This window comes from Myotis myotis, unplaced genomic scaffold, assembly GCF_014108235.1.
Source record: "Myotis myotis isolate mMyoMyo1 unplaced genomic scaffold, mMyoMyo1.p scaffold_m19_p_2, whole genome shotgun sequence".
NCBI lineage: Eukaryota > Metazoa > Chordata > Mammalia > Chiroptera > Vespertilionidae > Myotis > Myotis myotis.
The window spans coordinates 37,939,844-38,084,022 of record NW_023416324.1 but is presented as its reverse complement, the minus strand read 5'-3'; positions in this window follow the sequence as shown (position 1 = coordinate 38,084,022).

Here is a 144,179-nt window from a genome sequence, read left to right as displayed (position 1 = left end):
TGATCCAAACTTGGTAGAGGTGGTGAATATAGGGGGATAAGTATCAGGGAGATATTGTCAGAGGTATTTATTATTTAGTCAAGATCTAAGGAATGGATAGAAATTAGCTAGTTTAAGAAGGGAGAGGAGGAGTACTCTGGGAGGAAGATATAATATGCACTAAGCCTGGAAGTGAGAGAGCATGACTTGTTTGAGCAACAAACACAATTTCTTAATGGAACTGGGGTATAGGTAAAAATCAAGTGAGGGCAAGTAAGAGATAAAGGATCTCACTCCTTAATTTCCCCCCTTTTCCCTGTACCCCAACTCATGTCTAGGCAAGGTTTGCATGAGTAAAATATGTTCAAGAATATATGTGTCAAGTGGGAAATTTCCTACAGTCATAGACAAATTCCTGAAGTTTTGATGGGACTTTAAGAGCCACCCATTTGAGCCCATATTGCTTGGTTCTGATGCTTATTCTCTATTTATGTTTCTGTCTAGCCCTGTGGTCTGAACATCCATCCATCCATCCATCCATCCATCCATCCCTTAATGTGACTTTGAATGGCATTTTAATAAATTTTTTAAAATATATTTTATTGATTTTTTTTACAGAGAGGAAGGGGGAGAGATAGAGAGTTAGAAACATCGATGAGAGAGAAACATCGATCAGCTGCCTCCTGCACATCTCCTACTGGGGATGTGCCCGCAACCCAGGTACATGCCCTTGACCGGAATCGAACCCGGGACCCTTCAGTCCGCAGGCCAACGCTCTATCCACTGAGCCAACCGGTTTGGGCAGCATTTTAATAAATTTGAACTGTAACCTGTAAATAAGGCTGAATCAGAAGTTTTTAAAGGAAGGACAGAGTCAGTTGAGAAAATAAGTTGGTAATATGAGAGAAAATGGACTGGAGAAGGTAAGCCCAGAGGAAGAGAAACTATCTAGAGCAGCGGTTCTCAACCTGTGGGTCGCGACCCTTTGGGGGTCGAATGACCCTTTCACAGGGGTCACCTAAGACCATCAGAAAACACATATACAATTACATATTATTTTTGTGATTAATCACTGTGCTTTAATTATGTTCAATTTGTAACAATGAAATTGGGGGTCACCACAACATGAGGAACTGTATTAAAGGGTCGCGGCATGAGGAAGGTTGAGAACCACTGGTCTAGAGGGAAATGTCAGTGGTTCAAGGTGGAGAAAGTGACCCTATGAACCAGAGCGCTGGCAATGGGCATGGGTGGGGGGATTGCTGAAAAGGGGTCCATAATAACCACTGTCAGACTGACCTGCTTGCTTCTTCATTAATAAGGGCAGTGGCCCTTATCCCTGGCTACACATTAGAATCTTCTGGAGGACATACAGGCCCAAGCTGTACCTCAGATCAATTAAATGAAAATGATTCAGGTAGAGCCCTGGTTCCCTGGTGAGTCTATTGTGCAACCATGGTTGAGAATGATCATCCTAGGAAGAGTTCTCCAGGCCTTTGCTCTCTGGTCTGGGAGAGATGATTTACATCAGGAAAGCTAGAAAGGAAAAGTGCGCTCTTATATGGATGAATGGGTACAGTATGTTAAATACCTAGAAAGAATTGTTTATACTCAGTATTATTATATAATTTATCATCCAGACTGGGACACTTTTAACTGGACATTACACTAGACAATAGGTACAGACTGGGATAGCCCCAGGCAAACCCAAACAAATGGCAGCCCTAGCTATACTCTGTCACCAGTGGTATCCCTCCCATTCTCTCTAGAACTTTCCCCCAATCAGGCTTTCACCCTAATATTCACAAAACCTTTTCTAGTCCAGATCACCAATTTCTACAATGTTAACTGATGGTCAATTGTCCATATTTTATTTGGCCCAACAACTAACATAGTTGATCTCTTCTTCACTTGGCCATACACCACACTCTTCTGGTTTTCCTCCCAGCTCGCTGGCTACTCTTTTTTTTATTGCTGGTTTCTCACAAACTTTCAGACCTCTTAATATCAGAATGCATGTGGGTTGGGGCCCAGGCCTTCTTTTTTTTCTATATTTATCTACGTCCTTGATGAGGTCATCCAGTCTCATGGGTTGAAATGTTATCTTACACTGACATGCCCCAAATTTATGTTTCTAGCTCTGGCTTTTTCAGTGATCTCAGACTCTCTTTTCTACCTGCTAACTAGACATCTGACCCGAATGCTAAAGGTATCTCAAACTTCCGTTTCCCAAAACTGAACTCCCAAATCCCCCTCATTCTTGCACAAGATATTTTTATCTCATAGTCTTCCATGATGAGATATCACATCACAACCACTGTGATGGCGACTATAGAAACAACACAGAGCAAGTGTTGGCGAGGATGGAGAAAAGGGAACCCTTGTACATTGTTGGTGGGAATGTAAATTGGTACAGCCTCTGTGGAAAACAGTATAGAGGTTCCTCAAAAAATTAAAACTAGAACTACTATATGATCCAGCAATCTGCCTTATGGGTATAGATGGAAAGAAAATGAAATCAGGTTCTTGAAGAGATATGTGCATTTCCATGTTTATTGCAGCATTATTCATAATAGGTAAGATACAGAAACAACCTAAGTGTCCATCTATAGATGATGGATAAAGAAGACGTGAAGCATCTCTTATTTCTATCTCTGTCTCTATCTCTATGTAAAGTGAAATATTACTTAACCATGAAAAAGAAAAATTCCTGCCATTTGTGATAATATAGATGGACCTAACGACAATATGCTAAGTGGTTGCAAGGGGCTTGAGATGGGAAAAAGAAAGATTTTGGCTAAAGAATACAAAGTTCAACTTATAAGTTCTGGGGATCCAATGTACATCATTTGGCGATTATAGTCAACAACTATATTATATACTTGACAACTGCTAAGAGAGTAGATCTTAAGTGTTCTTGCCACACACACACAAAGGGTAAATATGTGAGGTGATGAAAGTGCTAAGTAGTCCTATTATGGTAATCATTTCTCAGTAGATAACATGAGATAAGTCATTTATTGAGCCACTGATACATGCTCTATATTATTTTTTTAGACTTAGACAAGTCAGTAGCAGCTCCCACGTCTCCTCTCCTCTCCTCAATTGAATGTTCTTTGAAAATTCATTTCATTTCTCTGAGCTCCTGTTTCCTTACCAATGAAATAGGGATAACCTCCCCCCCCACCCCATTATTTTCCAATGATGCTAGGATGGCAAAATGAGTTTATGAATGCAAAAGCATTTTTTAAACCATGAAGGGCTACACACATGCAAATAAACATTGCCCTGGAGGCAGGACGGATGTGTGTCAGACAAGAACACAAAAGGCCTCCTAGTGAATTATGTCTCCCTGTGACCATGTCCCTTTTTGTAATTTGACTTTGCCTTCAAAGAGTGGAGTCCATTTACCCAATCCTTGATTCTGGGCTGACCATGTAACTTGCTTTGACCAGTAGAATATAGAGGAAATGACACTGTGAGGCTATGCCTTAAGAGATCACACAGTTTCTACTTTCCCTTTCTTGGAGCACCATGCCATGTAAGAGGCCCAGATCTAGCTCCTTAAGTATAAGGGGGGGGGGGGGGGGAAGGGTCAGAGTCCTAGCTGTGTCAGCTGGGCCCAGGTCCTAATTAACCCCCCAGCTGAATGCTGCTCCATGAGTGGGCCCAAGCAAGATGAACAGAACAACCCACAATATGTCAACAAATTCTTGATATTTTAAATCACTAAATTTTGGGGTGATTTGTTGTATGGCCAAGGCTAATGAAATAAGGAAGGTTATCCATATTTTCCCTAGAATTCTAAAGTCCAGATAGGGAAGATACTAAAACTAGAGAGCTGTAGAACTAAATTAGAATTTAAGATTTAGGACTTCTAGTCAAGTGTTCTTGCCATCTCCATGGTTCTTTCTCTTTTCCAAATTTACTGGCCATCTTCATCTAAACTCCCTGCTATCTTAAAGTAACTTCTGAGGTTGAGCTCCTTGTTACCCAAGGAACCTTGTGAAATGAGCGTGGTTATTAACGCTGCTCTTAGCCAGGGCCCTAGAAACTCCCTTGAGGGAAATAGAAACTGAAAATCTTTAGCTATGTTTTTAATTCCTCTTGTGACTCAGTGTTTGGGAAAACAAATTTGAAAATTCCCAAATTGGGGTGAGTATGAAGCAAAGACTTGCAATATGCATAGGGTTAAGGGCTTTTAAAAAAATTACCCAAGTATAACAACTGCTTTTTGTGTAAGTCAAGTAGGTGTTGACTGATTCTATCAATTTGTAAGTCCAAACAACTTCCAGATGGTTCTAATAATGGTAAAAGTATCTGATACTTGATTAGTGTTTTTCAGTTTACAAAGCAGTTTCATATCTGTGTCCTTTCCAACCCATAATGGAGCTTGTAAGGAAGTAGGTGAGGGGTTATTAGTTCCATTTTCTAGATGAGGAAACTGAGTCCTAGGAAGGGGAAGTGACTTGCACAAAGCCAATGTCTAAGCAAGTGGAAGAACCAAGATTTAAACCAAATCTGATTTCATGGTGTTAGTTTCTCCACTCCACTGTTTTACTCTTTTCCACAGAGTTTCCTTTGAATAATATTTCCATTTCAATAACAACAATGAAAAGAGCAACTATTATGTGACAAATATAGGAGATAGGGACACAAAAAGAAGTTCACAGTCTGGCAGAGCAATAGATATAGAAACAAATATTTATAATAAAATACCATTAATCCAATGCTATGTGTCTAATCTTATTCTAAAAGAATTAAATATCTTATTTAACTCTCAAACAGCTCTATAAAGTCTATGCTACTATTATCTCCATTTTACAGATGAAGCAACTGAGACATATAAGTAACTAACACTTATAGGCTGTGTTTCTTTAAGAAACTACTTAATGAAACACAGTTTATAAATGATAGAATTGGGGTAGTAAGTTCCAGAGTGGAGGCCTGGAGAGGTGAAGAGGGGCACAAAGGAAAGAGACCCCTAGTCTTCCAAGAAAAATCCAGGAAGATTTCATTGAAGCCATTTTACATGGACCAGGGCATGAAGACTCTGGGGTTTGTCAGGAGCCAATGGCAATGTGATGAGCAGGAGTGTCAGGGAGAGGCATGGTCCTGGAACCATGAGATGCTCAATATGGTGAAGCTTAGTATGAAAGTGTTACCACAAAGAGACATACATGCACATGCAGCTATCTGACCTCAGAGGCTTATGTAACAATAGCCGCTTTTGGTGTTTATTAAACCCTTTCACCTCAACGCAGGGCGAGCAAGGCGCATCTGCTTGTCTAGCTCATTAGCTTGGTTCCGTGGACTTTTGCCAACTCTCACTTGTGATGTTTACTCCCAGTTTCATGCTAGTCCACACCTGACGGGCCACTTCTCAGCATCAGTGCTAATTATCATTATTATTTAGAGGTTTTAATTAGCATAATCACCATCAACATCCATTTTGATTAATAGTCATTAACAGTAATTTCTAAGATTCATTTTAAAGCGGAGATTTAATTATTTAATTAATGTAACAATTAAAAATAACTTATATTTACATGAGGCTTGATAGTTTGCAAAGTGGTTTCAAATACAAAATCCATTTGATCCTCCCCGAAACTCCAGGTGGTAGGGAGGGTGTGGGTTATTAGCCGAGTTTTATAGACAAGGAGGCTTAGATGAGAGAGGTGTGGGGACTCATCCAGTTTCCTGCTCCCCAGTCTAGTTCTATTTCTTCCTCCATTTCATCAGCAATTACTCAAAGTTTCACCCCAAGGTGATATTTGAGCCAGATTTTAGGGGATGGGTAGCAGTCAGCCAGCCATCAAAGAAAGGCCAGAGCAATTGCAAAGATGATGGTATGGCATAAGGAGCAGGCTCATTCAGAGAACTGCCAGGATTTCAGAATGGCCATGTGGAGAGTGGAAAGAATTTGGGAGTCAGGTGGACCTGTCTCTTTTCTGTCACCTGAGTGATCATCAGCTGTGTGATCTGGGGCAGGTTCCTTAACTTTCTGAATCTCCGTATAATAAAGGTATAAACTATCTCAGAGGAGGTTTCTGAGAATTTGTGAAAAAGTGTTACACAGAATCAGACACACAGTGGGCCTCCTATAATAGATAGCTATGCTAGTGTCATTGCCATGATGATAGAGTAAGACAGGTACAGATGGCATGGGGGGTGAGAATGGCAATGTGATGATGCTGGGAGGACATGCAGAAGTCCACTTATAGAGAACACCGCTAAATAATTTGGACTTTGCCATCTAGCAAATAGGAAGACCCAGAAGGGTGATCAGCAGGGCTGACATGGCCAGACTTGTGTTGTTGTTTTTTTAATGTTTTTTTTTTCCCTCTAAATATATTTTTTATTGATTTCAGAGAGGAAGGGAGAGGAAGAAAGAGATAGAAACATCAATGATGAGAGTGAATCATTGATTGGCTGACTCCTGCATGCCCCACACTGGGGATCGAGTCTGCAACCCAGGCTTGTGCCCTGACCATGAATCAAACAGTGACCTCCTGGTTCATAGGTCAATACTCAACCACTGAGCCATGCTGGCTGGGCCAGACCTGTGTTTTAGGAAGATTATCCTGTACAGGTGAATGACTAGTTAGGGGTCTGTTTTAAAGTTCCGGAGTGGAAGTGGACAGACTGGAGACGTTCTGGGAAGCCCATCACCTCGCCCACTTCCCGATTGCACGTGTGGGGTTGGGAGCAGGAGGATTACACCACAGCTCGTGTTTGGACAAGTTCGTAATTGATGGGCTATAACCAGAATGCTTGGCTGACAAAGAGTCCTGCAGCTATTTCCATTAGAGTCCTGCAGTTATTTCCTAAAGATCAGAGATTATCCCACAGATCCTGAATTCCTTCTTTGTTAATCAGTACTTCAGAGCATGAGGAAGTTCAGCAGAAATCAATTACAAGTCAATATCACTGAATTGGGTGAAATGAAAAGATAAGCAAAACCGGGTGGTGTCAGAGCAGAATGGACCCAGGGGAACAATGTTCATGTCTGTTTGAAAAGAACCAAGAGGAGCCCAACCTTTGAATCCAGGATAAATTAACTTTATCCCTATTTGCTTAGTTAAATTCTGTCGACCTAGAGTTCTTAAAAAATATAGCCTAAGACATCTGGGTCTGCCTATTGGCTCTTTACAATATCCTCTAACTTCAAAAGACTGATTTTGCTTTATATAAAGTTTTAAAATCATGACATCCTGGCATGAGAAATAAACCTCACCTTTGTTATCGTAGAGCTCTTTTCTAAGCACTTTCACTTTCAGTCTCACTTAATCTTGTGATCATAAAATTAGGCAAGCAGAAACTATTACTCTCCTCTTGCCAACAATACAAATGAGGCCTGGAGAGATTAAGGGTCTTGTCCAAGGCCACACAGTTTGACAGTGGCAGAAGTGGATCCTAGGATTCCTGGATTATAATCACCTCACTTTAGTTTCTAAGGAGGCTAAAGTGTAAGGCAGCAGAGGGGAATTAAGTGTGGGCGGTAAGTGCATGGCTTTGGAGTCAAATAGTACAGGATTCAAATCCTACCCCTACCAATTACTAGTTGTAGGTCTTCAGTCAAATCCATAGGCCTCTCTGAGCCTCAGTTTCCTTATATAAATATTGGAGATCATTACATCTCATGGCTGCTGGGAGAATCAGATGAAGATGGGACAATGTGCTTTCTTAGTTCAGAGCCTGCTATTCATTAAACTTCCCATAAATGATAAACACTGTTATGAATTTGATACTGTTCAGAGTGACTTCTTGACTACAAAGAATTTTGGAGAATGACCTCCAATACACAGAAATGAAGCCATCTTTGTGTCAGAAGTCATAACTGATTGGTTCATGGGTGGACACTTGACCCACATGGGCTAATCAGTGATCTTTCCTGGAATTTAAAAACCAAAACAGAAAGCAGGTCTCTCTGTAGTGGTAGAGGTCTCAGCACAATGGGTAACCAAGCTTCTGTTGCAAAAAGGAAGGAAAATGGCTGGTAGAGAGTTAGATGAGAGGGACAGAGAATCCTAGTGAATCCAGTTGTTCCTGTGCCCAGATAGATTCCTGTCATTCTTATGCCCGAGTACCAAACATTTCCTTAATTCTGCCTTATCTACCATCTACCATTTACCTAAGTTTGTTGAATTTAGATTCTTGTTATGTACAGATAAGAGTGTGACTTAAATGCCATTAGTGGTTGCCAATCTTAATCATATACTTGGGTAAGTGATTGAACTGATGGAACTAGAAAGTTGTTGAAATGGAGTCACAGTACAGTTTCAGAAGTCAGCCAGGAAGAATGGAATATGAATGCTGACTCATTGCCTACTCTATGTGTGACCTTGGCCAGATTGCTTTACCTTCTGGGGCCTCAGTTGCCTCACCCATAGAACAGAATTCTGCCTGAAAGTATCTGGCACTTAGTAGGTACTCAGTAAATATTAGCTCCTTTCCTAATTTGTTTTCTCTTTTCCACTTTGCCCTCCTTTCATGACGTTGCCAACTACCTTGTTAATATCCACAAGAACAGATCTCTGACCTGCGAGTTTGCTGTCAGAATAGTGTTCCTCAGTAGTGTTATTTTTCTTTTTAATTTTTTTACCTTTATTGATTTTTTAGAGAGAGAGAGGAAGGGAGAGAGGTAGAGAGATAGAAACATCGATGACAGAAAAACATCATTAGTCAGCTGCCTCCTGCACATTCCCCACTGGGAATCGAGCCTGCAACCCGGGCATGTGCTCTGGGCTCAAACCAGCAACCTCTTGATTCATGGGCCAACACTCAGCTGCTGAGCCACACCAGCTGGGCTGCAAAACTACCCATTAATCATTAGTAATGCTACCCCTTTTAACATCCCTGCTCTCATCCTGGTCTTTTCTTTGTTCATTTTTAGTCCCCATGACACATATAAGCACTTATGGTTCTCCAAACATGTCCCATGCTTTCTCATCTCTGGATCTTTGTGTATTCTGTTCCCTCTGTGTGCACTAGTCAAACAGTCTTTCCTCTGTTGAATTCGTGTGCACTCCTCAGTTCTTAGCTTAGATATCACTACCTCCTGAAAGTGTTTCCACCTTGGGCAGCTGAGTTAGCCCTACTCTGTTTCCATAGCATGGTGTCTTTCCCCATCATAACACTGATTCACATTTTCTTATACATAGTTGCCTGTTTTACTTGGCCCGTTCTCTTTTATTTTTCACCACTTCCCCCAGCTTATGTCCCTCTGTCCCAACTATTTAACCCAGTCTTGCCCAGTTATCACTTTTTCAGGGTCTCTTACTCTGACTTTAATGACAACACAGGTCTTTCCTTCCCCACCCATTTTACCCATTCATGGCTGCTTGTACCACTTCTTCATGTCACCCATTATGGTGTGGCATCCATTCATGAAGGTCTATTTCTGCTTTATGCTCCCCAGTTAGCATTGGCACCTTACACATAGTTCCCACTTGAGCACATTCACATACTGACTAACTAGCCTGGAGAATGAGACAATCTTTAGATCCTCTGGACTCAGAATAGCACCTGAGACACAAAAGGTACTTCCCTGCCAAAGCATGAGCATTTTTTTAAATATATTTTTTATTGATTAAGATATTACATATGTGTCCTTGTCCCCACGTTACCCTCTACCCCCCCCCCGCTCATGCCCTCACCCCCCCCCCCCCCCGTTGTCCATGTCCATTGGTTAGGCCTAAATGCTTGCATGTAAGTCCTTTGGTTGATCTTTCCCCCTTACCCCCACCCTCCCCTACCTTCCCTCCAAGGCCCGACAGTCCAATCAATGCCTCTCCGTCTCTGGATCAGTCCTTGTTCATCATTTTATGTTGTTCATTATATTCCACAAATGAGTGAGATCCTGTGGTATTTATCCGCTCTCCAGTTCCATCCATGCTGTGGCAAATGGTAAGAGTTCCTTTTTCTTCTTCCTCTTCTTAAAGAATACCTTTCAGCATTTCATATAATGCTGGTTTGTTGGTGATGAACTCCTTTAGCTTTTTCTTATCCGTGAAGCTCTTTATCTGACCTTCTATTGATAGCTGCATTGCTATCAATGCAATTGACTAATGATGCAAGCTGAATGATAGCTTTGCTGGATAAAGTAATCTTGGTTGCAGGTTCTTGCTATTCATCACTTTGAATATTTCTTGCCACTCTCTTCTGGCCTGCATGGTTTCTGTTGAGAAATCAGCTGACAGTCGTATGGGTACTCCCTTGTAGGTAACTGACTGTCTTTCTCTTGCTGCTTTTAAGATTCTCTCTTTATCTTTTGCTCTTGGCATTTTAATTATGATGTGTCTTGGTGTGGTCCTCTTTGGATTCCTTTTGTTTGGGGTTTTCTGCGCTTCCTGGACTTGTAAGTCCATTTCTTTCACCAGGTAGGGGAAGTTTTCTGTCATTATTTCTTCAAAAAGGTTTTCAATATCTTGCCCTCTCTCTCCTTCTGGTACCCCTATAATTCTGATGTTGGTACGCTTGAAGTTGTCCCAGAGGTTCCTTACACTATCTTCATATTTTTGGAATCTCTTTTCTTTTTTCTTTTTCGGTTGGGTATTTTTTGTTTCTTTGTATTTCAAATCTTTGACTTGATTCTTGGGATCCTCTTGTCTGCTGCTGGATCTCTGTAAATTATTCTTTATTTCAGCCAGTGTATGCTTAATTTCTACTTGGTCCTTTTTCATGTCCTCCATGGTCTCACTATACTTATTGAGGGATTCATTAAAATTTATCGGCGGTTTCCATAAAATTCTTGAAAAACCTTATAAACGTGGCCTTGAACTCTATATCCAGTCGTTTGCTTTCCTCCATTTCTGCCATTTGTGACCTGTTTCTTTGTCTCCGCATTTTGGCTGCTTCCCTGTGTTGATAGAGTGGCCCTGCGCGCCAGGTGTCCTGTAGGGCCCAGTGGCTCAGCCTCTCCAGTTACCTGGGGTGGACACTCTTGGTGCACTCTTGGTGCCTTGGTTGTTGTAGGATCACTGGGAGGAATTGACCTCCAGGCCAATTGGCTGTGAGAATCAGCTGTGTCTGAAGTGGGAGAACTTCTGTGCTGAAGACACCCTTCTGGGGCAAGACTTGCTTCAGTGGGGCTTTGGTGCTCACTGAGTCTGCTCCCTGAGTGTGTCCCTTATGGATCTGAGGAGTTGCAATCTGGATGGTCCCCCTCTGACCACTGGGTACAGTGGCTCCTGGATCTAAGGAGGTGCTAATTCAGCCTCTGCCTGAGGCCACACAGCAGGAGCCACGAAGAGGCTCAGCTGTGAAGCAATGCAAGCCGCTGCGGGGCCTTGGGCCTTCTCTTGGAAGTTCCGGGTCTGCCTGGCTCAGCTGCAGTTAGGTACATTCACATGCAAAAGCCTCTGCCGCAGCCTGGGTGGGGCGGGGTCTCAGGGAATCAAAGGGCGGAGCAAGCAGTTATGGCGGATCCTTACCCCTGCCCTAAGGAGTCGCGCATCTCAGTGCCCCAGTAACAGCTGCAAGCACCTCTGAGGGAAAGCCGCCCTCAAGTTCGCCCGCTGCCAGACAGTCCAGTTTCTCCCCGTATGAGTCCTGGGTCCCCAGAGACTTCCCGGAACTGGAGTTCAGAGCTGTCGGGAGCTTGTGACTCCCTCCGGATTCAAAAAGACAGCCGCGTCCTCAGGTGCCAGCCCCTTTCCGCATGCGTGAGCCCCCGTACCTCTGCACTTTACTTCCGCAGCTCCTCTGGCTCTCAGTGTGCTTTTCTTTCCTTCTAGTTGTAGAATTTACAATCAGCCAACCTTCCTGTAGTTCTGGATGATGTCCGTTTTGTGTTTTTGTTATATTTTTCAATTGTTGTGGGTGGCAGCAATTTCCCGGTGTTTATCTATGCCGCCATCTTAGTTTCTCCATGAGCATTTTTTTTAACCAATGGACTTCTGTGGAACCCAGGAAAAAATAGTGACAAAAATTATACTTCCAACCAACTACTGGATTAATGATTTTGGGGTGATATGGGAAGAGTAGAGGTTTAGAGCTCAGAGAATATGGGGTAGAGATTCTGGCTCAACCACTGCTCTCTGTATGATCTTAGGCAAGCAACTGAGCCTTTCTGAGACTGTTTCTTCATCTGTACCAGCCGTGGGCAAACTATGGCCCACGGGCCGGATCTGGCCTGTTTGAAATGAATAAAACTAAAAAAAAAAAAAAAAAGACCGTACCCTTTTATGTAATGATGTTTATTTTGAATTTATATTAGTTCACACAAACACTCCATCCATGCTTTTGTTCCGGCCCTCCGGTCCAGTTTAAGAACCCATTGTGGCCCTCGAGTCAAAAAGTTTGCCCATCCCTGAATTCTGCACAATGGCAAAGAGGGCTTGGGAAGAGGAAAAGACATGCTATACATACAAATTTCTGCCTGCAGAAATAGTTTTGACTATTATAACATGGCCAGTTTGCCCTTGCCATCTGATTAACCTTCCTTCTTCACTTTGTTTGGCATGTAGCCTCCTAATGGACTGGCAATTTTTCCATCAAGCTCAACCCTGGATTTTCCATGAGAGACTTTTTGCTGAACTGGAAGCACTTTGGCTCTAGGTACCACGGGTCAACATGTCCCCATGGAAAGAAGCTGAGATGGAAATTCTGTGTACTGTGAGTGTCCGGAATGAAGGGAGATCCAAATGATTAGAGCCCCCTGAAACCCACTGACTATAAAAATGAATTGTAAAAGAGAGATTAATTCATTATGGATTTTACTATTTTGACTTCCATAAAGCATGGAGGGGTTGCACTAAGACCACCAGATGTGTAAGGGTTTTTATTATTGGGTCAGTCTCAGATTGTCCCACTATGTCCAGGGCCAGCTTCTTAGGATTCAGAAGCAATGTTGAAGTTTTCTTATTCCTAGCTAAGGCTATGGGAGACAGGTAGTACCACTAAAAATTGGTAAGTACCAGATGGAGACAGTATCTATTGTTCCTCTGTGCCTTTGCCTGTGCTGTTTTTTATTTATTTTTTTCTGCTCAAAGCAGTGCCTCCAATTTACCCACATGCCAGATTCTTGTTCTTATTTATGGAAGGCACCATATTTAAATAGTCAATAGAGAGCATGGGTTTAGGAATTAGCCTGACCTGGGTTTGAATGTTGAGTCTGCCATCTACTAGCTGTGTGGGAAAATGACTAACTTCTCTAAGCCTGTTTCTTCCTCTTTAAAAATTGTGGCTGGTAATGTTACCCACCTAAAAGGGTTGTTGTGAAGATTAAATGAGACAATGCACATAAAGTGTTGAGCACATTGTAATGGTAAGTAAATGAGAGCAACATTTACTCATTCTTTGATTCTCAGCTCAAGCTGTATCTCTTCTTTGTTTCATAGCCCCATTGCTTCTTAGCCAACTCTCCATTTGAGGGCAGATGCACTTTATGGTGACAGTCCCAATTATACAGTACAAGCCTGAGTCCTCAGGAGCATAGGACATGTTTTAATACCAACCACCTCACTCTATGACTTTGCAATCTTTCTTTCCCCCTCCCTCTTTTCATGATCTGTCTCCCAATTTATAAATGAGGCTCTATGGTCTCTTACAGTTTCAAGCCTTCTAAAAACTTGAACCAAATTAGGGTGGGATGCCAACAACCTCCCTTCCCGAATCACAAAAATGTCTTTCCTCTGGAACATTTATTACTTATACATCACTGAGCCTAGATCAGCCATTTCTCAAAAGAGCCACACAAAGTGAATTCTCCATCAGGGGAAACAAACGAGCGATTGAAAGGGATTTCACGCCTGAATGCTCGCATTCTGCTCATGCCTGGACATCATGGCCGCTACCTTTCTGTACATTATCAAGGGAACTGGGGTTTGTCACTTGCACCAGACCCTGGCCTCTCCCAGAGAGCCTCCAGAGAAGGCCTCAGCGGTTACCGTAGAAACGTCTTCCTTCCTGGATGTAGACCCATGAAGGCTCAGGCAGCCATGACCCAAGAGGGGCCTTGTTTAAACAGGAAAGAGCAGACAGTTTAATGGGTAGCTTTGCAGCTCAGATTCCTACACAGTTTACAGTAGTTGGAGTAATAAAATTCATAATGAATGTTTCTTTATTTCACAGCTAAATTTTTGAGTTTGTTTTTTTCTTTTCTTTTGTTTGTTTTCATTTATTTCCCCTGAACATTATCTAACTGATGGTAGTTTTATTTATTGTTAATTTCTAGGGAAATAACATTGAGAAGAATTGTGCTGTATATACACTTATCTCATTGACTTTCATGATATTTTTATGACATTTGGAATTATGATGTTGGGAAAATTGAGAGTCATAAAACTTAAGTTACTGGCTCAGGGACACTTGGCTGTTTGTAAGAAGTGGAACTTTCAAATGGATGAGCACAAAAAAATTTCCATTCTGACTTCATTAATAAATTATTAATTAAACGTGGAATTTCCCATAAGTTAATAGCACTTGTAGTTTGATCCACAAAAAAATGTAACATCTAGCTTGCAGGTACATTAATGCGTTACTAATTTAAGGAAATAGTCAAGGAAGCCAATTATTAAACTCTTGTCCTTGGCTCCCTTTGGAGACTTGAGACCTCACAATTGGTAAAGAAGCACATGCTGTGTGATTGAGACTAAGGACAATCTATTCCAGTCACTGAACACCCATTACTATATGTATCAGGTGCTGTAACCATGCTATCTTATTTAATGCTATTAATAATTCTATGGGGTATATCCTACCATCTCCATTTTACTGACACAGTTACTAAAATCTCAGAAAAGTAAAAATAATTCATTCAAAGTCAAAGTTAATTGTTTCTGATTACCAAGATCAGTGCTTTGCTAGCACTTAATGCTGTATCTCCCCAAAGGAGATTCTTATGAGAAAAGTGAAGATTTTTATCTCAAGGTGAACAGCATTACTTTAATGTAGAGGCAGGAAATCTATTAAGGAATTGGGCCTGAGCTAGAGGAACTGTTTCTGCAGCTCTGAAAAGGAGCTGGAATACTGCAGTATCCAGTGGGCACACTGGATGGAGACTAAACTCTCTCTCACATTCATGGAGCAGGAAAACAGCAACCCTCTGGAAGGCAGTTATTACCATGGGAAAGTCTTGGGGAAGAGCAGGCAGCTGTGGGGAGTTGTAAACCATGAGAACTGCCCAGACCCAAGGAAGCAGGTAGTCTTAAAAGCCAGTCGAGAGTTTTAACAAGCCATGGGGAGTTTTAATTGATGGGATCTCACTTACACTTAAGACAGGTACTGTCCTCTGTCCTCTACTGTGCTTATTAAGCCAAGAACAAGAAAATTACCGAGTGTGCGTGTGTGTGTATGCGTGTGTGTGTGTGTGTGTGTGTGTGTGTGTGTGTGTGTAGAGATGAGCCGAGGTTTTGCAGCAGAGTGGCTGGAAAGCACCTGTTGATGTATTACATATATATAGAAACCATAGTAAATGCTAATCAATATTTGTCAATTAATAAACGAGTGAATGAATTAATACATAAAGAAGGGTAAGAGGAGAAGTGACAGATCCTGAAGTTTAGGAACACCTTCAGCTTATCTCTGTGCTTTTACCAAGTGAGACATTTTAGCAAGTTTCCACACTCCCCATGCTGTCCCAAGTCTCCATGGCTGTGCTCAACCCTTGTCCTCTGACTAGGATGTCCTCTTCAGTCTTCCTCCTCAGACGTTAATCACACGGTAAGTGCCTTTTTTTCCCTTCCACAATCTATCTTTGCAGGCAGACTTCTTTTACTCCCCTATTTTTCTGCTTTGTTGTACATAACTCTCTGAGATCAGTTGCCTTGTGCTCTCTATTTGTTCATGTGTGTATCTTAATTCACACTAGAGTGTGAACTCCTGAGCTGTTATGTCTTTAGTACTTAATGTATTTTCTTACACACAGGAGGATTTGTAAATGAATGAATGAATGGATGGACACAAGCGTTCACTAGACCCATGGTCAGTGGTCGGCAAACTGCGGCTCGTGAGCCACATGCAGCTCTTTGGCCCCGTGAGTGTGGCTCTTCCTAAGTTAGGAGCACCCTAATTAAGTTAATAAGAATGTACCTACTTATATAGTTTAAGTTTAAAAAATTTGGCTCTCAAAAGAAATTTCATTCGTTGTACTGTTGATATTTGGCTCTGTTGACTAATGAGTTTGCCGACCACTGCTAGACTAACCCTCTTACTTCAATAGGTAGCCTAGGCTGAAAACAGAATGGCCCTGTGGTTGCAGAGAATATATTGGTGTGGAGCTCAGGGAATTGGGCTCAGGTTTAACCTCTGCCACCAGCTTACTGGCTGACTTTGGGGAAATCACTTGCCACCTCTGAGCCTCATGGCTGATATGAAAGTGTTGGACTACAGAATGATCAACATCCTCTTGCATTCTGGGTTCTAGAATTTAAGGTTTTAGCAAGAGTTTCTATGGATTAGAAGCCATCTCCCTACCCAAATTGCTATTACTGTGGCCACTTTTCTGAAACTGTATTTTGTAATGCACTGGTCCTGCAAAAAAAAAAAAATGCGATTAGGCTGTCTGCAAAAAGGGAATTAGAGTCAGCACTTGGAGATGGTGGGGAAAACAAAGTTAAGGATGTGACTCTACTGCAGATATTTTTGGTTTGTTTAATATGCAAGTGGTCATTGAACACCTGCAAAGAGACAAACTATACCCGGTATTGCTCCAGTCAATACCTATAGAACAAGTGATCTGTAGAACTCATTTTGAGAAAGTTCTATGCTGGATGTGTAAGAAAGTCCCTCCAATGTCAAGATTCTAGGAATTTGAGTTTTGATTCAGGTTGGGTTGGAATCTCTTTCTAAAGGAAGATGTTAGTAATAAATGAAATTAACATTTTGGGGTGGCATCAGAAGGGTCAGGGAGGAGAATTAGGACTTTGTGCTGACTGGATTGAGGACCCAACTCTGAGTCACTCATCTCTGTAGTGATCCAATTAATGGGTGTGAGGAAGGAAAGATTGGGATTTGACATTATGACCCTAGAAATCCTTCACTTACAGATAGAAGATTATGGAATATGGTGAAGATGTGGAAAAGAAGGACTACTGATTATGAAACAGTCATTGCATCCTTCACCTCATTTAATTCTCACAACATGTTTAAGAGATTGGTGGTGCTTTGCCTACCATTTTATAGTTGAGGCAACTGAGAGGTCCAAGGTCACACAAACAATGGGTAACAGACCTATAATTTGTTAATGCTCACCCAAGGATATTTTTCCACTGATTTTTAGAGATAGACAGGGAGAAACATCGATGTGAAAGAGACACATTAATTGGTTGCCTCCTGCACCCACCTCAACCAAGGCTAGGGAACTTACAACCAACATACATGCCCTTGACTGGAATTGAATCCAGGTCCCTTCAGTCTGCAGACCGACGCTCTATCCACTGAGCCAAACCAGCTAGGGTAGACCTACAATTTGAACATGGGCCTTTTGGGCTCCAAAGCTTAAATTCTCCCATACAATGTGGCTTTCATAGTAGAGCATTCTTTTTTATTTACTTTTGTCACGATTTTGTTGGCTATTGCTTATCTGTCCTGTTTTGCTGTCTATGGGCTCTATTATTTCATATGTAAAATGGGAATAATACTTAATTTCAAAGAAGTTGTGGTAGGGATAAAATGAACACATTTTCCTTCTTCCTCATACTTCACCACCCACCCCTTTCCCCCATTTAGTTCTTTAAATGGAGGCTCACTAAAAAAATGTTGACTATGTCATTTGTTTTTATGGAAGTGTCAATATAAGCAAGTTTATGGTTAATGTAATTTACAATTCCCATGACTTTCCATGAATATTGGGAGAATATGCACACATTGCTGGTTTTATTAAAATGCTTAAGTCAAGTAGATGGTAATCAAATGTAAAAATCACCCCACTCTGTCCTTGAGTAAGTTATAAGCACAAGTAACAAAACTTGTCTTTTTATTTGTGTTATAAATAAAATTTATGAGAAAAAAATAGCTCAGAGGGACTAATACCATATGCATTAATTTTTAGCTGTCCCTACTGGTAAAGCTTGTGAATGGAAGAAATTCCTGAGTGTAGTATTCGGGATACACATAGTCATGTAGTTAGTTCAGGTGGAATCATTTGTATTTCCTGAGGAAAAGTCTCAGAAATCCAACTGACTTAACACTTTCTTGTTTTGCTTTTAGTGGGGCAAGCTGGTTGGCAGGGCTTCACCTGACCTTGGATTGAAGGTAATTGTTGGGGTTTTAGAGCATTGCCTGTTCGTGGAAGTGAAAAGCTGACAGAGTATGGAAGTGAAAATCCTATAGGTGCTGTGGAAATGGCAATATACATTATTAGAGTCTGCCATTGTTTAGGGAAGAATTAAGGAAGGCTGGATAACTCAGCCTGACATGAATCTCATTTCACACTTCCCCTCATTCTCTGTGAAGTCACATGACTGTCACCTCCATTATAAAGTAGTCCCTGACTACTTTTTCCCCCATATTTTTTTTTCATTTTTGGGGAGATTTTGTGTCCTAACTATGGATTCTCACATAACATATTTCTCTCCACAACCACAGTGTTTCTCATTCAGACACATCTACCATCATACTTAATAAAATTCTTCATGGGCCAGGACCATAATGCCTGATCTTTCTGTTTCCAGGGTGTGGTGCAGTGCCTAGCACATGGTCATGCTGGAAATAATAACTAGCATTTCCAAATGGTTCAAAGTGCCAGGTACTCTTTAAGCCCTTAACATGGACTAAATCATTCAATTTTCACAACACCTCTGTGAGGTAGGCACTAATATAAGTTCCATTTTAGCTTAAGAAGTCAGACAACATAACATTAAGTGACTCATCTGAGAGAGCCCAAAGAGCGATGGTCAGAATGCAGACCTAGGCAACATGACTCCAAAGCCATGTTCTCAGTTATTACACAGTATTGTCACAGGTTGGGTTCTCTGGAGGCAGACCCAGAGACAGAGCTTGGGATTCGGGATGTTTACTAGAGGAAGCAAGATGGGGCAGAGGGAGAAGTGAAACTGGGCAGAGCTGGTGAAGAGTGCTGGAGTGGTTGACCTGATCTGCTCTTAGATGACTGGACCTCAACTGGTCTCCAGATATGGGCTTCCTTGGGGAAGGTGTGACCACGGGCCAAGCAGCTCCTTTCAGCTAATGCAGACCTTACTGGCAGCTGGAGGCTGTCTGTGCATTACATCCTCCACAGCTGGTCAGAAAGTTCTCCCTAAAAGGCAATTTGGATGGCTCGTATACAGGTCAGTCATAGATAATTGATTGCCTCTCAGGGGAATATAATAAACATTTGCTAAAGTAACATAATTTTTATTAATGATAATAACTACATAACGGCTATAACTTATTAAGCACTACTATGTACCATATAAAGATGGCTACAATTTATTGAGCCATTAAGCATCATTAGAATCATACTGATGTTAATGCAATGTTACATAACCTCATTTTACTAATGATGAAATAGAGATCAACTGATGTTAAAAAGCTTGTTCACTATTATATTATTAGTAAGTGGGGGAGCTAGGAGTCTCTCTCCCCAGCTCTTCTGCCCCTGGAGTCCATACCCCAAACTTCTAGACTAGTGTATGTATCTTCTCAACTTGGTTGCTGTAAGCTTTTCTATAGTAGACATTGTGTTTTCTTCAATTTTGTGACTCTCAGCACCTAGCAGTGCCTGGGACACAGTATGTATTGAATATATACTTGTTGAATGAATGATGAGTTGGTCATCAATTAAAAAAATCATGGTTTTGATAGAAGCTAGCAAAATGATTTAGTAACTCAGTGACTTTGATTAGAAGCAACTGAGTATTTAATGGGGCACATTAAACCCATAAATTTTCATTTGTTTAATAAGACTTGTCAAAGCTAAGAGCTGTTAGTGGAAACAACAGGAGGAATCCACATGCAAAGTTGCACAAATGGCCAGCATACTGAGCCAATCAACCAGGATGGATGAGAGGCCATATGCTGCTCTGGCAAGAACATTGGCCTAGAATTGAGGCTTTAACTCCAGACATTTCACTCATGTGTAGTGTACTCTTACTTCTGAGATGGGAATATTGAGGAGATAATCCTCCAGTTTCATTTAATACTCAAATGCTATCATTCTGTGGAAATGATATGGAAGTGAAAGCTGGCATTCTGTGAAGGAACAGAGAGCAGAACCAGACCTGGTGGGTGGTAGACACCACAGGAAGATTTTAGCTGAATATGAAACAGGATATTCTGAAGAATCCCTGTGAGGAGTTGACTCCTCCTTCATTAGAAATTTCAAGTAGAGGCTGACCATGGTCAGGAGTGTGCTCTAGGTGGACTCACTGTGTAGGGTCAAAGGCTGGATGAGGTGACTTCAGAGGTCAACTAAATTTCATAGTCTGGGAATATAAAAAGCAAGGATTAAATCTTAAATATTAAGAACTATCAGAGTGTAGAGTAAGAAATTGTATTGAACAGTGCCTATGACATAATAGCTGCACAGGGAATATTTGTTGCATGAATTAATATTCAAATCTACTTCATCAGGATTAGTGTTTTGAATTAGGGTTGAATGCAATCAATATCTGCAATTCTGGATAGTGTGAGGTCAAAATGAGATAATCAACATGAAGGTGTTTCAAAATTTTTTGATGTTAAGACAAGGATTATGTGCAGATAATACAGTTGCATTCCCAGTAATTAGACAAGAGTGAATCAAAATCATTGAGAACACATAGTAAGGCCTAATTTGATGGTAATTATGGCAACTATTCCCACTGTTTAGAGATGCTGTAGGAAGGGAATATCTTCCTATTTTTATACTAGGGGCCCAGTGCATGAATTCGTGCACCTTGAAAGGAACTGTGGGCCACAAGACTGCGGTGGGCATAGGGGCAGGTCTCGGCCCATCCTGTGTGCCCCCGCCCAGCCTCTCCCACCGCAGCCCCCGGTCCCCTGTCTGCTGGCAGCTCTGCTCCCACTGCTGCTGCTCCCATGCACTGACGGTCCCGGCCCCACTCGCACCAGCTGATGGCGTGGAGCGATTGGGGCAGGCCCAGCAGTGGGTGCAAGTGGGGCTGGTGCAGTCAGCAGGTGTGAGCAGTGGCTGCTGCCCTGATTGTCCCTCAGGAGCAAGGGGAGGTGGAGAAGCCCTCAGGGGCAATCGGGGCCGGCTGATGGTTCTGAGTGATCGGGACCAGTGCCAGGTACCAGCAGTGGGTGCAAGCGGCAGCTCTGGCACTGGCAGTGGGTATGAGCGGGGCTGGTGCTGGCAGCAGGTGCGAGCACTGGGCGGGACCACAGTGTGCGGGAGCAAAGAATTTTCAGTAACCACGAGAGGCTCGTCCCAATGACAGCAACCGGTGCCCCACCTTGGTCTGGCGCCCCCGCTCACCTGCTCCACCATCCCGCAGCAGCCAACACCACCATGTTCCATGCTCTGCCACCTGCTACTGATGCCTGCCATGTTCTGCACGCACCCCCTGGTGGTCAGTGCACATCACAGAGACTGGTTGTTCGGTTGTTCTGCTGTTCGGTCTATTTGCATATTAGCCTTTCATTATATAGGATTTTGATTGCTAGTGCCTAATGTAAGTTTGGCACAAAATAAGATACTCAGTAAACTTCTGGTGGATGAATGTGTAAGCAGTCTCTCATCAGTTCTTTATAACAACCTGAATTGCTATACTGATATTAGTCTTTTTTTAAGGAGAAAGTGAAGAGTAAGATAGCTTATGTAAGAAGCTAAGGTGTGCCCAGTTAGAGAGTGGTGGAACCAGAACTCCAACGAAGCTCTGCTAACTATAAGTTGCATGTATTTTTCATTTCACCATTTGCCTTCCAAAACCCAAATTGCATTGCAGGTTAGATCTGAGGAGTGGAGAGATTTTTTTAAAAAATAATAAAATGCAACCATCCCTAATGCTGTGTTTAATAAATTGGAACTTTACAATCTTAGCCTTAGAGAACACAGACAATATAGAGTTGCAGGAAATCCTTGGTCTTGAGAGATTTGGACCACACTCTAAACTCTGACGTTCTCCATTATTCTTACAGCTGAACAAATATGACATATGTAATTGTCAAGCCCACCACTGATTTTATGAATTAATTCCTGGGATTAATAGTGTTTTGCACTCTCTTTTCAAAGCACCTTATAACTGTTAATTATTTAAGCTGCCTACATTCCTCAGAGGAAGGACAGGGATGTTATTCTGCCCTGAGCCTGGGGGGAGGTGGAGGTCGAGAGAGGTGGAATACCAGTGGTTACCAGAATCCAGGGAAGGCGAGATCAGATTTCACCTGAATGAACTCAGAGGCTTTTATTATGAAGGAAATCCGGCTTGGGAGATGGGACAAGGGCTTCTCTTGTGGGCTTTTGAGTCAGAAGATGAGAGAGAGTGCAAGGGCCATTTCTGATACCTAACAATAAGATGATAGCTATCATTTATTGAAGACTTATGATGGAGCTGGTAGTATGCTACAATTTAATTTTATGAGATATGTAAGTTGAATGATGACAAAAATAGCAGCTACCATTAATCGGGAACCCTGCCATGCACACACTTTATATGTCTTGCCTCTTTAGATCCTCACAGCGACCTCATAAAGCCTGCATTGTTATTCCTATACTAGAGGCCCAATGCATGAAATTCGTGCAAGAGTAGGCCTTCCTCCCTGCGGCTGCTGGAACTGGCTTCCCTCTGGCACCTGGGACCCAGGCTTCCCTTGCAGCCCTGGCTTTGGCTTCGTCTGGAAGGTTGTCCGGTCTAATTAGCATATTATGCTTTTATTATTATAGATTACAGAAGGGAATGAAAGGACCTAAGTCATTTACTGATCATAACAAAACTAAACTGGAATTTGAACTAGGACTTTGCCTCCAAAGTTTAGGCTCTATGTAGTTTACTGGCAAATCATTGGCTTTATCCAAATCATGATTTTCTCATTTGTAAAAATGGGAATAAAAATATCTACATCACATTTCAAAATTATAAACAAACTTAGAATGCTCCTCCTTGTGATTTAGCAATAACAAAATTAATTGTAAGCTTTTTCAACTTTATTTTTCTCAGCTGATTAAGATTCAGAACTGAGAGAAATGTTGTCATTTAGTGTTCTTTAAATAGTTTTTAGCTAGTTTTAATTTGAAAAAAGAACATTCTTCAGTAGAGACGGACAGGAATTACTAAAAAATAAAATAAATAAGTAACATACTTTGGAAACTCTTGCCATTATGTCATAGTATATTACATGCTATCTTGGCAAATTTATGGATAGTTTAATTTTTTTTCAGTCTCAGTTGGTAATGGTATGACACAAAACAGTGATATCATTGGCAATGATTCTGTTATGTTGCTTGAAGATTTATTTGGAGTCTTCTCTATGCTCTTTACAATAGACTGTTTTTACAAGATAATATTATTAGTTGATTTATTGATATACTTATTGGTTTATTTTAAATTTTATAAAATAAACCGATGAACAAAATAGAGCCAGAGACATCGAAGCATGCAACAGACTGATGTATTTCAGAGAGAAAGGGGTGGATACAGACAATAGTGTGGTGAAGGGCTGGGGAGGGGGCAGAAGCAAGGTGGAGGGGGTCAACTGGGAAAAAAAGGGGACATCTGTAATACTTTCAACAATAAAGACAAATTTTTAAATATTATAGATAACTACTATATATATATATATATATATATATATATATATATAAAAAAAACTCCAAATATTTGGCAGAACAATTCTTTGATAAACCTGCTTTGAACATTATTAAAGTTATCAATCTAAGTAAAAATCCCTTATTCAGGTGACATTCATATAATAAAATTAACATTTTAAAGGGAGCAATTCAGTAGCATTTAGTACATTCAAAATATTAAGCAATTACCATCTCTATTTCCAAAACATTTCCATTACTTCAAATTAAAGCCTCTTATTCCTAAAGCAGTTTCTTCCTATTCCTGCTTCCCCCACCTCCACATGGAAATCATCACTCTTCATTCTCTCTGTATATGCTATATGAATGGAATTGTACAATATGTGACCTTTGTGTCTGGCTGGTTTTTTTGTTTGTTTGTTTGTTGTTGTTGTTTTGGTTTGTTTGTATTTTTTTTAAAGTAGTAGAGGACAGGATGCTTGCTTTCCAGTGGCTTAAAGTTTAGTAAGAGAAATTAGATAGGTGAATCTTTATTATATTAATCTATATATATATTATTAGTTGATTTATTGATATATATATCTAATCTAATAAAAGAGAAACATGGTAATTGGCGTACGACCGCTACCCTTCCCATTGGCTAATCAGGGAGATATGCAAATTAACTGTGAGCCAAGATGGCGGCCAGCAGCCAGGCAGCTTGAAACTAACATGAGACTTGCTTACTTCAGTGACTGAGGACTCCAACGTTCCCCGCCTGCCTTGCCGGTCTCTGAGCCTGCAGTTTGAAACATTTTAACAGCTGGGATCTCAGAGCTGGAGTCAGAGCTGGAGTTATACATTGTTTCGATTACCTACTTTCAGCAGCAGAGGCCTAAGAGCTGGAGCCTCAGAGCTAAAGCTGGCCCAGAATTAAAAAAGAAAAAAAGAAAAAAAGGAGCGGTTGGGAGCTTCCATCACCTGCCAGCCTGAAAACAGCCCTCAGCCCCTCACCCAGACTGGCCAGGCACCCCAGTGGGGACCCCCACCCTGATCCAGGATACCCTTCAGGGCAAACCAGCCAGCCCCACCCATGCACCAGGCCTCTACCCTATATAGTAAAAGGGTAATATGCCTCCCAGCACCGGGATCAGCGGAGCCAAGAGGCCTCCCGGCACCAGGATCAGCATGACAGGGGGCAGCGCCCAAACCCCCTGATCGCCCTGCGGCTCTATGTGTGACAGGGGGCGGGGCCACAACCTCCCTATCCACCCTGCTCTGTTCGTGACAGGGGAAGGCGCCCCAACCTCCTGATCAGCCCTGCTCTGTGCCTGATATGGGGGAGCTCCCCAACCTCTGATCGCCCTGCGGCTCTGTGTGTGACAGGGTGCGGCACCCCCCCCCCCCCCCCCCCCCCCCCCCCCCCCGCTCCACGGGCCCTGCTCTGTGTGTGACAGTTTAGAGCCATAACCTCCCCATCGGCCCTGCCCTGAGTGTGAGAGTGGTGGCATCCCAACCCCCTGATCGGCCCTGCTCTGTGGGTGATAGAGGGTGGCGCCCCAACCCCCTGATCCGCCCTGCTCTGTGTGTGACAGGGGGCGGTGCCCCAACTCCCCTATCGGCCCTACTCTCTGAGTGACAGAGGGGAGCTCCTCAACCCCCTGATGGGCCCTGCTCTGTACATGGCAAGGGGCAGAGCCCCAACCCCCGGATTGGCCCTGCTCTGTGCGTGACAGGGGGTGGTGCCGCAACCTCCCCATCGACCCTGCCTTGAGTGTGACAGGGGGCAGCACCCCAACTCCCCAATCGGCCCTGCTCTGAGCCCGACCAGGGGCTGCACCTAGGGATTGGGCCTGCCCTCTGCCACCCGGGAGCAGGCCTAAGCCAGCAGGGCGTTTTCTCCCGAGGGGTCCCAGACTGGGAGAGGGCACAGGCCAGGCTGAGGGGCCCCCCCTTCCCCCCAAGTGCACAAATTTTTGTGCACCAGGCCTCTAGTGTATATATATATGTTGATTTCAGAGAAGAAGGGAAAGGGAGAGAGAGAGATAGAAACATCAATGATGAGAGATGAGATATTGATCAGCTGCCTCCTGCATGCCCCCTACTGCGGATTGAGCCTGCAACCCATGCATGTGCCCTTGACCAGAGTCGAATGTGGGACCCTTCAATTTGTAGGCTGACGCTCTATCCGCTGAGCCAAACCAGGTAGGGCTGTGTCTGGCTGTTTTTCACACAATGTTTTCAAAGTTTATTCATGTTATAGCATACTAGTATATTAGTATTTCATTCCTTTTTAGAGTTAAATAATATTCCATCTGCATGTACATACTACAATGTATTTGTCCTTTCATCCACTGATGAATATTTGAACTGGTTCCACCTTTTGGTTATTGCAAATAACCAACACTGCTATGTGAGTACATGTACTTGCTTATGTACCTGTTTCAGTACCTTAGGGTATGTAAGAGAGCAGTTGTGTGCGTACCTATTTTCAATTCTTTTGAGTATAGATCATAAGAGGGTCATATGGTAATTTTATTTTTAACTTGCTAAACTGTTTTCCATAGCAGCTGCACCATTTCACATTCCCAACAGCAATTTCTCCACATCCTTGCCAAAATTTGTTATTTTCCACTGTTGTTATTGTTTTTATTGACATCTTAGGGGGTGTGAAGTGGTACCTCATTGTGGTTTTTCTTTGCATTTCTCTAAAGTCTAGTGATGTTGAACATCTTCTCATGTGCTTTGGCCATTTGTATGTCTTCTTTGGTGAGGTGTATTTATGTCCTCCCACTCCCCCTTAAAAGTTTTTTGGAGTCTTTTTATTGTTGTTATAGAACTTCTTTATATATTCTGGCTACTAGACTCATCAGATAAAAGCTTTGCAAATATTTTCACTCATTCTATATGTTGTCTATTCACTTTCTTGATAATGTCCTTTGACACACAGATGGTTTTAATTCAGATATAAAGTGTATTTTACTATTATTACTTGTGTTGCTTGCGCTTTTGGTGTCATATCTGAGAAACCATTGCCAAATCCAATGCTGTGAAAATCCATCTACTTTTAATGTTTATAATTTTTTAGTATGTCATCTGTTTTTTAGTATGTATTCAATTTGATATATATAACTATATATACGTGTGTATATGGATCACACACATACACACACATATGACATGTTCATTTCAAATCATTTTAAAATTTATTCATTTAATCCTTTTAACAATGTTTTGAGATACACAAGGCAATAGTGATTATGCTCATTTTTAAGGTTAATATTAAATACTGAACTTGAAGGAAGAAAACTTTAAAGTCGCATGGATGATAAATAGAAGATGGAAAATACAAATTTCAGCTATATAACCCCATCATGTGTCCCTCTCATTTCACCATCTGGCTCCATAGAATGCTTCAATGTGTGCTGAATGATGTGAAACAGAAAGGGAGGAAAAAAATCCTAAGATTTGCTATGTTCCTGCTCTGCACAAGGTATTTCTGCATGCATCATCACACAGTTCTCACACCCTCCTAGAGATGGATGTTGATATTCTGATTTTAAGATGAGGAAAGTGAGGCCCAGAGAATTTGTAACTTACTGTGTAGCATACAGATAGCCAGTGGCAGAGTCTTTGTTCAATCCCAAGTCAGCTTGACTCCTTGTGATAATCTGGCATTTAGAGGACAGTCCAGTGGCAGGAGATTGTTTCAAAAACATATGATAATAGAATTAAAAATGAAAAGTAATAAAATAATTTTTCTTCTAGGTCTTCAGTCACCCATATTTAATAAAATTTGAGCATCTGTTTCTTACTCTTACACCTCACCTGCCTAAATCATAAGCCCTGATTCCCCACCTTCCCTTTTTAATCATTCCTTCAACCAGTGTCCCTGATATTTTAAAAATATTTTTAATATTTTAAAAATCCCACCACAGGGATATGGAAGCATTTCTCCACAGCTTCAGTTTCCAGGCTCAGCTTGTCCAGATTCGATGGCACAGCTCTCGCAGCCACCATGGGTCCTCATCAGGTATTTAACAAACTAGTGGCTCGGTGCATGAAATTCATGCACGGGGTTGGGGGGTGTTCCCTCAGCCCAGCCCAAACCCTCTCCAATTGGACATCCCTCTCACAATCTGGGACCGCTGGCTCCTAAGTGCTCACCAGCCTGCCTGCCTGATTGCCTCTAACCCCTCTGCCTGCCTGTCTGATCGCCCCTAACCTCTCTGCCTGCATGCCTGATTGCCCCTAACAGCCTCTGCCTGCCTGCCTGATCGCCCCTAACTGCCCTCTTCTGCCAACCTGATCTCACCCCCAACTGCCCTCCCTGCTGGCTTGGTTGTCCCCAACTGCCCTCCCTTGTTGGCCTGATCTCACCCCCAACTGCTCTCCCCTGCTGGCCTGATTGCCCCTAACTGCCCTCCCCTGCAAGCTTGGTTGCCCCCAACTGCCCTACCCTGCTGGCTTCATCTCACCCCCAACTGCCCTCCCCTGATGGCCTGTTCACCCCTAACTGCCTCTGCCTTGGCCCCCACCACCATGGCTTTGTTCAGAAGGAAGTCAGACGTCCGGAAGACAGCTGGTCAACCCAGTCTAATTAGCATATTAACCTTTTATTAATATAGATTATGCCCCTTCAGCCCTCCCTCATCCCCTGCCTGCCCTTGACACACAGACAGGAAATTAAGGACAAAGGGAAATTCACCTCTGAACTTTAATTCACTTTTTAATAAAAGTATTCAGAGTCACTTGTATGCTTTATACCAGACACTAGAGAGAGACAATTTATTGGGCCTTTGGAGGAAAAATTACCCGTCCTCATCCACTGGCATTTTTCCCCCATTGTGTCAATCCTCAAAGTTAATTGCTAGCCTAGAGCATGTCCATGTTAGGATCCAGTCCAATGCCCAATGCACAGTAGGTACTTATAAATATTGACTGTACTCAATAAATATTAGTGCTCTTATTCTACATAGCAAAATAAATGAATAGATAGAATTGTTCCAATTTTATGTTTTTCTCTTATCAATTTTTCTTAAACTGTTGGTGATTTTAATGTGATCATTTTATTAGACATGGCTGTTTTGATTTGTTGAGAAAGAAACCCATTAAAACTGACTTAAGAAAACAAAGGGGGAAATTTATTATCTCACTCACCTGTCTTGGCTGGACTTTCTCCCTCTTTGTCTTGGCCTCTTCTCCTCTGCCTGGCTTCATTCTCAAAACAAATTCATGTGTCAGCAGGAAGGCCATTGGTATCTTCAGATCTTCAGGCATATTTTACCAGTTTGGCAATTTTAGCTGGAGATAGAGATGTTATTTTAACTCAAATCCTAGGACTGCTTGTTATGTGCTCATCTCTGAGCTAATCATGATGGTCACAGTGCTGTTGTATTTTCACTGGTTGGTGGGTCACACACCCACCCCTGTAGCTAGGGAGGGGATCAGGCCTCCCTGAACGATATGGACTGAGACTGAAGTAAGGAAGTTCTCAAAAGAAAATTGGTCTCAGACACATACAGATGATGAGAAAAAAGAAAATAAAAAGGCAGAACAACAAATACCCACAACATATCTGATGCAATACATGATTATTTAGAAATTATAAATTTGTTACACAGAATTATGTTTGATTTATTGGTGTTTGGCAAAAACCACATCATTTTTAAGTGTTCTACAATGGGATGAAAAGATGCATTTCAAATTTGAATACGCATTCAAAGAGCTTCTTTTGAAACCTCCTTTACAAACATATGAGTGAAAGTTGTAGCTGTCTATATTCATATTTTTACTTAGTCCAATGCATTGACTATTTCAAGCTTCTCTATAACTCTGCTTTCTTACCAAGCATTGCATATACATTGAGAATAAAGAGTTACGTAAGAAAAATATTTCTATCTTCATGGGTTTTAAAACCGAGTTGTTCATAATCTACATCTAATTAACTCATAACTTATGACTTACTAGAGGTTTAAACTGATGCACTGGAGTTGTTATGTTTTCAAAAATAGATATGTAAAGATATTGATTTTGTATAAGAAGCAGGTTATTTGACTAGGTTGAATAATTATTATTTACTTGGATCTTTGTTAGATACTTTGTACTAATGTCCACTTTCATCTTGAAATCATTTTTAGGTTCTCCTTAACAGATAAAGGGGGAGAAATTGTCCCAATGTCCCAGAGAAAGATGGAGGAGCAAGGCAGGGCCAGCTTCTCAGTGGTAGAGTAAGGTGAGACCTAATCAAAGACACCAAGCTGGTACTGGTAGAATCAAGTCATGAATCCAAATTTCCTAGGAAATTATCAATTAGGTAGACATCTTTAGGTTTACTAAACTCTCCTTTGGACCTTGATATTAAAGAATATTTGCTGGGATGGCTGGTGTTGCTCAATGGTTGAGCATCGACCCATGAACCAGGAGGTAAAGGTTTGATTCCCAGGCAGGGCACATGGGGCTTGATCCCCAGTAGGGGGCATGCAGGAGGCAACTGATCAATGATTTTCTCTTATCATTGATGTTTTTATCTCTCTCTCCTTCTCCCTTCCTCTCTCTGAAATCAATATTATATATATCTTTAAAAAATATTTCCTGAAGTTAGTACATTTCAAGAGGAAAAAATGAGCTGGGATTTAAGGAGCATATATGTGGTATGAGTGGGGATGAAAAGTGTGGCTTATTTTTTCCTTTAAAAAATAATCACATTGCAGGGAATTGGATGGGTCAGAGAAGGGAAGTTGTGGCACTAAGAAGTTGTTTGATTTTATAACAAATGGTTAATGTCATACAATTACTCTATGTTTGGCCAATATAAGGATCTTTGGTGGTCTTGTCCTGGTTTGGGGCTGGGGGGCGGGGAGGGGGGAGGAGGGTGCAGTCTTTCAGCCATTCAGCATGAGGCAGTTGTGTGTTGTTTCAGGTCGCAAACACTTTCTCCATTATATAACAATCCCACTATAGTCAGCCTTTCTTGACCTTTTTCTTCTGCTTCTCTCCCTCCCCTCTATCAAATACCCACAGTGTGTTTATATTTACCTCCTTTTGGCCCTTGTTGTTCATAATGTTGTCCTTGAGAGATCAACTTGGGCGTCATCATGAAGCAGATGAAATGAGGTTTCAGTGTTCCTTTGCAATAGACTAAACAACAGCCCTCAGAGATATCAGGTCCTAATCCCTGAAACCTATAAATGTGACCTTATTTGGAAAAATGTTGCTAAAAATGTGATTAAGATAATGATCTAGAGATGGGGGCAGCCTGGGTTATCATCATCCCAAGTGTCCTATAAAAGAGAGATAGTAGATTCAACATAGAGCAAGAGCAGAAGGCAACATGACTACAGAGACTGGAAACAGATTGGCGTGATCAGAAACAAGAAAAGGCAAGGAATGGATTCTCCCTTACTGAGTCTGGAGGGAGCATAACACAGCCAACACCTTGACTTCAAAGTCTGGCCTCCAGAAGTGAGAGAATACATATCTATTGTTTTAAAACACTAAGTTTGTGATTATTTGTTTCAGCAGCCATAGGGAATTAATATACCCTCCATATCCTTTCTCTGGACATTCTACTATTCTGAATATTACTGTGAATTATTCAAATTTCATTGTAAATAAATGATCTTATAAAATAAATCCATCCACTTTTTAGGAAATCATGAGAAACATTTTAGAGTAGGTCAGAACTGGTAGGGTCCTCAGAGACCACCCAAACTCTTCATCATAAAGATGAGGTAACTGAAATGCAGGCAGAGAGGTTAGCAGGCCAAGGTCACTCAGTAAGTTAATAGTGTAGCCAGGATCTAACCCAAAATCTGAGTTTTCTGTTTTGACTAAGTGCTTTGTCCATTACAAATAAGAGCATAACTATGAAGATTTCTGGTTCAGCAAGCCGATAGGAAAGAACCGATTTAAGCTTACTTGAAGGATGTGGTTTTTGTTTTGTGTTTTTTAATGAATTATAGATTGGGCCCTTCACTCTAAGTAACTAAACCTACGAAACATTTAGAAGAATAGAAGAAAACAAAACCTTTTGTTTAAGAAACAGATATAATTGAACAGGTCTGCTTGGAAAGGTATTTCTGGTCTATAGTTGCAGTTAGGTGTGTGGGCTCTGGAATCATAGGACCGGCCCAGAATTCTGTCTCTGCCACTCACTAGCCCTGTAAACTTGGGCAAGTTACTCTGGGAGTCTCAGTTTCCTCATCTGTAGAGTAGAGGAAATGACCGTCCTTGTCTGAGATTATCCTGAAGATTAAATGAGATGCTGTATGTAAAATTGCCTCCCCCATGCTTGGCAATTAATAGAGGTTCCGTCAACATTAGTGAGTGTTTTGTATTATATTATTAAATAAAAAGTCAGTAACAGCAGGGTAAATAGCATTTTATCTTTTAAAAATTTCTTATTTGGATATTATACAATGACCCAGGAATTTCTTTAGTCATCAGGAAAAACAGTGAAGATGAAAACCAGGTTTGACTCACAGGGAGTGAAGCCTGTTGTGAGGAACTGGGGCCTCTGATGCAGCAGGTGCTGAGACTCCCAGAGCTGATGGGAATCCTCTGGCCCCTTTCTGGGAAATGCTCAGCTACAAATGTGCATTTACATGAATAGGAATACACAAGTAAGATCAAGACTGTTTGACCCTGAAGGAGTGAGGTGAGTCATTCCTATAACCCAAACCTCCATGTTACACAGTGGCCTGATGCTGCTTGGAGGGCTCAGAGATGGTGGTCAGGAGACCTGGACTCCAGCCCCGTTCAGTGTTCCCAGCATGTGTGACTTGGACAGGTCACCTCTCAAGCCTATTTTTTAAAAATCTAACACACAGGCTTATTATGAGGCTCAAATTAGATAAAGATATAAACAGAGAGCAAGTCAAAAGGGATGCTACTACATCCCCTTTCAATCACCAACCTTAACTGAGTGCACCCTTGTCATATTTAAATTATGTTCATGTTCATTCTGCCCCAATTTTCACTATTGTAATTCTTGTTCTCACTACTTCTCTCTTGACTATTAGCCACTTAAGTTGGTTTTGCTGATTCTTTTTTTTTAAATTCTTTATTGTTTAAAGTATTACATATGTCTCCCTTTTTCCCCATTGACTTCTCCCCGGCCACTCCCCGCCCCCCCCCCCCCCGCCCCCCCAGCACATTCCCTTACTCCCCTAGTGTCTGTGTCCATTGGTTATGCTTATATGCATGCATCCAAGTCCTTTGGTTGATCTATCAGTGATGGCGAACCTATGACACGCATGTCAGAGGTGACATGCGAACTCATTCTTTTGGTTGATTTTTCTTTGTTAAATGGCATTTAAATATATAAAATAAATATCAAAAATATACATCTTTGTTTTACTGTGGTCGCAAATATCAACAAATTTCTATATGTGACACGGCACCAGAGTTAAGTTAGGGTTTTTCAAAATGCTGACACACCGAGCTCAAAAGGTTCGCCATCACTGAATTCTAGGTCTTTCTGATTCTTGTGTGGCTTTTTGCCGGGAGCCGGTCCATGCTTGCTGTTTCAAGGGACCTGGCATATATGGCATACTGTTCTTAATATGTTTGCTCACCTTCTTGGCACTGTGTGTTTTAACCAAGGTCTCTGAGAAAGGTTGTTTCCCCAGGTAGGGATTTTCCCCTGAAGTTAGGGAGGGAATAAAGCCTCTTAACTAAGTGCCAGGTGGGTAATTGATCACTTTAACTACGAACAATCATGCTTAAGCTACATAATCTTTACTCCCTGGAATGGAGATAAGAAACACCCTAACCTTTGAAATGGAGATTGATAGGATTGGAATCAACTGGTATAAATACAGATGTAAGAAGACAGAACGAGGAGAGACGGAACCTAGGCACAGAACCTACACAGAACGTTCTCTAGAGACAGAAGAACTTCGCTGGAGAGAACATGGCAAAAGTTCCTGGACAGAAACTGGCCTCAGAACCTAGAGACAGAACCTAGCGAGAGAACATGGCAAAAGATCCTGGACTGAACCTGACTACAGAAATCGGCAAGAGAACCTGACTAGAACCTGGTAACTGAACCTAGCTGGAGAACATGGACACAGAACCTGGCTGGAGATCCAAAGCAGAACCTCTCTGGAGATCCAGACTAGAACTTGGCTGGAGATCCTGGCTAGGCTGTTGATCAACTGAACACTGTCTCCGTGTCCTTCCTTCTTCGCCGACTCCGTCTACGCCTTTGGGAACCCCTGGACCCGCTGGGGTTGGACCCCGGCAGCTTTTCTCTGTTGATCCTACAGAACAATCTTTCTTAAACACACCTTCTGCCATGATATCCCATCAGTACATCTATCTACCACTCCCTATCACCTACTATATAAAATGGTTGAGCATAAACGAAGGAAAAGTATTTGTCAAGGTATAGAGACAAATTTTATTTTAACTGAAAAGTCCCCAAAAGAGCTGTGTACTTTGTTTTCCTGGTCCTGTTGCTGGGACACCAGTCCTCTGGCTCCCAGAGGGGAGCTTTGAGTGATCTATCCTGCCAGAAACAAGGGCTCTGGGACCTCTCCCTTGTCTCTGGTCCTATCCTGGTTCCTGGCTGCCATTTAGACCTGACATTAAGTGGCTTATATCAGTTAACCAGCTATTGATCTCTTGGATATGTTTTTGTACTTACTCCCTGGTTACCTTTCTGGGAGTAAATACAAAAACAATTTTTTTAATTGATGGGTTGACACTCTTTGGTCCTATCAAGTCTTATCCATGAGAGGGAATGGCTTTCTCTTACATTCTATACTGTATAAAGTGTCTAATAAGTATTAGGAACTATCCTGGCTGATATGGTCCCTACCTTCATGGCACTTTAAGCTTAGCAAAGAAAATAGCAACTAAAAAAGTAAGTATTACTAAATAGGAAGAACAAGATGCTATGGAAACAGAGTAGTAGAAACTATAACTTAGGTAGGTGTGTCAGGGAAGACTACATTGAGAAAGAGACATTGTATTGAGACTTAAAGATGCATTGGGGTCAAATGCCAGTTGGAATCAGCATGCAGGAAGACATGAAGTCTATCAATATCTAAAAGCAGCCTCCTTGTTCCTTCTAGTCACCCAACCACATAGGCTATGTCACACCTCAGAAAGTTTATTGGTACCAAGTTGCCACTGGAAGCAGTGGCATGAACACTAAACAATAATGTAGTTCTATCTCTGCCACTGTGGGCCTTGGGATATTTGGTAAGTTACTTATCCTTTCTGACCCATAGTTTGCACATATGGGAAACACAAATGATAATCCTTCAAGGTCATTGTGAATGACTAATGAAATAATGAATATGAAAGCAGTTTGGAAACTGACAGCCATGTGAATCAAAGGGAGGAAGTTGATTATAGGGTGTGTAACCCAGCATTGAGATGGAACAAGGAACAGAAAATGCTGACCCTATCAGAATCCAGTTCTTTCAAAGTCTTATACTGTCTTGGAACTTCAGGAGTTCCATATATGATGTGGATACATGTTCTCTGTATATATTATTCAAGGGGGTAAAAGCAGTTTTAAATATCTACATGGCTAAATTGTCCCAAAAGAGACAGCCCTCTCCCTAAATTATATCACTGAAATTCAAGTTGTGTGGCTTAATGGAACCCAATACCCCCATAAATCTCTGGGCTGTGATGGTTGTCCTACCCTGATAGTGTAAGATAACATGAGTGAATTCTTAGTGCTGCCCTGTTGCCAAAAAAGTCCACAACTTTCTGTCAACCTGATGGCAAGAGATAGGTTGGCAGAGAACAGCTAGCTTATTCTCTACAGAAATCGCTTTGTGCTGCGAGGAACAAAACCATATTTAGTGATTCTAGTCTGGGGCTAAGAACTCCAAGCCTCACATGGGTTCTGGAATAACTGGAGGTTTCTGGAGATGTAAAGCATTGACACCAAAGACTTTGGGCATTTTGCAATAAGACGAAATGGCAGAGACATGCATAGCTCCAGATTCCTGCATGCCCACCTATTACTTTTTGGATCATTTATGAATGAAACAGTCAGACTGATCCTCACAGTGATCTTTGGACAATTAATCATTGGTTACTTTCAGCTTGAGGTACAATGCTCTTTTAATTGCTATTGAGCAAACCTGGAGTGAAGAGCCCAGCTATTGGATGGGCCCTTGTAGAGAGTGGGGATGGCTGCTCCCCCTGAAACTTGATTGCTGCAGGTGTATAGGTATGTTGTAAGGGTTAAACGTATTCTGCAAGTAATACATCAGCGGGGTGCCTGATAGAGGGTGAATATTCTATATGTACATTTCTTATCAATGACTATCACCAGTGGGCATGGGAATAGAGGCTAAGCTCACCAAAGAACAAAAGGCTGTAGAAGAACAACACATCCCTTGTCTTTATGCGTTCCATAGTGTTTCCTCATAACCTCTTTGGACAGAGCACTAGGGCAATTTTTAAAATTATAAAGGCCAAATAACAAGAGAGGAAAAGCGTAGTAGAGACAGGTCATTCTTGGAATTTGAAATGGCATATGTTTAAATGCCTGGTTTATGGTGTGTGTGTGTGTGTGTGTGTGTGTGTGTGTACTAGGCACCTGAAATGGGAATTTTCAGGTGACTATTTCCAAAGGCCATTCTGGCTGTGAATTCTGTGTTTGCTTGGTATTAGTGCCTGAAAAGATTGGAGAAGGAAGAGATCAACAGGGAGGGGGAGAATCTGTGGTCCTCCGATCAGTTTGGGACCAATTCTCATGTAGAGTCTGGTATATTCCATGATTTAACCTCACAACTATCCTGTGAGACACATGTGAGTACTTCTATTTTATCAATGGAAACCTGAGGGTAGGAGGTGAAAGAGTGGTTCAAGTCATGTAACTAGTAAGTGATAGGCCTTGGTGTCGATAGAAAGTAGTAGATACTGACCTGGTGATACCAAGCCAATCAATCTGAGGGAATGAATTGCTCAAGGAACAATGCAGTCAGAGCTTAGGGGAACTTAGACACAGGATGTAGTAAAAATATGACAGTGAGATTTAATCCCTAGAGATCCCAGTGGAGGTCTGAAGGAAGTAACATTACTCAAAGGTCTCTTATTTTGGCCTTCTGGGAAGACCAAAGGAGAAGAATAAGAATATCAGCTCCCAGAAACAGATAATTCCAAATACTCTATTCAACAGCAATGGATTGGGTCAAGCAAAGAGCATTTGTGATTAAATTCCCTTGGGTGTCACTTTCCAAGGACAAGTTTTATATTATATATCAGACAAGAGTTTGAGCCTTTAAAAAAATTGTTGCGCCTGGACTTTGATTGCTATCTGCAAAGGAAACAGACAGTGGAAACTATTTCATTAGGGCTGATGGGAAAAACACATTTTCACAGTGCCCTGAATAGCCCTGCTTAGTGTTTGAAGTCATTATCATCATAATGGGTAAGCGGAGAGGAGGAACAGACACTACAAATGACTTTAAAGAGTGAGAGGGGGAGAAAGATAATCATGAAAGTCAGACTGGGTATTGGTTGTTGGTGAGAAATTTCCATGGAACATGAAGGTCTTCCTGAAGTTTCTTCCCGAGTCCTGCCTGGGCCATAGGTGAAGGGAACTAAGTATATGTGAGTAGACATTTTCTGAATGCAGCATAGTCAGGGCTTGCCAGAGCTTCCTGCTAGACTGAATGCCTCACCAGTTCAGTTCTTTCTTTATTCTTTATTCATTAATTTATTTAATCTTTTTTTCATTTTTCATACATTTTCTCAATGCTTCCTACATGTCAGTCTATGAGTTTAGTGCAAAGATAGCAAAGAGGAACAAATAAGACTAAGCTTACAGTCTAGTGAAGAAGAATAGTATAGATAATTAGAGCTCATGTGATAATGCTAGAATGAAGGTATCAAGAAATTTCAGGAAGAGGTTGAGAACAGAGTCTTAAATGTTTCATTTTGTCTTGCCTACTTTATGCTTTAGAAATACAGAATAATCAGAAAGTGCTCCCTCCCTTATCCAGGCCTCGCAGTCTAATGAAAAAAATAAATAAATAAAGTCTACTCTAGAAGGAACTCAAATCAACAACTCTAAGCCCAATGGAAGATGATGTCTTTTCTCTTGGCAGGCCCAATGAATGAGAGCTATGAGAAGACATATGTAGATTCTATGTAGCTCAAAATATTATAATCCTCAGGGTTCACAAACAGAGTTCAGCAGAAAGCTGAGAGACTCACAGAGGCTGCACTTGGTGTCTCTTGATCTGCTGGTGGCACTGCTCTTTACTGAGGTGGAGAACATTGGATGCGAAGCAGTCCTGGGAGGAAATGTTAAGTTTTATTTTGGACATATTTAGTTTGAGATGCCTGAAAGACACCCAAGTGAATATGTTAAGGAGGCTGTTGAATATATGAGACAGAAAGTCAGAAGAAAATATAGTCTGGTGATATAATTTGGGAGTTGTTATCATGGAGGTAGTTATTGAAACCAATGACTTTAATGAAACCATCTCAATAATGGTTCTATGGGTAGTCAGTGAGTTTTGTAGGCAACTCCCCAGGATTTAAGAAGAATGGAATCACAAGAATACTGGGTAAGACGGCTACTTAAGGAATCTTGCAATTCAGTTTATGCAATTATAGACATTGGCTCTTGACACAAACAGGACCATTTAGTCACCAACTCAACTCCGACTCAATGTAATAATCCACCCAATAGCATCTTGTTCTTACATTAATACCAGCCATAAAAGGTCTTGTAACCATTGCTGGACAACATAGTTTAGGGCAAAAGAATCAAGTGTCTGGTTGCATACTACACTGTACGTAAGCCCTGGATTTGCCATTTGACCAACACTACCATCGAGTCCTCATTGCTGTGTTTTATCCATCAGACCATGCCAGAAGACCTGTTCAATGTATAGCTATTCAAAAATCAGGCCTGGTCTAGTACCTTAAAAACAAATCTAATCTAGGGTTACATTTTCCTGAACTCACGTGAATTTCTGGTAACCAAAATTCCTTTTTTTTTTTTTGTAATTACAAAACATCTTTTAGACTTCTTTTATCAAACTGACCAATTTTGTGTGAGTTCTTAGTGACAACAGTGGCCTTTGTAAAAATACTGGCCTTTTCCACATTAGAGGACTATTGTTAGTCAACTTGTACAGAACTCAGTTGCCCTCATTTCCCAGGACGAGATGCCTATACCTCAGAAATTAGGGGAATGCTTAAGGTACACAGAGTTTGTAGCAGAGTTGGAGCTGCCCTCTGTTTCCTTGTGAGTGTGCTTTGTCCATCTGCTGAGCAAACTATTCCCCTCTCACTCAGGAAAGAAGCTAGGGGATATGTGAGTTGGAACTTTTTGCAAGTCAATCGGTATTACAACACCGCCCTCTGATGAGTTAAGTGCAAATGAATCAGAACCAGATGGACACATTTTCCTGAAAACAATGTGTTTAAAAAGTGGAGAAGAAGAAAATAAATTTTTGGTGAAACTCTCAAACATCTGTGGCTACATCAGATGCATAGCACATTGCCTTGCTTTCAGATACTCCCCTTCTTACCACCGGGAGAGCTCCAGGGGGGAGCAGAGCAGTCAGGGGTAGAGATTATCCTCATAGTCCGATAACTAGCATGGCTGTCTTCAGCCCTTGTTTTCTCAGAGGTCATTCTTGGCAGGCAAATGAGGTTTAGATTAATAAAGCAATCATAAGGAATCAATTCTGGAGAAATATCCAGGCTTACACTTTTAACACGCAGTTCTCTTGGACTGTTATGAGATTCACATTTTCAGATTCAACTAAAGTCTCTTGAGTTCTTATTACATGCAAGGTTTTGTGCTAGGCATTTGCATGGTTCTTTTCTCACTTTGTCTATCCAACACAGTGGTGCGGTGGCAGGATCATGAACAGACGAGTAATCTCAGGCTCAGGAAAATGAAATGACTTGTTCAAAGTCACATAGTTAGGCAGCAATAGAGCTGTGCTGCCCAATCCAGGAGCCAGTAGCCTCAATATGCTAAATATGCCATTTACATTTAAATTAGTTAATTCTAAATAAAATAAAAAACTGAGTTGCTTGGTTGCACTAGCCGCATTTCAAGTGCTCTATTGCCACACGTGGTTAGTGACTACCGTACGAGACAGCACAGATATAGAACATTTAAATCATCGTAGAAAGTAATACTGTACAATGCTGCTACAGAGGCTGGGTTTCAGCTAATATTTTTATGACAAAGTTCTGTGCTCCTTCCATTATACCATCTGGAGTTGTCTCAGATCATACAAGCTTCTAAAATGGAAAACAGCTCCTCCTAAGCACAACTAGAAACATTCTCCTCTTCGCCCTGGATAGACCCTACACTGAGACTCAGGCTGATTCTTTATCAAGTCTGCTCTGTCCTTTTTGTGGCTGTATGGAGCAGCTACGGATAGGAGTCAGATGGGAAGGGATGAGAATGTGGGATGGGTGTACTGTGCCCCACTCCTGGACACACCTACATTTCAGGGACATCCTAGCACCATGGCAGAAGGGTTGCCAGGGGAGGCGTAAAACTCAGCAAAGTTAGGAAGGAGTATAAAGGGAATCAAGCATGTTAGAGTAGAAAGATAGTGCAACTTTGATCAGAAAAATTTTTGTATGAATTTCATAGGCACATGGGCTTGGGCAAGGTGTGAAGAGGGATGGTACCATCTCCCTCACAGACACATGAGGATTTAAATGGGTTAATAGTTGTAAGACACTTTAGCACAGTGTCTGCTGCATAGTAGGTGTTCCACAAAACTAGGTGCCTTTGGCCACTCGTGCCCTCCTTTCCTGGTGGGAGTTCTCACCAGTTCCATAATGATCAAAAGAAAACACTCTAATTTCAACACTTTCCTCCCATTTTCAGTGGCCAGTGAAATGTGTGGGACAATTGAATATCAATATAAAAAAATGGGAGTTATTCTCTACCTTGTACATAAACAAAAAATAAATTTCTGGTTGAGTTTAGATCTAAATGTGAAAAGCAAATAGTAACAAACATTCTAGACTATACTTTATGATAATATCTTTATGACCTTAGCCTAAGAAAAAACTTTCAAAAGGCAGAAAAGGAACTAACTATAAAGAAAAAGATGAACAAAATGGAGTACAACAATCAATCAGAAAAAGACATACTGATAGAAAATGGGCGAAAGGTTTGAATAAGTACTTCAAAGAAGAGAAAATACAAAGCAGTTAATAAAAATGAAAAAGGGCTCAATTGCATTAGTAATCAGGAAAATGCAAACAAAACCATAATGAGTAACCACTACCTACCCACAAAAACAGTTAAAAAACAAAACAAAACAAAACAAAACAAAACAAAACAAAACAAAACAAATCACTGGCAAAACAAAAGTATTGGCAAAGAGATGGGGCAAATGGGACTCTCATGACCCAATAATTGAAGTTTGAGTTGGTATAACCCCTTGGAAACTATTTGGGATTAATTACTAAAGTTGAATTTACATATTATCTGTTGACTCATCAATTCCACTCCTATGTATATATCCAATGGAAATGAGTATGTGTTCACCTGGAGAAACACACAAGAATGGAGAGCTGCATTTTTTCTAATAACCCCAAGCTGGGAACTAGGCAAAAGCCATCAAAATTAGAATACATAAATATATTTTGCTATAACCATTCAATTGTTATGAATTGTATGAATATACAACTGAAAACAATACTGTGGATGAATCTTGCAAACATACTGTGGAATGAAAGGCCCCAGACTAAAAGAATGTATACTCTATGATTCCATTTGTATAGATTTCAAAAATCTGGCACTAAGCTATAGTGTTAAAGGATGCATATGTTTGTGGTATAACTATAAAAATATGCATGAATGGGATTACCAGGAAAATTATAGTAGTGGGGATGTGTAGAAGAAGTAAGGGATAGCAATGGGTACACAAGGAGTACTTTTGGGTCCTGGCAGTTTTTGATTTCTTCTTAGAAGATGATTACAAGATGCTCAATATGTAATACATTATTGAAATTAACATTTTTGTTCTATGTGTCTTTTCTGTATATATGTTAAAAAAACACACCTAGTTCTCAAGGAAAATAGGTGATATTGTTCTTTATGATACGTATGAATTACAACAACCTTTCCAGAACAATATCTTACCTCTTCTTTTTTTCCCTTGCGTTATTTAATCTTGTAAAAGTAAGCATCTTTATTTTAACCTTCACATTAGGGCAGGTTTGCAGTTGGGTAATCAGAGAATGAGATCGGGTTTACTTAGGCAAAGTTGGTGAAGTTTAATCCTGGCACATTTCCCTCTGCTCTTATTTGTTTATAAATCACTGTCACATTTTATTCTACAAACTATTTGTGGCATCTTGCTCAATAGGGCAATGCTACAATAGAAAAGTGGAAATTAAAAATATTTACTATTCAGAACCTGGGGAAATATAAGTTAGAATACAAGGTTAAGGTGCAGAAAATAATATAACCTAAAAATGTAATTCACAAGGGCAGGTACCAAATGGACATGATGAAATTGTATAATTCACACAGTTAACCAGTAGTCAATAATATAATGGTTATTCCTTCTGTTTGACTAGCACTTTATAGCGTGATTCACAGTACCTGCTGCATAAGAGAGGTTTTGTGAATATTTCTCGAATGGTGTGAGGAAAATGAACATCCAAGGGATAAATCATCTCTCAAGGTCACCCAGCTACTTAGTGGCAGGGCCAGGATCCAGGCCTAAGTCTCCTCACTCTAATTCATTGCCCTTTGGAGTGATGACAAGTCACCTTTATTCAACAGTAAAAGTATAAAAGGTTCTTTTATTTCTGGGCTTCTACTGAGCTGCCCCAAAATCCTTGGAGGTGGGCATTGTTGCCCCATACTACAGGTGAGGAGTGACCCACACAGCTAATACAAATGCAGTAAGTATTTGAATTCTGGTGGTTTCACTACAAGTCCAGTGTTTTCTGCCCCCTACAACCCAGGCCTTTCTCTTTCACACTGTTCACAAAAGAACACAAGTAAAAATAAAAACAAACAGTATTTCCCAATCAGGTCATTACACATTATTGGGGTTCTGGGGGAGGGGTGATATTTCCACCTCCCCATGACAGAAAACACCCCAAGGAAAGTCCCCTCTAGTCAGTAACTTGCAGTCCCTTGGAACAAATGCTCTGATATTTGCTTTCATTAAAGGGCACTTGGTTCTGAATGTCTACTGGGGGCTGAGTCTAGGCTAAGCTTGTGTATCTTGGTGTGTAGAACATGTGGAGAAGATTCAAGAAATGGTCAGGGCCATGTCACCAGGGCTGTTCAGTGACTCCATTAAATCAGCTCTTCCCAATTGGCTATTTATTTCCTTTCTTAAAGACACTGCTGGGAGGAGTGTGCTGATCTGCCCTGTGTGTGTGCATGGTGTGTGTGTGTGTGTGTGTGTGTGTGTGTGTGTGTGTGTGTCTGTGTGTATGTATTAGGGTGATTTTTTCCAATATGTGTTGTGTTTTGTAATCTTCACATATGTACGACTTCACTATGATGAGAAGAGTTGGGGGAGAAGCTATTAGGGCAAAGAGGAGAAAGAGGTGAAACTGACAGGAGGCAGGAAACAGAATTGTGTAGATTTAATTGGCCCCATTTTATAGTGTTTAGCCGTTTTCACAAGGTAGCAATGAATAGGCTCATAAAGGTAAACCATTTTTCACTATTACTGGGCCAGGAGTTGAAAGTTTCATTGTTATTCTTCCTTGGCGCTCATGTGGCCATTCTAAATATTAACTGCTATTTGCCTCAGTGAGTCAGAACTTCAGTGGAACCATTTGAACATTGACTGGACTTGTAGGAATGATTCCATATGTTTGTAAAGAGATTCAGTTTACAAAGCATTGGTCTATGTTATCCCATCTGCTATTTGATCTTTAGAAATATCCCAGAAAATACCCAGTGCAGATTATTATTCCCATTTTTTAAGTAGAAAACTGAGGTCCAGAGAAGCTAAGTAACTTACTAGAATCACAAGCAATACCTGGCTGAGAAGGAAGGAGAAGGGCACCAATATTTGTTGATTATCAATTTTGTGATACGCACAGCACTGAAAGAAGACCCTAAATCTCAGAGAGGGGTCATAATTGGCCTAAAGTTATTCAATTTAGGCTCCGCCAACTGGGAGGTCAAAATCAGAAACTGAGACCGCCTCTCTAGAAAACCAATGCTCTTTTCTACTACACCACCAACTCCCTGTGTATAATAGCCAAGGGCACGTTTTGAAGGAAAAAGGAACTTGGCATTGATTGCCCCAAACCACTGACAAACCAAACATTATGTAAATCAGGACCCACCATGTGAATAATAATTCACATGTGTAAGGCACTTTCCAAAGCATTTTGTGTAGATCTTTCTTTAACCCTCACAACAGTCTTGAGAGCTAGATATTCTTCTCATTTCCATTTTACATACAAGGAAGTTGAGGTTCAGAGATGTAGCTTATCAAAGGTCACACAGCTAGTGGTAGCAGAGCTGAAATTCTAACATAGATCTGACCAGAAAAGATTGCCTCCTTTTAACCCATGTTTTCTATGGGCTCATTCTGTCTCATCTGATTCATTTCTATGGTCATATGTCTTCAATTGAACCTTCTCTATCCTATTACCTACACCATGAAGTTCAAACTGCTCAGCTTGAAGTTCAAGATCCTTAGGTTACCCAAGTTCATCTTCCTCTACCTCTCGACCACCTCATGGCCCAGCCATGTGCCAGTGAATGTTTTCCCCTGTTGCTCTCCAATCCTTCAGTTGTGTCTAGAATAGCATTTTAATCCTGCTTTCCCTCTGAGAACTCTTTTCCTCTTTGAAGAATCATCTCAAATGTCATCAATTTCCAAGTACCCTTCCAGGAACTCCGGATTGAGTATAACGAGCCCCCACAGTGCTCTCCTATGGCCCATTAAATCTACTCTTCCCAATTGACTATTTATTTGCCTTCCTGACCCTCCCTGGGTTCCACCTTGAGTGCCCAGGATGTGATTCATTGCTTCATCCTCAGCCCTGACCACCGTAACTAACAAGCACTGAGCACTGTAGATAAGGAATGAGCATTTTCTTTAGATATCTAAACATTGACTTAGACATCATAATGCATTAGTGCAGTGGTTCTCAACCTTCTGGCCCTTTAAATACAGTACCTCATGTTGTGACCCAACAGTAAAATTATTTTCGTTGCTACTTCATAACTGTGATGTTGCTACTGTTATGAATCATAATGCAAATATCTGATATGCAGGATGGTCTTAGGCGACCCCTGTGAAAGGGTCGTTCGACCGCCAAAGGGGTCGCGACCCACAGGTTGAGAACCACTGCATTAGTGGCTTCCAAGCATTCTTTTGGGTGTAGTAGAACAGTATGGGGCTTTGGAACCAAATAGATCTGGGTCCAAATCCCAGTATTTTTTTCTTCCCTGCTGTAACCATGGGCATTACTTATCTGGGCCTCCTAACCCTCAGTTTGCCCACGTATTAAAATGGCCATAGTGCTGCCTTTCCTGCCAAGAGAGTAGCTGTGAGAACTGAACAAGAGGACATTCAGGACAGTGCTGGGCACACAAAGACTCTCAGTAAATGTTAGCTGTTAGGCAGAGCTATTATTGTTGTAGTGGCGTTAATATCTTCCTGCAATGTAATTAGATTTTCTTTAGATTGGGGTATGCAATCATGTTGCTTTAGAATTTAACTCATCATCTTGACACACACTCCACTCTTCACTTTGACTTCTGCCATTTCCCAGGTCTGTTTGTTTTACGATGGCTGGCATTATCTATTTAGCTTGTGGCTTTGTAAACCATTTCTTAAAATGCCCCTGTGCTTTAGAAGGTAGCAGCTTGGGAAATGACATTAGGTAGTAGGGAACAGAGAGGAAGGGAACAGCGTAGGAATCCACTTCTTAGGAAAGCCACTCATCCTCTCTGGGACTTCTCTCCTCATCTGCCTACTGAGGAGTGGTTGGCAGTATAGGGTGTAAAATCCTTTAGGGCAGTGGTCGCCAACCTGTGGTCTTCGGACCAGCAGTGGTCTGTGAGGTCCGAAAGGTTGGAGACTGCTGTTTTAGTGCTTAAATGTGCTGCTTGTATCCACCTTTCACTTTCCAACGCCCATTTATCACATGATCTTATTCATAAAGATGAAATGTATGCAAGTGCATCTCCTCCTGACCGCCTTCCAAAACACACACACCCACACCAAGCGCCCAGAGGAAATCCCCAGTTCTGTTGTTTGAACATGTTGTTTTCTTTAACCAAGTGGTTGTTTGCAAATGTTTTCTGATTGTAGCAGCAGTGAGGCTGCCTCTCCGGAGGAGATGGAGTTCTTTCTCTTTGAAAGATGCTGTTTAGTGAAATAAATTCCACCTCCTTCTTTGTTTGGCTTTTCCTTTGTAAACAATCAAAGCCAACTGGCAGAGCCGGCAGGCTCAAGTGTGTTCAGTTCAGCATGGCATCTGGCTTTATTCTTTTCTTTTCTTTTTCTCAGCTGAAGTACAGGCTGCATTGTGAGCCCCAAATTCTTTTGCAAGTGACAATAATTCTGTAAGCATTGACCAAGAGTCCATCATGTACCAAGCGCTGTAGGGAAAAGGAGGGGAGGTGGTTTGGATGCTGAGTTCAGGATGGTAGAGGGTCATGGCGGGTCAGGGAGAGGAATAAGAGACCATATAGTCTAGTGTCCTCCAAGTGTAGCTTGCCCCATAAATAGCTCCTCAGAAAAAGACCCAGTGACAGATAAAATTAATTAAACAAAGAAAGGTACAACATAGCTTCTAATCTGGATTCACAATGCACCTGAGCATATGAAAAGTTCTGAGACTTAACAATTCAAAAAATCATGTTTATTTTGTCTAACTGAATTTCATAAGTTTATATGATTATGTGATTGTGTGTGTGTGAGCATGTGTGTGTAGGAAACACTAATTATTGGCAGCAGTGAGTTTGTACCAAGGCATTTTGACCTCAAAGCCCTACTCTCTCACCATTCCTCCAGTTGTACCTGCTAAAAAGTCAGCATTCAAAATTGAGGCCACCAGCTATACCTGGGTCATGGACAGTTTGGTCTTTGTGGTATGGGCCTCAGAGGATTTTACACTTTTGAATTATTTGCCAATATTTACAAGTGGGGTGTTGGTTTACAAAAAGTTAAGATTCTTGCTTTTCTTGTAAAAATGGGAAGAGCTGGCAATATTTGGCCCTGTGTGTCATGGTGACAAGAGTGCAGCTGTTCCCTTGGGCAGGGCATCAGCTCTCAGTTCAGCACATTCCTGCCCAGATTGACGTCACACACTGGTGTCTCAGGCTTGGGCGGCCCTGTTGACACTTGAGCTGGCGAGCCCAGTTCAGAGCAGCCTCTAATGAGGCCACCACTTTGCCCTTTGTACTCGCCTGCTTTTCACTTCTGAGAGTTGGTTGCTGGTTTTGATTAGACCGTCTTTGACAGGTGAAACCCAAGGGCACCTGGTATAGGTGGACCACTGCAACAACAACAGTAACAACAACAACAACAACAACAACAACAACAACAACAACAAAAAGACAATATTTATTGAGAGTTTATTCTGTCTCAACCTGTTTTTAGCCTTTAGCAAGGATCCCTTGTTTAATCTTTCTAACAATCTTATAAAGTAGGAATGATTATGTCACTCATTTTTGAGATGAGGGAATTGGAGCACAGAAATATTAATATAACTTGCCTCATATGATGCAGTTAATAAGTAGAAGAATTGAGGTTTAAATACAGGGGACATGATTTTAACCACTATACTACTTTTCATAAAATATTGTTTTATATAAGTGACATTATAATTATGGTTTTTAAAAAACTTTTCATTTTGAACTAACATTGAATTTATAGAGAAGTTGAAAAAAAAAATACAAAAATTGGCCTTATATCCCTCTGTCCTCTTCCCCTAGTGTCAACATCCTATATAATAAAAGCCTAATATGCTAAGTGTCTGGTTGTCAGGCCATCCATTCAACCAATCAAAGTGTAATATGCTAATGATATGCTAAGGCCTCTCAACTGCTTGCTATGACGTGCACTAACTACCAGGGGGCAGATGCTCTGACTGGTAGGTTAGCTTGCTGCTGGGATCCAGCTGATTGGGACTGAGCGAGACAAACTGGACACACCCTGGAGCCCTCCTGCAGTTCCTCCCCAGCTGGCCAACCTCCCGTGTCCCTCCCCAGCCCCAATCATGCACTGGTGGGGTTCCTCGGCCTGGCCTGTGCCCTCTCACAACCTGGGACCCCTTGGGGGATGTTGGAGAGCCAGTTTTAGCTTGATCCCATAGGCCAGGCCGAGGGACCCCACTGGTGCACGAATTTGTGCACTGGGCCTCTAGTTTAAAATAAAACCAAAGTCCAATTATTAAGTAGAGGAAATAAACACTATTAACTAAACTATAGAATTTTTTCTAACTTCCCCAATTTCAACATGAATATTTTTCCTTGTTTGTTCCAAGATGTTATCCACAGTCTCACATTGTGTCTCATTGTCATGACTCATTCTTCTCCTCTAGTTTTTCTTTGGCTTTTATGACCCTGACACTTTCAAAGAATGTTGGTTAGCTATTTGGTAGACTGTCCCTCAATTTGAGTGTATCTGATATTTTCTCATGATTGGAATGAGATGTGCATTATTTTAGCAAGAATGCCAATAAAATGGTGTATCCTCAGCATATCATATCAAGGAGTTTATGATGTTTATTGTCTTATTGCTGGCAATGCATCTTCATCCCTGGTGTCTGCTGGGTTTCTTTACTGTAAAGTTACTATTTTTCCTTTGCAGTTGATGTTTCTTGGGGAAATTAATGTGAAATTATGCAAATCCTGTTTATTTTCAAACTTTTGTCCACTAATTTTAGCATTTTTTAGTTGATCTTAACTGTGACAATGTGCTTCTTTTGTTTTCAGTAAAAGAATTACAAAATAAATAGAAAATACTGGAAGATCATAGCAAGAATCACGGTGTTCATGCAAAATGCTTGAAAGACACCTTTTTTACTTAATAATTAAACTTACGTTTTGGTTGTATAATGGAATTGATATCCTAAGTTGATAGGAGTGAATTTTGTGATTTTGAGCAAGCACTGAGAGTTCAGAATGTCAGTTTCTCTATTGTCAGTAGGAATGGCAGTTGCAGTTTGAAAGTGCTGCTGCATGGGTAGAAAGCCAGTGAGAGTAGATGCTCCCGTCAGACTGGTGAAGCTGTCACTCACGTACTGTGTGATTTTTGGTAGGTTATATAACCCAGTTCTGCCTCAGTTCCTCTAAGATCCAATGTGAGGGTTGAACAAGATAATAGATGCCCATTGTTTACTTAGCTCAGTGCTTGGAATATAAATGATCAATAATATATTTGATGAACCTGAACGTGATATACTTAACCACTTACCTTAGAAGTAACACTTGTTTAGAATTGTACCGGATCTGAGATTTTATTCTTGCGAGTTAATACAGGTTACTCTGATGGATGCTGACAGAAGTCACAAGACCCCAGGATCAGGGACAGAGGACTTCATTACTCATAAGACAACAAGCGGCATGAGCATTTTGTTCTCATTGGCTCCCTGGACTTCCAAATCGCTTGGGACTGAGTGGCCGCATGGATGCTGCACACAGAGTGATTTGCTTCACAGCTAAGAAATTCTGAGCTTAGGAAACCTTTTCCAACGGACAGCGAAGGAACCTACTTCCTTCTCTGGAGGGAGACATTCTCTCTATTCCCTCAGGTTTTTTACTATGTATATATCTTTGAAGAATTAGTCCAGAAGAAAAGATGTCAGTGCTTCTGCTCAGATATGCAAAAATGGGAGAGACACTGGAGAACTGTCTCCCCAGAAATACTGAGTAATATTTAGGCTTCCCTGGGAAAAGACCAATTGACCAATAGGGTTTTTGTGGGGTTTTGTTTGTTTTTAACCAGGATTCCAGAAATTAGTCTACTTAGTTAATTCCATAACTACCCCTGGTTTCTTACGACTCTTTATTTCTTTTGCCACTCACTGTATTTCAACCTCTGTTGAGCTTTCCACTGTATAAATCCCACATTAATGCTTTTCCCCTCTAGTGGGGCAATAAGAAATTCCAACCACTGACACTGTTCTTAAATATGTCTCAGAGCAACCAGCTCCTGAATCAGTGTTCTTTCTTGTCTATAGGAGAAAACAATCTTCTCTACATATATGGGCTGGAGGGTGGTGAAGAGCTTTCTTCTGTGAAGGCAGAGAGATGCCTGTGGAAGTTCACTGTAACTTCAGCTAAGCCCTGGCTTCCCCTTTGTCTCCTTTCTGCTTTTTATAGTGGAAGCTTTTTAAATGTCACATCTGTTTCTAATCACTGCCTTTAGTCTTTTGCTGTATGATCAACTCAGCAACCTGACTTATAAAGGGATCCAGACTATTTCGTAAGACAACTAACATATGTTGAGGAAAACTGCCTGTTTAATACTCCAATAGCAAAACAAACAAACAAACACATGCACACACAAGACAACTTTTCTTCACTGTTTATACTCAAGACAGAAGAATGAACTGCCCTTTTATGACAAAGGACTTACTGTCCAAATTAATCACAAAGAAAGATGTTTAAAGCAACACAATTCCTGGTTTATTAAAAAGGAAATATTTAAAAAATGATCAAACACTTCATGTGCAGAAAATCATCTAGCAGACAGCTGTTATCTACGTCAAAGATTAAACAGATATTAATATTTTGCCATATTTGCTTCAGCTCTTTTTTAAAAATATAGTTAATCCTAACTCTTTTCCCTTTTTCAAAGGTATAACTTCTGCCTTGTGTGTTTTTAAAATTATTGTAAATGATATCATACTGGAAGTATCCTTTTTACATTCAACATTACATTTTCTGCATTTATTTCTGATGATATATTTTCACCTATCTTATTCATTTCAAGTGATTTAATAGCATGTTAGGAACTGAACTCTGTCATCAGATTTTCTGGGTTTAAACTCTGAGTCTAATCTTAACTAAGCACATGAACGTGGGAAATATACATAATCTCTTTGAGTCTGGATTTTCTCATGTAATATGGGAATAATAGCAGTAACATCATTGAGTTGTGAAGATTAAGGAGGTAATGCAGTTACAGTGAATAGAATGGTACGTTAGTTTGCTAGAGCTGCCATAAAAATACTACAGACTGGGTGGCTTAAACAGCAGAAATTTATTTTCTCACAATTTTGGAGACTGAAAGTCCAAGATCAAGGTGGCTGCAGGTTTGGTTTCTTCTGAGGCAAAGGCTGTCTTCTCACTGTGTGCTCACATGGTCTTTTCTCTGTGTGCATGTATCCCTGTTGTCTCTTTGTGGGTCCAAATTTCCTCCTCTTATAGGAATGCCAGTCAGATTAGGGCCTAACTTAATGGCCTCATTTTAACTAAACCACCTCTTTAAAGGCCTTTTGTCCAAATACAGTCACATGCTGTGATACTGTGCGTTAGGGCTTCAACATACGAATTTGGGGAGGGGAGATAAAATTCAGTCCATACAAATAGGTATTATTATTATTATGGTGTTATGTTATATGAATGTTCCTTAGTTTATCCATCTTTCTACTATCATCACTGAAAAGAAGTTGAGTTTTCACTTTTTGACAATTCCAAAAAGATCTTCAATAAACATTTTTCTAACAAGTCTTTTTTGGACACATGTAAGACAGTTTTTGTTGTTGTTTTAGATAGAAATCTATACTTGTAATTCCTGGGTTATAGAGTATATGAGCTTTTAATTTATTTTTTAAACATTTGAAATAATCTTTTAATATATTTTATTGATTTCAAAGAGGGAGGGAGAGGGAGACAGAGATAGAAACATCAATATAAGAGAGAATCATTGATAGATTGGCTGCTTCCTGCACGCACCCTACTGGGGATTGAGCCCTCAACCCAGACATGTGCCCTGACTGGGAATTCCTGGTTCACAGGTCAACACTCAACCACTGAGCGACATTGGCCGGGCTGAGTGACATTGGCCGGGCTGAGTGACATATCAATTTTACCATGTATCATCCAAAGTGGTGGCTCTATAATAATAAAAGCGTAATATGCTAATTAGACCAGACGTCCTTCTGGATGAAGCCAGGGCTGCGAGGGAAGCCCAGGTCCCGGTGCCAGAGGGAAGCCAGTGCCAGCAGCCAGAAGAAAGGCCTACCCTTGCACAAATTTCGTACATTGGGCTTCTAGTTAATTAATGACCTTACAAATAAGGTTCCTCACATCCTTCTCAACATTAGGTGTACCAGATTTACTATATTTTATGAATCTTAATGCTCTAAATTAACATCTCATTGTTTTAATTTGCATTTTTAATTAATTAATTTTGCAAATCTGAATTTTAGCAGATAATATTTGAGTGTCTTATTATAAACTTGTCATTCAGCTTCCCTGCTCCCTATGAACTAACAGTTTATATCCTTTGCCTATTATACTATTGGATTGTTTTTATTCTATAAATTTATAATATCTTATAAGTTCTGAATAATAATCACTGGTTAGGTATATGCATTGTGATTGTATTTTCTGAGTCCATAGATTGATTTTTTATTATATCTTCTGTCATACAAAAGGTTTCAATTTAAATGCAATGAAATTTCTTAATCTTGTTAATCGGTTTTGCTTTTTTGTCTTAAGAAATCTTTCCCTATCAGAATTTATCAAGATATTATCCAGTCCTTATACACAGCAAACTGAATCCCACTTTATTATTTTTCTTCTTCCATTTTATTTTAGTTATTTTTGGCCATATATTCTTCTGTATGAATATTATGATCAGCTTAGGGTGTTTTTTTTAAATTCTTGTTTGAATTTTGATAATGGGGTTTATAACTGAATGTATATATTATTTAGAATGAATATTGGCATTTTTTACATAAATTTTTTCAACCCATGGACATGGAATTTTTAAATTCATTTGGGTATTCTTATGTCTTTCAATAAAGTTTAATGAATTTCTCTAAAAGATATTACATACATTTTTCAGTTTACTTCTAGGTTTTAATATTTTTCATTGCTATTAAAAAGTATATATTCTCCAATTATTTTTAGCTGAAATTTAGAAATACTTTTTATAGCTAGATTTAGTATTCAAAACACTGAAAGCTTCTGGGAGTTTATATGAAGATTCTTTTTGATTTCCTATGTAAAAAAGTATATGATTTGTGAATATGGACTAGTTTATTCCATTCTGACTATCCTTATACATTTTCTTTCTTATCTTTTCACATTGCCTATTACCTTCAGCACAATATTAAAGAGAATGGGATTAGAGGTGTTTTCTTTGCCTAGTTCTTATATTAAAGGTCAACTGGGGGAAAAAAGGAGACATATGTACTACTATTTGCAATACTTTAAACAATAAAAAAATAAAAAATAAAAGCTTTGTTTCTACTGATTCACCATTAAAAATGAGGTTTGCTTTACTTTTTATTTGTTTTATCCTATATAATAAAAGCTTAATATGCAAATTGACCAAACGAGGGAACAACCAGTCGGTATGATGCACACTGACCACCAGGGGGCAGATGCTCGACACAGAAGCTGCCCCCTGGTGGTCAGTGCGCTCCCACAGAGGGAGTGCTGCTCAGCCAGAAGCTGGACACAGCAGTCCTAAGCCAGCAGGTGGACATCCCTCAAGGGGTCCTGGACTGTGAGAGGGCACAGGCCGGGCTGAGTGGGGAGAATCCCTCTCTCCTCCCAGTGCACAAATATCATGCACTGGGCATCTAGTATATCAATAATAAACTCTTGGCAAATAATTAATTTATCAATAAAACTATATTATCAAGATTTGTTTAATGAATTTTAAGGACTATCTATCTCTGGTATGTCTTTACTAACAACACTCCTGACACTAAATGTGCATGGGGTTTTTCACATTGACTAATTCTCCAACTCTTGCAACACCTACAGGGTATCCTACAATTCAATTCAATTCAATTCTGACAGAGTTAGTGTCAGCATCCACTTCAGATGCCAGTTATTGTGTCCCCAGTTTACTCACACTCTGTCCAACTTGGCTTCAAAGTTGGGGGATTCTCACAGATCCTTCCTTTTCAGGTTTGATAATTTGCTAGAATGGCTCACAGAACTCAAGAAAGTGCTTTATATACTCATATTCGTTATTATAAATGATACAACTCAGGAACATCCAAAAAGATGCACAGAGCAAGGTAGGGGGGTAAGGGATGGAAAGAGCTTCCTTGCTCTTTCTAGACATGCCATCCTCCTAGTACCTCAATGTCTTCAACTTAGAAGCTCTCTGAATCCTGCCTTTTAGGGATTTTTATGGAGGAGGTTTAATGATAGAAGCACCATTGGCATTGGTGATTAACAGTCTCCAGCCACCCCACGACTAGGGAATAGAGAGGAAAGCCCCAAACCTCCAGTCAAGCCTGGGTGTTTCTGGCAACCAGCCCACATCCTGAAGCCATCTAGAGTCTCCCAGCAACCAGTTATCTCATTAGCATAATCCCAGGCTTGGCTGAAAGGGGCTTACTATGCATAACAAAAGACACTCCTTTTACTCCCATAAATCAGGAAATTCCAGGGGTCACAGAAGCTCTTGTGCCAGAAATAAAAACAAAGATCAAACATATACACTTTTTATTATATCACAATATCACACACCATATGTTAAAATTGGGCTAGGTGCTGTGTCTTTTGGGAATTTGTAATTATTACCTTGATGGCTGATCACCTAATGTAATAATAGTCACATATATTAATAAAGGCAACATTATGTGAAAAATGCTAAAACTGAACTCTTGATTCCCTCTTCTAAAGATCTCCTTGCCCATAAATGTCATTGCCATTTTGCTCCATTGCTCAACCAAAATACTTGAAGTCATCTTGACACTTCTTTTTAACTCTCTCTTTCACTCTTTGTACATCTATCAACAAATCCTATTATGTTCTATCTTCAAAATATATTCCAAACCTGCCCACTGTCCACAACTGCACTACTATCACTCCCAAGCCACCATCATCTCTCCCCTGATCTATTGAAACAATCTTATAACTGATCTTCCTCATACTTGCTATTAAAGTCTATTCTCAGTAGACCAGCAGAGGGACTCTGTTAAAAGAAAAGTCAGATGATTTAATTCCTTGATTAAACCCTCCAGTGACTTTTCTAATTATGTAGAATAAACTCAAAATTCTGACCATGCTCTACAAGTCCATCTCAATCTGTCCCTGGGCCTCACTCTGACTTTACATGCCCTCACTCTTCCCTTATTCATTCCATTCCAGCCGCACTCATCTACATGTTGTTCCTTGAATACATCAAGCAAGTTCCCTATGGACTTGGCATTTGAGGTTCTCTTTTTTTAAAATAGTCACTTCCTCACAGTTTATCCAGACCTTCTCCAAGTGTCATCTAATCAAGAGGTCTCCCTGGACTACCCTACTGAGGGTATCCTGCCCCCTTATGCCCTTACCCCGATTTAATTTTCCTCATAGCATTTATCTGACGTTAAGATGATTGTATGTTTATTTGTTTGGTTATATTCTTGTCATAGGAATGTAAATGCCATAAGGGTAGATCTTTGTCTGTTTTGTTGATGTGGTGTTTGCATGCCCCATAATTTCCTGCTTCAATCACTATGCTACTTTTCTAGGTACAATTTCAAATCTTTGCTTCTCTTCCCAAACCTCCAACACATCTCTCCTTCTTCCTCCATTTTTTTCTCCAAGACCTTGCCTCCAGTATCATTGAGAAAATATTACATACTTTTCTACTTACTCTCACCACAGCATCTACTAACCAACCATACTCTGCTTTTCTTCCTTTAATATAAATGGGTAGTCATGAGTTTATTAAAGTCAAACCCTTTTAATTGTGCAGTGAATCCATCCCCTTTTACCTATCTGTTCTTCTCTCGCTACTGGATCTTTCCCATCAGGATATAACATGGTATTAGATATTCCATCTTCAAAAGTAATACTCCTTTTACCTTTTATCCTGCATCCCCTTCCAGCTGCCTCCTCATTTCTCTGCTTTCTATATAGCAAAACTATGTACTTGTTCCTAATTTTCTTGCTTTCTTGGAAAAGCAATTTGAAAATGAACCTAAGATACTCAATTTTAGTGGATCTTGGGTGAAGTCAGGAAATTGCATTATATGTTTTTAAGACTCCCTTGGTGAATGTGTTCAGGATTGAGAACTATTAATTTAAGTTTTTGTGTTAAGAACTATTATTAACTGGAGATGACCATAAATGAAAATGAAATTCTTCAATTTTACTGGAAGTCAGTAGAACAAAGCATTTGATTTATAAGATATATTTAGTTTACCAGGAGCATGGTCATGATGGAAAATTTGGTATACCTCTCTACTATTTCCCTGTTTATATGACTGCCATGAAAATCTGGGATGAGTAATAGGATATCTTAACATTAACTTTTTCCCTATAGGCTAATGCTTGCCTTTTCCAACTTTATTGATGTGGGAAGCAGGCAATATATGAGGTTGGATGAAGAGGTGGGAAGGGTGTAGGAAAATTGTGACTTTTCTACTTAATAATACTGTTTTCCAAACATAGATGAGTAAGGTCCATACATATTCTTGTAAAAATTTTTATAGCATTTAGCATCTTGCCTTTCATGTGGTAGTTGTTCAACGCATATATACTGAATAAATAAAAATAGGAAATTGATCATACCCATAGGCATCTCCATGTTTGCATTTTACAATGCAAAAGCAGGATAAATGAACTTCTATTCATTTGCTGACTCCAGAAATGGTCATTGAGTGTTTTTTATATACTAGGCACTGGGATTAGTGGTGTGGATGCAGATCTGGTGTCTATCCCTAGAAATTTTAATCTAGTGTGATTGTAATCCAGGCAAACAATATGATTTGCACTAGTCTCTGGCTATGTGGTTTTATAAAGATCATTTCCCTGGTCTGTGCCTCAGCATCTATATGCAAAAAGAGTATACATTTCGATAGATTGCAATGAGAATTAAATGAAGAGAGGGCACAGGCCAGGCCAAGGGATCCCATTGGTGCACAATTGGTCCTGGGGAAGGATGCAGGAGGTTGGCCAGCCAGGGAGGGACCATGGGAGGGCTTCAGGACATGTCCAGCCTGTCTCACTCAGTCCCAATAAGCCAGACCCCAGCAGCAAGCTAACCTACCAGTCGGAGTGTCTGCGTCCTGGTAGTCAGTGCACGTCATAGCGACTGGTCGACTGGTTGACTATCTGCCCCCTGATGATCAGTGCACATCATAGCAAGCGGTTGAGTTGCCTTAGCATATCATTAGCATATTATGCTTTGATTGGTTGAACGGATGACTGGACCACCACTTAGCATATTAGGCTTTTATTATATAGGATATAGTTTATGAAGCATGATTTCTGTAGCAAGTTTACACTATACACTTTAAAAAAATATGTTGGTAAAAGAGCACATGTGAAGGGTGAAGTTGAATACTTTTGCTGTCAAAACTGCTAGTTGTCATGCTTTCCTTGTTAGAGAGGGATTTTAAGGTTTGCTGCCATTAAAGTTGATTATTGTGAATAAAAGTCCCCCTTCTTCCTTCAACCATCAAGTGTAAGGCATAACCTGCTCCCCATCACGTTGGCCTTGCTGGGCTGGCAGGGCCGTGGGGCAGTGTGTTGTTTGTGGGGCTCTTACAACCTCAGGGCCTCTGCTGCATGTGGATAGCTCCCAACAAAATAAGCATCAATCAAACATTGTCTTTGATCACCAGATTCTTTGAGTAGGGCCTTTCCTGCGGTGTCCAGCTCCTAGTGGTAAGCCACTTAATTAAACTCCCTAGAAAATCAGAAACATTATAAGCTGCTACCTACCATCATGGGACTATGTTTTTTTTTCCCCTCAAAACACTTTGGTGTTGCCTTCAGAGAGGCCAAACTTCAGAAATTAAAAAGACCTTTGATATCGTCCAGGACGGTGACTCCTAAAGTCCAGTTCTCAGCTCAGGCTTGGTCATGATGATGGTTACATCCATCTCATCAGCTGAATATATTCATTCTAAAGCCTTAACCTTTGTTCTGTTCTTTTGTGAAATGATAGCTGGATAGTGATCACAGTAAGGTGGTTTCATATATATATATACACACACAAATATAATCTCTGAAACCACAAATTCTGGGAACCAATTTTGTGAATAGGGAAAATAAAATTCTGCTGAAACTCAAATGATATGATTTCCTAAAATGACATAGTCCATTATTTAAAGTACAGGACTCAATCTTAGATCTACTGATTAATAGTTGAATGCCAAAATGAAGAAACTGAATTACATATAATAAGTATTTTCACATATTAGAGAATTCCCAGCTTCCAGAGATGGTATGCCAATGAAGACCCAATGTGCTCTACCATTTTTTGTATTTGGCTGAAGGAAAGTTTATATATATCATCAGTGCCCAGGCATTTTCCACTTATTTGCCCTTAAAACCAACAACAACAACATAGCCCTAGGAAGGACTTTATAGCATATTGGGAAGGCAATTATGGACAAGGTTGGTACTTATGATGTGTTAGGACTTGGACTTAATTCTGGCTTTGTTATTGGCAATGTCACTTAATGTCTTGATCCCATTTCATTATTTGTAAAGCCCTTCAGGTCCTGCTAAGCTTCATACAAGGATAAAAAGAGAATACACAGATGAACATGCTGTGCAAATTGTATTGTGGTCTACAGATTTAAAAAGCTCTTATTGATGGTAAAAACTTCAGGGATTCAGGAGTTGTGTGTGGATACATGTTGGCAGGAGAAACAAAGAATTGCATTCTCATGAGCCTCAGTGCCAGCCTCTCTTAAATGTTGCACCCTGGGTACCTTCCTGACTCACCCTGGCCCAGTCCTGAGTGTTTTCTCGGGTGAGGTGGCTCTTTGGTTGAGGGCAAGTCCCAGAGAGAGATTAAGCTCAGAGATATCAGCTGCCAACATTTCTAGGAGACAAGGGAGTGTTCTTTAGTCCTGGAAGGGGGAATCTGGCAGCAACCACAGCAGCCAGTGTGCCACTATGTGAAAGTGTCTTATAAAGTTAAAATACACCTGCCCTGTGACCCTGTAAGTTCATTCTTGGGTACATTTTCAAGAGCAATGAAAGCAAATGTCTGCAAAACTACTTGCACAAGAATATTCATAGCAGCACCAAACTAGAAACAAGCCAGTGTCTCACAACAGATAAATGGAGAAACAAATGTGGTATATTCATACGTGTTGGAACTACTCAGCAATAATGAATTTCATGGATACATGCCTGAAATACTATACTAAGTGAAAAAAAGTGAGTAAAAATTAGTACATTCTGTATGATTCCATTTATATGAGGTTCTAAAACAGGCAAAATCTAATTTACTATGGAAAACAAATTACAGAATGACTATCCCTGCCATGGGAGATTACCTGATAAAGAGGAACAAGAAAACTCTCTGGAAAATGAGAATGTTTTATATTTTGATAGAAATGTCAATTGTACAGGTGTACATGTTTTCCAAAACATCCTATTATGCACTTAGAATTGCACATTTTACTAAATATAAATCTATCCTAAAAAATGACACCTCATTTTTTTGTCTAAATGGGAAAATGCACATTTTAAAGATTTAGGATCTGTCCAAGAGGTTTCTATTCACATGAAAATGATTTTAAAGTGTTTCTCACACTATTAGAGCAAAAGCATTACAGAGAGGCCACTGCTTTAGGTAAAAATAAATATTGACCTCAGAAAAGATAGGGAGCAAGGACCAGAAAGTGATGATATTGCAGGATGAAGAAAAAAGGGAAGGATAATGTCCCAGTATGATAAGTAATCACTGCAAGACATTTTAGATAATGTCTCTATATGGCCCTAATCTCAAGTACAACTGGTATAAATTTGGTCTTTAAAAATTGAGCCATGGAAATAATAGTAATAATAGGCCTTGGTGCCAAAAGTGACACCTTGGTGACGTAGAACTTGAATAATGCATATACAGATATTCAGAATGGCTGGATGGTGGAACACTTTTTGGCTCTATGTCAGTAGTCTTTAAAATCAATTCAATTATTACTACTGTTTGTAGTTTGTCATATATATTTGTTCTTCAATTCACCACATAGAAAGCAATATCTAGTTCTATTCAATAATGTGGTTTGGGCCTGGCTGGTGTGGCTCAGTGGTTGAGCATTGACCTATGAAGCAGGAGGTCATGGTTGGATTCTCAGTCAGGGCACATGCCCGGGTTGAGGGCTTGATCCCCAGTGTGGGGCATGCAGGAGGCAGCCAATCAATGATTCTCTCTCATCATTGATGTTTCTATCTCTCTCTCCCTCTCCCTTCCTCTCTGAATTCAATAAAAATATATTTTAAAAAATAATAATGTGGTTTGGTCACTCCCAAAGAATCCCCTATCAGGAACAATCCCCAGGAATGTCACTGATAAATAAACCCTTTTTGATTAATCTAATAAAGACAGAGGACAAAATCATATAAATAGCTTTCCTTATATAATGTAATTTAACAAGGCTTGCTTATGCCTGAATTTATTTATTGGTATTGCCTGTGTTTTAAAGAATTTTAATTTAATAATGTTGAAACCAACTGAAGTGGGAATATTATATAAAATTTTCCAAATTTCATCAAGTTCTTATCCCACAAATTGTCCTGGCTTATTTCTAGCTGTTAGTGCTCTGAATGTGTTTCTCAAAGAGACCATTTCTATGGCTAACTTCGGTCAGGGGTGGGGGAGGGACATGATTTATCTAAAAGCTTTATACAAAATAGTAGCGGTCTGGTGCATGGATTGGTGCACATTGAAAGGAAATTAATTAGAAGGTGGCCAGTGGGACGAGACTGGGTGAGTCAGGCTGAACACACCCTGGAGCCAACCTCCCATGGTTCCTCTCTGGCCGGCTTCATGTGGGGCAGTGCCAAGGCTCCAAGGGAATCTGTGGAGTGAGTAGGGTCCCTCTGGCAGGTGGGGTCCCTGGGCCGGGGATCGGGCAGAAACTGGCAGTCCCACATCCCCCCAGGGGTCAGTGCGAGAGGGCATTCAGCAAAGTTGCTGTTGCTCGGCAGCCCCTGCTTTGAGCATCTGCCCCCTGGTGGTCAGTGCGCATCATACCTACTGGCCAGTTGGCCGGTTGGCTGGTTGGCCTGTTGGCCAGTCACTTAGCCTTTTATATATATAGATGCCCTGACTTGAATAAGCATCAGAGTTTTGGTTGGTTATCTCCATTTGAAAAAGTCACCCTCTCATAAATTTTGTCTTGCTAATTGTATCAGAAAATTTTATTTACTTTCCATTTTTTAATTCATTCAAATTTTTATACTTAAAATACTTATTGAGCCCCTACTATGGGCCACATGTTAGCATTTAATACTCATATGCTGTAAAGAAAAATAAGTCATCATGGACAGAATTCAAGGCTCTTACATTCTCTTAGGTGAGATAAATCTGACCATAAGGAAATAAACACAATGTTAACTTGCTTCAACACATTTCTGTTCAAGTTACTTTGAAAAATGGTGTTGGAGCGGAAAGCACAAAAAAGTAAATCTTGGTGTGAGTTGGGAAGTGACCTGATGCAAAGCTTTAACACCTACATCACTTATTCTTTCATCTTGGTCCCCAGTTAATTAGTAGCTTGGTATTTTATGACTTAGCATTTGCCCCTCTTCCTTTACCCTCAATCTTTTCTTACTGCTCTCCTAAGTATTTCTGAAAAATAGAACACATACTCAAATCAAAGGGATTTGCTACTAAATTTAATTAACTAGAAACACTATTATTTTTATGTTTGCCCCATAGAGTTGGTAAATCTTCCTTCTGGGTGGTATGAAATTTAGCTGTAGCTCTCCATCCAATTTATGGAGGCTGACACTAAGGGGCAGCTCCCCATCAGTCCTCACCAAGGCCACAGTAACTATCTTGATACAAAGACCCATCTTGCCTGGTGCTCAGCCGTCTCTCTTTAAACACATTGCGTACCACACAGAAAGCTCTAAGACATACGCCAGGGACCGCACGTTTTCGGGCAAACTGCACGTTATTTAAATCATCATAATGCACGTTAGGTGTTGTTTTTCAATAATTATAACATTTTTATTTACAAAAACAATTAAACAATTAAACAATTAAAGCTCCTAGTACTTTTTTAACGTATGGTACTGCGTAAAACATTTTCCTCTATGAGGAGGGACCAAACAAAATTTACATAAGTATCTAGATTCGCTCCTTTTTCCATGGGCGTGAAAAACGAGAACACTCGTGAGCGGTCCTTAACAGATGGCACGCGAAACACGAGAAAACTCCTGAGCGGTACGAAAGGTGTTAAGAAATCCAACTGCTGTTTCAGTAGCTGCTGGTCTGCCTTTCCGTGCCCGAGTGTGCCTGCATTACTTACCCTGAAATCCTCAGGTTGCATACTGTAAGGCTCTCCCTTACTTACCCAGAGAGGGAACGTTTATTTCTCCAAGCTCTCGGTTTTCATTGTTCTTTCTTTCTCTTGGATGTCTCCCAGTTTATGCCTTTACTTCCAGGCATAGGATTATTACTAGTCTCCAACAGAGGTATTTTTTTCCCCAGCCCAATCTGCTGATTTATAGTCCTTTCAATTTTTTCCATGGCACATTTGATAAAAATAATAATTGCAATCAATCAGGATCAGGCTATGTGCCAGGAATTGGCTAGTTGTTTTACACACAATATATTTAAGCCCTACCAATAATCCTGCAAAGTAGGCATTTATTACCCCAGCCGAACAGTAAGAAAACAAAACTCAGAGAGGTTAAGCAACTTGTCACAAAGTGAACAAATAGGGAACATAGTTTGAACCTCACATTTCTTGACTCTGAATGTTAGACTTCTTCCAGGTTATCATTTTGCTTTTTCTTGGGGAACAGTGAAGAACTTGTTCGATATTTATAGCTTTTTGATAAATTCACAAAGAAATGAACATGTGGAATCTCCTATATACTTTTAGTAAAATCCTCAACGATCCTATAATTGGCAACTAGTAATAGACTTGCTCATTGGCCATAAGCAATTAGAAAATGGGACAATATGAATAATTCATCTATTTTCAGACATTGGACAAAATGGAATTGTGTTCTAGGAGAGAAGGTAAACAGATGAGGTGAGCTCCACAATCAATTCAGTTTTCAGCCTGGAGGCATTCTCTGGAATGTGGGGCAGGGAGAGGGAGCTCAAGCAAAGTTTTTGAATTTCAATGAGTTGAAGAAACAGATAGACATTTGGGGAGAGGTACCTGATTTAAATTGCAGAATAGAGAACTGTGATGGAGGCAGGTAAGCCCAGAAAGAGGTCCAGAAATGTGCATAAAGGTCCCCTTGAATCTGGTTGAATACTCTCCTGTGCGTGTGTAGAGTGGGACTCTCTGAGGTCAAGTAAAGAACAAGTATTCGGCAAAGAATATGTTCCAAGGATTTGCACGATGAACAATTTCTGGAGCCCACAAAGGGCTGCGAGTTCTGAAGAGCCAGAGGGCAGAGATCTTATGGAACATCTGAGATATTCTGTAGAGACCCTAAAAGGTTTATGCGATAGTAGCAGAATAAAGAGTAGTCTTACTCTAGACTTACCCAGATAAAGCTTTCACACAGCCCTGAAAGCATCAATCTGATTCATAAGCAGATTAAGTGCCTGACAAAACAAACTTTCAAACTCTTTAAAGGAAAACAATAAAACCCAGATATTCAATAATGTAAAATTTATCATGTCCAGCATCAAATAAAAATTTACTAGGCATGCATAGAAAAAAAATGTTACCCATAACTGGAAGAAAAGTTGATCAGTAGAAATCAACCTAAAAGATACAGAGATAACGAAATTACCAGACAAAGACTCTAAAACTATTATAAATATTTTCTCATTTATTTGATTGATTTGAGAGAGAGAGAGAGAGAGAGAGAGAGACCAATTCTTTTTTTCTCTTTTCCCTTACTTTTAATATTTGATATGAGAAGTATTGGTGGTATTGCCTTTCATTTTAGTTTTTAGGTTATAGAATTCCCAGATGGAATTGACTGATGGATATGGTAGTTGATGGGACTTTATATCTCCCAGTTTTTTAATAAGATGAAAGGATCTTTGCATTAGAAAAAGGTTCATTATATTATGTACAGTCACAATTCTGTTATTGATGAAAGCTAAAAATGGCTAAAAGGGTGAGAGTGGATGTGGGTAGTTAAAAGGTTGAATTGAAGGTCACTGCTCCTGTTTCTGCCCCTGGTGTTGTCTCTGGCAGATTGGGGTGTCGGTAGATGTAGCCCCAATGGAGCTGGTGGGCGATGGCTGGTGGCAGGCAGACGTCATGGGCTTCAGGGCTGCAGAGCAAACCTTTGCTTGAGCTCCCTCTCCCTGCCTCACGGGGCAGCTGCAGTGGGCAGTGAGTGTGCTGTGCGAATACCACCTCCTTCCTTTTGGGCCTCCAGCTCTGTGGGTGGTGGCAGCTTCCTGCAGTTACCATCTCTCTGAGGATATTTTTACCCTTTTCACTTCCTTTGCCTTCAACTGCTTTTGGAAGCAGGTGCCTGTATTACCCTTATCCCCCATGTCCCCATCCCCTATTTGACATCACGAGTGTGGTTTTGATATTCCTAACAAGACCCTGACTAATATAGGGGACATGAGAGATCTCAGCAGATTTAAGGCCCTTCTAGAGCGTTCCCTCATTCCAAAATAGAATAAACCAACTTGTAAAGTACTTAGCACACTCCGGTCTCTTGGCCACCCCAGCTGCCCTTCTCCCAGGTTTTTGAGTGGTTCAAACAGACAACACATGCCTCACATTCAAAAAGTTCAAACTGGGGTGCACTTATTAGGTAGTGGATGGTTCCTGTGACCTCAAATGTCCCTTTGAGGCCTAATATTTTAGAATGTTGGCTTTCACCCTGTGGATCACTGTGAGATGCTATAGATTTTTTTTTGAAAGGGACCCATAATTCATTTAGACACAAGAGTTTGTGTGCTGAAAAATGCCTACTATCTCAAAGTATTAGATTTTTTTTTGCATAATTGTATTAAATACTCCAAGGATTAATAGAATACAAATTAATTTATATCACCAGATCTGTTCATTTAGCAATTAGTAAAATACAAATTAATTTCATGAATACACAGCTGTTTTTATAATTGAAGTTTTAAAAGTTAATATAAACTAATAACACAACTTTCCTTACTATGACAGGGAGTAGATCCATAAATTTTTATATTTAAAAATGGGCACTTATACCTGAAAGGGTTGGAAACCACAAGACTAGAGCTCTGACTTTCGAACATGGCATCGTTTCAAATTCAAGTGCCTCAATTTCAAAGTTCTAAAGCCGGCAGTGTTTGGAGGATAATTTTCTGGGATCCGTCTTTGATTAACAAGATTTTACTTATTTAAACTATAGTATTACTAAGTAACTCTGATTTAATGTGCTTAGGTCATTTGGGAATTTCATGACAAATGGGCTTTTTGTTGGCAAGATAATTAATTTTTTGAACAAGTGTAGTTTTTGTTTCCTTCTCAAAAGGAAATTTTAATTTTCCCCTAAGAACCCAGGGAGAAAACTTTGAGAACAGCGGTGAAATAGGACTCTAAGATGAACTTAAGAGCTCCTAGGTTTGTTTTTTTCCATTGTCAATACAAGTGCTGCCATTTTATGATGACAGATTCACTAACATGGACATTTCTGTCATAAAAATATCTAGTGACAATGTATTGTGATTAAAAGAGGGAGAACTAATGTTTATTGGCAACTTACAAAGAATAAGATGCTGAACCAAACACACACACACACACACACACACACACACACACACACACACACTTTTATTTAACAGAGGCCCTCCAAATGCAAAATTTGGCCAGGGCTAGGTAGTTAATAGCTAGCAGGGGCAAGACCTAAACAGATGTTTGTTTGTTTAAGAGCTAGATTTGATAAAGAACACATGGGTTTGAATCTCAAGTCCACTGATAATGGGCCTTTGATATAATCACCACCTCTAGCCTCAGTTTTCTCATCTGTATAATGGGAACAGTGATATTGCCTCTATCTTAGGAAGGTTTGAGAATTAAGTAAGGCAATGCATGTAATGTACAAAGCATAGTGTCTGACACATGGCAACCACTCTAATAATTCGCTCCTATTATTTTTATAATACCCCATTTCCTTAAAATGAGAATTAGTAAAATTGATGTTTCTACCTAATTTGGTCACTTGCGACTAAAGTCGTGTGACTTTCAGGACGTAACTTTAAAGCTCTGACCTTCAGTTTTTCATCTGTAAAATGGAGATAATTCTTCCCCAGCGACGTTCGCAGGTTGTTATAAAAGAATTAAGTGAGATTAAGAAGGCAAAAATGCTCTGTGCTCAAATGTGAGTTGTTTTATATATGTATTAAAAATTGTGTACATTTTGAGAGCTTCACCTTCCTTAGAGTTCATCAGTTTTAAGATTAAGGTGTTGCCTTGCTTCAAGTTCTGATTTATTTACAAGTCTTCTTATGTAATTTTGAGTGTCTCCAGGAAAAGGATGTGCAAGTTCCGTTTGAAATTCACTTCCGGTGTCAATATTTCCTCTTTATCCCACAGAAATGCTCCATTTAGCAGTAGAGCAAAATGGACACTTTCTCACCATTTGTTTCTCCAGACAAAGGAAGGGACAGTCACTGGGAGTCCCGAGGTGACGTGGAGGATGTTTCTTGTTATCTTCAAACTCGTCCCAGCTGACAGGAGAGGCTGATTTATGCTGCCGGCTCAGTTCTCTTAGTCAGATGCTGCTCCGCATTTAGTGATTTTCCAGGCACCTGAAATCCTTATGGAAAGAGGTGCATCATGGATATAAATATAAAGACAGAAATAGCAACTTTCCTTTCAATTGAGTACAACCAGTTATTCAGGATAGCCAAAAGGAACTGGCTTTGTGGAAGCTACATTATATTTTAAATGATTCATATGAAGCTGGAGGACATGTTCCTCTTGCAAATACATGTCTAAGTAACTTGTTAATCTTAGCATCCTAAAATTTCCCTTTAATCTGTGCTTTTTTCCTCTTCCCTCTGGGTTTAGGTCCTTATCCTTTTTCACCCAGGCTCCTAAATGCACCCCCTAAAATACTCGAGCCCCATTAGAATCCGATGTCCACCTTGTTGCCAAAGGAACATTTTTCAGACACAGATCTGAGCACGTTATACTTCTAATTTCTCCCCATTCCCACAGGACAGAAACACACACTTCTTGCAAGACAGTGCTCACAAGAAATATCAGCTTTCTCCATCCCTTCATGGCTTAGCATAGCATGTAAGGCCTTCAGTCTAGCTCTGTCTACTCTTATATTTTCATCTTCCTCTGCCCTCTTCCAACTTTGCAATTTCCCAGCTATCCAGCAAGTCCTGATGTTCCCCAAAGAAGGTTTAAACATCCACATGTCCAAGCCTTCTTTCATTTTTCCCTCTTTCCTACCTGGATCTAGAAGATACCAATCTTTCCAGAACCAGTTTCCTTGTGCTGTGATTTTGTGAAGACTTCCTTGCCTGCTGCCCCTCACCCCCTGCCATGTTCAGCTCCCCCAATTCTGTACTTTTGTACATAGTACTCTGGCATCTCTAAGAGCCCCACTGGCACCGGCCTTGGCCTGGCATCACCCACTCACTTGCTCTCTTTGAGGCCCATTGAGGCAGGCAGCGCCTTCATTGCCGCCTGCTGCCAGCGCTGCAAAGACGATACTTGCCATGGTGGTCAGTGCACATCATAGTGAGTGGTCAACTCCCGGTGGAGGGGATAATTTGCATATTAGGCTTTTATTATATAGGATAGTTGTTACACAGCAATCAATTGTATATTCATTTAAACAACAAATCTCTATAAAATGTCACATTTTATTAGTTTACATGATATTTAATTAAGTTTTATGTTTACTTTCAGATATACAACTAGAATAGGAGTATGGGAATAAATATAACTGCCTTTTGATCAGCATATCAATGTTCTGGTGGGAGCTAAGCTCCTGGCATGCTTGAGCCCCGTTCACTAGCACTGGGCATCTCTATGCCATGGGCATAACCCCATCCTTTACAAAACAGGTGGAAGCTATTACTTCTATCAGGTCAGATAGGTAAAGTTTTTTATTCTACTCTACTATTGTTTGGATTTAGGTAGCATTTATTAGGTTCTTTGCAATGATGATTTCTTATTTATATGTTCAGTGGCATTTTCAAGGTACATTTACTTATAATACATATCCTTGTCTTGTGGAATCCCCCTGAATATGCCATTTTCCCATTTTGACAGATGAGGAATATAATTTTCAGACAGGTTGAAATGACTTTCCTAGGATCACATAGCTGGAAAATAACAAGAGTGGAGACTAGAACCCTCTTTCAGGAAGAGGCCAAGCCCAGGGCTCTTCCTTCTTCCCTAGGTGCTCCCTCAGCAAACCAGGCTAAATGAACTCCAAAGACTGTTTCAGCTCTAATGTGCTCAGATTCCGTGATATATTAGCAATATCCTGTGTGCATCATCCATTCTACTGCTAAGAGCTAGCCATCCTTTTATAGCTCTGTGGCAACTGGCTTGACATGGAGGGGAGCAGGAGATTAAGTAGAGAGGCCAATTAGTTTCAGATTGGTTGGGCAAATGTTTCAAAACATCTTTGAGTTTGTGCCTCTCTCCTCTGATGAATGGCTCTTGCCTCTTTTTGACAGATTGATCTTGAGTGCTGGGTATTTTTCTCTCACCACATTAGCTGCCAGTTTTCCAGGCGATCCCCCCAGGACTGAGATGAGGTGAGAGGTAAGTTGTTTGTAAGTATGACTTGACTGAGCTATGCAACCAGCCTGAACATTCAGAAAGCCCTTCTGTGCTTGGAGCCTGCTTTCATGTCTCGAAAATCCTGATTTATTTTAGGACAGGGAAAATCCGAGCCAGCTTGCAGAGTGGAAATTAAAATCTTAAAACTATGTATGAAAATCGAATATTCCAAATGGCCTGGTTTAAACATCACCCTGCATCGTTGATCAAATGTAAAAGTTCTTGAAAAGAAGCAGGGGGATTTATGACTAGGTGTAGGACTGGGGAAAGGCTTGGTGAATATTTATGGGTAACTTCAAGGAATTCCACTGACTGTACTTGAGTCTGTTTTTGTACCTGCAAGTTTCTGCTTTGGAGATTTCAAGCCTGCAAATGCTTATGGATTGAAAAATATTTTGGTTTGGTTGTATTCTGTTAACTTCTGAATTTTTTTTGGGGGGTGGGAGAGAGGCTAGATACATTTATTTGGACACATATATCATACTGTATGTAAGTATGTATGTATATGTTTTTATTCCCTTATATTTATGTCTGTAACTTTCTTGAGGACCTTTTTTTTTAAAACTATTCCATGTCCCCAGACCTAATATAGTCCCTGGAAAATTGGAAACACCCCATAAATGCTCTACTGATTCATATTGTTGAGTTAAGTTTTGTTGAGCACCTTCTGTGCTAGTCCTGTGCTAGCTGCTGAGGGAGGTGCAGAGACAAATGGAGAGAGTGAAAATTGTAAAAATAAACTTTATCTTAAAACTTAAAAGAATATAATTAAAATGCAAAGCATAAAAATATCAATCTTTATAAATTAATTTATTTTTTTCAACTTTCAGTGACTAGCCCTGCATGTCCACTGTGTTGATCATTTCTTATACATATCGCAGGTGTGTTAGGAAAAGGCAGAGACGGCAATCTGAGCGTATTTTCCTTTTGGCTGGTGAAGAATGAGATGTTCACTTACAGCACTGACTGTTGGGTGGGTTGGAGATAATGGTGTAAACACCATCAACAGATTCCAAGACACGGTTTTAGGTATTTCCATGTAAATTATTTTCTTTAATCTTCCCAAATGTTTTGTAGGATTGGCATTATGATTTATAGTTTTAAAATGCTGTACCTCTTCCTAGAAGATCTTTCTTCCATTTCAATATGTTTAACACTCCTAATCTTGCTTTTAAAAAAAAAATATATGTTTTTTTAAATTGATTCAGAGGGAAAGGGATAGGGAGAGAGATAGAAACATCAATGATGAGAGAGAATCATTAATTGGTTGCCTCCTGCACGCCCCCTACTGGGGATCGAGCCTGCAACCCAGGCATGTGCCCTGACTGGGAATTGAACCGTTACCTTTTGGTTCATAGGTCAATTCTCAACCACTGAGCCACATGGGCCACGCGGCACTCCTAATCTTTCAAGAGCCAACTCCAATGACACCCTTTCTGTGATGCCTTTTCTCTATTTCAACCAGATATTTAGGCTCCTTCCTTTCTGCTCCTTTTTGTATTCTTGGAGCATTGCAGGTAAGCAATTGTACTGCAAGTAAAGTTCTTTGTGCATGTTAGACTGTGAACTCCTCCAAGCATCACAAAAATAGAACTTCTACTTATCTAACTCCTACCTGGGATTCTAGGAGCTTTTTAGGCCACCTCCTATACCTTTTCATTCCACACCCAATGAGTCACCAACTTTCACATTTTACCCCCAATTAACTTGGGGCCCTAGAACTCCTCCAACTTAAATTGCCATCACTTTAGTTCTCATCAATCCTGTGTTTCTTCAGGCTTTGGTGACAACCTCCTAACTAGTCTCATTGCTTCCACCCTTATGGGTTATGTTTTCCTTCCAAAAAATATCCAGTCAATTTCCATTTCAGCTATAATAAAATCCACAGTCATTCATGTCACATGCACGACCTGTGTAATCTGGCTCCTCCCCACCTGTTCAGCCCCATTGTGTCACCTTGTTCACTGCTCTTCAGACAGCTTGGCCTCTTCTTTGCCAAGTGCTTTTCTACCTCATTCTGTTCCCTCTGCCCAGAATGCTCTTCCTGTTACTCTTTGCCAAGTAACTCCTGCTTAATCTTCAGATCTTAGCACACATGTCACTTTCACCAAGTGAGCTTTATTGAGCCTCAGGGTCTTCTTCAGAGAGTTTTATTCTTTTTCTTTGTAACATTGATCTAAACTTGTATGTATGTATGAATGCATGTATGCATGTATTTACCTGATGTCTGGGCATGCAAGACTTGTTGGGAAACAGATGTACCCATTTGTTTTCTCACTATTTTAGGTCCAGTGCTAAGTTAGTGTCTGAAAGTACAGTGGGCATTTCATACATGTTTATAAAAATTTAAATAAGTGAATCATATAAACTACATTCTTCAAATGTGACTATCATACCACTACTGTGGAATGGGCCCCTTACTTTTGTTTAGTGTGTTTCTTCCTAGTAAAGCTAACTCAAAATGTTTTTTTTTATTTTCATTTCCATTGGTTGTAAGTTTCCTTTGATTCCCACCTTTCCCTCACCTAACAGCATTTGGAAGGTGCCTATGGCCCCCTTTATGAGAAACGCCCATCAGAAAATGCCCCCCCTTCTCTCATGCACCTGTAAGTGGTTCATCCCTGCACTCACCTGCCTCCCAAGCCCCAAGTGAAAATGGGTCTGTCTCTTCATTTTGGGGAGGGCCGTTCAGCAAGCCATTTTAGCCCCATTTCAAAGTGAAAGTGAAGCAAGCAAGAAATGAGGTGACTTGGGTGAGCTAGAGCAGGGTCCCTGTCGAAGAAGATGGATGAAAACGTCAGAAAAAGTGGGGAGGGGTTCAAACCATGTGCCTGGTCCAGGATGGCAGCAAGGCTCACTTCAGGTCCCCACACTTAATGCTCTGCCCCTGGTTTGAAGCCTGGTCTTCTGAGAAGGGAGCCCAAACACGACTAACTTGCTGCCAGCAAAGAAATTCTCACCAAGATTATTTTCCAAAAAACATTTGTATTTGAAAAGACCTTGCCAAAAGAACACACACACACACACACACACACACACACACACACACATTCACAATAATGTTTTCTTTTTATGCATGTTCCTGCATATATATATATAATCTTTTGTATTTCTGACCACCTGACATTATTGTGAAAAGTTTGAAGTTATTTTTCTGTAACTCCTTCACCTTCCTGTCCTGAGGTAGAGTGAGTTTTCACATTTTCCAGCCAGTCTTAATGGAGCAGAAACAATCAGAGGTGCTGCTGTGCCTGTAGGTGCTGGAGGAGAGGGCAGAGTTGGAGCAGGTGGGCTGAGCCAATGAAATACAGCTGGGAAACAGGAAACTGCCGAGAAATGTTGCCAAGTTGCCCTGTGCTGGAGCCCAGCCATGCTGTCCTGCGAAACCCAGCCATGGTCTGCTTTCCTACTGACTTCTTCCTGGGCTGGAGATGCTGCTCTCACCCGGACCTTTCTTGCTCCCTGTGGCCCACACTGAACACTGTCTTCCTTGGGGAGGACAGAGCAAGTGCTGTGCTCATTTCTGCTTCTTGCCCCCTGAGTGCGGCTGTGCAGATTAGGCTTGTGGCAGAAACAGTATCGAATTTAGAAAGATACTCCCATCCCCACCATTATTTTCCCACTCTTGCAAGTAACCCAGGAAAGAGTTCCCTCTAAAGCAGTGGTTCTCAACCTTCCTAATGCCGCGACTGTTTAATACAGTTCCTCCTGTTGTGGTGATCCCCAACCATAAAATTATTTTCGTTGCTACTTCATAACTGTAATTTTGAATAATTTTACTGTTATGAATAGTAATGTAAATATCTGATATGTAGGATGTATTTTCGTTGTTACAAATTGAACATAATTAAAGCATAGTGATTAATCACAAAAACAATATGTAATTATATATGTGTTTTCCAATGGTCTTAGGTGACCCTTGTGAAAGGGTCGTTTGACCCCCAGATTGAGGACCGCTGCTCTAAAGACAAACAAAACATCCTTAGTTGGTCCTAAAGAATCTGGGATAATTTATTACAACTTATTTTCTGTTTATTTCATTGTTACAAGCATGAGTCCATGTGATATGCCTGTGACTCAAGTTCCAGATTATCTTCCTGAAGGTTATCTCTGAATCTCATCTAAACGACTTCTGTGGCTTCCCTCTGGGCCTTTGCTGAATGCTATCCTTCTCCTCCATCTTGAATGGCTTTCCCTAGGGCTTTCTTGTCATGACCCATTCCTCTAGGCTCAATTCTAATTCTACCTCCTCTACCATGAAGCCTGCTCTGAGGGCATGAGGGATAAGAGTCCATGCTCTAGCGCTGGGATTTCTGGGTCTGAATTTCAAGTTATTCACTTGCTAGCTGTGCAACATAGAACTATCTGCTTAATCTGTGCCTCAATTCTCACATCTATAGAATGGGAATAATTTAAGTGTGTTTACCTTCATTTTTTTTATTTGTTTATTTCCTATGCAGCTTTTCTGTAGTTGGTACTGTGGTGTACATGTATTTATGCTTTCTACCTTTTTCACTCCATTAAGTGTTTCAATCATTTTTTAGCATTGCTTGTTCTTCATGGCCATTATTTTTAATGACTGGGTAATAATTCTATTGAGATTTCTCTTTGTTTTTGTCATTATAAATGATAGTTTTTTCATATTTCAGTTGTATTTATGATAGATTCCTTAAAGTATGATTTTGGGGTCAAAGGAAGTGAATATTTTTTGATTCTCTTATTTCCAAATTTCAATTCAAGGGATTTTATTTTAAAAGTTAATAGTCTCATTCTTTAGAGAGGCTATTTAAAACATTTCTGGTTATTTTTATAATTATTTTGTCCCATATGATTTTTGCTTCCTATGTATTTTTCTTGCTATTTTCTTCACCTCTTGTTTTCTGGATTCAGTGCTGAGCTTGTTTTTATGATGTGTAAGGTAAGCATTTTTTGTTTTTTACTCCAATTACTTTCTTAATGTCAAAATGCATACTTAACAAATAATCAAAAGTAAAATCATAGCAAAGGTTTGATATTTTATGCACTAAGAGTTTTTGCTGCATTAATTTTGACTTTTCAAATATTGCCTCACAATATTGTTTATCTTGATAACTGAATTGTTTGACATCCCCTTAAATTTTGCTCGGAGGCGAGCATCTCACTCACTTCACCCAAATCCTGGCCCTGAGGCTCATCTCTTATTCATTTCGGTACCTTTAGTCCTTAGCATGGGTTCACACCTGGAAGGCATATGGTACCTCCTGTTTGCTTGTTGATGTGATTTATTATGCTACATCTTACATATGGAGCGTTTGAAAGAGGACTCTAGCTGATTGGCATGAATCACTTCCCTGTCCAGAGAAACAGGCTTTCCCAGGCCCTCTGCTGCCTGCTCTCTGGGTAAATGAAGCATTTCTGAGCTGAAGGCTTTTGTAAATGTGCCTTAGAGCACTCTGTTTGATTATCCATTTCATTATGATTGCCTTCCCTTACACGAATACTATCTAAATATTATGATGAGAAATAAAAACAAAACAAAAATACTGAAAGATGAAAAAGGAAGACCAAAATTCCCTTCTTCTTTCTCCAGGCTTAAGCATTAAGCAAAAGTATAAAACAATTACAGTCTCACCTAATTGACTGCAGCTGTGCAAACAGACCAGCACACTAGGAGACTGGTGTCCCCCATCCCACCCCATGAACATCTTGATATCTGGGTTTGTTTCACTTTTGCCCAAGGCAAGGTGTGTGTAGAAAGAATGAAACCAGGCTCACTGGTTGAGAAGGGACTGGATATAGCCTTTTTTAACAGGCAGACTGGAGCTTGAGCCCATGGGATTTGATTATTTTGAGGTTCCAGTTTCCAAGACTCCTTATTCCCAGGAAAAGGGCCATCAGGTGTCAGAAGAGACTAGTGAATTTCAGAACAATGATCTGCTTTTGAGGCTTTATCTTACATGTAGGGGATGGGAATTTTATGTTTGTTGGTCATTGTGTGTCAGGCTCTTTAAATTTGTTGTGTGATTAAGAAGTACAAATTGGCAGTTACAAAATAATCATGTGAAGTACAGCATAAGGAATACAGTCAATAATATTGTAATAACTATGTATGGGCCAGGTGGGTACTGAACTTACCAGGGAGATCACTTCATAAATTACAGAAATGTCTAACCACTATGCTGAACACCTGAAACTAATATAATGTTGAATGTCAATGTAATTAAAAAATAAAAATAAAAATAAAAATAAAAATAAATGACTTTATTCTGATCTCATTTTATCCTTGGAAGCACCTGTGGTTATCCTCACTCTATAGATGAGGTGAAGGGTTTTGAAATGGCCAATGGCTGAAGGTTAAACAGCTTCTCTACCTAGTGGCATGGAGTTTGGGATTTGGACCTTAATTGTTTGACTCCGAAGCCCATGTTCTTTCTATGGAGCAGGGCTCCTTGGAATCCAGTTGCTGCCTTTCTCCTTACTTCCATCTCCTACCTACTTTCTACACCTCCAACCTCCTCTCCACTCTCCTGGTTTCAACTGCCCCATTTTCTTATCATTGTCATCTGCCCCTCTCAGCCATGGGCTCCCTTGTCAGCTGAGATTCTTTCTTAGTGCCATGAAGGCTTAAAGCTAAAAGGAGTCACCAGAAAGGACCTCCACAAAGGTAGGAGTGCGTGAATCTTGGTGGTTTTGTAAGACCCTCGCACTCTAGAAGAGCACTTGAAACATAAGAAGGCACTAAATAACTGTCTTAAATAAATAAACTTTAAAGAACACCCAAAAGGACCTGTGTATTTAATGAATTATTATGTTGATATCATGAATTAAATTTTTACTATAATTCTTGTTAATGTTTTCCAAGATACCGGCATGATATATTACACTTTATATTTCCCAGTTGCATTTTAGTTAACAAAATAATGTGCCTTCAGCTACCACAGTGTTTATTTAAAAATTCAATAAAAAATATTAAAAGTAGAACTACCATATGATCCAGCAATTTCACCCCTGGGTATTTACTTGAAAAAAATAAAAACACTAACTTGGAAAAATATCTGTACCCCATGTTCATTATAGCATTATTCATATTAGCCAAGACATAAAAACAACCTAAGTACCTATTGAGAGATGTATATGTATATGTATATGTATATGTATATGTATATGTATATGTATATGTATATCTCCTATATAATAAAAGCCTAATATGTTAAGTGTCTGGTCGTCCTGTCGCCCATTCAACCAATCAAAGTGTAAAATGCTAATGATATGCTAAGGCTGCTCAACCACTCGCCATGATGTGCACTGACCACCAGGGGGCAGACGCTCCAACCGATAGGTTAGCTTGCTGCTGGGGTCTGGCCAATTGGGACTGAGTGAGATGGCTGGACACCTCCTGGAGCCCTCCCGTGGTCCCGCCCCAGCTGGCCAACCTCCAGTGCCCCTCTCTGATTGTGCACCGGTGGGGTTCCTTAGCCTGGCCTGTGCCCTCTTGCAATCCGGGCTGTGGGGACCCGCCCCCCCCCCCCCCCCGCTTGAATTTCATGCACTGGGCCTCTAGTATATATATAACTATATATACTTAATGAATAATCAATATAATAATTCATTAAATATATATAATGCAATATTATTCAAAAGAAGGAAATTCTGTAATTTGTTATTAAAAAGAAGGAAATTCTGCAATTTGCTACAATGTAGAAGGACCTTGATGGCATTAGGCTAAATGAAATAAGTCAGAGAGAGAAAAATATCATCTGATCTCAATTATATGTGGAATCTAAAAAAGCCCCAACAAACAGGCAAAGAAACAAAAATACTGAGCTTATAGACATGGAGAACAGATTGGTAGTTACCAGAGGTGGGTGAAATGGGTGAAGGTGATCAAAATGTACAAACTTTCCGTTATAAAATAAATAATTCATGGGGATGTAATATACAGTATGGCGACTATAGTTAATAATACTGTGTTGTATATTTGAAAGTTGCTAAGAGAGTAAATCTTAAAAAATCTCATCACAAGAAAAAGTAATTGTAACTGTTTTGGATGTTAACTACATTTTTTGTGGTGATCACTTCACAATATATACATATATTGAATCATTGTTTTATACTTGATACTAATATAATGCTACATGCCAGATATATCTCAATTTTTAAAGACCCTCCCTGATGGGATTATGGGCAAGGGGAGAAGCCCAGAAGTGACTGTGATGAAAGCACTGGTACACTGGCAGAGGGCAGTGCTCACCCAAAAGAAACTGTGGAACATCCCTATTTGGCTTCTACTGAAAACAGCTCTGGGATATCCTAGTAAGCAAATGTGTGTGTGTGAAATGATAGAGAGACAAACTTCTCCCTAATGTGAGAGCTTTTTAGCAACTACAGCTACCCAAAGATGGAATGGGCCAACACACAGAGCAATGAGTTCTCTGTCTTCAATATTATTTACAGAGAGCCCATATAGAGATCTGTTAGGAAACTTAGAGAGTGAGTTTCTACTGCAACCTTGAAGTCCCCAGCTTGTGGGTCCAAAGAATTCCCATTGCCCCTGTAGAAAAGAAACAAGCAAGCAAGCAAACAAACAAGTAGATATGGTAAATAAAGACACCTTTAAAAAAGATTGGTCCAGAATAAGTCAGGCAGGTTAAAACATGGAAATTTATCTTCTCTATATCAGGCATTTAGATCTGTATGCGATCAGGGCATGCTGCCTGAATCCAAAGCTCTAACTTGGAATCAGAATTTCTGGTTTTTTCCAGAACACTGATCAGCTATTTGCCCTTGGACATGTCCCTTACTCTCTCTGAGCCTAAGTTTTCTCTTATTTTAAAACTAGAGGCCTGATGCATGAAATTCCTGCATTTGGGGGGTCCCTCAGCCTGGCCTGTGCCCTCTCACAGCCCAGGAGCCCTTGGGGGATGTCCGACTGACAGCCGGCAGTCAGACATCCTTAGTGCTGCTGCGGAGGCAGGAGTTTCTCCCGCCACTGCTGCTGCGCTTGCCAGCCGTGAGCCCAGCTGAGCAGCACTACTTCAAGGTTGAAGCTCCTGCATTGAACGTCTGCCCCTGGTGGTCAGTGCACATCATGGCAACTGGTCATTCCGCCATTTGGTTGATTTGCATATTAGCCTTTTGTTATATAGGATTAGAGGCCCGGCACACAAAATTCATGTGCGGGTACAGTTCCTAGGCCTGGCCTGTGATCAGGGCCATCTTCCCCAGCTGCTCACAGCCGGCAGCGCCCCCCGCCACCACCCACCCCTGGTTCCCCATTCGCCATTGGGTGATCAGAACCTGCCGGCCAGGGAAAGGGGCTGAGAGGTGGTCAGTGCGCCTCATAGTCACTGGTCGAGCGGTCGTTCTGGTCGCTCCACTATTAGGGTCAATTTGCATATTACCCTTTTATTATATAGGATAGAGGCCTGGTGCATGGCTGGGGGCTGGCTGGCCTGCCCTGATGGGGGCCCTGAATCAGGGTGGGCTTGCAGGGGTGAGGGGCCACAGTCGTTCTGGTTTCTGGTCATTCTGGTTGTTCCACTGTTTTGGTCACTGGGCTTTTATTATATAGGATGAGGTGATTGAGACACCTAGTAGATATCTCATGTCCCTTTGAACTCTAAAGGCATTGATTCTGTGGTAGGGTGTGCCAATAATTGGGGAGAGTTTATACTCTCAGAGAGGGCATATGTCAACTTTGGGAGGTAATAATGTAAAACAACCTCCTGCAGATGGATTCCCTTCACACATGTCCCAGAGCCAGGTCAGTGGTGGTGGTAGCTGTTACCATCTCTCATGTCCAAGGGAACCCATGAATAGTGCCTTAAATCCTCAGTCCAAAGATCACGTTTGTGTGGAAAAATGACTTGCAGGCTTTGAACAGAGCCCAAAGGAACGTTTCAGGTTTGCTCTTGGCAAAGCCCTTCTTTCCCTGCTCTCTAATGAAGGGTTGGAAGGCCAAGAGAGGCCTCACATGGCTCTTCTTGGCTGTTGCCTCCCTCTTTAAACAATGGCTGGATGAGTTCTGTAGGGAGAAAAGGAAACATATGGATTGAATTTCCCCCAAGTGCACCGTGGCCTAGGAATGGATTGGAGGCTGGTGTGGGGGTGGGTAGAAAGGAACACTTCGGCACAGCACATTGGGAAATTTAGTGAAACTTGGGTACCCTAAGAAATGATGGGATAGGGGCAGGGGATCAAGAACTAGCCAGGTGCACTCTGAATCGACTATAGTCAGACAGGCCTTTTAGGGGACTCTTGGCAATGCTGAAGAAAGTGGAGTGATGTTATAATGGGAAGCAGGGAGACGATGTGGTCACCACGAGGCATCCAAAATTGTTGGAGAGCCCTCAAGGGTCTGAATGTTGAGGATCCTTCCTGAGGAAGGCAGGTCTGGCTCTATCCTGTGCCTTGTGCAATGGGATTGGAAGTTTGGAATTTAATTAAATTTAATCAGAACAGCATTAAATAATGTGTATGAATCCTACATCTCTTGCCAAATTAGTCAGGACTCATTAAATGGAGAGTTGTAATGGGGCCACTCTCATTGGCATTGCAGATACATTTGCAGATGATAACTTGGAGGGGAAGAAAGAGAAAGTTTGGATTGTTTGAGAGTTAGAAGTGCATCTTCATGCTTTTGTATATGCTGTGCTTCTATTTATAAAGCCCTCTCATCCTTCTCTGTCTTTGCGACCAATCCTGCCTGCCCAACTTTCTGCCACGGTGCCCATACTATCAAGGTCATGATAGCCTAGGACTGTCAAGCCCTATAAATCTCCCCACCACATGTACATGAAGTCTGGGAATAACATGTAGCTTTACATGTGCATCTCTTATTGCAGACAACCGTGAGCATGGCGTTGCTATCTTAATTCTCAGCCTGGACATTTATTTCTGCCCTACTGGTCCAGAGTGAAACCCTAAAAACTGAGCACTTTGTGGTTGGCCTGACTCCATCCTGGTACTCATCATCCCTTCCCCTAGGGAACCTTGTGCCTGACTTCTATCATCTTCTTTAGAATGAATTTCTTAGTTGACATGTGGCACCAAGAACAGTTAATGTCCTGAAGCCTGTATGACATGGCTTGCCCCATTTCTTCGTATCATATTCTCTCGGGTCTCGGACTAGATTAGACTGAAGCTTGTACATCTCCCTGGGACTTGGTTTTGAATTGCCAGCTAGAATGAAGGAGAGGCGGACTCTACTGGCCACAGTCCTCTTCCCCAGCTCCCAACTTTGTTTTGGTCTGGCTTTATTCCCTCTCAGAGATGGGAGCTCCCAACATACTATGTCATGAATGAACTCGTAATGTTACTTGTCCTGGGAAGGTTGTCTTTCTCCATTCAGGAAAAATTAGTGGGTTCCTTTCACATGCTTCATACACCCACTTTGCATTTATTGTATTGTAATTGACTATGAACTACTTCACAGTACAGCAACTATGCATACTTCCTCATTAAATGATGAAAGTGACACAGTCCTGTTATCATTCCCTTGTTATCTACTAGAGGACATGGCGAGACAAAAGAGCTCAATAAAAGTCCCTTGAGTGTATGAAATATTTAGTTCAATGCTCTACTCTTATGATGAGAAAACTGAGCTCAAAGAAGTTTAGTGACTTAACCAGACCCTCAGTGAAATCTTGTAGGGCAAAGACCGTGTCTGATTTATATTTGCCCTTCTGATGTCCAGCACAATGTCTGGCACATACTAGACAATCAATATATGTGTTGTATTGAGTTGAAAAAGAATTCTTGAGACTACAAATCTTGCTGAGTATAAGATGAAGGCTGTAAATAGGTATCCTGGCTTTTAAGCTCTTGGCCTATAGTCAGATTAAATCATAACCAAGATGCTCTAAGTATTACTGAGGGGGAAAAAAAGGTGACACGACAACATCTCTTAAATTTTAGTCTTGGCAGATAGTTCTTATCTATTTTTCCTTTTTACCGGATTACCGGATATCCCTCTTTATTGTCCTGTCCAAATCATGCAACACTTAAAATATGTGGTTGGCTTAATACTGAGCAAACTATTTCCTTTCTTTTTGATAAATATTCCAGATTTTGAAAACACCTCCAAGTACCAGTCTACAATAAGATTTATTTACTAGTATGAGAAGACATCTATAAAAAGTAAAGGTTCTTCATGTTCCCTGAATGACTATTTCTGAAAATGCTAGGTACACACAGGTGCTGAGAAATGTCTCCAGTAAACAGGATTAAATACAAATAGAGGTGCTAGAACTGCATGCCAGAGGGCTGTATGCAAATTCTGGATGCCTGTTTTCTCCTGCAGATGAAAGGTCTAGTTAAGAGATTGGCAATCTTTCTGTAAAGAGCTAGTATATTTTACATTTTAGGCTTTGCCAGACACATGATCTATATTGCAACTACTCAACTCTGTTGTTGTAGTGTGAAAGCAGTCATAGACTATATATAAATGAATAAGCATGGCTCTGTTCCAACAAAACTTTATTTATGGACACTGACATTTGAGTTCACACGATTTTCATGAACTGCAAGACAGTATTGTTTTTTGCACTTTAAGAATGCAAAAAACATTCTTATCCCACAGATTGTATAAAAATAGGCAGGCCTGATTTGGTTGGGAGTGTGTGTTTGTCAACCTCAGGGCCAGTTAATAATAATAATAATAATAATAATAATAATAATAATAACTTCAATTTATTGAATCTCTATTATGTAGCAAACATTATATGCATTTTACCACCCATTTTTAAAAGTAAATTTTATTTTTTAGAACCATCCATTATTCAAGTGAGGAACAAGTACTCAGAGAGGTTAACTTGATCAGTTTCACAAAGTTACTAAGCAGAAGAGCTAAGAATGAAGCCCAGCTCTGTTAGCCTTAGAAGCTGTGCTCCTTGCCATGTTACCCTTTAATTTAAAATATGTAGCTTTAGATAGCTCTTTTACTAACAATATTGTGGTTCACATCTGCAGGCTTTGGTAGAGAGAGCACTCCAGTGGGAAGTATGATACTTGAATTTGGGTACAAGCCATGCAAATAACTCCTTATATAACTTGGGAAAAAAACTCTTAAATTTTCAGAGTCTTAGTTTCTTCATCTGTAAGACAAAGAGGTTGGAGAATGACAGTGGTTTTCAAGGGCACTGGTGATTTTGTCCCCAGAGACATTAGGTAATATCTGAATGCATTTTTGTCTCTATTTTGCCCAACATGAGTGGGGTGGAAGGGTGCTCCTGGCATCTAATGGGTAGAGGCCAGGGAGGCTCCTAAACATCCTGCAATGCACAGGATTGCCTCCATGATAAACAATTATCTGATTCAAAATGTCAATAGTGCCAACGTTGAGAAACCCTGGGCTGTGGGACCAGTACAGCTCCTTGCATTTCTGAGAATCCAAGTCAGTTCTGTCTGGATCACAGATTCTTCTTTCATAAAACAATAGAATTAAACCATATAATCTCTTAGATTCTTTCCAGCTTTTAAATACTCAAGTCTATGATTAACAGGGGAACATTAAAATAAATGTTATGCTAGTAAATCCAAGATCACAGAAATCACTTCATATTTTTTGTCTCAATAGCCAGTGCTGCCCAACTCCCTCATCTGCACAGGGCAAAGGCTGCATTCAAACTTGCAGTGCATGGGCTGAGCCCAGCCTGCAGATGTGTTTTGTTTGGCCTGGAGAGTATATTAGAACTTTGCAAATTAGTGGCCAACATTTAAAAGCCTGGATATTTCCAGCAAAGATCCACATTTTTGGATTATCTTAAAAAATCAGAAGGCTAAGCAGCACTGGGCTTGATTTTTGCATAGTCATAGTGAGCTGAAGCTGAGTAGAATCTGTCCTGTTAGATGGGGCTGAGTTCTTCAATTCACCAGAGTCCCCACCTCAAAGGCTTGGATTATACCTGGCCACCCTCATTGGTTTACATTACCTCCCTGCCCACCTGCCTGGTCCCTAAGGGTAGTTGAGTCTGCTACTCCTGCCCTAGAATTGTCAATCTACTCATGGAATGCCCCCAAATGCACAAAGCTAGCCACTTGGAATTGTGGATTCTTAGAACAAAAGAAATAAATGTTAAGCCCTGCAATTGGCTCTAAGAAAAGTCTTTGCAGCAGCTTATGAGAAAGGTCTTAAGAGTTTTATTGGACAGTCTGAGGCAATGGTATGTTGTGCCTGCCAGCTAACTAACGTGACCCCTGGCTGCATTATCAGAAGTGCAGCTTTCTTACAGGGGATGAGGTAGTCCTGTTCTTCCCTCTGCTGCTCAGATGTATCTGAATTATCACGTTCAGTTTTTGGCACTGTGCACTGTGTGATTTTAACAAGGAATTGAGCAAAGGATTAGTGAGGTGACTTGAAATATTTTTCTGTGAGTGAGATTTGCAAGAGCTCAGGCCATTGATTACAAAGAAGAGAGGACTTAGGAGCACAGGATGGATCTTTTCAAATATGGTACAGTTGTCCTGAGGCAGAGGGTCAGGTCAGCATCATGACCTTCAACACATGCCTCAAACCTCTCTCTGACCTTCAGTTCTCTCATTGTTATGATAAGTGGGTTTTATTTATAAACTTCCCTCCCTCCCTCAGGATATTTTTTCTACAAAGGAAACTTAATCTTGAAACAAAGAATGTAACTATGTAAGATAAATCAATTCAAACTTGATTTGATTATTCAAGTCAAATAAAATAAGTCAAATCAATGCTCTGGTTGGATGAGTGCAGTTCAGAACCCCAATTGTTTAGCTCTTCCCTTCAGCCTCTAAGGCTATATTTACAGATCTTCTGGGATCCCATGGCATGCAGTGTGGTCTAGATTTCTAAGATTCCTACTAACTCTTAAGCCTTCATTTCCTGTAGCCTATGTTTTCTGGTCTTGAAACATCAGGGAAAGTTTTTGAAATTAGCTTGAGGCTGAGATGAGCCATTAAAAGCAGGAATGGGGGAGAGAGGGCCCAGGTGGATGGAATAGCAAGAACCATGGAAAACTGTACAGTTTGTCTGAAGCATACTTTGTCTGAAGTGAGTTGGGACCACATGACAATTGTCTAATAAGAAATGCGGATGGCAGTCTGGTCTTTGTTTCTTTACCAGCTTTTGAAGGCTGCTTCTTGGAGACATTGTAGTGTTCTCTTTAATATCTAGTGCCTCTTCACTGAATCTCATTTTGTAGTAATCATGCAGTTTGAGGACATTCCAATGCTGGAGGTGGGCTCTGGTTGGTTAAAGCAGTTGTGGTGATCTCTTCTTCTTGACAGCGATTGGCCTGGGAACCCTACCTCAACCAATCAAGGTGCATAAGGTCCCTGTCATGGAGCTTGTTAAGGAATGAACACATCATCCAGCTTGGGCATTGAGAACTGCAAGAGGGTGTTTGCTGACGGGCCCTTTCAGAAATCTTTCTTTATAAGAGAGAACCAAATGGGGAGACAGTTTACTTCTTCCTCTGGATATTTGGTTGTGGACAAGAGACCTAGAGTTACTACAATCATTTCACTACTAACCTGAATATAAAGTTGGCTGAAGGAGGAAGGCTGAGTCAAGAGAGCTTTGGGGCTGTGGACCTGGAGCCACAGAAACTTGCTGACCTCCTATATTTTTAGGTATGTGAGCCAATAACTTTTATTTTTTTCCTTAGTGTTTTAGCCAGTTCGACTTGGGCTGTCTGCTTCTTAAGCTTAATGAATCCCAACTGATACATTAGCTCATCCAAGCCAAAAAGTTTTCCTTCCAGAGGTGGGGGGACCATGTTGAACTGTATATCAGACACACCTTATGTCCAACCTCAATTCTCTTGGCTTCACCTACTCTTAAACCTCTGATTACCTGCTCCACCTCAGCTCTGCAGCTGTCTGACTCTGTGCTGATCCAGTTAAACTACCTGAGGTCAAACAACAACATGCTGGAAAGCATTTGTGTCTCATAGCACTTCTGGACTTAGACCACGCTGAAGGCATGAGATCTGGCTTTCCAGAGCAGCTGCTACAGGGGCTGAGTAATGCAACCTGGGAGTATGGAGGAATTAAATCCCTGGAAGGCAAACTTAGAGCAATGGAACTTGGGAAATGTGAGGGATCTGGCAAATAAATTTCCTTTCCCATCCTCCCTTCTATAGGCTGAATCAAGGAGCACATTCCCCCCTGAATAGCCCATTTGGAGACATCTCATGTAGTTGCCTCATAAAGATGCCTTGCTGGGACATATCACCTTGCATTATTTCCCCATATTTCTCTGCCTCACTTCTCTTTTTGCTAGCTTTCACAGCTAGACTATTGTACTTCCTAAATAAAGCACTAGAACTTAATCCTTGCCTCGGGTCTGTTTCTAGGAAAAGCAGCCGAGACATTAAGGAAAAAGCCAAAGAAGAAATGGTGTGGTTTTAATATTTAGAAAATATCCTTTATGAAGATCACCAATCCAGGAGGAATGCACATCATATAGTATAGTGGTTAAAAGCTCAGACATAGGCTGAAACCAGTTTGGCTCAGTGGATAGAGCGTCGGCCTGCGGACTGAAAGGTCCCAGGTTCGATTCCGGTCAAGGGCATGTACCTTGGTTGGGGCACATCCTCAGTAGGAGATGTGCAAGAGGCAGCTGATCGATGTTTCTCTCTCATCAATGTTTCTAACTCTCTATCTCTCTCCCTTCCTCTCTGTAAAAAATCAATAAAATATATTAAAAAGATAAAAATAAAAGCTCAGACATAGATGTGTTTAAGTCTTAACTATGCCCTTTACTAATTGTGATCTTGTTCAAAGTTACATTACTCTTCTGAGCCTCACTTTTCTTTTCTATAAACAATGAGGATCATACCTACCTAATGGGGCTATTATGAAAATTAAAAAAGATAATCTACATAGAAAATACTCAGCACTAGACACATTTTGGGCTAGATAATTTATTTGTGTGTCGGCGGGGGGGTGGGGGGGACGCGTAGGGGGGAAGGGTGTCTTCTGCACATGTTTACCAATATCCCTGGCCTCTAACCTCTAAATGTAAGTAAAGCCCACCCAGTTGTGACAATAAAAAATGTGAAAATTGAAAACAAACAAAAAGTGAGTTCCAAAAATCCCCAGAGGCCCCACCCAGTCAAAACAAAATTGTGAGAAATTATAAATCACTGTCGTTTTCAGCCACTAAATCTTGGATGATTTGTTATGCGGCAATAGAAGACTGAAACAAATTGGTAACTAGAAATATGATGCTGCCATACCAAGAACCTCAATTATGTGGCGTTGGCTTTGGAACTCAGTGGTGGGTAGAAGCTGGAAAGAGAAGAGGGAAAAGAGGCTAGAGGAGCAGAAAGGAAATGGTTATTAAAGACCAAGAAAGAAGGGGCAATCTGCCACTTTGGTGGCAGAACCATAGCAACTTGGAAGATAAAAATGCACCTAGTGAACTTGTTGGATCTGGCTTAGGAGATATGAAGGCAGAAGGGTAAAAATATTGAATAGTGTTTCTGACTGCATATTATAAAGTATGGGAAGAAAGATGATCTAATGAGAGAACTGTAGTTTTTGCAAGCAAAATATGGAGAAAATATGAAAGAACAAGGACTTGCTGGGTTAGAAAATAAAACTACTTTGTATTTTCTGTCTTTGCAGCTGAAGAAATATTACTGAAATAAATAATGGCTTCAGGGGAAGGATTAAATTGAGGGTATGACTGTAATACCTTTAGTTCAGATCTCATAAGATTTAAGGTACGCAGTTAGTTCTATTAGCTAAAAAGTGTGTGTGGGGGGTGGGGGGTTGGAGGGGGAGGAAGAGGGCTTCTAATAATCTCAATGGCATTGTCTCAAAGAAGCCTAAATTTTCTAAGGTATAAAGAGGTCCATCTTAAAAAGAATTATGGATTTGACTTTTGGGGACATAGAGTGAATGCTGTGAATATTAACGAGAAACTCACAAGGATGTTAAAATAATTATATTTCCAATAGCATTAGTAACTGAAACTTTGGTAACATTAACTGAGATAGGTGGGGATAGTTAAAATGAAAAGAGGCTTGTGGGGAGCAGGAGGCACAAAGTCCTAGAGAAAGCTATTCAGATGCCAGCATAAACCATTTGTTTTGTAAAAAGAAGTGCCTTTTAGGACCAAGAGTTCAGAATGTAGAGTGAATAGCTGAGGAGAACAATGAGACAACTCCCAGGAAGAAGAACCTGTCTCTAATTAAGGAACACATCCCACCCCTGGGGTAAGGAGCTTAATTACATGTGACATCTCGATTTCAAAATTGCTATTGATTATGGATTTCTATGTATCTACTATTATCCCATTGTGAATGAGCCTGTTTATTGTAAATTCCCCCCCGCCCCCATCTCAGGGTTGTATGTTGGATGTGTCTGGGGAAGAAGGATTTCCTTTTAGTTCACAGGTCTCTAGAGTGCTTGCTGTTCAAAAGTTGCTGCCTGACAACCACATTTAAGGAGAGTCATTCACATCCAGACTGAAGCAGATCAGGAAATTCTGGATTTGGTTCCATAATTGGTGTGGTAGCAAGCCTTCAAAATGGCCCCCAATGATCTTGTGTAGTTCCTTCCCATACTGAATGGGGCTGGCCTGAGTAATGAGTGAGATTATAGAAATAATTGTGCATGCCTTTCAAGGCAAGGTCATAACTAACACTTCCATTTTCCCCCCACTCTCTCTTATGACATTCACTCTGGGAAAGCCAACTTCCATATTGTGTGAACTCTTGAGCAGCCATATGGGAAGGTCTCTGTGGTGAGAAACTAAAGGCTCTTGTCCACAGGCATGTGAGTGAGTCATTTTGAAAGAGGATCCTCCAGTCCCAGTCAAGCCTTCAGTTGTCTGCAACTCTGCCTGACATTTTGACTGAAACCCCATGAGAGATCAGAGATGGAAGTATCCAGCTAACCTCCCAAATTTTTGGCCAACAGAATTGTGTGAGATAATAAGCCCTTATTTGTTTTATGCAGCAATAGATGACTAAAACAATTAGGATAAAATTTTTGGAAGTGACTACATTTCTCATGTAGAAGGAATACGAATAATTTATGGCAAGAGGGAAGACTCTAATAGAGTGTCTAATGGCCACAAATTTCTCCTAATTGGTGCCCCTTTTTCAATACAGCATTGCTGCTCTGCCTGTCTAGGGGTGGAATATATATAAACTTATTCTTGAGTATTGGTATCCTACTGACTTGCTTTTACCAATAGAATATGGTAGAAGTGAAGTTATGTGACTTCTGAACTAAGCCTCACAAGACCTTGCAGCTTCTGCCTTTGCCCCTGTAGAATGCTGCCTTGAGATATCACTTAGGAAAAGTCAGCCTCTTCTCCTAGAGATGAGAGGCCACACGGAGGAGAACTGAGGCACCCCCATTCATAGTAAACACCAGCTTCCAGCCTTTTAAGTGAAGCTACCTTGGACCTTCCAGACCAGACAGATCTATAGTAAATGCAGCTGCTCCCGCGAGCCTGGGCAAATCCATCTGAGGAACCTTCAAGCCAAGCTATAAAAATTAGTTGGCATTGTTTGGGGGTTGTAGGTTAAGCAGCAAAAGATACTAGTAAATGCAACAAACTTCATTACAAGAATTTATTATAGAGTAGACTTTTTTAAAATCCTCATCCTAGGATATTTTTTTTATATTGATTTTAGAGAGACAGAAGGGAGAGGGAGAGAGAGTAACATCAATGTAAGAAACATTGATCAGTTACTTCCTGTACACTCCCCGACCAAGGATTGAACCCGCAACCTGGGTATGTGCCCTGACTGAGAATTGAACTCATGACCCTTTGGTGCACAGGACAATGCTCCAACCACTGAACCATACTGGTCAGGGCTATAGGCTATGCTTTTAACTCATTATTTCTCAACAATATAAAACACTTAATTTCAAGAAATATTGTTGCCCTAACCGGTTTGGCTCAGTGGATAGAGCATCGGCCTGTGGACTGAAGGGTCCCAGGTTTGATTCCGGTCAAGGGCATGTACCTTGGTTGTGGGCACATCCCCGGTGGGTAGTGTGCAGGAGGTAGCTGATCTATGTTTCTCTCTCATCGATGTTTCTAACTCTCTATCCCTCTCCCTTCCTCTCTGTAAAAAAAAAATAATCAATAAAATATATTTTAAAAAAAGAAATAATTGTTGGTGACTTTCTGGAATGCCGTGTTAAAGAAAATTCTAAATTCATGTAGATGCTCGTTTGAAAGAGAATCATTATTAATTAGCAGTGCCTTTCACAGCCATGGGGAGAGCAGAAAAATGCCATCTATGCTCTGTGTGAACACAACTGAGAAATAAGAGTTACTGACCTTTTCTTTGTGGAATCTGTTGCATGCTTTGTGTACTTGCTTTATTGTGTTCCTTTGGACACAAAGAAAAAAATTGAAGATCTCTAATATTTAGTTATGCATTTTATAGGACAAATTACTTAAAGTTGAATTTTAAAAAACCTAACTGCCCTAGCGGTTTTGTTCAGTGGTTAGAGCATCAGCTCTCAGATCCAAGGGTCGTGGGTTTGATTCCCAGTCAAGGGCAGGTACCTCGGTTGCAGGCATGATCCCCAGGCCATGTCAGGGTGCATGTGGAAGGCAACCAATTGATGTGTCTCTCTCTCCCTCTCTCTCTCCCCCCACTTGCACTCTCTCTAAAAATCAATGAAAAAAATATCCTTAGGTGAGGATTAAAAAAAACTTAATTAACCCCCAAAATTGTATTTTTTTCTTATATACACATATTTGGATTAAAAAACATCATGGCAGATGCATGTATATTATTTGATTTGTTTCTCCCAACAATCCTATGATGTAGGAAGTTTGTGTATTGTTTCTTAATCTTAATTTTATAGATGAGGGCTAGTCATACAAGGTCCTTCAACTGAGGATGTACATTTAATGTAAGGGATTTACTCCCATGCATTCAGTCTTTGACTCTTGTTCCCTTCCTGCTATGGTATGGGAGTTGTCTGGATGATAGCTAAGGTCCTTCCAGATCTAACATTCAGTTACTTGAATGAACCCAGTGTGTACCATGCTATAATTCATTTGGTGGGAAACTGAATGCCAAAAGAGTGTTAGCTTTAGCAAGTGGTTACTGAGTTGCTTGATTGTCTGGGCAGTTTGACTGGCGGTGGGAGATCCTGTTTCAACATCTGTCTGGGGAAGCAAACAAACAGAGCTTTAAACCCTGTTGACACGTGTGTCCTGGGTGACTCAAGATTCTGACAGGAAGATAATCACTGGAGTCCAGTTACATTATGACGGGAGCAATGCTTCATTTGACGTGGAATTCCTCAGAGGGGAGCAATGTGGTTGGTTAAATTATGGGCACCGTCTTTACGATGCAAGTCAGGATGGCTGCAAGCTCAAGGCTGTCACTTAGGGGAACGGGTGGTTCCAAGAGACTCGGAGTTAGGTCTAGGGGAATGGGAGACACAGACAGGGCAAATCGTATCATGTGTTCTGCAAAGTGAAAAGCAATAAGGTCTGTAGACCACGTTTATGTTCTTCCCTTTGCCACATCCTCCAGTATACACTTAGAGATATGACTTATTTTCCCACATGACAGGGCTCTTGCCATTCTCTGAACACAAATCCTCTCATCCAGTATTTCACAGTCTAGGTAGAAAGGCAGATAGGAAATATAACAATGTATCTGCCATTTAGTGGCCTTGCCCAAGGTAAATCACTTATTTTCTGAGCCTCAATGACCACCTCTGTACAATGGTGTTGATAATATTGTTATTTTACAGGGTTTTAGTGAACAATAAAACATTTAACAAAATGTCCAGAATAACTAACAGATATTAAATATTTGCTGTTTAAAAATGAAATTACTTGTAAATACTTAACATCTGTGAAATACAGGTCTAAGACTACACTCCAATGGATAAACTTACACATATTGAGTCCCAATTATGTGTGAAGTGCTATTCTAGGCTCTTTCATAAACATTGATCACACTAACCCTCATAAAATACTCAGGGCACATGTATTTTTTTGAGTCAAGTTTCAGAGAAGGTAAGGCCATGATGGTATTTTAATAACCACAAGGAAAAGGAGAATTTTTTATTCAAGATACAGCACACACACAATTGATAAATTCTACCTCATAAAAATTAGATATTTTATTTACCAAAATAGTCATAAACAGAGCTAAAATTAAAGGCCCAAACTGGAAGAAGGTATTTGGAATATACATGAGAGAGAATTAGTGACAAGAATGTATACGTATACATATATATCCTATCTAATAAAAGAGAAACATGGTAATTGGCGTACGACCGCTACCCTTCCCATTGTCTAATCAGGGCGATATGCAAATTAACTGCCAGCCAAGATGGCGGCCGGCAGCCAGGCAGCTTGAAACTAACATGAGGCTTGCTTGCTTCAGTGACGGAGGACTCCAACGGCTGCTGCAGGCCTCTGAGCTGGCAGTTTGAAACATAGTTACAAAAATAGAAGCTAAACAAAACCCCAGAAACCAGCTTTCAGCTAGCCAGGACCTCAGACCTGGAGTTGATACAGAGTTTCGATTGTAGAACCGAAACAAACCAGATACCTGCTTTCAGGAGCGGAGGCTTAAGAGCTGGAGCCTCAGAGCTAAAGCTGGCTCGGAATAAAAAGAAAAAAAGGAAAAAAAGGAGCAGTTGGGAGCTTCAGTCCCAGCCTGAAAACAGCCCTCAGCCCCTCACCCAGACTGGCCAGGCACCCCAGTGGGGACCCCCACCCTGAAGGGTGTGTGACCAGCTGCAAACAGCCATCATCCCCTCATCCAGGCTGGCCAGGCACCCCAGTGGGACCCCCACCCTGATCCGGGACACCCTTCAGGGCAAACCAGCTGGCCCCCACCCATGCACCAGGCCTCTATTCTATATAGTAAAAGGGTAATATGCCTCCCAGCACCGGGATCAGCGGAGCCGCGAGGTCTCCCGGCACCAGGATCAGCATGACAGGGGGCAGCGCCCAAACCCCCTGATTGCCCTGTGGCTCTGTGTGTGACAGGGGGCGGGGCCACAACCTCCCTATTGGCCCTGCTTTGTTCCTGACAGGGGAAGGCGCCCCAACCCCCTGATCAGCCCTGCTCTGTGCGTGACAGGGGGTGGCGCCGCAACCTCCCCATCGACCCTGCCTTGAGTGTGACAGGGGGTGGTGCCCCAACCCCCAATCGGCCCTACCCTGAGCATGACTGAGGGTGGCATCGCAACCTCCCAATCCGCCCTGCTCTGTGCATGACAGGGGGCGGTGCTCCAATTCCCCAATCGGCCCTGCTCTGAGCCCGACCAGGGGCTGCACCTAGGGATTAGGCCTGCCCTCTGCCACCTGGGAGCAGGCCTAAGCCAGAAGGTCGTTATCTCCCAAGGGGTCCCAGACTGTGAGAGGGCACAGGCCGGGCTGAGGGACCCTCCCCCCCCCCCCCCCGAGTGCACAAATTTTTGTGCACCAGGCCTCTAGTAGTCCTATAAACTCATAAGAAAAAAATGAACAACTTAAGGGGCAACTGGGCAGAGACACAAATAGTAATTTTACAGTAGAGACAACATTAATGTTCCATAATGTTCTGAAAAGATGCTCAAGCTCATTGACAATTAAAGAATATGCATTAAAGCCAAAATAACCCCCCAGATCGTCAACATTAAGAAGTCTGACAATGTAAGTGTTGCCCATGAAATGGACAAAGGGAACTGCTATACCTCTGAGAGACTGTGAGTTAGTATGATAACCTTGGAAAGCCATTTGGCATTGCTTAGAACAGGAGTGTGTCTCTACCTGTGATTCAGCAATTCCAGTCCTTGATATAGTCCACACATAAACTCCTGCCCAACTGTACATAAAAACATGGTTAAAATGTTCACAGCAGCATTATTCAGGATAGAAACGACAATGACAACAATAAATTAAAATGACCACCTGTGGTAGATAGATAAACAAATTATTATATACTCATACAGCAATATATTCTACCATGAAAAGAAATAAACTACAACTACACATCAACATGGATAAGTCTCAAAAAAAAAAATGTTGAGCTAAAAAAGCAAGCCACAGAGGAATACATTCTACATGATTCACTTATATAAAGGGCAAAACCAGGCAAATAAACAGAATATTGTGCAGGGATGAAACAACAACAAGAAGAAAGTGATTAACATAAAGTTTAGTCTCCAGGATTCTTGCAGTGGGAAGAGGGAGGTGTATCAGGGAGGGCCACATAGCAGGCTTTCAAAGTCCGTGCACTCTTTTGTATGTGTGATATGCCTCAAAAGAAAACAAGGTTAAAGGAAGCAGAGCAAACACCGTGTCCTCCCACCCTGCCAGTCCCATTGTTGAGTGACAAAAATAAGAAACAGAATGAGATTTTGGTACCATATGATTTATACAAATGAAAGACATATAATGCATTCAAATCAACGCTGCATAGTTTATAAGCATATACAAATATTTAAGAACACATTTCAAACGCACTCACATGGAAACCTGTGGCAAGAAGGGGGCTAAGAATTTGATTGGGGATAAAGATGCAGTGGGGCAAGAACAGTATCATGCATGAATTAATTTTGTGAAGTTATGCAGGGTTGTTCACTTACTCACAACCTCATTGCCAAGAGGATTTGAGGAGGCAGAAGGACTGTTGTTCTTCTCAGATCCACATTCCACATTTTGAACCACTTTCTTATCTGGATTCCACGGAGGTCAACAGGAGTGTTCTATATTATGAAGGAATCTAAATAATTGCGACAAGGAGCAATTCATTTTCTGAAGGCTGAGCTGAGTCTTAGGAAATGGCAGACCTTGGAATTAGAGAGAGAAGCTGAGGACAGTACGTGTGTTGGGCATGACTCGAGCATTTCCACGCCTCATTCCAGTCCTGTAACATTCCCCTGTTTGTCCTCACCCTGGCAGGACTGGAGGGAGGAGAAAGCAGGTGCCCCATTTCCCAGGCTCATGTTACACAATCGATCATGCAGAATGGAGTGCCTTGCCAAGCCAGATGGGATGCTCACTCTGGGCTGTCCCGTGTGAGCCACAACTGACGGCTCATTCCAGATCCTGCTGGTTAGCCCAAGGGCTTCCTAGGGGACCTCCTCTGGGCCTTCAAGCAAAGTGGAGGAGGATGGTCCAGATTTCAGGAGCCTGGTGTAGCTCAAATACCCGCTATACAGACACTTGGAGAGAAGGGATGACTAAAGAGTGAAGATTCCAGAAGAGAGGTAAAAGTGAAAACGATCAAAAGCATGGGCAGATGATGAGCTTACTTTAATCAGAGAAAGAATCTCATTTTTGTTATCTCCAAGACAGAAATAGCAGACCTAGTATGTATACAAGAAGTTAACTCTATAGATCATGAAGGGAAAGAGCTCATGCATGAAGCCTTTAATATATTTTTTGAGAAAAAGTCATAATTTGGTACCAAGCTTTGTGCTAAGTCCTAAAGAAGACAAAAAGACTAACTTTGTAGACCCTGCCTCCCCAACCAAAAAACATTCTTTTTGCAATGTCCTTTCAAGTATTCAACTTATGCATAAGTACAGGGCTGCCTACACACATCTGATGATTACTTACTAGGTGTTCAAAAGAAGGGAAAAATGCCAGGGTGGCTGGGCGTAGTAAGCGACACTGTTAGACACACCACTGTTGCTCCATTGGCCCTTGCTCCGCCTCCAGCCTCAACCATAGTTGTGGATAGCTCAGACTTACCTCCCTCTGGCATAGTTTCTGCCTTTCAACTTCTTACCTCAGGGCCTTCTAGACTTCGGATGTTTTTCCTACTACTGACAAGGATAGCCTAGGAGCGATGCCACACTCAAGGGCCCCCCTGATTCCAATAGCCAGGAGCTATAATTCTTTGCCTATGGGCTTTTTCTAATAGGGAGGCCCCACTCTGTCTGCATGCAGGGCATGCTATAAATTCCAGGGCATTAAATTCTCATCCCTAACTTAATGGGAAGGCTTCAAACCTCAAAAATGTCTGAAGTAAGGGGTAGAGGAAGACTCTCCAGTGCCCTCTCCTCCCTGCAGGGATAAGTCTAAGGCATGTTTCCACACTGGTTCCCATAATTCCCCAGCAGCACTAAGCTCTAGGTGCCCACAGTGGTAACGTACTTGCTAACATACCTTCACTGGCTTTCTTCCCTCCCAGTACCAATTTCCCACTCTCCTTCAGAGTTTCCTTGCATCACCTCTCACATGACTTTTAACTGAGTCCTTGTCTCAGCATCTGCTTCTAGGGGAACTTAAGTAAACTAAGACAATGCTGAGGGAACAACTCTCACCCAGGGATGGGGACTAGCGGCAGGGAGAGGAGGGCAGGGAGGTAGGGGGAAGCGGTGGATAAGCACCCCACTCTGCCATCCAACAGATGGGTAATTCTGGGAGGCATATTGTACACTCCTCAGGAGCTCCTGGCAATGGTGACCTTGACAAAGGACCTTATGTTAGTTTTTACTTCACCATTTTACTCATCACACTCTTCACTTTTGCTTTCTAGGATTCATCTTAAATAAACTACCAGCATCTAGGTCTTTGTCTTGGCTTCTTGTTTTCTGGGAAAGTTAAACCAAGTCAGAAAGCGTCATGGAGGAGAAGGCGTGCAATGAACTGGAACATTGACTGTGGGTAGGAGCTAAAGGAATGCTTGGGGAGAATGCTAGGCAGGTAAAGAAAATGACCAAAGGCAGGGAGGTAGAGCTGACAAGAACATTTCTGCTGGCTCTTCTGGAAGGTTCTTGATGATAAGCTGTGATGGAGAACACCAGAAAGCGGGCCTTGCTTTCTTTCTTGGCCTCTTTTTTTTTTTTTTTAAAAAAGAAATATATATATATATATATATATATATATATATATATATATATATAATATATAATATATATATATATATTATTGATTTCAGAGAGGGAGAAACATCAATAATGAGAGAGAAACATTGATTGGCTGCCTCCTGGATACCCCCCACTGGGGATCAAGCCCACAACCCAGGCATGTGCCCTTGACTGGAGTTGAACCCGGGACCCTTCAGTCCGTAGGCTGATGCTCTATCCACTGAGCCAAGCCAGCGAGGGCTCTTTCTTGGCCTCTTAAGGAGAAACTGCCTCACCGGAATAAGCCGGCACTGAGAACACAGGTAAAGCATTATAGGAGCTTTTATGCCGTGTCTGAAAGTCCTCCAGGCTCTCCTTTGTGTTCTTCAAAGTAGCTGACCGCCTTTTATTGTAGCATCATACTTTTTCTTCTATTCTTTGCCAGGATCACTCTCTTGGCCATCTGGTGTAGACTCACTTCCCCTCCTGTGAGAACAAAGCTCTTTGCTAGTTGAGAGGGACATCCCATTATTGGCCCTAGACTGTGCTCTCCCTGATGCTGTCTCCCCGCTTCAGAGGAGGTAAGGATGACATCATTCCTCTGTCTGCTGAAGGTCAGAGTTCATGGGTTGGCTCAAGGTAGCCAAGAGAGCCCACCAGGATGCTGGACAGGTGGCCCCAGGAGGCCCACAGGAGTCTGTGCAGGATGTTGGAATTGGTGTGGTCAGTGTTTCACACAGAACAGGATCTTGAACAAGCCACATTCTCCAGTAAGGGAGTGTCTGCATAGTGTTCCTTATTTCCCCTCACCGCTGCTGGCATGCAGAGGCAGCAAGTGATATTCCTAATAATGACTGCCCTTGGGCTTCCGCTTCAAAGCCTGTTGCGGGAATTACAGGCCCCACCATCCTGCTTTTCCTCATCGTCTGATCCTGCTCAATCTGCCTGCTCAGTGAAGCATGAGCTCCGGGAAGGTTTGCTTTGCCTCAGCTCATTTGGGGAATCACTGGGGGTTTCCCCTGAACATTTGTTCATTGTTAGGCTTCCTCCCGCCAGCCTTCCTAGATAGCTGGATCTCGTCCATGTGCTGGGAGGTACTCCAGGATGACTTGGGGGAGAAGAGAAATCGGCTGCAGCCTACAGGAGGAAATGCTCGGTGATGTGGTGGTGAGGGTCTGGGTTATAGTGCCCAGGAGGAGCTGTCATCAAGGGAGGAAAGAGCTTCGGACCCCAAAGGTCAGGAGATGGCTTGAACTCTGGAGTTGACATGGTTTGTGCCCTTCCTCATCCTCTCTCTGGGCCTCAACTTTCCATCTGCAAAATGCAGATCATCTCCAAGGGCTCTTTTATGAAAGCGCAGTCACGTTTTATTAGAGGACCCATTCCAGAATGTCACTCCAGTTCACATTGATTTTGCAAACTCTATCCTCATTAAATACATTCTTCATTTGGATCTCAAATGTCTCTGGCCTGGATGAAGGCAACTGCTTTTTGATTGGTCTCCCTGCCTTCATCTGCCTCCAATTTTTCTCTTCACTTCTGCCAAAATGACATTTCTAAGTTGGAAATCTGATTATGGCTCCCCAGTAATCACAAAGAAAAAATCTAAATGGATGATACATCTGAGGCCTTGTAAAAATCTGAGCTCATTGTCATCTTTTAACCTCAGCTCCCATGACTTTCCTCTGTAGCTGTATATTCCAGCTAGTCTAAGCAGCTCACATTCTCCCACGTGTATCATTTGCCTCTCTTACCTTAATTTGAAATAGAAGTACCAAAATAATACCATTTGTAGAGCCTGGGTCTAGACCTAGCAATGCCATTTGCTGCTTTTGTGAACTTGGACACATATTCCTTCTAGTTTTGTTGTTTCTAAAGTGTGCTCCAAGTAAGAATTATTGATGAAGGGTATGATGCTTCTAGCCTAGTTTTGGCTTTATCGTAGGTAGTCAAGACAGTCCTAGAATTACAATAATGATTATGCTCATTTTGGTGAATTATTTACCCTTTGAAACCCAGATCCAGTGCTACCTCCCTCGCGAGGCTTCTCCAAGTCCAGACAGAGAAGATCGTCTTTGCTTAGAGCTGTCTTCCAATTCTCACAGTGCTCGCCGCCTTGTAGTCTTATTACCTATTTACCTATTTGTCTCACCCACCAGACGACAGGCTCCTTGTGGGGAAGAATTATGTTTTAGTTATCTCTTCATTTTTTTCATCCAGTGTAAAACCTGTCCTGGGGTAGGTGCTCAGCGAATGTGAAATGAATGGACAAAATGACTGTTTTTGTTCTTGGGTAGAAAGAACTTTCATTAACAACTCAGAGGAAGGAAGCCATCAGAATGTGTAGGCGTGTTTAGTCTGCTTTGCTCCATTAACTAGGCACACCCACCTTCTCTGGGTCCCCAGCTAGCCTGTTCTTTGGCAAATGTTGGAAGGTCATATGGCATCCGGTCTCCTTATCTAGGCGGGTGTGATGCTGCCAGGGAAGCCTCCACACCCTCTATCCAAATAGACTGGCTCTCTACCACTAGCCATTGGGAATGCTTGAGAAAACAAATTCAGCATTTGTCCCTGGGAGGTATGCAGGGGTAAATATAATAATCAAAGGTCCTCAAAAGTGCCCGGTAAAACTTGCCTGCTTATAACATTGAGCTGCCAGGATAGCAGATTACAACAGGATGGAGAGCAAGTCCTAAAAAACTTTGTAAGGCCCCTCTTCAAGCTACAACTGATGTGTACACATGTAAAGAGAGGTAGCCTGGAAGGGTAAAAAAAAGCAATAATTTTAGAGCTGGAAAGATCAGAGTTTGTATGCCAATCAGTTGTATGAAACTTAACCTTTCTGAGTTTAATGACATATTTCTTCATTTTTGATTTTGATTTTGATTTGTACTGATGGAATGGTAAAATAAGCAAGATAAGAAAAGTCCTTTGTCATCTCTGGGACACTCAATGCTTTATGTTGTCTAAGATTTTATAAAGGACATTCACAACAACTCTGAGAGGGTAGGCAGAGTCGTTATTATGAATGTCAGATATTTTCCCTTGTCCCTCTGGATTTACCCCCACCCTTTTCTCACCCATCCTGTGTGCCAGGAGACTGATCTCTAGGGGCTTAACGGGCTCCCATGTCTCCCAGCTTCTCAAAATGATAGAGTTCAAATCATGGCTCCAGCCTATGCCAGACATTTGACCAGAGGCTCATGGCTTTACTTCCACAGGCTTCTATTTCATTCTAAAAAGAAAAAAAGTGGGGGAATTGATAACCACTTTCTCTGTTCATCTTAGGGACTGTGGTTGAAACAAGATCATGGTTAATTACTAGGAAATGCTTGCTTAAATTCAACATTTTTTATTTCTTACTTCCCATTGCCAAAAGGAATACTTAATAATGATTCAAACATTTGTAGATCCATTTAGCCAACCTTAAAGGCATTATTTTATTTCCCCAACATTAATTGTGCACATACCATGTCAGAGGCTGATAAACATTTAATGTGAAGGGCCAGAAAGTAAATATGTTAGGATCTTGGGCCTTACAGTCTTAGTTGCAACTACTCAACTCTGACATCATGGTATGAAAGCAGCCATAGATATATGTAAATGATAAGGAATGGCATTGTTCCAATAAAACTTTATTTGCAAAAACAGTTGGCAAGTCAGATTTGGTCCATGGGCTATATGGAAAAGATGATTTTAGGTTTTGGAGACATAAAGATAATCTCCAGAAGCTCATATACGATCTTTGGAAAGGAAATTAATAAATATGATGAAATTGGGTCAGTGCTCTGCTAGAAGTTTCTACAGTTTAGTGAGGGTGTAGAAGAAAGAACAGAGAATTCATCAGGTGTGGAGATGGGGATGGCATAGAGGGTAAGGGGTAAAGGTGTTGTGTAGGGACAGTGAGAAACCAGGATATAAGGTGGGTTTTTGGGGATGTGGCATGCTCAGAAGTTGGATTTATCCCTGGGGCCATGGATAATCATATTAGTATGTAGACATGAAGCACACAATTTTACCTTAATTGATCATTCACCCAGTTAGTAGTTTTGTAATATTTTTTCTTCTGAAAATGACTATCAATATTTCCTCCATAGGGTTGTTGTGAGGCTCAAATAAGACAGTGACTGTAAACAGTTCAGCATGACCCCTGACACACAGTGCATGTTCAAAAAGGTAGGACGGTACTGATAGACTTTTATTTTGGAGGCAGGGAAACCAGTTAGGAAACAATGGCAGCAATCTGTGGGAGAGACAGGGAGAGCCTGAACTCAGGCAGAGGCAGGAAAGGTGGAGAAAATAATGCGTGGACAGAGCTTGAGGATTAATTTTATGTTACAGTGAGACACAGAGAGGGGTCAAAATTACCTCCAGAATTTTAGGCATCTAGTGATACTATTTAAGGAGCACAGGAGGAAAGCCAGATTTGGGGTGAAGGTATTATATTCCTACTTCAATATGTTAATTAGGTGGAAAGGTCCAGCATCAAGTTTACTGCACACTTCAGGCTGGAGTTTCTTTTTTTTTTTTTTTTAATATATTTTATTGATTTTTTTACAGAGAAGAAGGGAGAGAAATAGAGAGTTAGAAACATCGATGAGAGAGAAACATTGATCAGCTGCCCCCTGCACACACCCTACTGGGGATGTGCCCGCAACCAAGTTACATGCCCTTGACTGGAATCGAATCTGGGACCTTTCAGCACGCAAGCCGATGCTCTAACCACTGAGCCAAACCGGTTAGGACAAGGCTGGAGTTTCTTAAATGGAAATCATCATCAGTAAGAGAATCATCAGCATGAAACTCCTGGAGTAAGTAAGTATTAAAAGTTAAAAAAACACACAAAAAAGTCAGATTAGCCGTGGGAAACCTAACAATTTAAGGAGAGGCAGATATGTGTGTGTGTGTGTGTGTGTATGTGTGTATATATATATAATTTTTTTTCTCCAAGAAGGGAATGTCAGAATATTTCAGGGGACTCAATAGGAAGTCGCATTTCAGAAGCTGATGAAAGATGGGGTTAGAGAAAAAAGAAGACAGAGTATCAGTGAGATGTTGCAATGTGAGCAGCCAAGTTGATGACTGAGAATCACTGGCAATTAGGCAGTTGGCAATTAGGAAGTGATTGGTAACTTCATCTGAGATAAAGTCAGTAGAGCAGTGGAAGGCACTAGATTGTCATGGATTCAAGACTGAATGGGAATTGGGAAGTGAATGCAGTGATTACGGATTATTCTTTGGGAGAACTTGGCTGTGAGGAGAAAGGCAGGTGCTACAAGAAGAAGGAACCCTTACCATTTGTAACAGCCTGGAGGGACCTGGAGAGCGTTATGCTAAGTGAAATAAGCCAGTCAGAGAAAGACAAGTTTCACATGATCTCACTCATATGTAGGATCTAATAAACAAAAGAAACTGATGAACAAAATAGATCCAGAGACATAGAAGCATGGAAAAAAACTGATGAATTCCAGAGGGAAGGCAGGGTTTGGGGTGGTGAGTGGGGAGAGATTAACCGGGGGAACTTTTAGGTGTATATGCATAGCCCATGGACACAGACAATAGTGTGGTGAAGGCCTGGGAGAGGCAGGTGCTGGATGGAGAGGGTCAATGGGAAGAAAAAAACGACATCAGTAATACTTTCAACAATAAAGATAAATTAAAAAGAGAGAAAATATTGCAAATTAAGTCCCCCTCCCCAAAAAAAGACATAAAGGTGGATTTCCTCTAACCTTTTAGAGGTTAACTATCTATAAAAGAGGAGCTCTCTAGATGAGTTAGTTAGGGGAGGATCAACTGGGAGAAGTGATGGAGGAGTTTGCCTTGAACAGAAGGATGTCTATTGGTCTGGCACAGGCTCCCAGGAGGTAGGGTTGGTTTTAGGTGTACATGTTTAAGTTTGTGGTTTGGAAGGAGAGTCTTCAAGTGCTTATCTAAAGGCCTCAATTTTCTTTTTGAAAACTCAATCAGTTTATCTGCTAAGAGAAGGGGTGTAGCAATTAGGAAGTTGGCTTGAGCAGAATAAAATGTGAAATATGTGCCCTGGCACTAAGGACCAATGAACTTGGAGTGGCACTGATCCATCGAATTGTGTCATTTCCACAGTGCTCAGCAACAAGAAGGGGAGCAGAGAAGGCAAATGGTTACACTGATACAAGCCTGAGATTTGAGTGGGAGTATGGTGTAAGGACAAGAAATTGGGAGGATGAGGGCACTTACTAGTACAACAAAATGATTGCAGGGCCGGACCACGTAGTTCTAGTGCATAGGGAAGGAAGTAGAGGCAGGAGGAGGCTGATAGTGAGAAAAAAAGGTCAAAGGGTCATGGTGAGGTCAAAAAATATGTGTGGTAAGCATGAGGAAGGAAAAACTGAACTGATAGGAAGTACAAGTCAGAGATTTGTATATTAGAGTTTAATATGTCAGGGTGGAACATTTCTTTTTAATGATAAACTCCAGGATGTAGGCCATAAAATGCATTATAAATTGGGGCTATCGAAGTTGGTCAAGGAAATTTGAAGCGATAATAATACTATGCAGGTCACATCTGTGTGATAACTTACAGATTGCAAAAATAGTTTCACAACCTTTATGTCACTTTACCTCATCCTACAAGATGGATAGAGTAGGAATTATTTTCAATTATTATCTTACACATGAAACAATTGAGGCTTGAATATACTAAATATCTTACCAGATTAGTTAAGTGGTGGGAATTCTAACTGGGATAAAATCACTAGCATCTGATCAAAGGTGGGGGGAAAAAAGATCCAGTTATTTTCACAATTTGGACACTTCAGGGTTATACATGCACTAAATTATTATTCTAGATGGGGTTGATTTGACAAAAACAACAACACAGACACAAATTCTCCTTAGGAAAAATTGGTAGACTCAGAGTCATGGCGATTTCCCCCCCCTAAACAAAACATTCTTTACCTGCTCACTCACACCTGGTAATTTCACAAGGATTAGGTGATCATGTTCCCTGATCCTACTTATCTACAGCAGTGCTCCCGGAAGACCTGCTTCTCATTCCTACTGTGGACCGGTGCCTCCTCGAGCTCCTCACAGCTCTCAGCCCAGGCGGAGATGGATGGGGTTCAGATCCAGCAGCTGTGGGCGGAGGAGAGTCCAGGAAGCAGGCGCTGAGCAGGGTCATTCATCCAAATGGCAAAAGAGGTGGGATCTGGGGGAGCTGGAAGCCACCCAAACAGAGTAAGGGGGAGAGGTGCCCTTCCATTTTCAGCTAGGATTTCTGCTTTGCCTTTCCTTCATGCTGGCCTATTCCAGTCCCCAACTGGGTATCAGATTCCTTTTCAACCCCTGATTGTGTGCTGGTTCCTCAACCAGATCCCACATCTTGGCCTAATAAAACTTACTAACTACCCCCCAAGCCCCACCCCATCCCACCTTTTTTAGTTCTGTTCCCCAGGAAATATTGCTTCAGCTAAACCATTGTGGTGTTTGGGAGGACCAAACTGGATTCTACTTTACTGCTGCCACTATTTTGCTCTGTGACCTTGTATACGCTACCTTCTCTCTCCAGACCTCATTTTCTACTCTATGGTATTACTTGGTTGAACTACCCACAACAGCAAATAGGCCTCTTTATAAGTACCCATGTAAGGACCACTTGTAGCAACTTCCTGGGTCTCTGTGTTGAGGAGAATTCTGAGGTTTGAGAGAACTAGCAATCCCCTTGCTCATAAGACAGTGGTTCTCAAACTGTGGTGTGCACCTTTCACACAGACAGCTTGTTAAAACAGAGTGCTGGACCCACATCCAGAGTTTCTGATTCAGTGGGTCTGAGTCGTGATCCAAGAATTTGCATTTCTGGAAAGTTCCAGATGAAGCTGATGCTGTTGGTCCAGGGATCATACTTTAGAAACACCGTTGTAGCATTTAATTCCTTATTTCTTGGCTCTCTTGTAACAATGCAAGCTTCCTCGTTAGCTAGTTGACACGAATGCACAGATACAGGGCCCCAAATTCTTTAAGGTATGTTAAAGGAAGTTAGAGATTCTTAAATAGTACACATATAAAATCTGGTCTTTTTAAAAAAAGTGCAGTCAAGGAAACCAAAATGGTGGCATAGGTAAACACCGGAAATTGCTGCCTCGCACAACCACTTCAAAAATACAACTAAAAGACAAAACGGACATCATCCAGAACCACAGGAAGGTGGCTGAGTGGAAATTCTACAACTAGAAGGAGAGAGAAAAGCACACTGAGACTCAGAGGAGGTGCGGAAGTAAAGTGCAGAGGAATGGACGCGCACGTGGAAAGGGCTGGCAACTGCGGACGTGGTTGTCTTTTTCAATAAGGAGGGAGTCTCAAGCTCCTGATTGCTCTGAACTCCAGTTCCAGGTGAGTCTCTGGGGACCCAGAGTCACACGGGGAGAAACTGGAAAATCTGGCATCGGGTGGAACTCGTGGGCGGCTTTCTCTCAGAGGTGCTTGCAGCGATTTGAGACCCTGGGCCTCTTAGGGCAGGGCTGAGGATTAGCCATAGCTGTGTGCTCAGCCCTGTGGATTCCCTGAGACCCCGGCCCACCCAAGCTGTGTGCAGAGGATTTGCATATGAATGGCCTGGCCCTTTGCAATCTAAAATTACCTAACAAACTGCAGCTGGGTCAGAGAGACCCAGAACATCCAAAAGAAGGCCCAAGGCCCCACAGCAGCTTGCATTGCTTCACAGTTGGGCCTCATCTTGGCACCTCCAAACCCCCCAAAAAGGAGAGGAATCTCCAGATCTCTCCATAGCTCCTGCTGGGTAGCCTCAGGCAGAGCCTAAATTAGCACCTCCTTAGAGATCCAAAAGCCAGTGTACCCAGTGGTCAGAGTGGGACCATCCAGATTACAACTCCTCAGACCCATAAGGGACACACTCAGGGGGAAGACTCAGTGAGCACCAAAGCCCCACTGAAGCAAGTCTTGCCCCATAAGGGTGTTTCCAGCACAGAAGTTCCCCCACTGTAGACACAGCTGATTCTCATAGCCAATTGGTCTGGAGGTCAATTCCTCCCACTGATACCAACAACAATCAAGGATTAACTACAACAAGACTGTGCACACAGCCCACAAAGGGGTGCAGCAAGAGTGTCCACCTCAGGTAACTGGGGAGGCTGAGCCACTGGGCCCTATAGGACACCTAGCACAGAAAGTCACTCTATCAACACAGGGAAGCAGCCAAAATGCGGAGACAAAGAAACAGGTCACAAATGACAGAAATGGAGGAAAGAAAACTACTGGATATAGAGTTCAAAACCACACTTATAAGGTTTTTCAAGAATTTTCTAGAAACTGCTGATAAATTTAGTGAGACCCTCAGTAAATCTAGTGAGACCCTAGAGGATATGAAAAAGGGCCAAGTATAAATTAAGCATACACTGACTGAAATAAAGAATATTATGCAGAGATCCAACAGCAGACTAGAGGACTGCAAGAATCAAGTCAAAGATTTGAAATACGAAGAAGCAAAAAACATCCAACCAGAAAAACAAAAAGAAAAAAGAATTCAAAAATATGAAGATAGTGTAAGGAGCCTCTGGGACAACTTCAAGTGTACCAACATCTGAATCATGGGGGTGCCAGAAGAAGAGAGAGAGCAAGATATTGAAAACCTATTTGAAGAAATAATGACAGAAAACTTCCCCTACCTGGTGAAAGAAATAGACTTACAAGTCCAGGAAGCACAGAGAACCCCAAAAAAAGGAATCCAAAGAGGACCATACCAAGACATATCATAATTAAAATGCCACGAGCAAAAGACAAAGAGAGAATCTTAAAAGCAGCATGAGAAAAACAGTCAGTTACCTACAAGGGAGTACCCATACGACTGTCGGCTGATTTCTCAACAGAAACCATGCAGGCCAGAAGGGAGTGGCAAGAAATATTCAAAGTGATGAATACCAAGAACCTACAACCCAGATTACTTTACCCAGCAAAGCTATCACTCACAATTGAAGGTCAGATAAAGAGCTTCACAGATAAGAAAAAGCTAAAGGAGTTCATCACCACCAAACCAGTATTATATGAAATGCTGAAAGATATCCTCTAAGAAGAGGAAGAAGAAGAAAAAGGTAAAGATACAAATTATGAACAACAAATACACATCTATCAACAAGTGAATCTAAAAATCAAGTGAATAAATAATATGATGAATAGAATAAACTGGTGAATATAATAGAATCAGGGGAATAGAAAGGGAGTGGACTGACTATTCTTAGGGGGAAAGGGGTGTGGGGGGTGCGGGAAGAGACTGGACAAAAATCGTGCACCTATGGATGAGGACAGTGGGGGAGGGTAAGGGCAGAGGTGGAGTGGGAACCAGGTGGAGGGGAGCTATGGGGGGGAAAAGGAGGAAAATTTTTAATAATCTGAACAATAAAGATTTAATTCAAAAAATTAAAAAGTGCAGTCAAACTATAAGCATGAAATCTGTTTTCCTAGTTCATATTGAACTAGTATGGTGAGGCAGAAGAGCATGAGCTTTGGAATCCGATAAACCTGAGTTTAAATCTTGGCTCTACAGTTCATTAATTTTTTTTTTTTTGGACCAGTTAAACACCCCACCCCATCCCTAGCTTCACTTTATGTAATGAATTTACTACTTTTTATGTTTTGTTCACTATTCTATTTCCAACACCTAACAGTCAAACATACTTTTTGAATGAATATGCAATGGTTTGTAATAGACAAGTCTATAGATCCTCTACAGAAATTATTCTGTCTTTACCTTTTCAGTGGGGAGAGATTAACCAGCAAATGCTAAGTGTGCAGGAGGCCTGAAGTGCAATTAGGGCTCAGCTGTGATAAGAAAATGCAGCTGCTTTATTTTCTACAATGACTCTAATCCTGCTCAGGAACCTGGCCCTCTGCTCAGCAGTGAAGAACTTAGTCAAAGTGATTTCAGCTCTTTGTTCTCTTTTTTCATAAATGTTTAGTTTTCTGGAAATCCCTCTGCCCTCCTCCTCTTTTGATGGCACTCTAGGTAGAGAGGTGACTAGGTGACTCCTTGTGTACCGGGAAGGATCCCTCTCTGGTCCCTGTGGGTTAGTGGCTGGCCTGACCTTCCTCTGGAATGGTGGTCACTAAGGTCAACTTGTTCATTCTGGCTCCTTGGAGCATCATTCAGACACCCTGTAGAGTGCATTGTCCTGGCCGTTTTCCGCTGATTGCTGAGGCCAAGCTCTCTGCGGCCTCTTTGTGCTTTCACTAGGGTCCCCCAGCTCTCTCAGCCCTCTCAGAACCCCTGTGTTTCTTCAACAGCATAAAGGAAACTTCTGGAATCCTTTCTGCAGTTGGTCAGGGTACTCGTTAATCTCTAAGGTACCCCTATGCTCAAAAAGTAAAATTCAATATGGCTTCTTGGAAAGAACTCAGAAGTGAGTTCCAGAACTGTGTTCAAGCCCTTTCATTGCCTCCTACTAGCTCTGGGGCTTTGAAGTGATTGCTCAGCTCCCTGCAGTTCCTTTTCTTCATCTCTACCAAGAGGATTCTCTAGCAGTAATGAAGAAAGGCCTGACATGTTGACCAAGAAATGTTATTGGTAAAAGCAGACCCTTCTTCCATTCTTCGGAAGATATTTTTTGAGAAATTACGATGTGTACTAACTCTGGGGATAAAGGATACTGGCTACATCCTCACCTTTCCTGTGGGCCTGGGTGGAGTGTGGTGTGGTGGTGGTGGTGAGTGACCTACAAACTGAGGGGAGAAGCACAGGGGATTGTGGGAAATCGAGCACCACCCGGAGAGCCTGCGTGACTTGGTCCTGTTGCTCCAGCTCTCAGAGGCTCTGTGGCCTCATATGGATTGGGAGTAATACCAGCAACTTAATAACGGTGTGCTCTATGTGTGCTGGTGCGCATGAAGATGAAATGAAATGCAAGTAAAGGTATTTTGTCACTAATGAGAAAGGAATCATGCAGAAATTGTAACTAGAATACTAATTATAATAAATATATTTATCCTTCATGGAACCACAGTCACTTTAGTGTCAGAAAAAGGGAAATAACGATCTTTTATAAAAACTCTAAGAACACAAAGGGAAACTTATTCAGCTTCTAAAAAATGATTACATGAAACTTTTTTTTTGCTCCAATTTTGAAAGGCAAAGATTCTTAAATTTAAGGACTAGAAAGGGAGCTCTGGTGTGGTGCGGGAGGCTCTGGAGGCTGCTAAAGTAGGGAACCCAGTATGAGAAGTGGGACTATAGAATTATCAACTTGGCAATACATCAGATGCCTCCCTTCATGCACAGCTGCACCCCTCCCCGCAAAAATCTGACCATACTTTGAAAATACCACAGTTTTAATTGCCATGCAACTCTCTCCTGTTTTATGTGAGCCACAAAATGAATATGTAACAGTAACATATTTGGTTGAGCAGATATGGTATTTAACCTTGAATACACCTAAAGGATGTCAGGAACCAGGAACAGGCGTGAGGGACCTGCTGAGCACACCTGAACCTGCAGGACAGAGGGGTTTTCCAAGGTGGTGGAGGAAGTGGCTACTTAGGACGTAAGATCCAGCCCCACATGTCTGCATGTTATGATCATAAGATCCTAGATAGTCCCAGCTGGGAGGGGCTTTAAGGATGGGCAAGTAGAGTCCATTCTTGCACAGATGGGAGAAGGCAGCCAAAGTGCTTGTAAGGAGTACCTACTATGGGCACCCACAGTGCTGTGCTAGTCCATTTAATCCTGGATACAGTTCTCATATAGGTATTGCTTCCCCTATTTTCCAGGTGAGAAGCTGCAACTAGAAAGAGAAAGCCACTTGCTCAGGGCCACACTCTTGACATTTTAGAGAGTCAAGATTCAAAGGAGAACAGAAAGTGTTGTGGGTTTGATGATTCATAACAGGTCATAAAAGCACTTCAGAAGTTACTAAGAGTGGCAGACCTAGTGTATTTGATACCTGAAGCAGAGCATTTGTTACCCCTTCACCCCAAAATGTCAAAATTATTTTTAGTTATAGTTGTGAAACAAAAGTGATAAGAAAAAACCATGTAGACAATGAAAAATGAAAAATTACTTTTGATATACATTATCTTTCCAGTAAAATCTAATAATGAACAGTATAGTGTAAACAAAAATATTAGACCTTTCAGTATATAGCCTGTTTCACTGTTTTGAATTATAATCACAAATAAAAACTCAAATTGGTCACCTAGAATGATAGAATTGGATTAACACAAATTTTGTGGTTTTGTTTTCACAATTACTATGCTATCATTGCTTATTTTTAACCCAGAGTTTAAATTCATGGTTTGGAGACATGAATGGCACCATGGTGAGATGGCATGATACCATTAGGAAATTACACTTGAAACAAACATGTGTGGCTAAATTTAGGTGTGTAGGAAGTCAATTACTTGATATATATCAGCTCCATTGAATCCTAACCACAAGATAAGTGATATTATTATTCTCCTATACTATTGATGAGGAAGCCACAATACAGAGAGCTAAAATGACCTGTCCAAGGTCACAGGGCTAGCAACTAGATGGGATTAGACTACTGGGGTGGGCGCCAGGGTCAACCCTCTCAACCACTCTGCCTCAGTCTTCCCATCTCTATTTACCTCTGTCAGCTCACCCTGTGCTTCCCCAATACCCCAGCCTGCAGCCATGAGGTGGATATTTTGTTTCAATGATGAGAGCTCTCTAGGTAAATGTACTGGTTTGTTGTTTGTTTGGTCTGCTTTGCTGTTTCACTTTTACTTAGAATCCACGAATTTGAAGGCTAAGGAAGATTTCAAATAAGGATGGGGGCAGATAAAAACTTTCTATTTCAGAAGAGTCTGCCCCTTATTAATTAAGCAATTGATTAAGTAACACTAATTCAAGATACACTGTCCCAGATACTGTGTTGAAACCTCTGGGAGAAGAAGGGTATATATATTTATCCTCCTATCTAATAAAAGAGAAACATGGTAATTAGCATACAACCGCTACCCTTCCCATTGGCTAATCAGGGCGATATGCAAATTAACTGCCAGCCAAGATGGCGGCTGGCAGCCAGGCAGCTTGAAGCGAACATGAGGCTTGCTTGCTTCAGTGACGGAGGAAACCAACGTTCCCCGCCTGCCTTGCCGGCCTCAGAACCTGCAGTTTGAAACATTGTAACAAATATAGAAGCTAAACAAAACCCCAGAAACCTGCTTTCAGCGAGCTGGGATCTCAGAGCTGGAGTTATACATTGTTTCGATTATAGAACCCAAACAAACCAGATACCTGCTTTCAGTAGCAGAGGCCTCAGAGCTGGAGCCAGAGCTAAAGCTGGCCCAGAATAAAAAAGAAAAAGAAAAAAAGGAGCAGTTGGGAGCTTCAGCCCTCAGCCCCTCACCCAGACTGGCCAGGCACCCCAGTGGGGACCCCCACCCTGAAGGGTGTGTGACCAGCTGCAAACAGCCATCATCCCTTCACCCAGGCTGGCCAGGCACCCCAGTGGGGACTCCCACCTTGAAGGGTGTGTGACCAGCTGCAAACAGCCATCATCCCCTCACCCAGGTTGGCCAGGCACCGCAGTGGGGACCCCCACCCTGATCGAGGACACCCTTTAGGGCAAACCAGTCAGCCCCCACCCATGCACCAGGCCTCTATCCTATATAGTAAAAGGATAATATGCCTCCCTGCACCGGGATCAGCGTGACAGGGGGCAGCGCCCAAACCCCCGATCGCCCTGCGGCTCTGTGTGTGACAGGATGTGGCACCCCAACCCCCCTCCCCCCACCACGGGCCCTGCTCTGTGTGTGATGGGGTAGAGCCATAACCTCCCCATCGGCCCTGCCCTGAGTGTGACAGTGGCAGCGCCCCAATCCCCTGATTGGCCCTGCTCTGTGCGTGACAGGGGGCAGCGCCCCAACCCCCGGATTGGCCCTGCTCTGTGCATGACAGGGGGTGGCGCCGCAACCTCCCCATCAACCCTGCCTTGAGTGTGACAGGGGGCGGTGCCCCAACCCCCCAATCGGCCCTACCCTGAGTGTGACTGAGGGTGGTATCGCAACCTCCCAATCCGCCCTGCTCTGTCCATGACAGGGGGCAGCGCCCCAACTCCCCAATCGGCCCTGCTCTGAGCCCGACCAGGGGCTGCACCTAGGGATTGGGCCTGCCCTCTGCCACTGGGAGCAGGCCTAAGCCAGCAGGGTGTTATCTCCTGAGGGATCCCAGACTGTGAGAGGGCACAGGCCAGGCTGAGGGACCCCCCCCCTTCCCCCCGAGTGCACAAATTTTTGTGCACCGGGCCTCTAGTACATATATAAAAATGTTTGCTAAAATTATTTGAATTACAAAGGTAAATTTAATCATTATACCTTAAATAAAGCAATATTAATTATATATATTTTAACATAATAGGCCTTAATAAAATTTGAAGTTCACAAATTATTGTCCTGGAAGTGTTATAGTGGGAAAGATATAAATGTGTGATCTGACAGATAAGAGTAAAATTGTTGACAATATAAAAATATATAATATTTTGGAGTAAATAGATTTCATAGTCATTTATGCTTTGTCTAAAATTAGTCTATACTAGTATTATAATCAGAAAATGTGGGCATACTATTTAAAGTCTGCACATTATATTTTGTATGTAACATTTGATAACAGTTATGTAAAAATATATATGCTACAGACACAGACTAGAAAGAAAATACAGCAAACTCTTAACAAAGGTTATCCCTGGAAATTAAGACTATGGCATTTTCTCTATATTTTTGAATTTAATCACTTTCATTGTGGAGGCGATCTTTACTTTAAATATATATATATATATATATATATATATATATATATATATATATATATGGCACTATATTTGTCCTTGCAACTTGCAGATCCCGAGCACAGTGTTGATAGTTGAAAGTAGATCGTGGTCTTATAGAAGTCCAGGCTGGAAAAACATTCCACTAGAAGTAAAAATACTTTGGAAAAATCAAGTTTCCACTTTAAAAAATTATAGTGGGATAAATTGTCACTTGTCTTGCAAAGATAATTTTAGAGTGGAAAGTGATTCGAAAGCCAGGAACTTGTACACGGGGCTATACCAAGTGTCTAATTACTTCTCCACCCTGCAAAGTCTAATAAGGAGATGAACAATGAAAAAAAAAATATTTGCTAAAATTATTTGAATTATAAAAGTAAAATCACTCATTATACTTTAAAAAATATATCAATTACAATTTTTTACAAATGAGGGCCTCGATAATATTTGAAGTTCACAAATTATTGTCCTGGCAATTTTATAGTGGGAAGGGTATAAATGTACCCCCTGAGAGGTAAGGGTAAAACTATTGACAATTATTATATAAATATTTTCCCCTCTTTCTTTTGGCCATTTGAAACCTCTTTGACCTCAAGACGATTCATATCCTGCCAATTGAAGGAAGCCTCTGTGACCAGTCTGCAACCTTCACTTTCTCTTGTGACATCCATTAGAATTTCTTTTTTCTAGCACTCATTTGAAAATTTCTCTTTTATTAAGCCATCTATTTTCTTAAGTGATTCTTTAAAATGGTTATACTCATTACTATACAAATGCTAATCCCCTTGTAAAAAGACCATAATTTTGGATTTCTTTTCTTCTCACTTTTCCTCTTCCCGTTGATCTTATTATTGACCTACCAAATACTCATGTTGCTGCAGAATTTCCCTCTTTATTTTCTCAACTCTTTTATTTCTATTTCCTAGCACCATTTTCCTGGCCACTACTTTGTCTATTCTCCATAACAGTGTTGGTTGACTTCCCTGGCTACTAGTCTGAGGATTCTTGGGCTCCTGACCCCTGTGTAGCTCGATTCCCACTGAGTCCACTTTTTTCTCTTAAAATATATATTTTTTATTGGTTTCAGAGAGGAAAGGAGAGGAAGAGAGAGATAGAAACATTAATGGTGAGAACGAATCATTGGTCAGATGCCCCCTGCATGCTCCACACAGGAGATCGAGCCCACAACCTGTGTATATGGCTTGACTGGGAATTGAACAGTGACCTCCTGGTTCATAGGTCAACACTCAATGACTGGGTTACACTGGCCAGGCCCGACTGAGTCCACTTTGACGCTTTGTTGGAATTAAAACTATAAGCCTTGGCTAAACAAAGACACTTGGATATATCACACCAGATATAAAAACGATACCTGCCTTTCAATATTTATTGTGGTGTTATTTACAACTAGAGGCCCGGTGCACGAAATTCATGCATGGGGGGAAGCCCTCAGCCAGGCTTGTGCCCTTTCACAATCCGGGACCCTTTGGGGGATGTCCAACTGCTGGTTTAGAGGTTAGAAAAAAACCTTGTGAGAAAACAAACAAACAAAAAAATAAAACAGAGGCCAGTCCAGCGAGGGTGGATTCTGAGGAGCTAGGGTTAACTTTCTTTCTTTTTTTTTTTTTTAATTAAATCTTTATTGTTCAGATTATTACATTTGTTCCTCTTTTTTCCCCCCATAACTCCCCTCCTCCCAGTTCCCGCCCCACCCTCTGCCCTCACTCCCCACCCACTGTCCTCATCCATAGGTGCACGATTTTTGTCCAGTCTCTTTCCGCATCTCCCACACCCCTTTCCCCACCCCCAAGAATAGTCAGTCCATTCCCTTTCTATGTCCCTGATTCCATTATGATCACCAGATTATTTATTCACTTGATTCTTAGATTCACTTGTTGATAGATGCATGTTTGTTGTTCATAATTTGTATCTTTACCTTTTTCTTCTTCTTCCTCTTCTTAAAGGATACCTTTCAGCATTTCATATAATACTGGTTTGGTGGTGATGAACTCCTTTAGCTTTTCCTTATCTGTGAAGCTCTTTATCTGATCTTCCCTTCTGAATGATAGCTTTGCTGGATAAAGTAATCTTGGTTGTAGGTTCTTGGTATTCATCACTTTGAATATTTCTTGCCATTCCCTTCTGGCCTGCAAAGTTTCTGTTGAGAAATCCGCTGACAGTCGTATGGGTATTCCCTTGTAGGTAACTGGGTTTCTTTCTCTTGCTGCTTTTAAGATTCTCTCTTTGTCTTTTGCTCTTGGCATTTTAATTATGATGTGTCTTGGTGTGGTCCTCTTTGGATTCCTTTTGTTTGGGGTTCTCTGCACTTCCTGGACCTGTAAGTCTATTTCTTTCACCAGGTAGGGGAAGTTTTCTGTCATTATTTCTTCAAATAGGTTTTCAATATCTTGCTCTCTCTCTTCTTCTGGCACCCCTATAATTCTGATGTTGGTACGCTTGAAGCTGTCCCAGAGGCTCCTTACACTATCTTCGTATTTTCGGATTCTTTTTTCATTTTGCTTTTCCAGTTGGGTGTTTTTTGCTTCTTCGCATTTCGAATCTTTGACTTGATTCTTGCGCTCCTCTGGTCTGCTATTGGGTGTCTGTATAATATTCTTTATTTCAGTCAGTGTATGCTTAATTTCTAGTTGGTTCTTTATCACAACATCGAGGGTCTCATTAGATTTCTTGAGGATCTCACTACATTTATCGGCGGTCTCACCAGTCTTTTCGAGGGCCTTACTAAGTTTATCTGCAGCTTCTAGACAGTTCTTGAGAGACCTTAAAAGTGTGGTTTTGAGCTCTATATCTTCCATTTCTGACATTTGCGTCCTGTTTCTTTGTCTCCGCATTTTTTTATCTTTTCTTGGTGCACCCCCTAGTGGTCTTTGTGCGAAGTCTTGTTGTAGTTAAGCCTTGATTGTTGTCGGCAATACCGGGGGTGATTTGACCTCCAGGCTAACTGGCTATGAGAGTCAGCTGTGTCTGCAGTGGGAGAGCTTCTGTGCTGGATCTCTAGGGTGGTGCTAATCTAGCCTTTGCCTGAGGCTATCCGGCAAATGGCTCTGTGCAGGGCTTGGGCAGGGCAGGTCCCTGGGGATCTACAGGGCAGGCAGAGCAAGCAGTTATGGCTGCTCTCAGTTCCGTCCCTAGGGGCTCTGCCTCTCAGAGTCCCAGCAACCGCTGCAAACCTCGGAGAGAAAGCTGCCTTAGAGTTCTGACCGAAGCCAGACAGTCCCGCTTCTCCCGTTTGAGTCTGGGTCCCCAGAGACTCGCCCGGATCTGGAGCTCAGAGTCTGAAACTCCCTCCCGATTGAAAACAACAACCGTGCCCTCGCCACCAGCCCGCTCCGCGTGCACTCCGCACCTTAGTATTTCATTTCAGCACTGCGCCTCCTCTGAGTCTGGGTATGATATTCTCTTTCCTTCTAGTTGTAGAATTTCCACTCAGCCAGCCTTCCTGTGGTTCTGGATGATGTCTGTTCCATCCTTTAGTTGTATCTCTGAAGTGGTTGTTCGAGGCAGCAATCTCTGTCGTTAACCTATGCCACCATCTTGGTTTCCAGGGTTAACTTTCTATGTGCAGATTCACCAGGCCAGGGAAGAGGGGAGGAAGGAGTGAGTGTGTAAGTGTGTGTGAAAGAGAGAGAGAGAGAGAGAGTGAGAGAGAGAGAGAGAGCAAGAGAGAGAGAGACACCCCCCAAAGACTCCAGACTCTTTTGTTCTAAAGAATAAAACTTTGCTTTCCCCATGTTTATCACATGTCTAAACATAAACCATCATGTACTTCAAGAAACATGTATTGGGAAGGAAAATTCAGCCTTAAAGCAAAGGGTGGGGGTGTCAGAAGTGAGTAACTCCTCTCCTCCCCCCAGCTGAAACTCCTCGGGGGCCTGCCTCTTTGAGAATCCACATTTATCTCTTGGCACATGGGAGGTTATAGAGGGCAGCATTATCCTGGGAGGGGAAGGTCACAGGAACTTTCCCCTTGTTTCATTTCCTCACCCTCCCAGGTCACTTTCCACCCCACCACTGATCCAGTGAATGGGGTCGGAAGTCTGCAGCTGGATGCCTCCAGGTGGAGAGCGCTCTGGGGGCCGGGTGGTCCAGTTCCAAGGCCCCTGTGTCCATACCCCACCTCCGCCAGCTTCCTGCCTGTGGGCAGTGGCTTGGGGTGTTCATCCCACTGCACGCCAGACTCAATCCAACTGGGTATGGGGAGAGATTGGGCAGCACTGTAGCAGGCAGCTCTGTGGCTAGCACCTTTGAATTGTGCACCACTGGGGGGGAAAGAAAAGCCTCTCCAGAAAGAGGTTTTTCAAAAGCCTTCAGGGACCCAGAGTTTGGCTTGCCGGGGCCTTCATTCCCCTGGCTGCTGGCAGCCCGCTCTGCCCCCTGCCTGCACTCACCTTGGCCTGGCGCCACCCACATTTGCTGCCACTTATCCCCAGTTCCTTGTTCCCCATTGGGCAGTCGGCCCCTGCTGGCTGGAGGGAAGGACCAGGAGGTTGGCCAGCAGGCCCTGATCAGGCGATTGGAGTGGTCAGTGCGCATCATAGTGACCAGTTGTTCTGGTCGTTCAATTGTTCTGCCCTAAAGGTCACTTAGGCTTTTATATATATAAATAGCCAAGACATGGAAACAACCTATGATAGATGAATGGATAAAGAAAATATGGTAAAATGTACAATGAAATATTATTAAGCCATAAAAAGAAGGAAATCTTGCCTTTTGTGAAAACATGGATGAACCCTGAGAGCATTATGCTAAGTGAAAAAAGTCATACAGAAAAAGACAAATATTGCATGATCTCACTTATATGTAGAGTCTAAAAAAAACCCAAAAAACTGAATTCATAGAAACAGCACAAATAGGTGATTGCCAGAGGCAGGAAGTTGGGGAAATGGATGAAGGTGATTAAAAGCTGTCAAGTTCCAGATATAACATACATAAGTCCTGGGATTTAGTGTATAGCATGGTGAATGTAGTTAACAATACTGTATTGTACACTTGAAAGTTGCTAAAAGAGTAGATCTTAAAAGTTGTCATCATAAGAAAAAGAATTGTAACCCTGTGAGGTGATGAATATTAACTAAATTTATTGGGGTAATCATTTTACAATATACAGATATCAAATTATTATGTTGTATACCTTAAACTAATACAATGTGATATATCAGTTATACCTCAATAAAACTGAATAAAAAGCCTTTTGTGCTTCACTCTCCTCATCTGTATATGAAAATAGAACCCTCCACAGTTGGCTTTTGTAAGGACTAAATAATATTACTCGCATTCAATATGGTGCCTGCCACATAGTAGGTACCTAATAAACACTAATTCCTTTTCTTCTTTCTTTTGGGAGTACATATAAGTCTGTTTCCCAAAATTTGGAACACTGATTCTACAGTTGTTTAATGGGTATGTTTGAAGTAAGAATTCTGCTGTAACTAATTTTGGGAAACACTGGGGGTTAAGTTAAATTTGAACGATTTCTCCTCAGAATCTTGAATCTGCTATGCTTCTCTAGCAAAATACACCTGCCAAATTTTTCCAAATATGTTTGACAGCAGATGTCTACTTCTCATACCGTGTTTATAAAATCTTGGATTAGAGGATCATATTGACAATTTAACTCCTTTTTATGCAGACCTCAAAATAAAGCTTCCATTTTATTGATTGATATCTTAAGATAAACTTAATTTTTTTTTTTTGCAATTATGTAGCCATATAAATCAGAATTTCTCAATTCTGTGCAACCAAAACAAAATAGGAAATTAAATTGGAAGTTGAGGATGAAATAAGATAGAAATTTGGGAATCATAAAATGTAATTTCAGACTTTGTATGTTTAACAAAAACATTCTCATTTGTCTCAGTTAATGACTTTATAAAAGTTTAAAGTTACCAACTTAAACAGAAAAAATATAAAAATTCTTAAATTTAAAAAATGGAATTAAAATTTTACCTTCAATATGGAATAGTGAACTGCTGCAAATAACAGGACTCTAAAATGTGTGAATATACATAAAACACAAACTGGAGGCTTGGAGACTGAACAATGGCAATAGATTTTAAAGGGAAATTGAAACTTGAGATGAGGGAATCAAATGGATTGAGTTCCTTGTTTTTAGTGGTTTTCCTTTAAAGACACCCACAATCATGATGTAGGTGGCAAAAATGTGACTAAAATTTTCATTGAAATCTCTGCCATTGTTTTGGCCAAATGAACCAGGTGAAGGACCCCTGGGGCAACTAGAGCCACCAGAGAGTTAAGGGTAAACCTTTAAAAGGAGAAAGTCAAAAGACAGGGAATCCCTATCTCAGTGTTTAAGCTCAGCCCAAGTTTCTAGGTAACCCTGGAACCATGCATGGGTGAGGCAACTGAAAGCAGCTTGTATGACTGACTGAGATATGAGCCTCCACCTATCACTGGTATGGCAGTGTGTAGTTTCAGTATAACTGAGCTAAAGTTCTGCTAAAACAAAACAAAATCAAACACCAACTCTGGAGCAATATAACAAAATAGAGAATCTACAAAAAAGAACATTTACAATGATCAAAATACAATTCAACATTACTCAACATATTAAAAGTCAGAAAAATAATAAACCTATCTTGAAGGGAAAAGATGACCAACAGATAGCAAACCCTGAGATAACCTGATACTCAAATTATGAGACAAAGATTTTAAAGAAGATATAATAACTGAGTGAGATAAATTTAGCATGTCTTAATGAATTAAAGAATAGGAATTCTTAGCTAAGAAATATAAAATGTAAAGAAAGAACCAAATGGAAATCTTATAAGTGAAAAAAGAATACAATATCTGAAATTTAAAATTCACTGGAATAGCTTTTTGGCAGAATGGAAATGATAAAGGAAATAGACTCTGAAGACAGATTACTAGAAATTATGCATTCTGAAGAAGAAAAAAATTATTTTTTTGAATTAATAGAGCCACCAGGACAAGTACAGCATTTCAAAAGATCTAACATTTGTGTATTTGGAGTTCCAAAAGGAAAATGAGAGAGAGGGAATGGGATCGAAAACTATAGAAATAATGGCTGAAAACTTCTCATAGTGTGTGAAGGAAATAAACTGATTCAAGAAGGTCTGAATTCCAAACACTATACATAAATTTGATAATAATGACAATTAAGTATGTTATAGTGAAATTACTAAAAAATAAGAAAAAGTCTTGAAAATAGCCAGAGGAGAAATAATACACTATAGAAAGGAGAGCAAAAGTTTGAATAATTGTGGACTTTCCATTATAATCAAAGGAGTCCTGAAGACCATGGAAAAATATCTTGAAGTGATGGAAGGAAAAAAGAAAGTCAAGTCAGAATTTTATAGCCAATGAAAATATTTTTTTAAAGCATGAAGCCTAAACAAAGACATTTTTCAGATAAAAAAAAAAACACAAAAAAACAACTAAGGAAACATGTTGCTACCTTAACTGCACTACTGACATAATAAAAGTTCTTCAGAGTAAATGGAAATAGAACCAGATGAACTCAGGTCCTTAGGAATAAGTAAACAGCACTGGTAAATATAGAGGTAGATATAAAAGCTATTTTTTCCTTCTTACAATCCTTATAATACATGTCAATATATAAAACAAAAATTATACTGTTGTCTGAGGGGTTTATAATGAATATAGTATATGTGGCAGCTAAAACATAAAGGATAGTGATGAGTTAAATGGACTTTAAAAATTGCAAGATTTCTATATTATACATGAAATAGTACAATGTCAATCCAGGTAGAGTGAAACGTTGATGATGAATAGTGTAATCACTAGAAAACCCACTAAAAAGTATAAAGCAAAGGACTAAGTGGCAAAACAATAAATTAAAATTGAATTAAAAAAATAATTTTTAAAAAGGCAAGAAAAGGGATATAGAACAAAACTCAGAGGGGACAACCAGAAAACAAATACTAAATCCATACATATAGATTTCAGTGACCTGCCTGCTGGGACAGGTGTGCTGTCTCGTCCTGCCGCAATCCACAGGATCCACAATAAAAGCTGAAAACATGGTTGACCTTGCCCAGCTAATGGAAAATGAAGTATTCATGGCATTTGCCTCCCATACAATGATTGTTATTTCAAAACTGATGTTTCTGAGTACTGCAACTGCATTCTGTAGATCGTCAAGAAAGGTTTTTGCCAACCCAGAAGACTGCCATAGTAAAGTATCACAAATTGGGTGAGTAAAAAACAGATTTTTTCCCCATAGTTCTGGAGACTAAAAGTCCAAGATCAAGATGTTGGCAAGGTTGTTTCTTCTGAGGCCTAAAGGCTGGTTGATGGACATCTTCTTTCAGTGTCTTCATTTTTTTTGGCCCTCCATGTCCTAATCTCCTCTTCTATGGAGTTTAGGAATTCAACATATGAATTTTGGGAGGCCACAAGTCATCTTATAACACTCCTCTTCTGGCCCCTACAATTCGTGTCCTTTTTGAATACAAAATAAATTATCTGAACGTGTGATGACTAGCTCATCTGCATATAAAACTGACTGTCATCAAAGAAATAGAAAACTGGCAAACTTTGGGGTTAGTTGTACTGCCATAAAACAAAACAGACAAAACAATAACAGCAAAATTTTTTTTGATTTTATTAAAAGAGGTTTTGATTGAGCTTTAAAAGAATCTCTGAGACCACTAAATTCTATGGGCAGACAGTGGACAGATAAAACAGCTTGGTACCCCCAACCTCAGAACATATTGCCCAAAACCTACTTCAGACATGGCTAAAAAGAAAAAAAAAATGGAAAAATAATAATCTCCTGAAGTTAGAGCCAAGGACAATGGAGAACAAAGTACAAGGGAGTTACTTTCTGAGTGTAAGTTCAGGGCATAACTTACACACATTCTCCACTCCTAAGTAGGGACCGTCAAGGTTTCTGCCCAGTAGGATTTCAGATTTACTATGGGGCAGTGTCTGCTATGTGTCGTCCATAGTTTTATTTTCCAAATGGGATTTTTTTGTTGTGGTTTTTCTATTCTGTTATATATTGGGTGTGTGGAGGATAGATAATTTGTCTTTTTAGTACAGAGGTATCCAGATCAAGAGAACCCACATCTGGACCTAATAAAGAGACCATCTTACTGAGTGCTCTGAGGAAGAGATTGCTGCATATTATCCAGTGTTATGAACTGTGTCCCTTTAAAATTCATGTTAAAATCCTAACCCCTGGTACTTTAGAATGTGACTGTATATGGAGGTAGGGTATTTAAAGAGGTAATAAAGGTAAAATGAGGTAATATAAGTGGGCCCTAATCTAGTATGACGACTGGCCTCACAAGAAGAAATTAGGATACAGACAAGCAAGAGAAAAGGCCACATGAAGACATGCAGAGAAAATTACCATCTATAAACTGAAGAGAGAGGCCTTGGAAGACATCAACCCTGTTGACACCTTGATGTTAGACTTTTAGCCTCCAGAACTGTGCGAAAATAAATTTCTGTTGTTCAAACCAACAAATATAATTCTTGGTATTTGTTATGATAACTGTAGTGAATAAACACACCCAGACATACTGCATATTGTGTTTCCTGCAGTGGTTAGACAGGCTTTTGGAGTATCTCCTTCTAGAGGGGGGTAGTATATGATATGGGCACAAAAGAGAGTAAAGAAAAAAATTTCAGTAGAAGGGTTGGTCGTATTAGTCATGAGGGCTATTTATTGATATTTCTGGTTCTCTGTACTGCTCATATTTTTCTAGGTTATGCTGCTATCACAAATATTAACTTCAAACTATCAGTGGTTTACAACAGCACAAGTTTGTTTCTTAGGCCTGTTAGGATTGTCTGTAGGTAGAACATGGCTCCATTTCATGTGTTTTCCTCATTCTAAAACTCAGGCTGCAGACATAGCTCATTTGGGACATCTTCTTATGACAAAGGGAAAACAACAACAAACCATTTGGATAGCTCTAAATTTTCTGCTCAAATGTAACACATCACTTCTGCTTATGTGTATTTAATTGTCCAAGTCTGATATGAATAAAATAGTGGGTGGGGATATATGTATAATCTCCTTACAGGAGGGCAGCATGGAAATAATATCAACAATATAATCCAAACACAAAGCTTAATTGCACAACTTAACTCTCCTTGAACTTAAGTGCTTAGGCAAGTTAAATGAGAATAAAGGTTATGTGTGATGCTTCCAGGAAAAAACCTTTAAAGACCACGGCGTGATTCCTCACTTTCCTTTCTCCCTGAGATGGGAGAAAGTTAGGGAATGCTCAGTATACCTGTGTTTCTGATGGAAAGGGTGGAGTAGAGCTTTGGGCCAACTGATGAGAGACGTGCAATGTGAGCAAGAAATTAATCTTTGGTTCCTTAAGTCACTGAGATTGTAGAGTTGTTTGGTACCATAACTCATTCATTCTGACAAAGGGGCTAAAAGAGATGTGAAAACAACTGCCTTAAAAATAAAACTGTGTTGTGCACAATAGATGTTTAGCAGTTAATCTCTAACAGCTGTTCTCCTCTCTGAAAATAATCCTATTGTGATAATCACTTCCTTCTTTGTGCTTCTCTTTATGGTAGAAGATACCTGAGAAGGTTGTTAGTCTATTATGCCTTTTGAGGGAACTTCCCCTCTCCTCTCCATTTCTGTGAGTTTGGTAGACGTTGCCATGCAATATTACAACATTGATGAAACAGGGGGTGAGGGACACACAAAGTTGGGCCAGTGAATGCCTTTCAGGGAATTCCTTCGGGAACAAAAGATGAATAGGGCTCTCTGTGTGAGTGCCTGGATAGTAACATGTCAAACTTGGGCCAGGTTCCTGGCAGGTATTCACCATAGCATTATTATTGCTAACAGCAGTCTGCAAAGCAATTTACTGTAGTTCTAGGCAGAACAAAATAGATGAACAGTGGAGACAGAAGAAGCAAGTCAGAAGTATTTGAATTTCTGTATCCAATTTTACCTTGAACACATCTGAAGTAGCCAAATGTGTATATTAAGCATCCTCAAACTATGGGCCACAAGCCAAGTTTGGATTGCTGACTGTTTTTGAGAATAAAGTTTTATTGGGACACAGTCAAACCCATTTGTTTACATATGGCTGTTTTTCTGCTATGGTGTCCGAGTTGAGTAGTAGTTGCAACAGAGACCTTCTAGACTATAAAACCTAAAATATTTACTATCTGGTCCTTTTCTGAAAAAGTTTGCTGACCCCTGGTATATATTATCTCATTCTTTAAAAAATGCATATCTTAAAAATTTATATAGCTGAAACCGGTTTGGCTCAGTGGATAGAGCGTCGGCCTGCGGACTGAAGGGTCCCGGGTTTGATTCCAGTCAAGGGCATGTACCTGGGTTGCGGGCACATCCCCAGTGGGAGGTGTGCAGGAGGCAGCTGATCGATGTTTCTCTCTCATCGATGTTTCTAGCTCTCTATCTCTCTCCCTTCCTCTCTGTAAAAAATCAATAAAATATATTTAAAAAAAAATTTATATAGGAAGTAAACATCTCATATATAAGTATGAAAAGATATATTCTTAAATAAATACAATTTTCATGGGTATGTAGTAGTGCAGAATCAAAAAAAAAAAATCAGAGAGTCAATTATATACCTATAAAAAAATTGGAGAACACTGCTATAGGCAACAATGAGTCCTCAGAAGTATTTTATCAAAGCAATGGCATAATCAGATTAATGAGACAACCCCGGTGTCAATGTGAATGCTTATTTGTGTGGAGAGAAAGTTGATATGAGTATTTTGCAATTCAGATAACCAAAAATACTGGGTAGAGAGATAGCAGTTGAGATGGAGAGGAAGGGACTCATGCAAGTGACTCAGATGTGGCCTTTTAGCAGTCACTCACCTACAGATGACAAACTCCAGGTTTGGGGGAACAGATTGTTTGACTACAAGAAACCATCAATAATGATTTCCATGGTCATCTCATCTTGGCCCGCACCCCATTCCAACCAAGTTATTAATACACACATTATTCTTCTTAAAGAAATAGAGAAATGCATTCCAGATTGCCAAAGGAAAAAATTCCCCATGATTTATACTGAAATGTTCCTGGAACTTCCCCCCCCCCCCCAATCATCCATCTTCAAGAAATACTAAAGACAAATATTTTATGAATCCAGAGGTGCTTCTGACCAGCATCTGGAGATGATCTTGAGATTACAAATCTGTTATCATTTTTCACCACGGGCCTCAACTGTCAGAACATGTAACAACAACATAACCAGCCAGGGGGCTGGAAGCGTGCAGTTAACCACTGTAGTGGAGGCAGCAGAAATGAGAGTGTATCTGCCCATACTTCCCCCAGGTCTACTCTTCATAGATGTGTTGCGTCCCTTTTTCCTACAAATGTTTGAGTGCTAAGGACACTCACATTGCTGATACTCTCCAAGGGTGTAATGTCTTATTAAACTGCCACATGGAGAGAGAAAGTGTACAGTAGAAGGGGTATAGGCTATGAAGTCAATCAGATCTGAGTGGTTTTCCCACTTAATAACTAGGTGATTTTTTAGCTTTGCTCAACGCTATTTCCACAACAGTAAAATGAACTTGTCTATAAAGTGATAATGTAGGTACAATTATTAGCACGTTTGGCATAGCCTAAAAAAAAATGTTTGCTGTGATTATCAATTCAAAAACATTCTCTTGTTACTACGACATATTCACCAGATGGTTAAGTAAAATAGACAGGAAGTACTGATTATTGGTGAGAATATGGAGCAAGTGGAGTTCTCATACACTGGTTAGAGTCTAAAATTACTACAACCTACTTTGGTGGTACCTACTAAACTGAACACAACCCAGTACTCAGCAATTCCACTCCTAGGTATGTACCCAAAATAAATGCTTACATATGTTCACCAAAAACATGAACCAGAATGTTCAAAACTGCACTCTTCATAACATCCAATTGGAAACTACTCAAATACTCATCAATAGTATAGTCCAAAGCTCAGCAAAAATTTTCTGTAACAGGCCAGATAATAAATATTTAGACTCTGCAGGCCAAGAAGCAAACTCAAGTTATGATTGCATCACTTCTATTTCTGGAGCCAAGCAACACTGCAAAGCAATAGAATGCTACATAACGTCTCTGTTGCAACTGCTTAACTGCCATTGGAACGTGAAAGCATCCACATATAATATGAAAAAGAATGAGCATGGTGTGTTCCAATAAAATGTCATATATGAACACATATTTAAATTTCATATAATTTTTGTTTGCCATGAAATATTATTCTTTTGATTTTTTAAAGCATTTAAAAATGTACAAATCATTCTTGGCTTGCAAGCTGTACAGAAATAGGAGGTGGGCCAAATTTGGATATAGTTTGCCAACCGCTGGTATAGTGAATAAATAAATTATGAAAAAGTACAAGATTACATTTGTGTAAACTACAAAAGCAGGCAAAACGAATCTATGCTTCTATAAGTCAACATAGTGGTGACTGCCTGGGGGGTCCTGACAGAAAGGCAGAACAGAGGGTATTTTGGGGTGAATGATAATGTCTGCTTTTTCATTTAGTTATTTTCATTTATAAAATTCAACAAGCTAGCCCTGCCTGTATGGCTCAGTTGGTTGAGCATCCGCTCCTGCACCAAGAGGTCGCCTGTTCGATTCCCCATCAAGGTACATGCCTGGGTTGTGGGCTCGATTCTTGGTGGGGAGTGTGCAGGTGGCAGCTAATTCTATGACTCTCTCTCATCAATGTTTCTATCTTCCTTTCCCTCTCCCTTTCTCTTTCCAAAAATCAATAAAACATTAAACAAATTCAACAAGCTATACCTTTAAATATGTGCACTTCTCTATGTGTATACTATACTTTAAGAAACACTGACAAACAACAACTCTCTTTCTTTAGAGCAGGCCTTCTCTACTTTGCATGTAACCCGTTAACAGGCTGTGCTCTTAGCCACTGTATTTACCTTACTTACTATTCCAGAGAATCGGAAACGCCCGTTTGTTCTTTGGTGTAATGGAAAGAGCAGCTGAGGTGCACATTCAAACCCTGTGCTTAGAAATGAAGAACTGAGTTTAACTCCTCTGTGTATTAATTGTGCAACTATGGGCAAAGTATTTAGTCTTTCTGAATTTTCTTTTGTTGTCTGGAAAATAATCGTTTAATTATACATTTGATATAAAGTTTACCCTTGATAAGAGAAGTTGCTCTGCTAAGCTCTATACAAATGATCGCCACCTATGTCGTTCTTTACTTAACCATCCACAATCATGACGTTTAAACACACCTCTCTTCTTTTTTCTCTGCCTTCTATTCCTCCACTTGAAGGGATAGTGTAGTATAATGATTAGGGCCATAGACTCACAGTCCAAATCTTGACCCTGCCATGTGTCCTGTAGCTTCTTTGTGTCTCAGTTTCCTCATTGGTAAAATATCTACAGCATATTGTCCTTTAGAAGTTGTGGTAGCCAGCCTCCAAGATGGTCCTAGAGATCCCTGTGTACTGCTGTTCCATACTGTTTGAGGGTTGCTCTGTGTGACAATAGGCTATGGCATAAATGAAGACATTTCACTTCTGAGGTTAGGTTATGCAAGACTATGCCTTTCACCTTGGGTGATCCCTCTGTTTTGGATCACTAACTTCAGGGTAAGCCAGCTGCTATGCCAAGCAGCCCTATAGAGAGGCCTGCATGGTGAGAAACTGAGGCCTGCCAAAACCACAGGAATGATTTTGGATGTGGATCCTCCAGCTCCAGATAAGTTTTAAAATGACTGCAACCCTCTCAGCTTGTCTGCAAGCTCATAAAAAAAAAACCCTGAGCCAAACCAATCTAGCAAGCTGTTCCCAGATTCCTGAACCCCAGAAAGTGCTTGGCAATCAATAACCTTAAAACAATGAACAGTGCCTGATGCACAATAAGCATGCAACAAAATGTAGCTGTCTTTACTATCTGCCCCTAAACGCTGGCACTTCCACATATGCAAAGCCCATTTTCCTTGTTGCCATATTGTACTATGGAATAGTTAGTGTCAATGGATCAAGTATGGGCAGCTTTTCTTCCACTGCCCAGCCCCATAAGGATACGATAGAATCAGGTGGCTTCTGTATGAAGAGCACTGACAGTGTGGTTGGAAGTCCCTGTGGAAACACTCTCTGCCTCTCACACACTTTCCTCAAGGGATCTCCCCAGGCTCTGCTTCTCAAAGCCTTGCTGCTGCCCTCTGGTCCTCGCTGCTCATCCTATTCTTTAAGTCTCTTTCTTGCTTTCTCACCCTCCTTGGATGATCATCCATGTTGATGATTCAGATTCTCCTTCTTTGGGATGTGAACTTTTGTTCCCTTTTACCATGGGCTGCAGAGTTGCAGGTCAGTCATTGAGTCAACTGGCTTTTCTAGAAGCAGAGGTTGAGATGGAGTTAGGAGCCTAAGAGCTTTATTGAGGGTAGTGTTTAAGACAGAAGTAGGAAGAAAAGCAGGACTGGTCAGGGAAAGCCTCAGACTGTGAAATGGATGTGACATCTAGGAAAGGAAAGCAGGGAAGAAGCCAGGCTGGGTCAGGATAGCCTCAGGTCACCATGCAGGTCTGACAGTGTCACTGATCCCACAGCAAGCTGCAGAGCAAAGAGGAGTCCCAACTCAGGCCGAAGTGGGCACATTCTAGAACTTCTGCCATGCTCAGGCATTAGTGAGGGCTCCCTTGAAATCATGGGGCCGTGGCTTAAAGGCTGAGATGGATCCTAAAGGTGATAATGGCTGGAGGCTGTAAAATCGCAGCTCCTCACAGCTGAACTGAAGGTTCTTTTTTGAAGGGAGGTCCAAGTGACACACTTTCATGACTGCTATAGCCATCTTCATTTCTATAGCTGGGCCTGGACCCCTGAATCCCCCACCTGTTTCAAATACCTGAGCTTTCACCTTACTTGGAAACAGATGTCTATTCACCCCTGAATGGAGTGTCTATATGAAGAAAGAAGGGACTTATAGAAATGAGATAGAATTAATTATTTCTAAGGCAACCTTACAGGATCCAGAGTAGTTTGGTAGTCATCATCATGTCTTTACTAAGCATATACTAGTACTATATGCTCTATCCAGTGCAAAATATTTGCTGTAGGAAACCCCTGTCAAATCATAAAATTGGGAAAGACTTGAATGCCAATTAAGTTTCCCTCCTATGAACAGAAATCTATTGTAGAAAACCCCATATAAATTTAGGATCATCTTACAAAACTCCAGTGGTGACAAGCTTATCACCTCAGCCATCTCTTTGGTTATTGGACAGCTCTAATTCATAGAATCTTTCCTGTTAAGTTGAGTTCAAAATGGTCCTACCAGCTTTTCATTTTTGAGGTCACTTTAATAAGATATCCTGCTCTCTCACTTATTACTCTTTTACATATTTGAAGATAGTTGTTATTTTTCCAGAAATATTACTGGGGAGGGGAGATCATTGAAGCCTCTGAATCCCTAACTGTAAAACAAAGGGTTCTGAATATTCTTGATCACTATGGTCTCTTTATGGCCTAAAAGTCTACGAAGCCATGAAAATTTCACGTAACAATTCTCCTAGAAAAGAGAAATCCATATAAATTAAAAGACAATGCACTCTTTCTGAAGTGTGTGTTGTACATTTCCTCTGGAGCACACTGGGACTCAGGAATAGCAGGACCATCTGCTGAGCCATTGCCCATTTATGTTGAAACAAAACAGGCTCTTGTTAATTAGAAGCATGTTCCTCAAGATGAAACAGTACATGTTCTCCAACATTTCCCCATCATTAGCAATTCCTGATGTTGAGTGGAGATGTTAATGCAACCCCCACTCTCCATCAGGAGAAAAATAAAGCAGGCATGATGGCTCACAATACAAGAAGCAATTCTTTGTACTGACACTGTACCAGCACACATTAACTCACTAAGTACTCACTAGGTGCTGGTCTCCATGAGAGAATAATATATGTAAAAGAACCTATTTAATTTAATACCCATGAGAACATTATGAGGCAGATTTTATTAACTCCACATTCCAAATGAGGAAATCTGAGTCTGGAGTAATCAAGGGATTTGTTCAAGGTCAGCTAGCTGGTAAGTGGATGAACTAGGACCTGCTGAGTTGAAGCCCAGTGCTCTTCCCACTCCTCAAGCTATGGGGGAAACTCTTAGCAAAAGACCCATGCCTGTATGTATAGAAAGTGCAACTATTTTAGCTTGGGTTGTCCCAGTAGCAAACTGAAAACAAGGATTTAAGTGAAAGTAGTTTATTTAAGAGGATAGGGAAATACCAAAAGAGGATGATAAAGTGAGTCGGAGAAGGGAAGGTAGTCAATAAATTATTTATTATCAAACTAGCTGCCACTGTGGGCAACTGGAGCTAAACCTAGCTGAGAAAATTCTGAGAGCCCTTGTAGGAGGACAGAGGGCAGAGTTAACCCACCTGAGGGGGAAGGGGCTGGGTTATTTTTTAAATTATTATTATTATTTTAAAATATATTTTTATTGATTTCAGAGAGGAAGGGAGAGGGAGAGATAGAAACATCAATGATGAGAAAGAATCATTGATCAGTTGCCTCCTGCACGCTCCCTACTGGGGAGCAAGCCCACAACCAGAGCATGTACCTTGACCAGAATTGAACCCAGGACCCTTCAGTCCGCAAGCTGATGCTCTATCCACTGATCCAAGCCAGCTAGGGTGGGGCTGGGCTACTTATTAACCAACTCTGTCAATCATTGGTTGAGGTCTTTTTCTAGCAGATGCTAATTTTTCTAGTACTAACTACCTACCATGTGGGTGGACAAAACAGGTTTCAGAAGCTTGAGAAAGACCTCAGGTAGAGAAATTCAGGAGGTAGCAGTTGAGGGTCGGGTTGGTGTGCACGGAAGTAAAGGGCAAGAGAGTAAGGGCAGAGATGGACAGCACCTGGTCTAGAAACAAAAGGCCAAATACTATGCAATCTATCAATAACCACTTACTGTGCGGGATAGCACAAGCGTGAGCCACACAGACACAGACCTGTTTCATATGGCTTATTACCCAGGGAGTAGGGCAGGGAGTACTTTGAAAATAAATCTATAATAATAAAAGCATAATATGCTAATTAGGCCAGACATCCTTCTGGACATCCTTCTGGATGAAGCTGGGGCTGCGAGGGAAGCCCAGGTCCCGGGGTGCCAGAGAGAAGCCGGTGCCAGCAGCTGGGGGAAGGAAGGCCTACTCTTGCACAAATTTCGTGCATCAGGCCTCTAGTATAAAATAATTAAAATGTTTCAAGTGTTGGGTAGGAGAAGCAATAACAAAAACAATAAAAACAACAACACCAAGTCTCATTCAATCTTATCCTATGTCCCTTTACCTCTGACTTTATTTTTTTTTCTCCTTGTCAGAGTCAAATTCCCTAAAAAAAGTGTGTGTAGAGTCCTCTAGACAATGAGATCCCCTGGGTGGTAGAACTTTTTGTTTTCTTTAATTGTAGTATATAATATTTGTTACATAAAAAATAATGTATGGACTTTGGCACCAGCCAAGATGGAGTAAGTTTACTCTAGCTTCTCTCTCCCACTGATTATGACCAAAAACTTCCAACAAAATAATAATAATAACAACTTAAAGACTGAAAGTTAACAACAGCAGGCAGATTGGGAAGGAAGTCCCTTCTTGAATAATGGCCAATGATGGGGGGTGAGTTTTAGGGTTGTTGTTTTTTTACACTTCTTGTTCCTCTCAGTTTTGACCTAAGGGTAGAGAGAGTCCAAGACTACAGAGAGGGTGCATATAAGAACATTCTGAAAAATATTTCCCTGTTTTATAACCAGAGGATGGGGAATAGCTCCCACACCCTACCTGTACCCATGAGCTGGCAAGTATAGAGGGAAATCCCTGTTTTTGTTTCTCCAGTTCTACCCTGAGGCCAGCCCCACTTAGGAAGCTGCGTGGCAGAGGTGGTGGTCATGGTGTGGACATCTAAGTCTTCTAGAGATAACCTGACTTTCTGGCCAAATCAACTGGGAAAAGGACCACTCCGGTCCAAAAGATACTGGGGAAATGTATTTTTTCCTCTCTCATTTTTCAAAGCAATTTGTCACCAGGGTAGGTACATTTCTGTGGAATTTATCAACAGCACACGGGATAAAATTCTGAGAGGAACCCTGATTTTCTAGTTGGACCTATTCAGAAAAGGAGTCCTAGTGTTCCCATGAGCGCCAGAGTGCGAGGGAAACCTTGGAGGGAAGAGTTCTGGAAAAGGGGACACCTAAGTCTGTGTATAAACTGACACAAGTCTCTAACTGACCCCTGAAATGTGCATTTCACCCTTGAAATGCATGGGACAGACCTGATAAAACACAGCCAAGTCTTTGAAAACAGAACTGACATTGGAACCATCCTCCAGGGAAGGTGATACGGAACTTGTGGCCGGACCCTAACTGTATTAAATATGGGCTAAAACAACAACAAATCAACATTCATTAGAGGATTTTCCATTTTGTTATCCAATTGTCCTAGCATCATTTAGTAAATAAATCCTCTTTTTTTCAAATAGTACAATATCCTCTGCAAATGAGTTTTTCATATAAGTGAAAATCTATTTCAGGAATTTCTATTTGAATCCCATGGTTGATTTGTCTGTACCTGTACTAATACCATGCTATTTTAAGTAACAAGCTTTACAATAGATCTTTGTCTTTTTTTTTTTAAATATATTTTATTGATTTTTTACAGAGAGGAAGGGAGAGAGATAGAGAATTAGAAACATCGATGAGAGAGAAACATCTACCAGCCGCCTCCTGCACATCTCCCACTGGGGATGTGCCCGCAACCCAGGCACATGCCCCTGACCAGAATTGAACCTAGGACCTTTCAGTCCGCAGGCCGACACTCTATCCACTGAGCCAAACCGGTTTCGACTACAATAGGTCTTAATATTTGATAAAGTATATCTTCTTTTTCAAAATATATTGGCTATTATCTGGCCTTTGTGCTTCCATATATATTTTAAAATCAGGGAGTCAGTTTTCTTAGAACACCCTAATGGGATTTTAATTGTAATTATAACATACCTATAGATCAATTTGAAGGTAATTAACATATTTACAGTAGTCTCTCTTTTTATGAATATGGTATATCACTTCATTAATTTAAGTCTTCCTTTAAATTATATTTCTAAGTATTTAGCCTTTCCTTATTGTTTTATAGGGGTTCTTTATATATTCTTGAGGCTTATAGGAGTGAAATTAATTTTTATATATTGAGGTTATAAGCAGACACATTTTAAAATTATCTTATGATTTCTAATATTAGGTACATAGATTTTTTTTTTTTAGCTTATATAAGTTTCAAATATGATAGTTTTTCTTTTTTCCTCCAAGACCTAATTTTTTTTTTTCTTTCCCTTGTCTGATGTCTCTAAGGAACCATGCTCTTCTGTTTCTTAGAGAACTGTGGGCTGTCTAGTACCTGAGACTAAGAGAAAAAAGTAAGAGAAAAATTGTGAAATTTGCACATTTCCTTTTTATCCAGAAAAAATGATAAGGTTACCTACACTTAGAATATTTTAAAGAGATGATAAAAAACCACATTGTGTTTTACATATTCTACAAATCATCTTTACTCAACATATTAATTGCTCTCAGATTGTCTCTAATCAAGGGTTATTATATATCATCATTTCTATTTCACAGATGGAGAAATTAAAATGAAGTGATGGGACATATGTTGAAAGTCACAGCTCTCTAAAGTATTGCAGCTGCAATTTGAACCTAGTCTGTCTGGCTGGTTCCAATATGCCAGGCTCATTCAGAACTTGCAGTGAGTAGAAGAAGATATAATGAATGTCCCTGAAAATTAATTTAAACTATAGAGTGCACTGGAACATTGTTAACAGGATGGAGAAGGTCATAAAAAGTCTGTGGAGAGGTTGAAGTCGATGAATTTGATCCTTGACATGTTCCTTTCAAGTTGAGACCCATATCTCCTTCATGGTCTAGTTCACAGATGATTCAATTCTCTGTCAATATATGGAGAAAAATCATTTTAGTGGAAATGCACTCAGCAGTTTGAGAGAAGTGCACATCTTCCTTTTTTTGCTACAGAGTAGCCTGATCCTGTGGCCAACTGTTCATATATGCCCTTTTGAGCAGCAAAGAACAGTCGCTGTCAGTCATCAGCTATATGACAGCCACCCAGGTCCAAAGCCCACAGCTATGAAATGCATTGTGAGAGCAAATTTAAATAAATTCCAACCTTCACTTAGTATGTCCTGGAATATCTCTTGCTTTTAGGGGGAGGTGGTGGGAGAAAGCCCTATTAACAGCTACAACAAAAAAAGCCCCACTTTTTAATAGTCTCCCAAGAGCCATTTCATCCAGAAATCTGGGACCTCCGTGGGAGTGTAAATCTGTAGCAGCAGTCATTTTAGGACCCTCAGGCAATCAGAATCACCCTTTCATAAGGCAAAGGACAGCAGCTAGAACCAGATGACACTCTCAAACTTGGTGCCTTGGGGATAGTTTTAAAAGAGGACTATTCACAATGGTATAATCGTGAAACAAGGGATGGTGAAGTACTCTGTGGCTAGTAAAATAGAAGTGATTACATACAGGCTTATGGTAGAAAGCTCAAGGAGAAGGGGTAGGTACCAGAACCCTGAGAGGATCATCTTTGGAGAGGACACTTGCCAGGACCTGTGGCCTTCAAATAATAGGCACAGCCAACCTGAGGCGATCTTCCCTGAAGAAAGTAAATACCCAACCTCACTTTCCTTGTCTTCTGATCTCCTGTTTCCCATGGAAGCCAGTGATCATGGCAGTCTGTTGATGTGATTTATAAAGGTCAGTGTCCAGGAGCACAGAGCAGGTTGAAGAATGGTGAAGAGTAGATAGGAGGATCCAAAGGGAAGATATTTGGCACTATCACCTTTGCCTGCCAGCAAGCCTCTTGTATTTGTCCAGATAGATGGACATTGATGACACAAAAATTTCATCAGATACCAGACCATCACTTGGGGATCTCAATTTGGTTATATTCCCACATGAGACATAAAAGAACCCTAGCCTCCTTCTACTACTCATTTGTATTTCCATTACTCCCTGCCAGTCAGCTCAATGACATTATTTACCTATTGAAGTAACTCATATCTTTATCCTTAGGAGATCTAAGTCCTTGAAGATCCTGTTTTGGGTTACCCTAGTTTGCCATTGAATAGCTTCAATGATTCAGCAATATGAGAAGTTTCCAAAATATGGGGAAGTGGAGGTCTTAGTATCTCATTCAATAGTAATATAACTTATTCTCTGATGAAAGTATTTCTCCCAGTAACTTCAAACCTATTGAGCCCAAGGTAAAGGTTTGGCATGCAACAATTTATCCATAGGATGTTTTCTTCCACTTCGTGCCAAAAGTGAGCTTGTATAAGACCATTCCATCATTCTGTCAAGCCAACAGTATATGAGTAATGGGGCAGATGGTAAGACTAGTGAATTCTGTGGGTGGGAACCCACTGTCATACTTCCTTAATTATAAAGTGCTTTCACTAATTGGAAGCAAACTAATATAGAACATTAAAGCAATGGATAGGCATTCTGTTAGGCCACAAGGGATAGAGCTATGTTAACTGTGCAGGCAGGGAAGAAAAATCTTTATTTATAATTGTGTTTATCCTTGTTAGATCAAATATGACTCCCTCCATGATGAGATGAACTCATGCTAATCAACTTGCTACTAGGTGACCAGCAGACCCACTAGAAATAGTGTCCTATCAGGAGCCCAGCAATGGCCTCTGCTCTTATCAGGTTGGACACTCACAAGTGACAGATTAGATTTTAGTCAAAATGCTTTGTATCTAGAGATGATACATGCCCCAGAAATATTTTCTCTGGGTGAAAATAATTAAAACGACACTGTGGAATTAAAACAATAGCAATTTCAAATGAATTCAGGTTAAGAACAGTTGGGTTTTCTTGGCTTATTATTTCAACACATATTTCCCTAGTATCAACTATATGCTAGTAGCTAGGTGCTACTTGCAGACTTGGGCTACAAAAATGAAAAGTAAAATTTCTATCTTCTGGGAACTAAAATATCAAATCAATTTCTAAAAATGTGAGAGGGACGTGTGCAAATGGGACGTGTGCAAAGTGTTATAAAAATAAATTGATCATTCCTGGTAAAGTCAGAGAGGACTTTACTTAAGAATGTGAATATTGAAGAATGACAAGGTAGTCTAGAAGAAGGTAAGGAAAAGTATGGTATTTCAGGAAGAAGGATGACCTTTTGCAATATCATTGAGGCATAAGCCAGTAATTAGGAGAGAGAGGAAGATCATGAGAAACCTCCCTTTTTAGCAACTAAATATTTCAGTTTGGTTATGACATTGAAGTATATGGTCATGCTGGAAGGAGTGAGGAAGAGTGTGATGATTGAAGGCCTAGATCATGGGAAGCCTACAAGCTGATAAGTAGTTTTGCCTTTTCCCAGAAGTGAAAACCCTATAAAGGGTTTTAAGCAGAAACATTACCAATATTGTGTGTTAAAAAGCACATTCAGTAGAGGGATGAATTGATATAGGACTAATAGGAGCTTAATCTAAAGGGAGAAGTGATGATGGTGACCTAATGCATTAGTGAAAACATTTTATGACTTGGAAACTGATTGGATGAATGGTGAATGAAAAAGGGCAGACTCTGAAATATCTCATAAGGTTAGGGCTTAAAATGGCTGGTTGGGTAATGCTGCTATTTACAGAGATAGGGAATACAAGAGAAGAAATAGGCTTTGTGAGGAAAAGAAATTTAATTTCTTTAAATAAAAGTTATTCAATTCCTAAATGTCATGGAAATAATGTCTTATGTAGTTTGGGTTAGTATTTTTTTAAAGGACTTTGAGGTGTGAGTCTGGAGCATGAAGCTTTGAGTTGAAACCATAGATTATAAAGTAAGGAGCATGTTAGTGGCAGAAAAATGATGGACGAGGAAATATTTTAATAACAGTGTACAGAGTAGGAAATCTTTGTGTTCCTTTATACTTGAAGCTTCATAGAACAGGGAGCTTACAGAACAATGCTTGGTGTAGAAAATACTCAAAACTATTTCTTAAATGAGGAGTGGAAAAGGAATAAGTAACCTAAGATGAAATGAATGAAATAGAGGAAACACAAATATTTAAGGAGAAATAAGGGAAGGCATGAGGAACTCTGAGAAAGAGGAACCAGAGAGAATTAAGTAAATAAATAAGGAATAGGTCTGTAAAAGTCAAATCAAAGTAGGGTAGTGGGAAGAAAAGAATGGCCAAGATGGTCAAATGCTGCCAAGATGTCAAGTAAGATAAAGGCCAGTAATTAGGACAGAGAGGGAGACCATGAGCTAGATTTCAGTGGATTTAAAAGTGAATGGGAAATAAGGAAATGGAGCTAAAAAGTGTAGACAACTCTTTTAAGAAAAATTAAATGAGAACGAAAAGAAATGAGATGAAAGGAAGAGTCAGGAGCAGGTTTTGATTTTTCATTTTTGTTGTTGGTCCTAGTCTTTTAAAAAGAATATGATTTCTTTAGGATGAAAGAGGTTTGATCAGGGTAAATGCTGCAACAGGAAGGGAAAGGTGATATCTCAAAGGGATGGTAGATGGAGCAAGATTTCAGAGAAGATTGACCAGACAGTGGAGGAAATGGCTGTAACTTTATCAGCTTAGTGGCAGCTGGAAGTCCCCTCACAGTCACCTTCATTTTGGATTTTGGAGAAACCTGGTTCAAGATTTATCCTGTCCTTTAATATTTTTTTCCAGTTTCTGGTTCTGTACCCAGTACCCATTAGCTGCTGAACGCAGGATGTATCCATGCTGGAGTAGAGAAGAAAGAAAATTATGGAAGAGTGTGGCGAGAGGGATCCAACACTGGCTTGCATCTTCCCCACACCCAACTTCTTGTACTTGGGTTTTACACTTTCCTATGGAGCCCTCTTTATTTTTTCCCTCTAAATCAGGGTGGGTTGGGAAATACAAACCCAGGAGTCATGACAAACTTGCCCACGTAGGAAAGAAAAGATGCTCCTGCAGTTTTACTGGAGCATCTGGGTAGTAGTTACAGCAAGAGGGCTTCCTCAGGACCAAGTATTACTTCTTTTCTTTTTCTTTCCTCATTAAGTAAACTTTCTTTGTTCTAATGTGAAAACTCAGAGATGAAAGAGTAAAGTTCCCCGCCCTCAAGAAATAGTTGGTATAGTCAAACAGGGAAGTGAAAAACATGAACCAAGAACCAAGGACAAAGATGCCCTGGAGTGGAGGCACATTTACAGGTGGGTTATGTGCGCCCCAGGCCCGAGACCTGTGCATCCCAAGATAAATTAAAAGAGAAATTTGTTTGGGGGAAGGACGTTTGCATATGAGTAGAGTGAGGTGACTAATTCTTTAACAGAAGCTAAAAGAAAGAGAAAAGAAGACAGGAAAAAGCAGGAGTAAGGAGCACTATTAAACTTCATTAAATATTTATAGGGCATCTACTATGGGCTGAGCATTAGTTGAAAAGACCTTCAGCAGTGAGGTGTGGGAGGGTGATGTGCTCCTGTGCAAACTTAGAAAAATCACACAGTACCTGGCCCACTAATTCCCAGCCTAAGATCCTTAGACCTTTAGAGGCCCAAGATGGTCATAATAATAGAGCCATGGGATATTTTAAATACGTAAACCTGAACTGAAAGTATTTCAGTATGACAAAGTATGGAGTGAAAAGGGAGAATGGCTATTATCTAACTTGAATGGGGCCATTTCCCTACTGCTCATACTAAAGTATTTTTATTTCTCCAAGCAGTCACAATCTGTGTGTATGACACACATTATATTCCTCCTGCTTCCTCTCAGTGCTCTGCTGGTTGATTCTAATAAGTCTTTTAATGTGGCAGGTGCCACATTACCAGGCCCACTCTAGGTCAAGTTTCCCTTTCAGATTCCCACACCACCATGTACTTTCAAAACCTTGATCACTCACACTGCATTTAAACTCTGTTTTCATTGGTGTCCCCCACAGGACTGTGAGACCCTCCAGCATTGGAACTATCTGTGATTCATCCCTGAAGTTCCAGCATCCACCAGGATGTCCCATCTAACATAATGCCCAGCTCACATGAGTTGCTTTATAAACATGTGTTGAATAAAGTTAAAGTCAAAAAGAGAGCAAGAATGCTTCATTATGACTAAACATTTTATTTCTGTCTTTTTTCTTCTATTCTTTTTCTTTCAGCTGTTTTAAAAGAGTCAGCCAACTCACTCAATGGATGTGCAAACTTTCTTTCCCAGAACAGATGTCTGCTTGAATTTTGTCTTGGGAAACTCAGTTCTCAGAGCTGGGGGACCACATAATTCTCTTCCATTCTAGGGGGACTTGACCTGACACTGCATGGGGCAATGGAGCACCAGACAGGGAGTCATAAGAGGGGGTTCAAAAATGTCTGATGAAGATTTTTATATAGTAAAGAGATCTGACTCTTCCACTAAGTTATTTTTTTATTGTCTCTATGTTATTTACCCTCTCTGAGTCTTACTTCCTCTATAAAATAAGAGGGGTAAGAAGAGGTTGTGAACCATGTGGGAAGTAGAATAGTGTGGGGAGATAGACGGGGACAGTGTGGAATCAGACATTTCTGGGATTAAATCCTAGCTACATGTCCTCTTTGTTATGTAAATTCCTTGAGTCTCAATGCTGGGTGAGAGGGAATGATGATACCTGGCTCTTTAAGCTATTGTAAACATGTGTAGACAAACGTAAAAGGCATCTGTCATCTGGTAGATATGGACAAATTATATTCTGCTTCTCTACCTTTTGGAATATCTCAGTTGTCCTATTTTCATATTTTAGATTTATATCCTCCCACCCTTAATCATACTCAACACTGTCTTTGAATCTCCTCAGATAGTTATTTAAATACATCATCCCATTCCTCATTTATTCATTTAAAAATATTTATTCTATATATTCACTCAGTATTTTAAGCTAAAGAATTCATTTGGAAAAATTCTACCCCTGCACTCTCAGTATGGGACTTGTGGTCCTCAAAATTTTTCGTCTCAAGAACCCATTATGCTGTTGAAAATCATCCAGGTACTCAAAGCATTTTTGTTTATGTGGCATATATCAATTAATAATAGAAATTAAAAAGGAATTATAAGAATATATACTAATTTGTTTTAAAATAACAATAATAACATTGCATGTTTACAGAAATGACATTTTTTGAGAAATAACTATATTTTCTAAAATAAAAATAACTAGTGGAAAGTGAGGCATTGTTTTATATTTTCAAATCCTTTTAATAGCTCATGTAATAGAAGATAACTGGATTCTCATATCTGCTCTGCAGTTAGAATCTGTGCAATATTTGTTTTGTTGATGTCTATGAAGAAAATCCAGATAGGTAGTTGGGTACAGGATTAATTTAAAGAAACTTTTCAGACAATTGTGGATATTGTTCTTTGATGTTACACCAAAACATGACAAGTGGTAATTTCTTTTTTTTTAATATTTTTATTGATTTCAGAGAGGAAGGGAGAGGGAGAGAGATAGAAACATCAATGATGAGAGAAAATCATTGATTGGCTGCCTCCTGCACGCCTATGATTGGTGATGAAGCCCACAACCAGAGCATGTGCCCTGACTGGGAATCGAACCGTAACCTCCTGGTCCATAGGTCAATGCTCAATCACTGAGCTACGCCGGCTGGGCACAAGTGGTAATTTCCTAAAGTGGTAATTCTTTACCTGCAATGTGAAATCTGAAAACACATCAATGAGCTTTTCACATTCTACTACACTGAAATCTACTGCTCTATCTTTTCTCTTGAATGGTTTTTGAAGCCCATGCTTAATTTTGTAACATTACTCATTGGTCATATGGAAAATATCAGTACACTGAATTATGCACATCTTCAAAATGTTGGCTCATTTCATTATACAATATTAAAAAATCACATTCCTTATTTATCACCACCAATTTTATCAGAAAATCTCTTTTAGGATGTTGTCAAGCTCATAATGGCATATACAAGTTTTCCAAAATTTAAATTTTTGCTTGAAAACCTAAATGTAATCATTGGCAACAAATGCCATGAGTTGTTCTTTTTGAAGTAACAGGCTCTTTTGATTCATTATTGAGAAAATGTATGATATATTCCCAAGTCTGAATAACCATAATTTGTCTTTCAGTCACTCTTATAAGTAATAAATATAATCTTTACTGCTTCATCAAAAACATTTAAAAGTAAAATTGGCTTTTACTTTTGTTTTTTTTTAACTGTGCATGTATATTGTTAAAGAAATATAACTACTAATCCAGTTTGGTGGCACTGCCTTGACTCGTGCTAAAGCATCAACAGTTTACTCCCCATGGCTTTTTCACCATCAGTCAATGCAGTGTCAGCACAAATGTCAACACAGTGAAAAAGCAATTACTTCTTTCTATTATTACTGAAAATAGTTTTTACCTCACAGACCCCCTGAGAGAGTCTTGGGTATTCCCAAGTTCATAGACCACATTTTAGAAAACAGTTCTAATATTTTTTGTTTTAAAAGATGAACTAGCATCAACTGTGGACTAACATCAAGCATAATTTGAAAGCAGTTCTCACTTTTCTTTGACAATGACCATGGCTTCCTTTCCAGATGACATCTGCCTAGTATGTAATTGATGACTACATTCAAGTAAACATGTGGAAAATGAGAGCAAGTGGGTGTGTGGGCTCAGAGGGAGTTGCTTGTTTGGAGGATGATGGGAGAGTGCAGTTCTGGAAGGAATTCAGTTCTATGAGTGTGTATTTCTGGTCTTCAAAAGATTACCACATACATGCTGTCATACAATTTATAACGTGCCTGAGGGAGTTAGCTTAATGTAGAGAAGGGACATGAGTTTTACACTCAGCCAGGCTTGGGTTCCAATACCAGCTCAGTTGCCACTATATATGTCCGTGGTCTTTTCCAAGTTACTTTACCTTGCTAAGCCTTAATTGTCCCATCTGAAAAATGAAGCCACAGTGCTTACAATATTATGATTATAGGCATTTAAAGGATGAAATGATGAGTGAATGCTCTGATGGGCCATAGAGACTCCTCTTCAGGAATGGACCTACTTCCCCAGCTGCAGGGAGTGCTGCTGAAGATGGCCCTCCATGCCAATCCTCCTTGGAAAAAGAAGGAAACTGCTTAGCCCAATGTCACACATCCTCTCAAGGAGGAGCTTGCTTCCAATGACTGATCAATGGCTGGGCTATCTCACTGCAACCTAGTGTTGCTCTGAAAGGCCATCTCAACACCAAACTCCTTCTGGGATCAGCTGAGGCCTTGTTGGGAGCATATCACAGCTCAACTTCACACTCTGCTCAACCCTATGTCTTTCATCTCCCTTCCACAATTGTCCTCCCTAAAGTACTCCTGAATAAAGTCCTGAATGCTAAGTCTCAATTAAGAATCTAGTTTCTGGTGAACTTAGCCTGAAGCAGATGCTTCATTCATATTATAATTATTATCTATAATTCTCCACTCCTCCCTATGATGGGTGGGCCCTGGTAGTTGGGATAGGAGCTTTGTATGCTGAGTACCTAGATTGTTGTAAGAAGAACATTTTGAGGCCTGAGTCAGGAGAGGGCTAAACTGATGTCCATAATTAGGAGGGCATCAATATAGTTTGTGGGAGGAAGAAACCAAGTTGTAATGAGAGAAGAGATAAAAAGACTAATAAAGAAGAAAACAAGAAGAACCCCCTCTGGAAGAAGAGTAAGAAGAGGAGGCTTGGGGGTTCAGAAACATCTTATGATAATTTTTATGTAGTAAGGATTCTGGAACCACTGTGCTAAGTTCAAGTCCCAGTTCTGACACTATTTTCTCTATAACTGAGCAAGTTACTTTATACCTTGATATATCATTTTTCTCATCCATAAAATAATAATAGTAAAGGCACCTACTTCAAAGTGTCATTCTGAAGATTAAATGAGTTCATTCAAAATAAGAAGATGAATTTTTTTCTCTCTCACATAATGGCTACAATCCAATAGGAAGCCAGAGAAGTATACACAAATTATAGCAATAACATTTTCTGATGTGAATGTACATAACTTATTAGTTTTACAGAAGACATAGTTCTTCAGGCCATGTGGAAAAAAGGGTGAAGTCTTTGTAGACTAACTGACACTCAAGAGATTGTAGAATATGTAGGACTTTGCTAGGGAAAACAGGCATGGAAAGAGAGGTCGGCACATGAGAAAGCTCAGAGGTGTGAGAGGTTTGGAGTCCATTAGGATTTCTAATGTTATTAATTTGCTCTGACTGAAAGCTACAACCTATGGGAGGGAATGGGTGGTCAGAGATGACATGGAGAAGTGGGCAGAAATCAGCCAGCTGTGCTGGATTCTATGCCAGCCAGGGTTTCATCTAGTGGGTGATAAGGAGCAGACAGTGACAAGATCAGATTTACATTCCAGCATCTTGGAAGAAATGAATTAAAGGTGGGGAGTCAGGAGGCTGAGAAAGACATTCTCAATCCTTCTCTTCTTTCTCTTAGGTGTTTAATAATATTGGCTTATTGAATTCATATTTAGAAAGTAATTTTGGAGCTCTTATTCACGCTGTTAATTATACTTTCATGTTAAAATTGTAACTTGCAGCAACCTTTTGGAGGGTGATTTGGCAATACTTGTATATCTTGAAAAGCACGTACACTTTAACCCCCAATTTTTTTTCTATTTATGTAGACAAACTTATTTGAATAAGGATGTTCCCTAAAACATTGTTTGTAAAATCTAATGACTTAACATAAACTTGATATGCGGAACTATGGGATTGATTGCATTGAATTATGGTAATTTAACGGACTACTATGCAGTTGAAAAAGAATGGAAGAGGAAGGTATACGCACACACGTGAGACAGTCCTTACCTTGTACTTACTGGAGAAAGAAAGGAAGATGTAGAACATCTTCTGTCCCTTCATTTGTATCTACTGTCCCTTCATTTGTATAGACACATGAAATACATGAAAGGTTTTTGGCAAAAAGCTCAAAAAATGATCACAGTGATTGCCTTTGGAGAGGGGAATAGGCTGACAAATGGTCTGGAGTGGAAGAGTGTTATGGAATGAATGCTTATGTCCCCCCAAAGTTCCTATACCTACATCCTAACCCTTAATCAGCTGCATTTGTAGATTGGACCTAAAAGGAGGTAATAAAGGTTAAATGATATCACAAGGGCAGGATTCTGATCCAATAGGATTAGTGTCCTTATAAGAAGAGACACCAGAGAGCACACTCTCCATGCAATCACAGAGAAAAGCCATTAAAGAACAGTAGGAAGGCAGTGGTCTGTCTACATGCCATGAAGAGAGCTCTCACCAGAAACTGAACTAGCTGGCACCTTGATCTCAGACCTCAAGCCTCCAGAACTGTAGGAATATAACTATTGTTTAAGCCACCCAATCTGTGGTATTTTGTTTGTCAGTCCTAGCAGACTAATAGAAAGAGAGACTTGCTCTAATTGTAGTTTTTTTCTTTACATTATAGATAACTTGGTAAAATTATGTGCATCCCCAAGTCTCATCAGCCTAAGAAAGAGCCACTGCATTAAGGGAGTAGGAAACAGCTGCCCCTCCCTTCATGAGCGTCTCGAAGGCCCCAGTTCTCTCCCTTTCCTTTCCCTGGCAGTGGGCTAAAGGTCATGTCCTACCTGGAGGCCATCAATTTACTGCTGTTGTAGACAGCTCTCTGCAGCCTAGAAGATTCCAGCAGTAGATGCTGCTGTTCCTTCCAAATTTGGTCTTTGGCATCAGTGTTACTCCACTGGCCTGTGCCTTTCAGGTTGACCTGACTGGTACAAGAGCAGCAGCAAAGCATGGTAGAAAATGTGTGGTTGTTCATATTAGACAGCTTACATTTGAGACCTTATGTCTGCACCTTATTAGTGGTCTTGCCATAGTCATCTATACAATTTCTGAGTCTGTTTCTTCATTTGAAAAAAGAGGGGTAAGAATCAATAGCGCGCAGAGAGATTCATTATGAAGATTAGCAATAAAACAGAGTGTGACTGTCACCTAATAGGTACCTTGTAAGTGGCAACTATTATTTCAAGTGACAGTATTTTTCTTGTCTCTTTGGAACTCTTGGAAGTACTTTTCCAATTCAACAAACAACCAGTGGCCATTCTTTCTCTGAGCAATGGGACTGTTCCCTCTGTATCAGGACTATAACTTCCTACTCTTCCTTTTATGGCCTCTAATTTGGAGGAGTTTAGGATCTGTTCTGTCTGGGCTCATTGGAAGACATGCGTATGCCAGTGCCCAGTATCCACAGATAACCACTGCTATTCCTTTCTGCTGACCTTAACTACTAGACACTGCGATCTTCTTTTAACTTCTGGTTATTTTCTGGTCAGCCTTTAGCTTGAACGCAATCTTGAAATGAACCACCTTTATTTGATAATTTTCATACATACCAACTGGGGCAAACACATTCAACAAATTCTTACTCATGTCTCAGGCAGACAGTTTAATAAAATGAGAACATTGGCTTTGAGGTCAAACATTCCTGTATTGATTTTGGTTTTGTCTCTGCTAGTTGGCGAAATTGGGTAAGTTACTCACCTTTGGTTATGTAATCTGTCCAATGGAAGTAATTCCTATCTCATAGACTGGTTGTGAGAACTCAATGGATTATTAAATGTCAAGTCATTGATATAATGCTTAGTATATATTAGGTACCTAGTAAATATTAGTTCTCCTTTTATCTCCTTGCAAAGAAGACAACTGTTAGCCTTTAGAGGTGTGCCAGAGCACGTAATGTCAGCCTGAGGTTGAAGTTGGCTTCCTCCACCTCCAAATTAAAATTAACTTGGGTGCAGACTCTTTAATGCACCCATTTAGACTACAGATTAGAGAGCCAGCACACTTTAATGATAAACAGTAGGCTTTTTGAGGCAATTTTGTAAATCACTTTTAACAATTTTACAAGGGCATTTGTTATAAAGTGCTACCCACTTTATGCACATCTTTGATATTGTCCATTCACCCTGCTGCTTCCAATGATTTAGGGCAATTTCATTTTGTACTGACATATTTTTGTAAGCTTTCCTAAATTCTTTGTGAAAAAAGTAAGGGTATAGAACACATAAGCAAAACAATAAGATGAAGTGCAATAAGTAAAACATCCAAAGAAATGATTTACTCAGGACAAGTTTTGCCTCAGCGTGTGCTTTGCATCTTCATTAGGCTGAATGCCTTGAGAAAAACATACCATTTAAATGACCAAATGCTACTTGACCTTTCTTTTTTTTTCCCTACACACAAAAAACAAT